This window comes from Argopecten irradians, chromosome 3 (assembly GCF_041381155.1).
Source record: "Argopecten irradians isolate NY chromosome 3, Ai_NY, whole genome shotgun sequence".
In the NCBI taxonomy this organism is placed as follows: Eukaryota; Metazoa; Mollusca; class Bivalvia; order Pectinida; family Pectinidae; genus Argopecten; species Argopecten irradians.
This window is the reverse complement of record NC_091136.1, coordinates 16,817,250-16,953,937: the sequence shown is the minus strand read 5'-3', so window position 1 is coordinate 16,953,937 and position 136,688 is coordinate 16,817,250. Positions and strand designations below refer to the sequence as shown.

Genomic DNA, 136,688 nt, shown 5'->3' with positions numbered 1-136,688 from the left:
AATAAAGCTTCACAATGAATTAAATCAAAACAATCTGGAGATAATAAACGCGTAGCATCAGCGAAGATTTTGTTTTTGTTCTTGGTGAGAGGGCGGCGGTCAAGCGGGCAGTGTGGACAGATCTAGACATGCTATTTACTTTAGTCAGCCAATTCGAAACCCAGTTGGAACATATGATAACCGTAGTTTCGGTGAATTTTCCCTGATATTACGGCATTCTGCATGTACCATGACTTTTCAAATCTAGCGAGTTCTAAACTCACTAAGATACATTTAAAACTACATACTGCTAATTGGTCTGCGATTTCTGTTAATTTATGTACATGTAATGTTCATTGACCACTTGATTGACCACCGTAGCCTCTCATGTTGCATTGGAACTTGACACCGCGGCCTCTTATGAAGCATTTGGTCGACTTTAGTTACTGTACGGCTCCGGAGATAAAACTTGACCAGCGCGGCCTCTCATGTAGCAGTTGGTCGGCTTTAAGTTACTGTACGGCTCCAGAGATAGAACGTGACCACCGCGGCTTCTCATGAAGCATTTGACAGTCTTTTATTTGCTGTACGACTCCGGAGATAGAACTTGACCATCGCAACCTCTCATAAAGCATTTGGTCGGCTTTAAGTTATTCTACGGCTCCGGAGATAAAACTTGACCAGCGCGGCCTCTCATGTAGCATTTGGTCGGCTTTAAGTTACTGTACGGCTCCGGAGATAGAACTTGACCACAGCGGCTTCTCATGTAGCATTTGGTCGGCTTTAAGTTACTGTACGTCTCCGGAGATAAAACTTGACCAGCGCGGCCTCTCATGTAGCATTTGGTCGGCTTTAAGTTACTGTACGGCTCCAGAGGTAGAACGTGACCACCGCGGCTTCTAATGAAGCATTTGACGGTCTTTTATTTGCTGTACAACTCCCGAGATAGAACTTACCACCACGGCCTCTCATGAAGTATATTTGTATATGAGCTTTAAAGGGACATGAACCCATATAAACCATGTAAATTTGAGTAAAATACATACTTAAGACGTGTCAGATACCTTAATAAGTAATATATATCAGCTATTGTGCAAATGTATCAAATAAAATAATTATAATGGAAATTCCATCTTTCTGTATTGTCGAATTTTGTAACGATAGTATATAGTAGTGTTGAACTTTAGTGACCTCCCACAATGCACTGCGCAAATGTAAACAAAATGGTGGGTCAAAAACGTGGGTGAAGCGAACACAAACGAATTCCGATAGAAAACAGTGTACGTCAAGAGTCAGTAACGTACGCGATTGGGAAAGTAGGTAAATATAAACGGACCACTGAAATGCAAGAGATGGGAGAAACTCCTTATTTTATACTAGCGTGATGTACATATGTGCAATAAGTCAGGAACCTCCCTTCGCGGTGCCCTGTCGAATGAAAAGTCTCGTTTGACTTTTGAGTTATCATTCTTACGCTAAATACAAATTGTTTTATAACAAATATGGCTTAGACTTCATTTGTCAACCATCGTAAATTAGAAAATAATCTTAAAATGTGGAAAACTAATATTCCTAGTCATGTCAGCAAGTTTGTTGTTCATTATAACCTCGCTTTCGGCCAGCTTTCTTTTTGTGTTCCAAAAATAGAATATGACGGTCTATTTTTATCATTTTTGAGGTAGGTATTCCCCACGTTTTCCTGTAATTTTAGATAACCAATCATTGTAATAAAATATTCAATAAACATCTGAAAACCATATCTAACCAAACAGAACAAATTATTTAAGGTTTATGTCCCTTTAAGTTACTGAACGGCTCCGGAGATAGAACTTGTCCACCGCGGTCTCTCATGAAGCATTTGATCGGCTTTAAGTTACTGTACGGCTCCGGAGATAGAACTTGACCACCGCGGCCTCTCGTGAAGCATTTGGTCGGCTTTAAGTTACTGTACGGCTCCGGAGATAGGACTTGACAACTGCGGCCTCTCATGAAGAATTTGTTCGGCTTTAAGTTACTGTACGTCTCTGGAGATAGAACTTGACCATCGCAGCCCCTCATAAAGCATTTGGTCGGCTTTAAGTTACAGTACGGCTCCGGAGATAGAACTTGACTACCACAGCCTCTCATGAAGAATTTGGTCGGCTTTAAGTTACTGTACGGCTCCAGAGATAGAACCTTCACTCTCGTGAAATATTTAGCCGTCTTTATTTACGGTACAGTTCCGGAGATAGAACTTGTCCACCGCGGCCTCTCATGAAATATTTAGCCGTCTTTAGTTACGGTACGGCTCCGGAGAAAGTAGTTCTACTGAAAACAAAGAGAACGGTCATATAATTAGTGTCATTACCTAGAGAGTGACAAATATGGGCTAAGAAGTGTCAATCAGATTTTGGGATGTGTCAAAATATCAGACGCCCTAACCACTATGGTTCTGAAGTTGAAGGTTTTGGGAGGAATGTCAAACATACACAGTAACCACTTGGCCACCGCGGCTCTTAAGTTGAAGGCACTTGGAACATGGTCAAACACCTTGACCACCGCAGTAGTAAATTTGAATGCGGGGGGGGGGGGGGGGGGGGGGGGGGGATGTCAGACACCTTAACAACTCGGATATATCTCAGCGTAGAAGTTGAAGGAGATTAGGGGAAGAATGTCGGACATTTTTATAAACACTCGACCACCGCGGCTCTGAAGCTAAAAGGAAGTCGGATATGGGCATCACTCATCAGACACCTTGACCACTCTAGATCTGTCACCGAGTCATGGTCAAATCATGACTGACCCCTCTAACTCTGTCGTTTGACTGATCGCTGTGGGTCAGGCTCGGACGGCTAGAGGTACATGTACAAAAAATGGAAAGATGGCAAAATTCCAGACATAATGTCAGACACATTAACTACTAGGCCACCAGAACAAACGTCCGACTATTTTTTTTTAATTATCAGGCGGGGATAAAATAAACACAACAAATATGAGATCATAATACATATCGATCCTGTGCCTTACACCTATTGTTATAAACTATTTACTTATGTTCGATCTAATTGACTGCCCAGGAACCTCACATTGTGTTTTACTCCCCTGACCATATGCATTATGTATGTTGTATAAAACGCATGGAATGATTCTGGCACGAGTTACTTGTTCAATAGAAATTTGATATATTTACCATTTTTACAGCAAACAAACGCGACAGATGACATCTATTGTTTTTATTCTTTACGTGCACGGGGCGAATTCACCGTGTGGTACATGTGTGTTTTTTTAGTTTACCTGGACATAATATGCGATAAGTGATGATCTACTTGTACATCAAACATTCGTGTGCCATGGCCCCTCCCTTGTATCTATTCGGTACCGTTTCTTTGCTTCATTCCAACCAAATTTGGGTCAGGAGGCGGCTATGATGGCATATGAAAGCTACCGTATACACCCGATCATTGTTGACCTGTCAACTATGACTACTGTTTTCTGTGTTATCTTTATGCAGATTAATGATTGAAATAAACACCAGTCATTCGTTGATTCAGTGATATTCCTGTTAATCAATCAAACAAAACTAAAATTGCAGTCGTGCAACACAGAGGCATTGTATTTTTAGCCCACCATCATTAGATGGTGGGCTATTCAAATCGCCTTTCGTCCGTGGTCCGTGGTCCGTCCGTCCGTCCGTCCGTCCGTCCGTTAACAATACTTGTTACCACTATTTCTCAGAAAGTACTGAAGGGATCTTTCTCAAATTTCATATGTAGGTTCCCCTAGGGCCCTAGTTGTGCATATTGCATTTTGGGACCGATCGTTCAACAAGATGGTCGACAGGCGGCCATCTTGGATTTTGATAGTTAAAGTTTGTTACCGCTATTTCTCAAAAAGTGCTGAAAGGATGTTTCTCAAATTTCATATACAGGTTCCCCTAGGACCCTAGTTGTGCATATTGCATTTTGGCTCCGATCAGTCAACAAGATGGCCGACAGGCGGCCATCTTGGATTTTGATAGTTAAAGTTTGTTACCGCTATTTCTCAAAAAGTACTGAAGGGATCTTTCTCAAATTTCATATGTTGGTTCCCCTAGGGCCCTAGTTGTGCATATTGCATTTTGGGACCGATCGGTCAACAAGATGGCCGACAGGCAGCCATCTTGGATTTTGATAGTTAAAGTTTGTTACCGCTATTACTCAAAAAGTACTGAAAGGATCTTTCTCAAACTTCATATATAGGTTCTTCTAGGGCCCTAGTTGTGCATATTGCATTTTGGGACCGATCGAGCAACAAGATGGCCGACAGGCGGCCATCTTGGATTTTGATAGTTAAAGTTTGTTACCGCAATTTCTCAAAAAGTGCTGAAGGGATCTTTCTCAAATTTCATATACAGGTTCCCCTAGGACCCTTGTTGTGCATATTGCATTTTAGGACCGATCGGTGAACAAGATGGCCGACAGGTGGCCATCTTGGATTTTGATAGTTAAAGTTTGTTACAGCTATTACTCAAAAAGTACTGAAGGGGTCTTTCTCAAATTTCATATACAGGTTCCTCTAGGACCCTAGTTGTGCATATTGCATTTTAGGACCGATCGGTCAACAAGATGGCCGACAGGCAGCCATCTTGGATTTTGATAGTTAAAGTTTGTTACCGCTATTACTCAAAAAGTACTGAAAGGATCTTTCTCAAACTTCATATATAGGTTCTTCTAGGGCCCTAGTTGTGCATATTGCATTTTGGGACCGATCGAGGAACAAGATGGCCGACAGGCGGCCATCTTGGATTTTGATAGTTAAAGTTTGTTACTTTAAACAAAAAGCTATTACTCAAAAAGTACTGAAGGGGTCTTTCTCAAATTTCGACAGAAAGTACTGAAGGGATCTCTCTCAAATTTTATGTGTAGGTTCCCCTTGTACCATAGTTGTGCATATAGTACCTTTTAGGACTGATGCATAATGCCTTTCGGGACTGATCGGTAAACAAGATAGCCAACCGGCCGCCATCTTAGATTTCATTGTTGAAGTTTGTTACCACTATTTCTTAGAAAGTACTATAGCGATCTGTCTCAAATTTTATATGTCGTGTGTTTGAAAAAGTTTGAAAAGCAGGGAAAAGATCCCTCTTTCCATTGTCAGACATAGATCATTCTTTGGTGGGCGCCAAGATCCCTCTGGGATCTCTTGTTTATGTAGCGACGTAGTTAATTGTTAATTCATGAGTTTAAAATCATTCAGCGTTATCATCTATCGAAGCTTGACGGCAAACTTTTCAATAAAGCCCTTGTTACGAAGGAACATGTATACTGTTGCTATATACACACACAAAACATTTATATTAATAATGCAATCATACATGAATACAGATACTTATTTTCCCTCTGCTATAAAGGACACCTGACGTCATCATTTGTCTGTATTTTAAAGTCATAAACAAACGTCTTACTGACAATATGATCTATTACATAGTGAACCCTTTATCACTAATAACTACGGCTTTGTTGTAAATATGGTACCTTCGGTTTCAGACCCTGTTAAATATAATGATATTTTGCAAGATTGTAAATCACTTCTATGGGAACATTCGGTCATATCGAAAACACTAAGTCGTTATTATATACTTGGTCATTATTACGGCATACTCCTGGAAGTCGTTATAACGACCAAAGCTAACTCGTTCTTACGAGATACTGATTCGTTATAACGATATACTAAGACGTTATTGAGTCGTTATAACGATATACTAAGACGTTATTACGACATACTAAGTCGTTATAATGACAAAGCTTTTTTTTTTCAGTGTGACCCTTACAGTCTTCCGTAGATCATAGCTAACAATTGGTCTTAATATGTCGACGTGTTTGTCAAAATGCTTACAAGTACTCTGTTATACATTAACAAACTAAACGGGAAAGTGTATGATTTAAAAATAAAATACACAGAAGACAGTGGGTTAAATTTATTTTTGCCAATTAGCCAAGTTATAATGCTTACTTGAGTCGGTAGTACATAGTGTTGTACCCCCTCGGTCAATACCTCGCAACCTCCCAGGTGTGTTTCGAACTCGAAACCCTGAGATGTAGGGCGTTGTACATGTACTTGTACAGTTCTTGAACACCTTATATCTTTTACTATATATTTCATGTATTTTATTGGTTTTTTTCTATATATTTGCCTAATCTCATCAATAAATGAATTTTGACCAAATCCGTCCATAGGTGAGATCAGGAAAATTTAAAGAATAGAAATAAAAATTCACAAAAAAGTGTCTAAGTACTTTTGTCCAGGTACTGTGCGTTACAGAATTTAAAAAACTGACATATTTGTCTTCTCGCGATGATTTAAGTTTATTTGCTATGGCAGTGTAAAACTCGGCGCATCCCGAAAAGACGTCGGAGGAATAATGCATAATATAGCTTTTCAGAGAATGACGTTAATCAATTCAAATGGATAATTTATTTGGAACAATATAACATTCGTTGTCAACTGCGTTCATACTACCGTATACAATGGATACGCAGTGAAAACGAAGATCAATCCTCTTTAATTATAAATTGTAAACTGTACCTCCAGTTTCTATAGGCGGTCTGTTTACTGTTGTTAGTACAGTGTATTAACGTATCACTGGTGACTCAAGCAAATAAACAATGAGATATATATCTCATGTATAATTGAAATATAGATCATGTATATATTGTATATCGATAAAATTGACAGTTCACTTCCATCACATTAGACACGATGTGAAACAATTATAGGTCTTGATGAGCACGTATAGTTATAACATCATACGTGTGACTAATTATAGAGTCTTATATTTTCTCTTTCATGCTGAATGCACGGTTATTTTCATGTAGAAAATACACATTCCTGTGGATGGCCGTGATCTTAGGAATCGAACCTGGATCTTCGACGTAACACGGCACATTTTCGTTTCAAACGGCTCTACCATGAGGCGTTAGAACATCCTCGATGTGCCAGGGGTTACTATCACTGTTGATATATCCAACCTAGGATTAGGTCAAAACAAAACTGAAGACTGTTTATGGTACAAAAATTGCCAATCGCAGGCTTGCAGAGACTTGTTTTGAATATGACAGAGAGCTAGAAAGCCATGCACTGCACATTATTCGATTCTTATGATGTATATCAAAGGCCAAACTAACCCATCTCACCTGTTGTCGCACACGGACCCTTCAGTTTTACTATGACCTAGTCCGGGGTCGGATATGACAGTTGAAAATCAAGGATGGCGTTAGAATTGTACCTGGTGACTCCACTGCATGATCTTAAAGGCGATTAACTGTATATAAACTAAAAGTGGTAGTTTCAAACTGGTTTGTCAGTTAACTGTACAATGTGACCCGAAAGGAGGCGGTATGCTTCAGTGAGATATACCACTATAAAAGGACAATACATGTAGTTTATTCAAAAGAAGCATGCTCTGGTCGTAAAATCCACACCGACCCGCTGCTAAAACAACTACTTCCTTTGTATTCTAAATCTTAATCCAAGACTCTCAGGTTATCTCTTATGACATTTTATGGTGTTGGTCGCCAATGCACATGGAAGTTCCAGTTGATCGTCCCTACCAGGGATCGATACCCGGGGCTTGTACAAGCTATACCAACCGCATCTTTTACATTTAAAATATTGACTTTCTGTAAATAAACCTATTATAAGTTTATGTTTGCAAGGATAGACGGCCTTTAAGCCACTACTATAGTTTTGTTTTGATATTTATACATTACCTGTAACTCACCCTTCCCCTATAGTGTCTTTTGACATTTACACATTACCTATAACTCACCCTTCCCCTATAGTGTATTTTGACATTTACACATTACCTATAACTCACCCTTCCCCTATAGTGTCTTTTGACATTTACACATTACCTATAACTCACCCTTCCCCTATAGTGTCTTTTGATATTTATACATTACCTATAACTCACCCTTCCCCTATAGTGTCTTTTGATATTTATACATTACCTATAACTCACCCTTCCCGTACGGTGTCTTTTGATATTTATACATTACCTATAACTCACCCTTCCCGTACGGTGTCTTTTGATATTTATACATATTTATACATTACCTATAACTCAACCCTCCCGTACGGTGTCTTTTGATATTTATACATTACATATAACTCACCCTTCCCGAACGGCGTCTTTTGATATTTATACATTATCTATAACTCACCCTTCCCGTACGGCGTCTTTTGATATTTATACATTATCTATAACTCACCCTTCCCGAACGGCGTCTTTTGATATTTATACATTACATATAACTCACCCTTCCCGTACGGCGTCTTTTGATATTTATACATTATCTATAACTCACCCTTCCTCAATGGTGTCTTTTGATATTTATACATTACCTATAACTCATCCTTCCTCAATGGTGTCTTTTGATATTTACACATTTCCAAAACTCACCCTTCCTCAATGGTGTCTTTTGATATTTACACATTACCTATAACTCACCCTTCCCGTACGGTGTCTTTTGATATTTATACATTACCTATAACTCACCCTTCCTCAATGGTGTCTTTTGATATTTACACATTTCCTATAACTCACCCTTCCTCAATGGTGTCTTTTGATATTTACACATTACCTATAACTCACCCTTCCCGTACGGTGTCTTTTGATATTTATACATTACCTATAACTCACCCTTCCTCAATGGTGTCTTTTGATATTTACACATTTCCTATAACTCACCCTTCCTCAATGGTGTCTTTTGATATTTACACATTACCTATAACTCACCCTTCCCGTACGGTGTCTTTTGATATTTATACATTACCTATAACTCACCCTTCCCGTACGGTGTCTTTTGATATTTATACATTACCTATAACTCACCCTTCCCGTACGGCGTCTTTTGATATTTATACATTACCTATAACTCACCCTTCCTCAATGGTGTCTTTTGATATTTATACATTACCTATAACTCATCCTTCCTCAATGGTGTCTTTTGATATTTATACATTACCTATAACTCATCCTTCCTCAATGGTGTCTTTTGATATTTATACATTACCTATAACTCAACCCTCCCGTACGGTGTCTTTTGATATTTATACATTACCTATAACTCATCCTTCCTCAATGGTGTCTTTTGATATTTATACATTACCTATAACTCACCCTTCCTCAATGGTGTCTTTTGATATTTATACATTACCTATAACTCATCCTTCCTCAATGGTGTCTTTTGATATTTATACATTACCTATAATTCATCCTTCCTCAATGGTGTCTTTTGATATTTATACATTACCTATAACTCATCCTTCCTCAATGGTGTCTTTTGATATTTATACATTACCTATAACTCATCCTTCCTCAATGGTGTCTTTTGATATTTATACATTACCTATAACTCAACCCTCCCGTACGGTGTCTTTTGATTTTTATACATTACCTATAACTCACCCTTCCCGTACGGCGTCTTTTGATTTTTATACATTACCTATAACTCACCTTTCCCGTACGGTGTCTTTTGATATTTATACATTACCTATAACTCACCCTTCCTCAATGGTGTCTTTTGATATTTACACATTTCCTATAACTCACCCTTCCTCAATGGTGTCTTTTGATATTTACACATTTCCTATAACTCACCCTTCCTCAATGGTGTCTTTTGATATTTATACATTACCTATAACTCACCCTTCCTCAATGGTGTCTTTTGATATTTACACATTTCCTATAACTCACCCTCCCGTACGGTGTCTTTTGATATTTACACATTTCCTATAACTCACCCTTCCTCAATGGTGTCTTTTGATATTTATACATTACCTATAACTCACCCTTCCTCAATGGTGTCTTTTGATATTTACACATTTCCTATAACTCACCCTTCCCCTATAGTGTCTTTTGATATTTACACATTACCTATAACTCATCCTTCCTCAATGGTGTCTTTTGATTTAAATTCTATAAACTCATATTATGGTGTCTTTTGATATTTACATCATTTCCTATAACTCACCCTTCCTCAATGGTGTCTTTTGATATTTATACATTACCTATAACTCACCCTTCCTCACGGGTGTCTTTTGATATTTATACATTACCTATAACTCACCCTTCCTTTTGATATTTAACATTACCTATAACTCACCTCCGTACGGTGTTTTTGATATTTATACATTACTATAACTCACCCTTCCCGTACGGTTTTTTTTATATACATTACCTATAACTCACCCTTCCTCACTGGTGTCTTTTGATATTTACACATTTCCTATAACTCACCCTTCCTCAATGGTGTCTTTTGATATTTATACATTACCTATAACTCATCCTTCCTCAATGGTGTCTTTTGATATTTATACATTACCTATAACTCATCCTTCCTCAATGGTGTCTTTTGATATTTATACATTACCTATAACTCATCCTTCCTCAATGGTGTCTTTTGATATTTATACATTACCTATAACTCACCCTCCCGTAGGTCTTTTGATTTTATACATTACCTATAACTCACCCTTCCGTACGGCGTCTTTTGATTTTTATACATTACCTATAACGCACCTTTCCCGTACGGTGTCTTTTGATATTTTACATTACCTATAACTCACCCTTCCTCAATGGTGTCTTTTGATATTTACACATTTCCTATAACTCACCCTTCCTCAATGGTGTCTTTTGATATTTATACATTACCTATAACTCACCCTTCCTCAATGGTGTCTTTTGATATTTACACATTTCCTATAACTCACCCTTCCCGTACGGTGTCTTTTGATATTTATACATTACCTATAACTCACCCTTCCTCAATGGTGTCTTTTGATATTTACACATTTCCTATAACTCACCCTTCCTCAATGGTGTCTTTTGATATTTATACATTACCTATAACTCACCCTTCCTCAATGGTGTCTTTTGATATTTACACATTTCCTATAACTCACCCTTCCCCTATAGTGTCTTTTGATATTTACACATTACCTATAACTCATCCTTCCTCAATGGTGTCTTTTGATATTTACACATTTCCTATAACTCACCCTTCCTCAATGGTGTCTTTTGATATTTACACATTTAACCTATAACCACACCCTTCCCCCTATAGTGTCTTTTGATATTTACACATTACCTATAACTCATCCTTCCTCAATGGTGTCTTTTGATATTTACACATTTCCTATAACTCACCCTTCCTCAATGGTGTCTTTTGATATTTATACATTACCTATAACTCACCCTTCCTCAATGGTGTCTTTTGATATTTACACATTTCCTATAACTCACCCTTCCCGTACGGCGTCTTCTGATATTTACACAATACCTATAACTCATCCTTTCTGCACGATGTCTTTTGATATTTATACATTACCTATAACTCACCCTTCCCGTACGGTGTCTTTTGATATTTATACATTACCTATAACTCACCCTTCCCGTACGGTGTCATTTGATATTACATTACCTATAACTCACCCTTCCCGTACGGCATATGTCCCCATCCCTTTCTGAGCATTGATTTATCGTTTAAGCAAGGCATCATTGTGGGTATCCATTCACCGGATATTGGTATCGACGAGGCGGTGACCGGTCACAACAATGGGAACTTTTGAAATATTTTCACAGTTTTAATGTAAATAATGTATCTGTAACTATTGTCCAGTTCAAGCTTATTATATATCGCGTCCGTATGCGGTCTGTCAGCCCTCAGCGCCATATATTTATTGAGGAATAGACAGGAATCCAGGGTCACATGCAAAGAGGTACCGCAGTGAAAAAGGCGGTTCAAAATAAATCACTGATATGGATATTTAATGCTTTGCTGATAACGGAATTCATTTTCTATGGCTAATTCACAACATATGAAAGCAACTCACGCCCCGATGGCTAATTTTGAGGTCATGAAGATTACGAAATCAATCAGTGAAAATCACATTGTGTACGGGCGCTTGCTTGTTGTTAAAAATCAAGTGTACGGGGGCTTGGATGTTGATTGTACGCAGCTTGAAATTGGTTGGCGATTGTACGACGAATTGGTCGATAAATTGAGAAACGCAGCCTTTTTTAAGCAAAATTCTTTTTAGAAAGCAATATATATAGCGTTCTGTACGATTATTAAATTACTGATTGAAACGATACGCAATGTAGAATGATTAATCATTTTGATTTGATCAATTCAGGCAAAAACTGTTCTTTTCATTTAATTTTGAGTTTGGGTAACTGAAAGTATTAAAGTATTAAATCATCTTTACATAAAAATAGATAACTGCAAATAATAAACAATAAATCTAACAAATAAGGATAGGATGCAAAATTAAAACGGAAAATGTAAGAAACGGAACCATCTGGACAGGAGCATGTGCATAAAACTGAAGTTCCGTGCTGTATTCTCGAATTATAGAGTTCATCGGTTTGTCATCAAACACGACCGCATTGCAAAATACATCGTCAATATTTAAATCTGTAATGACGAGTTTTGCAGCCGCTGAGGGTCACAGACTTTCCGTCAAACATTGCACCGTAAATATAATTAAATATTACAATTAACTATGCTAAAATATACTACTCACCTTCGTTGTGTTGGAGCATTGTAGAAAATACCTGATTGGAGTTTTTCTTGTATAAACGCGATGTTAAAATAACGCTAGGACAAATTATATGTATTCGTAGCCATGGTTTACAGTTCAAAAGTAAAATTACAGTGTACTTGAATCTTACCAGATGAAATTATATTTCTTATCGAAATCGGTGCTATATGGTTGTGTAATACAAGTACTTTCCTTCCACAAAATTGCCAGCAAACAAACAAACTGATATTGTATACAGAATCTACAGACCAACCAACATCCATCATCTTCGTCTGGTAGGCCTACTATTCCATTGACATCTTAACACGAGATCTACGAAGACATAGACGTCGGAAGAAAACTTAACATCTGTCTTTTGGACGACTAGACACTCTCTGTTTTAAAAATATTGTGAAGATTGTCATTTTAATGATGCCAAGCCCCCGTACACCATTTTTATCACATAAACCAAGTCCCCTTACACCAGTTTAGCAAGTCCCTGTACGCAAGCTAACTTTTGAGTCGTCTTGTTGAAACATCCATGGCCACGACAGTATGAAATTGGCCTAAATATAAACTTTCCTATCATAACTCGTCTATACAACCCGAAAATGGTAACCTGGAACAATCTAGTAATTCAATATCACGAACAATATATAGTTCACAGTCGTTTTCATTGCGGTACTCCCTTACAGGTGACCCTGTATTCCTGTCTATTCCTCCATGAATATATGACGCTGGGGGTTGACAGATCGCATACGGACGCGATATATAATAACCTTGAACTGACCAATAGTTACAGATACATTAATTACATTAAAACTGTGAAAATATTGCAAAAGTTCCCCTTGTTGTGACCGGCCACCGCCTCGTCGATACCAATATCCGGTGTACGGTACCCACAATGGGCATGGTTGTAGTTTCTCGACCTAGAACAATTAACGTTCGGATCAATACATCTATATGGCGAGGGTCTAAAGCACAGATTATCTCGTTCAGCTGACAACGTCACTAACAAGTGATGATAATAGAAATTCAGTAAATTCGTGATTAGAAGCTATAACCTCTGATAGAAAAATCAAACAACCACACTGACTTAGGACGGAGAGGTTATACATAATTACAGAACACGTAGTAACATATTCAAAGTCAGATGATAAGTGTGACCTTTGTGACATTTGTGATCTCTAATCCAAATGTAATCCCAATTTAACGACAACTCCACCCTCTTATATAAAAAATGGTAAAACACTGTACATTGTACAGTCAAATGTCGACATTGTCACCGAGTGGTTAACGAGTTGAGGGGTTTAAAGGTAGGTATAAATTCCCCCCTATATAGATATAATCTTCATCTCATTTCCGATGCATACAGCGAACAATATGGGTGGTCAGTTGTCTAGCTTGACCAGGCTCTAAAAATAGAGCGAAGTCAAGCTTTACATAGAACATGACGTATTTTTTCCCCAAAACGAGGCCGCATCAACAAACGGAAGCGTGTAACAAAATGTCAGATACGCCACCGCCTCCAACCTTTAACGTACCGCAATGCATAATTCGTTTCCGGTACGAGGTCACCAATTGGTATGTGGTCGTAGGCAATGTACATGTAAAATCTCATATGACGACCGTGACATCAGACACTAGAATCTCTTACGAGTTCAGGGTCAGATACAATCTCTCCCAGAGTGCTTTGCGGTTACCCTTTAATGAAGGGTAACTGCAATGCACTCTGGAAGAGGTTGGGCCAGATATGGCAGCGGTGACCTTATTTAGTGAAGGTCAGATGACAGCTGGTTGTCTATGTGCGACAGTTCCGATTAGGTCAGATAGATGGCAGCGGTGACATTCATTTGGTGGGGTCATTACAGTGGTCGCACGCGACGGGGTAGTTCTACAGCAACTGTTGACATGCCATCTTGTGTTGGAATACGTTGATCAAATAGTGATTAAAGTTTAGAGATGCTCCACCGCTGGACAAGAACTGGTATTCTTTTCACTATTAAAAACATGTGAGCAGATGATTTAGTCAATTTTTCTTCAGTTACAAAAGTTACTTACTTTACACCATTACCATCATTGAAATGTTTGAGCTTCTAATTTTACTTCAAGTTAGAAATGTGAAAAATAATTAATTGCATCCCGAAAAAATTCCGTACCACTATATCTTATATGGAATGAACTACTGAATGCGCATGCACCAAAGGCAAAATAAATTATTTTTATATTATTTTTTGTGTTAATTAGACTATTATATACACGATTATTGATCAAATGATGAATATAATTTATGCTCTATCGGCGTCGGAGCATCTTTAAGTAAACCAAATGTAGAGTGGGTCATAGAAGGGCAGTAGCACCGGTACAAACGGGGTCACCAAGAGTTGTTGGGTCAAATGGCGACAGAACTGCAGGATAACAAGTCGCCATAAAGCTCTCTTCTTTTTACCCTCAAATCATTTGTCCTCATTTTTCGATAAAGAGAAGATGTTCCAGTCACCGCGTTTAGTAGATTAACTTTTCCATGTGTATAGGATACACAGCTATAAATCGATATCTCACCCCATTTCTCTTAACTAACACAGGGATCTGAGAATCCGTTGCAATTTATATAATTTATATCAATATAGACCCAACCAGAGAGTCTAAAGACCATTTTTTAGGCGTCTAGATCAAAAATCCTATTTTACATTGTACAATGTGTACTGTACGCGTAGTACCATGTAGAATAGGGCTTTTAGTGAATTTTCATCTAGACCTCTAAAACGTCTGAAATGGTCTTAGGCCACTCTGGTAGGTTCATATATAATTATATCAACTGTCACTGATTCTCATATCGCTTGTGAACTACCCGAGTGTAAATAAATATTCAGCTGTGATAATTTTACGTAGTGTGTCAGGCAGATTGAGTCTAAGGCATCTGTCTGATATTGATTTCCATATATAACCCGATACATTATTGATATATCATCTCATTCCAGCGTGCCATAACTGGCCGCAAGTGTAAACATACTTCGTTAATTGCATATAACTGATCTGGTATGTTTGGAATGTGTTTTTGTGTTAAAAGGTATGTTATGGCGAAACTGTGTCGGGTGATGGCAAGCCAATTTAACATTTATTGAAGAAGCAAGGTCTATCCCGTATTTAATCGAATTACATAAGATATATTAAAATTAGATAGTTGTGGGGACTCGTTTGCAGTGAAAAAAGAAGACATCTATCTTCTTTCAACATTTATTCAATTTCGGTGATGGCCGGACACATATTACGGAATAGTACAAAATGTCATACAAAGACATTAAAATTCCGGATATATGAGAAACATTTATTGTTTTTATATTCTTATAACCCAAATACTCCACAGTGATCGCAAGTGAGAACATTGAACATATCGTTTTACGGTTGACGATAATGTGCGTCATTGTCTACATAAAGTATTTAATTATTGATCGATTGTGACAAAAGAAACTTCATTTTGAGATATCACTCTACAATAATTGCTAGATAGAGATGATTGGGTATTATATACCAGACCTAAACCAGCTCAATACTATGTCCCAGATTGATTATGAGAATCATAAACATTGCCATAATAAGTTTGATTTGTAAAAGATCTTGAATAAAATCCTTCTATTTCAGCCGCTTTGTGAATAATATCATGTGTGAATGAGTTGGTTGGGAAGAATAAAGCATAAAACTGTTTACATAAATACATGTATTAAATACGTTGATACATAAGCTCCAGCATGTGGTAGACTAAACAAAAAACAGCTAAATGAATATTTTGAACAGCCCCTACTTGTCCATAAAGACTACTACCTAAGAAACCATGTTTTATATCCAGTTGGTCTTTATACACAGGTTGAATTATGTTATAACTGATCATTTGAGGCCATAGAAAATTGATTAATCACATCGTATCATTTAACGACGAAAATAACGAAACAATTAACGTTAATCATCATCATCAGTTTTATGAACATTCCTTAGATTAAAGGAATCACTTAACTTAGAATTTTTCATGGGGAAGCATTACGGAATTTGAATCTAAAATTTACAAATTTTGGAATTCGTAAAAATGGTAAACTATGCAGAAAAAAATAGTTTACAGTTGCTTAAAAAAATAGTTTACAGTTGCTTAAATAAAATTAATGAAAAACATTTATAAAATAATTTTATTTGCCATGCACTACTGTATATATGCACCTATAGCATGATAGGGTATCGGTATTCGGGATCAATACTATTTCACAATATGCATGTAACCAACACCCGTGACCTACAAGTTTGACGACCAATGCACCGTTATAAAATTAGAAAATTAACTACACCCCCCCCCCTCGCCTACAATCGTTATTTAAGGTTAATGGAGGGTCGGGCATCGATAAATATGTCATTTGTTCAAATCGTGACGGAGCGATGAATAGTATTTTTAAAAAAATTGTAAAGGCTATTGTGCTTGTGTAAGGTTTTTTTCACGGGCTCGTGACAGAAGGCAATCAAATGTACTTATGACTACAAAACAAATGTAAACAAAACCTATTCTGCTATACATTATGTATATCCCAACTAAAAAATAATTATCTGAACATAAAAGCTTAGTTCAAAGCCGTCTGTAAAGAGCGAACAAAGCGTCAAAGTGTTCAATTTTAATCTTTTTGCGTAACGTGCGGTATCAAGCTAAAAATACAAAATAGGCCAAGGTCATTGTTATGTTTTTATTAAATTTAAATACCTGTACGTATACATATAGACATTTTTTCTGGACAGGTAAAATGTACGTGTAGACATTTTATCTGGACAGGGAAAAATGTACGTGTAGACATTTTATCTGGAGCGGTTAAAATGTGCGTGTAGACATTTTGTCTGGACAGGGAAAAATAAACGTGTAAACATTTTATCTGGACGGGTCAGTGTACGTTTTATCTCGACAGGTCAAAATGTACGTGTAGACATTTTATCTGGACAGGTAGAAATGTACGCGTAGATATTTGATCTGGATAGGTCAAGTTGTATTTGTAGACATTTGATCTGGACAGGTAAAATGTATTTGTAGGCATTTTATCCGGACAGGTTAAAATGTACGTGTAGCTACATTGACATTTGATCTGGACAGTTAAAAATGTATTTGTTGAAATTTGATCTGGACAGCTCAAAATGTACGTGTAGACATTTGATCTGGACAGGTCAAAATGTACATGTAGTACATGCATAAATTTTATCTGGACAGGTCGAAATTCACGTGTATACATTTTATCAGGACAGGACATTTTATCTGGACAAGTCAAAATGTACGTGTGTGCATTTTATCATGACAAGACATTTTATCCGGATAGGTCAAGATGTATGTGTACATATTTTATCAGGACATGTACAGGACATTTTATCCGGACAGGTCAAAATGTACGTGTAGACATTTTTTCTGGACAGGTCAAAATGTACGTGTAGACATTTTATCAGGACAGGTCAAAATGTACGTGTAGACATTTTATCTGGACAGGTCAAAATGTACAGGTAAACATTTTATCCGGTCAAGTCAACCGTTGTGCTATACTGCATACACGGGTGTTCCTTAGATGGAAATACACAAAAATACTTTGAATATGATACAATAATGTAATTTTCCATGCGTATGCACAAATACACATTATGCAAGTTGATATTTATATGTCACCCAGGTGAAACTAGGTTCTTTATCTATACGTTTGAACATTAATTTGCATGTTTTGTAATGCATACAGTATATTGCTTCTACATTAAGACCTTCACAGGTTCTTTAGTCTTTGCTGAGGTGGTTGTGCAATGTTGTACCAACTCATAGACACCAGTACCATTATGGAACCGCGGCCTCGTTTGGAAGATAATTGAAGAATACTCAGTTACAATCGTGTCAAAATTCCGTATACTAAACATGTACGTACATGAAAAGATTGCCATGTTTGATGTGTTTGTTTTTTACCAATAAGTTTGACACGATACCGTGATTCCTGTGGTCGAACGCGGTGGAACAATCAAGATGGTGTCTATTCAGTAATTATATAATGATCTCTGACTTATAAATAGCATTGTATAAGAATCGACGACTACCCCGATATCAAATTTCATGAGTTCATTGATTTACTCCCACAGTACCAACCACTAAACAATGCAGTTAGTATCATTTCTATAATATCGCTGGGTGCAGTTTACCTTAAATCTCGAAAAGTGGGTCGCGGTGATCTTGAGGTTATAAGTTCAATTACAGTTAAATAACGGTCCTCTGGTGATCTGTTGAAAATAAAAAAAATCTTCTCTATCTCGAGCTACAAGCGACTCGCTTTAAATATTGGGCCTATTCCGAATTTGCATATTACAGAGTTATCTGCACTTGCGGGTAGGTATTGATTGTGACGTCATGTGTTTGCGAGTGTAACGTCATACTTTTCGGAGAAAACGACGTGAATTTCGCTCACAAAACAATGACGTAACAATCGATACCTAGCCGCAAGGGAGCTAACTCTGTAATATGCAAAGACAGAATATAAAGATTAACAAATCTAGAGGACCAAACAACTGTTTGCTTGTTATAATCTACAGCCGCAATTGTTCTGTCAAGGTCAAAAAGGACTCGATGTAAATTAATACCTATGTAATGTCAATCCGGTCAAACAAGCGCTCCTATTAGGCCTTTAAACACTAATAAACATAATGACATGGTTATTTGATGACAGCTACTGAACCCTGTGGACTTGCAACAATTTCTTTTTTCCTTTTTTGCATATTTTGTCAAAATTTACTAACAATACAACAATCTACGAGTCAACCGTGATATTTAAAGTGAAGACGGATACGTATTCATTTTATAACTTTAAAACTAATTTATGGTCAAGTACACCTAAGAAGTGATATATATACATGTATACAGGTAGGCATTCAAAAAATCACTAGTTTAAACGGGGTCTTAGACTAGACATTTGATTTATCCTTTTTACTACTACTGATTTGCATTTCACGAAATGTAGAATTCTGTGTGATGTTGCATGTATCTAGTGTAGATGTATTATATGCAATGTTTTTTCGGTGTACATGTTAGCCTAGTCTTACTAAAGTTCATGTGCAATGGTCTGTCTAGAAATTAAAAAAGATTTTTTTAAGTATTGGTGTCACTAACTTTTAATTTTATCGGGTTATGAAAAAAAAATGTTTGTCAATTACTTTTGTACAGAATCCGCTTTGTAAGCTTATTCACACAGTTTTCAAACAATTTTGTTTTTCATACCCCGATAAAATTAAAAAATAGTGACATCAATGCTTAAGTCTAGAAAGCCTAAAAATATTCTAGACATTTTTTCTGAGAAAACATAAGATGTTATTGATCTTTTTTCTCCAAAGGTTATAACTCATTATTAGATGCAAAAATAAAAAAAAAAAATCATCTCGTGAAAGTTTTTTTTAATAATTCAAAGCAATATTCACTTTTTACGAGAGTACCGACGGTTCCCGATTGTATTGGGTTCAGCCGAGGTTTGAAGTTTAGTCAAAATGTCGAAAGTCTAAGCTTAAAAAAAACGTCGGATTTACAAGCGTTTGCTGGAATTTGATTTAAACATTAACAATTTTTAGTGTTTGACGTGAATTTGGACAGATCTTAAACCTGTAAACAAAAATGGTCACATGTACTTTTTGCGGGTAAAGCGTTTATTGTATAAAATTACGATATCAATTTGATATGCGGATAGAATGCAATGGCAACAAATGTAAATTACACAAATAGGCCTGATGTCAGAAGTCATTGTTCATTTTTCACATTAGCCTAAGATATTTAGATACAAGTGTATATTACAAGAAACTTTTTAGTGTCGAAGTATATAAAACATGGTAACATAAGCTCGTTCGAGCATTTTTTTCGGACAAAACAAAGTATATTGTTTTATATAACAGAAATTTAAACTAAAGCATAACAGTTAAACATTATAAGTACAGGCACTACATAAGCTATCACAGAATTTTTTACACAATTTTATATTGGACAGTTCAAAGGGGTGACAAAACAAGCATAAAGCAAACCAAAATACTAAAATAAAGACATAAAGACATGTAGATGGATGCAGGAGACATTAAGAACAAATGTTTACACTTACATCCGGGCCGTCCCAATACTAGCAGCCTCCGCAACTCTGCATAGTTTTCAACCTTACGCAGGTTTTGTGTTCCATATTGCACATTAATTTGCTCGTATTTGTAATGAATGATATTTCTTCTACCATTAAGACCTGGTCACAGGTGTTTAGTCTTGCTGAGGTAGGTTGTGCAATTTTTTTCAGATCTGAAATTATAACCGTGTTTTCTTGTTTTTTAATAAGGTGAAGAAATACTCAGTCAGGAGCAATCGTGTTAAAAATTTTAAAAAACATGTACACAGGATCATTTTCATGTGTTTGACAAGCGACTCGCTTTAAATATTGGGCCTATTCCGAATTTGCATATTACAGAGTTATCTGCACTTGCGGGTAGGTATTGATTGTGACGTCATGTGTTTGCGAGTGTAACGTCATACTTTTCGGAGAAAACGACGTGAATTTCGCTCACAAAACAATGACGTAACAATCGATACCTGAGCCGCAAGGGAGCTAACTCTGTAATATGCAAAGACAGAATATAAAGATTAACAAATCTAGAGGACGAAACAACTGTTTGCTTGTTATAATCTACAGCCGCAATTGTTCTGTCAAGGTCAAAAAGGACTCGATGTAAATTAATACATATGTAATGTCAATCCGGTCAAACAAGCGCTCCTATTAGGCCTTTAAACACTAATAAACATAATGACATGGTTATTTGATGACAGCTACTGAACCCTGTGGACTTGCAACAATTTCTTTTTTCCTTTTTTGCATATTTTGTCAAAATTTACTAACAATACAACAATCTACGAGTCAACCGTGATATTTAAAGTGAAGACGGATACGTATTCATTTTATAACTTTAAAACTAATTTATGGTCAAGTACACCTAAGAAGTGATATATATACATGTATACAGGTAGGCATTCAAAAAATCACTAGTTTAAACGGGGTCTTAGACTAGACATTTGATTTATCCTTTTTACTACTACTGATTTGCATTTCACGAAATGTAGAATTCTGTGTGATGTTGCATGTATCTAGTGTAGATGTATTATATGCAATGTTTTTTCGGTGTACATGTTAGCCTAGTCTTACTAAAGTTCATGTGCAATGGTCTGTCTAGAAATTAAAAAAGATTTTTTTTCCAAAACATAAGATGTTATTGATCTTTTTCTCCAAAGGTAAAAATATAACTCATTATTTAGATGCAATTTAAAAAAAAAATCATCTCGTGAAAGTTTTTTTTTAATTCAAGCAATATTCACTCATTTACGGAGAGTACCGACGGTTCCCGATTGTATTCAGCCGAGGTTTGAAGTTCAGTCAATGTCGAAAGTAAGCTTAAAAAAACGTCGGATTTACAAGCGTTTGCTGGAATTTGATTTAAACATACATTTTGGGCATAACGTTACCGGCCAAAAGACTGAACTTGAATGCAGAAAGAACGAAACCTGTAAACAATGTAGGTCACATGTACCTTTTGCGGGTATGCAGCGTTTGTAAGCTTACGATATCAATAGCATATGCGGATAGAATGCATGGCTACATGTAATTACAAATAGGCCTGATGTCAGAAGTCATGTGTCGTCTGCTCACATTAGCCTAAGACACAGGCGTGACTGCATCTGGTTTTGGAAAAATACAATATCCTACCCCTACCATGTGTACTATATATACTGTAGTAGGGGTAGGTTATTATATTTTCATCAAACCAAAAGCAGAGGCCTTTGCATTAGGCCTATATTAAGTAGGCCAATGAAATTTAGGTAAAGGCAAACTTTTACGAATGACACATTTTTTGCTGATTTTTTTTTCTTCAGTAATTACTTAAAGGTAGGTTTCGCCCAATGAAATATAAAGACTACGAAATTGAAATTTATCCTATACATAGATATAATCTTCAGATCATTTTCAATGCATACAGCGAACAATATGGGTGGTCAGTTGCCTAGCTTGACCAGAAAAATACTCCTCTAAAAATAGAGCAAAGTCAAGCTTTACATAGAACATGACGTATTTTTTCAAAAACGAGGCCGCAGCAACAATCGGAAGCGTGCAACAAAATGTCAGATAGAAGTGACAGTCTTGCCATGGCATGTTTAGTTAAAAAACAACAACAAAAAATCGAAGGGAGAGGGACTGTTTATACATATCATATTGTAGAAGAACAGGGAAAATACACATTCCTGTCGAGTGCCCCGACCAGGAATCGAACCCGGGTCTCCGGCATGGAAATCTACGGCTCTACCGACTGAGCCAAAGAAGCATGCTCCGTCAGCTGAGTGACAGAGACCGTATTTAACACTATTTACAAGTCACACCGACCCGCTCCTTTTACACTACTCCCTCTGTTTTTCTTGAGATTTCCTAAATCTCAACCCGAGACTCTTTTTACCACCTACCATGGGTTATTTAGTTGGGCGCCAATGTAGAAGAACAGGGGAAATACACATTCCTGTCGAGTGCCCCGACCAGGAATCGAACCCGGGTCTCCGGCGTGGAAATCGACGGCTCTACCGACTGAGCCAAAGAAGCATGCTCCGTCAGCTGAGTGACAGAGACCGTATTTAACACTATTTACAAGTCACACCGACCCGCTCCTTTTACAATATCATACGCTCGCTAACTTTGTACACCAAATAACACGTAGTTAGTCTGCGGCTGTTTGTGCGCTGGCATATGTGTTGAAATTTAACTCACCATGTGCAATGCCGTTACACGAGTCCCAACAGATCCCGGCAAATTCCGCTTGAGATGTGGCTTCTGTTTCTTCTATTGCTACATGCCATCTCTGAATTTAATTCCCTATAGATATCCTAGGGTGCTACCGAATCCATTATAATTTCCTCCACTTTGTTGCCGATTCAGATATATTTTTTTCATCGCAAACACTTTCGTTCAGCCATTTTGTTTACTTTTAGTGCGTGACAATTCGCATGCGCCAAACTTCGACAACACAATCCATCGCAGCTTCATTTACATATTATTTTGTCTGACGGACACCGTAATAAATCAAGGATTTCCTTCAATTTTGTATTCAAGACACATTTGTTCAATCTCAAACACATATTGAGATATTTTAATATGTATTTTTCATCTTTTCTTCTGCTTATCGCATTTCACAAAAAATATTTATTTGGTTGGGCGAAACCTACCTTTAACTATTAGGCCAAATGATAACTCCTCAGAGTGATGTACAATGTATACACAATGGATAATAAAATTGTTTACTCCCAAGAGAAAAAAATGATCAACTCAGAAATATATAATATATTATGTATACTTATTCATGCACTGTCCCTAGTCGTCGTGCGCTTTTCGCCATGTGTAAACATTCAGGCAACTTCTTCTCAATAACCGAAAGGCCCAGGGCAGGGGCGTAGGAAGCGGGGGAACAGAAGGGGCAATTGCCCCCGCCCCCCTCCCCCGTTTCCCAGGGGGCGGAACCCCCCCATTTTTGCTGAGTGAAATGTTCTAAAAATGCATACTTGAACGAAAAAAAGTGTCCTCCTGCATATTTTTCATACTTTATTTTAGAAAATTTTCTGCTGCACACCGCATTTCCTAAAACGTTCAAGCATGTAATGTTCAAACCTTTAATAATGAAAATTCAATACGAAAGAACTAGACTAAAAATGTCCATCAAGGGATTATACTATTTCAAAAAATGTCGTAAAAGATTTATTTGTTTATATGTCTTGACAAGACAATTAATTCATTTAATTTATTATTTTGAGTTACATATCAATGTGTCGAAGGTGTGAATCCGGTATGTTCAGATTGAGCAGGGTTGCATAATGGTATGACGACATTCACAATTACCATTTCTAAATGCAGTGATTTAAGTGAAAAAAATACCGTGTTAAGAAGGCTTTAAAATCATCAAAATACATTGTAAAACTCATCTCAGCCATTTTAAATCGTAATATTTTTTTACTGGGGAAGACCCCTGGACTCCCCAAACAACAAAATCTCACGCCTTCGACGCTAGTAAATTAAACAAATTACATCATAAAACTCATCTGAGATATTCTAAATCATAATATTTTATTCCTGAGGGAATATTGTGGACCTTTCGTTTGCCCCCCATTATGTTTCATCTTCCTACCCACTGCAGGGTACTGATATTAAGCCTGTTCCAAGCATGCTTGGATGAAGGGCTACCAAGTTATGTTCAAATGAATGACCTTGATCTTCATTCAAGGTCGCAGGGATCAAAAAGTCTAAAATTATAAATCTTTAAACAACTTCTTCTCAAGAACCAAAAGGACAAGGGTACTGATATTTGGCCTGTAGCTTGCTTCGATGAAGGTCACAGGGGTCAAATAGGCTAAAATCCTTTAAACAACTACTCGCGGATAACTAAGAGGCCTAGAGACCTGATATTGGGCCCTTTAGATGCTTGGATGAAGGGCTGTCAAATTTGTTCAAATGAATGACCTTGATCTTCATTCAAGGTCACAGGTGTCAAAAAGGCTAAAATCTTTAAACTACATCATCTAAAGAACAAGAAGGCCCAGTGTACTGATAATGGGCATGAAGCATGCTGAGACAAAGGACTGCCAAATTTGTTCAAATGAATGACCTTGACCCTCATTCATGGACACAGGGGTCAAATAGGCTAAAATCTTTAAACGACTTCTCAAGAACTGAGAAGCCCAGGATAATCACTTTGGCCTGCAGCATGCTGAGATGAAGGGCTACCAAATCAGTTCAAATGAATGACCTTGACCTTCATTTAAGGTCTCAGAGGTCAAATAGGTTAAAATCTTTAAACAACTTTTTAAGAATAACTAGGATGCATAGAGACCTGATATTGGACCTGTGACATGCTGGGATGATCGAAAAGCTACCAAGTTTGTTCAAATGATCTTTATTCAAGATCACAGGGGTCAAATTAAAATCTTTAAAAGACTGTTATATTGTGCCAATAGTCAGATAACGGTTAAGGCCCATGGGCTTCTTGTTTATTTTGCAAAAGATATTTAATTGGATATATATGTTTTGTGCAAAAATTTTGCAAAAGGTCTGGTCAAATTATGTATCCCTTCAAATATTCTTGTCTAAATCATACTGGTAATTACTGCTGTGGCTATTGTAAGTCCTGGCTTAAATTTAACGCTACACTCAAAGACAATTTGATTTTTGCAGAATCTGCATTGGAAAGAAGTACAGCCTAAAACATAGAAAACAAAAGCCTAAGATCATAGATTGACAGTATGTGTACAGAGGAGCAGCATCACCAGAGTCACCTGAATTTTCTCCTAGCCAATGCTTTTCAGCATTCCTTTAACAGATATCTATATATATGTTGTATATGGACCAACAAGAAGATACATCTATACAAATTAAGATTTTAAGATGTATTGCTCCTTATGACCAGTGGCCAGCAGCTTACTAAAATAGTGGATACGATGTGAATGTGACACATATTGGTACAACATTATCTGACCAGTCCAGAGTTACAGAGGTATTTATCTTTTCCATTTAATCTTATTAAAACTTAATTTTGTGTTCTGTATACTATATCTAGTACCCCACTAAATGCATGTGCTAAATGCTTGATGGGATGTCACGTAAACAATTCTTTTTCATACGGTATTAAGCAGGTCGGAATTCATTTAATGTAACAAGATTTGACTGGTAAATACTTGTAGCTAAGTTGGTATTCAAAATTGTACAAATGATAGGACTGACCCTTTGATGTCTGAGCAGCAAGGCCAATAGGGGTCAACTTGACTAAAACTGATACTTCTTTATGGAGGATCATGCTTTTTGGATTATGTTTCTTCACATTACGTCATTAGATTCATTAAACTGTGTATCATTTTATAATGTATACTATCCAAACATGCAGTCTAACCTACATTTTGACCTTATATAAATTAATGTGCTCTGATGTTATAGCTAGCTGAGGTAGATATTTCATAATCAATAGAAAAATAATGTTTGAAGTTTAAAGTGTACTAAGGTTTCTATTTTACCCGAAAAAATATTTTATGATTAGTGTTGCGTTTATAGAAAGCTGTTACTTGATATAACAACATTATTCCTCTAGGGTTATAAATGGCTTTTGTCAAGGTATTTATTCAGATTGAGAAATCATTCTACTCAAAAGCCCATAGCTGCTTAGCTGTATTACAAAACTTGGTGCAAGACCTGAATGCAGATCTTAATTGCACTGAATTGTAATGTAAGGATCTATGGATTACTTAGTCTTACATGTAGCTGCTGTGCAAATGCCTTGTATTTTCATTTCACTGAAATCCATGAAACCTTTAAACTTACACCAGCAAAATAGTTAGAAAATCACTGACAAATGAAGAACAATAGTGCCATATGATTTGACACTACATCTATATATAAATAAATTATCTCAATGTTACAATTAAGGTAGACTGTCCCTTCTAGTTTCCTCTCAGGGATTTCGTTCATTTTTTCAGTAGGTAATATATAATTCATAGCTATATCAAATAAGCTGGGTTTTCCAAAATAAAACGAAATATCGTTATTTTAAAAGTAATTCCGGACTCAATTTTAGTGAAAAATTGTATAAAATAGTAATGTTTTCTTTTTTTCTGAAAAAATTATCTCAAGAAAAATCGATTTTTTTAAATTTCCATGAAGATTGACCTATTTGCATTAAGAAAAGCCAATAAAACTATACTTCACCGCATTGTTTTTCAAAATACGACCGATTTGCTTTCTAATACCCCTTAAATTTTGGCCTGAAAATGTTAAAAATAGTCAAGTAAACACTCGGAAAGCTGGCAGATGAAATATTTGCGGATATCCGAAGCGAGTTATAATAGATGAGTATGGAGAAATAAAATATGTTTGCCGGGATCTGGAAAGCGACGTTACGAACGTATGACGTCACAGCAGGGAGGTCTACGTTAAGTGTACTCATATTTTAATCAGATCACTACGCAAATGCTAATTTGCAATGAAAATTGACTATGTCAGTTTTCCTATGAATCATTCAATACATTATGTACATTTACTGAAATCCTAGAGGGGTCAAATCACTGTTTTTTTTTTAAATATTGCTTTCTCCTTGGACTGCTTTAAATTTCAATTTGCTCTTCCATTTAAAACATATGATGGGTAATTGACATGGTAAAACCAAATTCTCATTTCAGAATGTTCCAACTTGATTACAAATTTCATGATGCTGGCAGCTTTCAAACATGAATCGATGTTGCTTATTGTCTCTAAAATATGCATAACAAGGTAGTAGCTGTATAAATGAAAATACAATAGTTGTCCTCCTGCACTAAGTGCACCGTTCATAAACTTTTCATTCAAATAACTTCCATGGCTGAATGGCCAAGGGTGCTGATATTGGGCATTATTATTTTTCTTGGTTTTTCCGCCAATCTCATTGGACGTCAGTACCCCATGTGACCCCCTATAAAACAATGATCGACTGATAAAAGTTGATTGAAAAAGGTTAATTGACCGATCTGTCTATAAATAGATAGGGATTTCCCGTGGCCATCAGTGCATCAAAGCATCAATGTCATTTAAGCGTTTGAATGCGACATGCATTATAATGTTGATAAATTAAGTGTTTCTAAGATGCTGATTTTGTTGGTAACACATTTTCGTCGAACACAGCGAATTGATAGACAGACGGGTTTGTCTCTCTCCCAGTAGTCATGATGAGAAATGTAACATTTTAAACAACGTCGGAGCTACAAATACAAAGATGTAATTATGATACACGTAAGGGCAGTGCTTTTATTTGGACAGTTATATGTAAGCTATACCTGTCGTTTATCAGACATTGAGAACTAAGAAGACTGCAGTATGATGATGCTTTCACCATTTTCTACTGTACATGTACCTGGAAATCAGGATTACTACCGTTCTATCATAAGATTGCACAATTGTGTTATAGTGTATCGACTCACTGTAGTACTAAGTAGATTACATCGCTACATGTTACAGATGAAGTGTCTATGTAACACGCATTGTGATTGGCTGAGTTGATCTAAAAATAGAAGAGAAAACGTGTGTGCACAATAAACCTGTTTCAGTGAAATACGAAATATAAAACCGTTCTTTATACCAGAGATTTCTCTGTTTTATGTTAATCTCAAACATAACCTGATGCACACTGTCCATAATAGCAGCAATCAGGAATGTCAGACAGGGCATCAATGATGGCTAATTCTGTGAACTCGGATAAATACCACTAATTTTTGTGAAGATGGATTTCATGGCATGAAATACGTATAACGTCCTCTGTCGATATTTTTTCTTTGGTCAATAAAAACATGCATCGACCTCATTAAAATGCTATACATGTAATTGAATATTATGTGATGACGAGCTAGCAACATTTGTCCAAATGAAACACTTTGACCTTCCAATAGGGGTCAGGTATAGGCTAAATTCTTGCCATTATAGAGGTCTAGAAATAATATTGGGACGCTATCATTCAGGTATGAATGACAGTGACCTTCATTTAAGCTAATTTATATATATTATATGTTATTGGGGTCAAATTTGCTAAACATTTTAAACAATTTTGTCAATAACTAAAGGCCAAGAGACCCAGTGTGAGTCAAATAGCATGCTGGGGTTAAGGGCTAGCTTGTACAAATTAATGAATGACATTTACCTTTATTCAAGGCCTCAGGTGTCAAATAGGCTTAAAAGACATGTTGCACGCTTGGATGAAGATTACCGCTGTTTTAAGGTCACATTGCCTGGTCAGATATATGTGAAAATCTTCAAAAAACTTCTCCATGCATACAGTGTTATGTAAATTAAAGGCCTAAATTACTTATAGATACTGAGCGGCTGCATTCTGGATCAATGACCTTGACCAACTTACAAAGTTTCAGTGGTCAGATACATGTATATATACATTCTGTATATCAGAGAGTAACAACTTCTTCTGAAAAACAAATAAAATGTCTTAATTGTTGGTATTTTTTTCAAATATTTTTTTTCACTACTGAGTGTCCCATTAGTCAGATGACCGTTAATTAAGGCCCAAAGACTCACAGGGTTAGAATGACCCATAATCATTATCCTTGTCCTTCATTTTGTGCTATGTGTACAGTGTCTAATATGTATAAAATTAAACTCCTAAATTTATTTAAAATGCTAATAATTTCATTTTAACCCCCATGCAGATTTCCTGAGAGGGCAACCGTATTTTGTATATTAAGCTGAGATTAATGTCTGGCTTTTAGGAACAAAGGGGTTAACTCCATAAGGAGAAATTTAGATATTAATGAGTTTTTTCTTCAAATTCATGTCCTTGCATGGATTACAAATGAATTTGAGTACCCACCATTTCTGTTAGTAGAAAATTATAATAGATCACTTTAACTCATATTGAACCAAAGTGGCCACCAACTATTTTCTGGTCATAACACTTCTTTGAGTACATAAATATTTTTGTGTATGTATACTGGCCCTTAAAGTTGCTATTAAGCTTTTAAGTCACTAGTATTAAATAACGGCAGAAAGAATGTTTATGGAAAAAAACTCTACTACATGTATATGAATAGTGTCTTTATAAATATTCATGTGCCTTATGATGAATTAAGTTTAAGTAATCAGAAATTTAAAAGTAATCAGAAAATTAAGTACCCAATAAACTGAGCTAATAAAGTTGATTTAGGTTAATCTCAAATACAGTCAAAACCTGTCTATAATTAAAGACCACCTAATGGACCAAGAAAAAGGTCTAGTGTAGCCAAGTGGTCTTTATACAGAGGTCAATTTGTGTTAAGGACCCTAAGATAGTGGTCTTGTTAGAATGGTGCTTCATATACAGAGGTGGCTGCTTAGATGATTGTTTAAGTTTGATTTGAAATAAATATTCTGGAGATTTTGATGGTTTACTTCACAAATTTCAGAATTAAATGTTAGTATTTAGTGAGGGTTTATTCAATCTTTTTTAACTTATTTATTGTTCATGCATGTTTTATGGGTATATAAAGGTTTGATATAGCTTGGTTTTTAAATATATCTGCCTTTCATCATTTAAGAACGGTCTACTACACAAGCAACCTAGTTAGGTGTACAAAACTATAGAAAACAATTGTTTTGTTTGTCAGATCATTAAATTTAAAGTTTGTGCTATTGGTTGATCACCTGAGATTCAATACGTTCAAGCATGCGTAATACATTTTGTACTTATTGGACGACATACAAATTATCTGTGGTGTATTATAGGAAAATCAAACGACTCACATTGATTCAATACAGCTCAAGGTTTCTATTTCGCAATACCTGACCCCTCTTTAACAAAAAAGCTTTGGTTCCAAATTATTTATTGAACAATTCTTTGTCACATACTGCCGTCAAGCTTGGGTAACGCATTCAGAGAGCCAATCAATAACTGGGTAGGTGATGCTATATACCTGGGCTTTAACAGAACTATAGGCAGGTGAGCGAAATCATGATGACAGCGGCTATGGATAGTCTGTGGATAATATATATCTAAAAGAGGCATCTCAAGCTAGCTAACATTAATTAGCCTTGCTCTGTTCCATACAATAGCACGGTATAACAGTTCCATATTTTCAACTTTGGTACCTGTGTATAAAAAGTACGTTCTATTAGAGCCATCTTCACTGCTGTCTGTACGCCAGTAAGGAGCTCTCTGAACTTGGTGGCATGCCTGCCGTAAAAAATGTACAAGTAGCAGCCTTTACCCCACCTCCCGGAGCAGAACCAGGTGAAGGAGATGGGAAGCTACCATCTAGACCAGGCACTAGTAACAGCAAGGCAGCGTCATCCTCTAGGCCCGCAACAGCAGAAAAAGATGTTGTGACGATTTCTGCTTCAGGATCTGGGAAAAACGATGTGAAAACACCCTCGCGTCCTGGAAGTTCCGAAAAAAATGCCAAGGTTTGGCCAAGCCCCACATCTGAGGAAGAAACGTATCATCCACCCCCTTCACTTCTGTCGCCCTCTGGATTGCAGGGTCTACAATTGCCCCCAGTTCGACAAGATTTGAAGCTTGAAGGCCTAAATGATGAGGAAGAGTTGGCCTCAGGATCAGAGGTGCCTTCCTGGATTCCTAAATCATACTTTGCTGATCAAGGATTTACCTGGAGTGCACCACCTCTAAACTTCCAGAGGCGCTCGTTTGATAATTTAGGAAAGGAAGGTTCTTTTGAAATCTCGTTCAGTCCTCCACCTGATGATCAAATCTATGAAAAAAAGAGGAATATTTGGACCCCACCTCCAGACCCAGCATTCCCTCCATATAAGGATGATAATCTTATTATTCCTGGCTCTCCATCAGGTGAGGCATGCTTTTTTTTTAATCTGATATTTTTCTTTATTTCTCCTGTTATTTAAATGTTTAATCTCAAAATTTAGATAATTCATTAAATTATTTTGAAATATCATTTGTTTTCCAAATTTTCCAATTGTCTTGCTACCTTTGAATGTTTTTTATCCTGATTGTTCTCAGCCCTATCTTTTTAAAACTAAAAGGACTGCGAACTCATGTTTTAGTTGGAGACTCATTTTCAATGTCTTACTCATCAGTCTCCCATCTCTTGATATCATATATAATAGTGAATGTGTACAACACATTCTTTTATGTTGTGGAAGAAGCTTAATTCACACAAAATCTTCCCCTCAGAACAGCGAGTACATTAATGGAATAATATGTAATGATGATGTGATTATACATATATGTACAGTTTGCATACAGAAATGCAAAAAATTGTATCTTGTAATTTTCAATTAAATTTTTTTTTGAATTGCAATTCATGTATATTGCCACATTGTAATGAAGTAAAAAAACAAACTTAAAGATAGGATAATTACAAGCTTCAGTGCTTCACTACTGAAAAGTGATAACTCTATGTCAGCATGACCATTGCGTATGGGCTATGATGGCAGAGTGAGGTCCCAACAATAATAATGCCATAATGCCACATCCTTTGGGTCATTGATGGCTGCTTGTCGGTGGTTTTTCTCTGAGTACTCCATCTCAATTCCTCCACTATCTAAACCTGGCACGTCTTTACCGTAAATAACCCTGGCAGTTAAAATAATTTGAAGAGCCATTGTGTTTTCTATGTGTTTGATTTGAGGTTATTTGAATACATTGAAATAATTATGTGGAGGCAAGAGCATCTATTTCTTACATACACTTGTATTTAATTTGTTAATCTATATATGCCTGCAACATTGATGATAATGAATGAAACAATGTTGTGCAGTGCTACAAAATGTGAGCACCTAACTAATATCACCTCTTATAATACAACTTTGTTATATAGCTAGGCCACACAATTTCAAAATGTTTAATAACTTGATACGAGTAAGGCAATCACACATTAAAAATATCTCATTTGAGATATGTCATGATAAAAAAGTTTATCAAGAAGCAAACAAATGTTATCACTGCTGGCAGTTTTTTTCTCATACAGAATAAAAACAAATCCCTCTGACTGGAGTAATTTGGAAAGGGTATTGGATGCTTCTGTATAACACCTTCAAATAATTTCATTTGTACAGAACAAAAATTGAAAAAAAAAATGAGACAATAAAAAAAAATTTTAAAAAAAAATGATACAATATACTTACTTAGGATGAAGAATGAAAAGTAGCTGTATGCTCTATCTTTATAAGAATTAAGTAATCCCCGGTTTAGGGTTGGGTAATGTCCAATATGTAGGTTCATAGAAACTTGCATATAATATAGTTGTTCCAGTATCTATGCAGGTGAAGTTTATTCATAACACCCCTCCCAACCTTCATCCCCAACAAAAAGGCGGCCCCATCAAGTGTTACTTCTTGTAATGACTCTGACAGTAAATAGGACATTTGACTTAAAGATGTTCCACCGCTGACAAACGGTATTTTTTCTCTATCAAATACCGGAGCAGAGGATTTAGTATTTGTCTTCGGTTACAAAAATTACTTAATTTACACCATTAACCATTGAAAAGTTTGAGCTTCTAATTTCACTTAAAGATGAAAATACCAAAATTATTTTCTGCATCCCGAAAAAATTCAGTGGCATTATATCCTATATTGAATGAAGCACCAAAAGCAAAATAAATCATTTCGTATTATTTTTTGTGTTAATTAGACATACATATACACGATTAAACACCAATTATAGTTCAAATTGTGAGTATCATTTATGGTCCGTCGGCGGTGGACCATCTTTATTGTAGACTTACTGTAGAAGAACAGAGAAAATACACATTCCTGTCGAGTGCCCCGACCAGGAATCGAACCCAGGTCTCGAACCCAGGTCTCCGGCGTGGAAATCTACGACTTTACCGACTAAGCCAAATAAGCATGCTCCTTCAGCCGAGCGACAGAGACTGTATTTAACACTATGTACAAATCACATTCACCCGCTCCTTTTACAAACCTATGATTTCCTACCATATTTATCCATCCATTTTTTTAACCATTGAAAATTTGATTGAAAATAAAAATGTTTTGGTTTGAGCTAAGTATTATTTTTCATTAATGCAGAATAAAAAGCCCTCTCTCACTTGTTTTGGAAGGATTATTGGAAACTTAAAACTCAGAAAATCATAATTAAACAAGAGGCCCAGAGGGCCTGTATCGCTCACCTGGTTTTTTGTTAGTAATTATCACAAGACTCAGACAATTAAAAAATAAGCAAAATTGACTCCCAAAGTTTAATTTGAATCACAACCATACAATGATGCTATTGATACCATACAAATATGCTATCCAATACATAGGTTCAGAGACAAAGTAATTTATATGAAAATAGTAGCCTAATTGACCTTTTGACCTCGCATCTATTGCCGTCTAAGGCCCCGGGGGTCAGCCCTATCATTTGTACAATTTCAAATCCCAACCCTATAAGGATGCTACCATTGCATTATAAATGCTCTTCCATTCTTAGTTGCAGAGAAGAAGTCGTTTATATGGAAATAGCTAAATTGACCCCTTTTGACCCCACCCTTCAGGCCCCCGGGGGGTCAGCCCCATCATTTGCAAAATTTTGAATTCAAACCCTATAAGGATGTAACCATTGCATTATGAGCGTAATCCCATGTTAAGTTGCAGAGAAAAAGTTATTTATATGGAAATTGACCACTTTTGACCCCGCCCCTCAGGCCCCCGGGGTCAGCCCTATCATTTGCACAATTTTGAATTCCCACACTATAAGGATACTACCATTGTATTATGGGTGCTATAACGTGCTTAGTTTCAGAGAAGAAGTCGTTTATATGGAAATAGCCAAATTGGCCCCTTTTGACCCCGCCCCTCAGACCCCCTGGGGGTCAGCCCCATCATTTGTACAATTTTGAATCCCCATCCTATAAGGATGCTACCATTGCATTATGGGTGCTATCCCATGCTTGGTTTCAGAGAAGAAGTCGTTTATATGGAAATAGCCAAATTGAACCCTTTTGACCCCGCCCCTCAGGCCCCCGGGGGTCAGCCACATCATTTGTACAATTTTGAATCCCCAACCTATAAAGATACTACCATTGCATTATGAGTGCTATCTCATGCTTAGTTTCAGAGAAGAAGTCGTTTATATGGAAATAGCCAAATTGACCCCATTTGACCCCGCCCCTCAGGCCCCCGGGGGTCTGCCCATCATTTGTACAATTTTGAATCCCCACCCTATAAGGATGCTACCATTGCATTATGGGTGCTATCCCATGCTTGGTTTCAGAGAAGAAGTCGTTTATATGGAAATAGCCAAATTGAACACTTTTGACCCCGCCCCTCAGGCCCCCGGGGGGTCATCCCCATCATTTGTACAATTTTTAATCCCTACCCTATAACGATACTACCATTGCATTATGAGTGCTATCTCATGCTTAGTTTCAGAGAAGAAGTCGTTTATATGGAAATAGCCAAATGGACCCCATTTGACCCCGCCCCTCAGGCCCCCGGGGGGTCAGCCCCATCATTTGTACAATTTTGAATCCCCACCCTATGAGGATGCTACCATTGCATTATGGGTGCTATCCCATGCTTGGTTTCAGAGAAGAAGTCGTTTATATGGAAATAGCCAAATGGACCCCATTTGACCCCGCCCCTCAGGCCCCCGGGGGGTCAGCCCCATCATTTGTACAATTTTGAATCCCCACCCTATAAGGCTGCTACCATTGCATTATGGGTGCTATCCCATGCTTGGTTTCAGAGAAGAAGTCGTTTATATGGAAATAGCCAAATGGACCCCATTTGACCCCGCCCCTCAGGCCCCCGGGGGGTCAGCCCCATCATTTGTACAATTTTGAATCCCCACCCTATAAGGATGCTACCATTGCATTATGGGTGCTATCCCATGCTTGGTTTCAGAGAAGAAGTCGTTTATATGGAAATAGCCAAATTGACCCCTTTTGGCCCCGCCCCTCAGGCCCCTGGGGGGTCAGCCCCATCATTTGTACAATTTTCAGTTAGTAGCCCATAAGGATGCTACCAGCCAAATTTTGTTGAAATCCGACCAGCGGTTATGGAGAAGAAGTCAATTGTTGACGGACGGACGGACGGACGGACGACGGACGACGGACGACGGACGACGGACGACGGACGCCGGACGCCGGACGCCACGGTATGGCATAAGCTCACCTTGGTCCTTCGGACCAGGTGAGCTAAAAATAAAGTTAGTAGGGAGCTTCTTTTTTTAATCAAGAAATGCAATTTTAACATCATTAACCATTTAAGATAATGCAAATTGAAATGGGAAATTTTTGGTAGTGGACACTTTTAATGCAAGCGGAAATGTAAATGTGTAATAAGTATCTGAAAATGTGTAGTTTTTACTTTTAATCTGCAAAAAAAGTACCGGGGGTATGTGCACTTATACACTTTTCAGCCACTATAGCCCTATCTAATTATATACCCAGGTATGGCCTGGTATCAGCATGACTCTGATGAATATATAGTTTGATCTTATTTTTAAAAGCACATTTTTGTGAGCTAAATCTGTTACATGTTACCACAAACAAATACAGCATAAATATTTTGTTCTACAATCCTTATGAAACCTTAAACAAAAAATATTGACAAATTCCATGACATTGTGAAGTATTTTAATTCATTAGATACCGTTGAAGTTCCAAATGGTATGTAGGAATACGAATGGTACAACATGTACTGTCATGTAGGCCATTCAGGTTTTCCCCCAGTTACTCTGGCTTTCCTTGACAGCTCCTAAACCTGCATCCTACCAGGCATATCCTAAACGGTTATGACTGCTCAATAGAATGTTAAAAGTCAAATCAAACCATGTCTAGATTAATACAATCTAATTATATGATTTGTGGGACAAGTGAATGTTGACATGACACACTTGTCCATTTGAATATCATGATATTGATTATGACCAGGACCTTAAATTATATTGTACAATGTACAGTCATGGGGCATAAGTATTTGTCACTGTTGTTTTTTCCCAATATAATGTATTTTTATTTTTTTCTTGGAATTTTCCTGATCTCATTTATCGATATATTTTCACCAAATTTGGCATACTTATAGAAAATTGTCTACACTTTCAACTCATAATATTTTCAAAATATTCCGATGCTTCTTTTTCAAAATATCATTATTTTGGTGCATCGCTCAATTTTTATGACATCATTTCCTTCTTTGTTCTTACCAAAATGTCAACGAAATGTTTTGTTTTCTTATAAAAATGTTCTGTTTTCTCAAAAAGTCAGTAACAGATAATTATGCAATTATCATGAGCTGAAAATGTAGACAATGATCTATAAGTATGCCAAATTTGGTTAAATTTCATCAATAGATGAGATCAGGAAAATTCAAAGAAAAAAAGTAAAAAAATAGATTAAAATAATTATGGCATCTTATGGTAACAATGTTTCACACTTTGGCAGAGTTTTTTCCCTTCCCTTTATGGGCATATTGATTCATAAGAAATTAGGATAAATTGTTATAATACATCATTTAAAATTTATCCTGGGTAAGAGGCCTTCGTTTTACCCCAAATGCACCCATAAAGTCACTTTGGTCGTCCTTGTAGACAGGTTTGAGTAGATTTAAATCAATATAAGTTCTATAAGCCTAAATTTATAAATTTTGCTTACAGGGATATGAACCTAAAATAATAGTCCAGTAAAGATAGGATGTTACCCCAAAATAATTACAACAGAGTTTTTTCTTTGTTTTTCATACAGATCTGCCTTTGTTTTATACAAGAAAAAAGGCCCTACAAATAAAACTTTGGGAAAATTCTTTTCTTGGACCCCTGAAAAATAAGAAAAGTAGGGATATTTGCTTAATTTGCCAACTTTTAAGTCAAATATAAACTTAAATGGTTGTCGTGAGATACTAAAAAATACTGTTTTGCAAGAACAGTATTAGGACAGCACAGATTGCTTCATGTTAGAGTGAATTTACCTCTAGTTCAGTCAGAAGAGCACGCATTCGAGCCTGGCTGATGGCCCACTTCTCTCGCCATGTTACCTTATCATAACTTATGAAATATTTACTACTTCAACTACAGGAGGCACCTCAAGAAGATACATGTACTGTGGTAATTTATATATAGAACCTAGAATTAAACTAAATATGAAATGTCAACTAATAACTCTTTACTTCATTATCTGTTGACAGAATTTGATAGGCATTTATTGACAATGTTTATTTATTCAAGGTTTTAATTTGATGACCCTTTAAACATGACAATAATGTCAGACTTGCATTTTTTAAACTGTGTACAACATTTTTGTATTAAGTTTCCATATTTTACAGTTATCAGCATTTTATAATTATAGAGCTAAACAATGTCTTGGTTTATAGGGCAATATAACAGTGTCTATAAAAATCACTGAACTTTAAACCGATTCAGAGTACCTATATAATTTAAATATCAAACTAGCAAAATACAAGTCATGTGTCAATATATTCTGAACGTGTTTCTTTACAGAAAGGTTAATGTGCCTTTAAGTTATATATTTAGGGCTGCAGTGATATATCATTATTCCCGTATGTTTAGTTGTTTTCGCCAGTGCCCTATTGAATTGTCTGCTGTTTCAAGGGTCAGATGTTTAAATGAAGGGGACTGCTTCATATCAAACCAAAGTGGAAATTAAAGCTTAATTGTAAAATTGAATTGATATGTGAATATCACAAATCAATCAATGTGTTTTGCGATGAATTAGTTGCACACCTTGACAACCACAGGAACCTTGCACAAAATTTTTTAACCAACAGTATACATATGTATAATATAAGAACCCCTCATCTCTTCTGGAGGAGGACTTGAAGCTTAAAGAATAGAAAATACCTGGTAACTTATCTAAGTTTTTAGCTCACCTGATCCAATGGACCAAGGTAAGCCAATGCAATACCGTGTGCGATGTTTTTCCTCCGTCCGTTGACAATCGACTTGTTCTTCATATATCTGCTTGTTGGAATTTAACGAAATTTCATTGGTTACGCATCTTTATGGTTCCAGACTCAGAATTGTATATTTGTCAAGCTAATATAATTCCCAGGGGCCTGACTCAATCTGGCTTAATATTGATATAAATGAGTTCTTCTCTGAAACCAAACATAGGATAACACTCTTAGTGCATTGGTAGCATTATAATGAAAAGCATCCTTTTGGTGTGAGAATTCAAACTGTACTAACAATACGCAGCTGAAGGCCTGAGGGTCGGGGCCAAAAGGGTCAATTTGGCTATTTCCATATAAACAATTTCTTCTCTGAAACCAAACATTGGATAAAACTTGTTGGGCTGTCAACCTTCCTGGGGGCCAGGGCCAAAAGAAGATCAAACTGGTTATTTCTATGTTAACATCCTCTTCTCTATAACTAAGAATTATAGATATCTCTCATAATGAATTGGTAGCATCCTTACATGTATGTGGTGGAAATTCAAAATTTTACAAATGGGGATACTGACCCCTGGGAGCTTCACATGACAGGGCCAGATTAGACCAATTTCATATAAATGACTTCTTTGAAACAAAACTTTTGATGTCGTGCTCATATGGCATTGGCAGCATCCTTGTGGGGTGGGGATCCAAAATTGTACAAATGATAGGGCTTACCCCTTGGGGACCTGGGGCTTAAAGGGGTCAATTGTAAGAATTTTTGTGATTATAACTGATTACGGTATATACCGTAAATAAACCAGGTGAGCAATACAGGCCCTTTGGGCCTCTTGTAAAAACTAAGTAGAATCATAAATTGCAATTATTGCAATTAATAATGGCCATCGGAAATCCACATGTTGTGGTTCTGCTGCATGCATGGCCACCTAATAGAATAAGAATATCCTTATATACCCGTTTTAATGTTTTCAGGGTCCACATTGTCCCGACGAAAACCTTGCATTGCACTGGCTGTAGCAGCAGCTATCATTTTGGCTGTGGTAGTAATTGCACTTGGAGTCTACTATGGAAGTAAGTATTTATATCCACTGTTATGAAAATATCATTTTAAATCAAATAATATTTAGTTTGAATTACCAAGTCTTAATTATTCCTGGAACAGGGAACAACATAGGAAACTTTTCATATAGAACTTTTTATACCCCCGCAGCAAAGGTCGGGTATACTGGAATCGGGTTGTCTGTCTTTTCATCCATCTGTCTGTCCATCCGTCTGATTACAGTCTGTAGAGTGTAGACACAACTTTGTCAGGCGGACTCCTCCTAAACTAATTGACAGATTTTGATAAAACTTGGTACAGTCAGAACCCCATCTTCGCTAGCCAAGGCTTCTGATTACGTTACACTCCACTTTGTGGAGTGTAACGTAATCAGAAGCCTTGGCTAGCGAAGATGTCAGAACCCTGACACACAGGGGAGTTGAATAAAGTATAGGATTCTGTAATGTCCCTTTTTAATGGAATTATTACTAAATTTGTGCAGCGGGGGTTATTAGTCGTCCACTCTGGTGACAGTTCTTGTTTGATTAAATTTGTATGAACAAATTTTTTTTTACTGGCACATACATTTTTGTCTTTACAAAGCTTTCAAAAGATACTGGCTACATCCTTAATTACTAGCGGCTTTAAAGAGAATGTTTCCATTTTCAATAAAAATGTTCAAACATTTTATTGTGCAGATATTTCATTTCATTGTTCTATAAGCAAAATGGAGAAGATTTGTATAGATTATGTTTGATTTTGTAAGTAAATCATTGGTTATGGATACAAAATAATGTAGCTTCACAGTCTATTTCAAAATGTCTTATTGTAAAAAAAAGTCTGCTGAAAAACAATGTGTCCATTATGTTTCATCATTTACAATATCCCATTGTTCCAATAGTGAGGCTATTTTATTTCAGATATAAATCTGATGGTACAGATCTAGAAAAAAATTACTGGAATTTATGTAAGAGTTGATATCAATAAATCAAATACCAGAAGATTAAACTGGTAATTTGAATAAGTTCCTAAATTTTATAAATTGAATAAGTACTAAAGTTACTGATTTACATACAATGTAATCAACCTCGCCAATAAAGATGATTTATTCTTTTGTAGCTTTGTCCAATGAAAGTAGTTCAACAGATTCATCCACTTCAGCTTCTGTTGGTGAGTAAAGATATTACAGTTGTGGTATACTAATCTAATTAAGCTAGTTTATCTACCATCTGAATGTAAGTAAAACATAACATTTTTTGGTGTTTTTAAAAAAGACGCTTTTCTGTTTGAATAGATTATACATCTAAATATTCTTGATTCTAGTAGGTTTGCTTATCTTATGTCTTTTATTGGGACATATACAGTAGTCCCCCATTTTATAACCGCCCCTGATATACCACCAACCCTGCATATCGCCACAATTTTGTTTGGAACAAATTTCCTCACTACCGTGTAATCAATTATTGTCGCTGGGCTCAATTTTTGTGATTTATAAAATTTTACAATTTCGTTAGGACTTAAATTCATGGAGAAGGCAAAATTTACCTGATGTTTGTATATATCCATTAAAAAGATAAGTTTTCGTGGAGTTGTAAATTCGTTAATTTTGGTCAATAAACGAAATCCATAAAAATTAAACCCCCACAAAAATTAATGATTTATAGTATATAGGCCTAAACCCTGTTAATACCGCCAAACCTGGCATATATACCGCCATCTACCAACCCCTTTCAAGTACAAAAGTTACTACTTAGTACCCACCATTACCACATGGTTTACGTTTTTCGCCTAAGGTATCATTGATACATGTACCAGTCTCCAAGGCCTTCAGTCATGCAAAAATAATCATCAGACAATGGGCTAATTAACTAATTAATGCATTTTAAACACTGTCAAAACTACTCTGACCCTGTCAAAATGTCAAGTGTTTTGATAGTCAATCTTGCAAGTGTGGGATTGTAAAAAAGAGACTGTGACTTTGTAGTACAATGATAACTGTTAACTATTATTCATAAGTGGAACCATTCTTTAAAGTCTGGTGCATTCCTACAAAATACGCCTCACATGTTTATGAGGACTGAGAGAGGACTTCTCTCCCGCCATCTTGGTAAATCTAAATGTGAAACTCTCTAAGTGTTCTATTTAATAAATAACAAGATTTCCACTTAGGAATTCCCCGACTGTGGTGGACGCTATCGATTGTGATTGGAATTTACATATTGTAAATCCTGTTGTACCACCAACACCACCCACCATCCCCAAGTTATACTGACAATCACATTGGTACTTCATGGTCAGAAGGTGGCAGTATAAGGGGGGACTACTGTATATGCAAAAGAATTGATTTAGCTTTCTTTTTTATGTAAATAATCCTTAATTAATTTTAGTAGTACATTTACTTTTGTATTGTAGGATATTCTAAGCTATGTAAAGTTGTATGACCATGAACTAAACTTGATTATTTCAGCCTACAGTGCCCAAATCAGAATGCTTGGTATAGCTTGGAGTGCAGACCTTTTAGACCCCAATAGTGCAGCATATGCCAACCTTTCAGCCCAAGTCATTGCTGATGTATGAAAATGGCATAAGTATTTTTGAAAGTTTGATAACTGATTAGGTGAAAATTAATCTAATCTTCAGGGGTTTCCTCGTGTTTTTAGTGATAATTTAGTGTTGAAAAATATCTTTACTTTAAGTTTTCCCAATCCATGTATCATTTTCCAAGATTATGATTTCAAAAGTCAATTGTCAAATATTTTTGGTCACATATTAAGGTCAATCATTGTCCACAGGTTGGGTGGACTGATATAGTATTTTGATGATTTTTAAGCTTTACATTTGACTCGATAAGACAAGTATTTGTTAAAAAAAAGGGTTTTTATTCACAGTTCAAAGGCGTCTCGCGTGGTATTTAGTAGTGTAACGTGACAGTGACAAATCCTTCTCACTTACAAATTCTTGTATTCAATGAGGGGGCAGAGGGAATTATTAGATATTATAGTATTTCTCACTTTAGCTGTCAATTCTAATAAATTACTTTTACAAATATTAATATTGTTTTCTTAAATATTTGTCATATAAATTTATCCATGGATTTTTTTTCTAGCTTGAAGCCATATTTGCAGCAAGTGGATTGAGTAGCTTGTTCGAAAGTGCCACTATAATTGGGTTCAGGTATGATTAAATTTATTCATTCTTACTTTTTGCATTAAAGTACACAATTCTGTCTTACAATGGGAACTTGTGGTAAAGAGGATTCATACAAATATGACTCATTATTTTTTTTTAATTTATTATTAATTATTAACTTCTTTTCCATAACTGCTGGTCGGAATTTTAACAAATTTGACTGGTAGCATTCTTGTGGGGTACTGACTAAAAATTATACAAGGGGCCTATAGGGGAGGGGCCAAAAAGTGTCAATTTTGCTATTTCCATATGAAACTAAGCATGGGATAGCAGTCTCATATTATGCAATGGTAGTATCCTTATAGGGTGGGGATTCAAAATTATACAAATGGTGGGCTCAAAATTATACAAATGGTGGGCTGACGCCTCGGGGATCTGAGAGGCGGGACAAAAAGTGTCAATTTTGCTATTTCCATATGAATGACTTTTTCTCTGAAACTAAGCATGGCATAGCGCTCATATTATGCAATGGTAGTATCCTTACAGGGTGGGGATTCAAAATTATACAATTGATAGGGCTGACGCCTCTCGGGATCTCAGAGGCGGGACAAAAAGTGTCAATGTTGCTATTTCCTTATATGAATGACTTTTTCTCTGAAACTAAGCATGGCATAGCACTCATAATGCAATGGGAGCATTCTTATAGGGTGGGGATTCAAAATTGTACAAATAATGGGGCTGACCCCCAGGGTCTGAGACGCAGGCCAAAAGGGTTAATTAGGCTACTATTTTCATATAAATTACTTCCTCTCTGAAACTATGTATTGGATAGCACTCATAGTCGTATGGTATCTATAGCATTGTTATATGGTTTGGATTCAAAATTAAGCAAATCATGGGGTCAATTTTGCTAATTTTTAGATCACCTGAGACAAAGTCTCAAGTGACCTATTCTAATCGCCTTTTGTCCGTCGTGTGTCATATGTGTCCATAAACAATTTACACTTTCGACTTCTTCTCCAAAACCGCTGAAGCAATTTCAATAAAATTTTGCACAAACCTTCTAAGGTATAAGGCCAATCAAAGTTGTGAATTAAATGACCCCCACCCCTAGGGGGCTGTAGGCGGGGCCAAAAGGGGTAAAAATGGCTAAAATTAAAAAAAACTTCTTCTCCACTCACAGATGTGGTATAGAATCAAATACTTTTCATAGAAAAAAAGGTCTAAAGGCCCACTACAAAAATTTGAATTACATGACCCTGGGGTCTCAGGTTTCCCCTATGGAGGGGGTTAAGTTTACTATAGTTTATATAGGGAAAACAGATTTTTGAGCATTATTTGGTCATTTATGATAGGAAATTAGTCAAATGTTGTCAGAAATATTCCTATGAGATGGCCATTGAATCCTATTAATAAATTTTCCATGACTGACCCCAGGAGCCTTAGGGGCGTGGCCAAAATGGGTCAAATAGGCTAAAACTTCAAAAATCTTCTCCTCTGAAATTCTGGAAATGGTAGAATCAAATACTTTTCATAAATAGAAAGGTCTTAAGGTCCTTTACAAAAATTGTGAATTATATGACCCTGGGGTCTCACGTTTTCCCCTTGGGAGGGGGTCAAGTTTACTATAGTTTATATAGGGAAAACACATTTATGAGCATTTTTTGCTCAATTTTCATTGGAAACGAGTCAAACTTGGTTAGAATGATTAGCCTGAGATAACATTTTAATATCATATCCATATTGGTCCAGGCCGACCCCCTGGGGGCTGAGGGGCGGGGCCAAAAAAGGTCAAATAGGCTAAAACTTCAAAAATATTCTTTTAAAAATCTGGAAATGGTATAATCGAATACACTTTATAGATGAAAAGGTCTTAAAATCTGTTTATAAAAATTATAAATTATATGACCCTGGGGTCTCCTGTTTCCCCTTGGGGAGGGGGTCAAGTTTACTATGGTTTATATAGGAAAAACACATCAATGAGCATTTTTTGCTCAATTTTCATAGGAAATGAGTCAAACTTGGTTAGAATTATTAGCCTGAGATAGCATATTTTAATATCATATCCACATTGGTCCTGGCCGACCCCCTGGGGGCAGAGGGGCGGGGCTAAAAAAGGGTCAAATAGGCTAAAACTTCAAAAATCTTCTAAACTTCTTGATATAGTAGAATCAAATAATTATAGATGGAAAGGTCTTCAGGTGTTTTATAAAAACTGTGAATTATATGACCTTGGGGTCTCACGTTACCCCCTGGGGAGGGGTCAAGTTTACTTAAGTTTATATAGGAAAAACATATTTGTGAACATTATTTGCCCAATTTTCGTAGGAAATTAGTCAAACTTGATTAGAATTATTAGCCTAAGATATAGCATTTTAACATCCATATCTGTCTTCGATGATCCCCTGGGGGACCAGAGGGGCAGGACCAAATTTAACAGGGTCAAATTGATTGAAATTTCAAAAAATACCTCTAAGTTCACAGGTTTGATGGAAGCAAATACTCTTCATAGTCTAAAAAGGTCAAATTTATAAATCACTGACCAACTTCAAGGCCCAGCATATAGTGTTTATATGTCTTTAATTTGTTTCATTATTTGTTTCATTATATATTCTAACTCAGGTGACCGTTAAGGCCCATGGGCCTCTTGTTAAAAGATCTATCAAAAGTTATTTCCTTTTGTAGCCATATAGTGCAAAAATTAACTAAGGGAGATAACTCTTGATAAAGCAAACTATTACAAAGGATGTTTGGTACTTCACTAAATGCAAAGGACAAGTCAGGAAAAAAAAAAAAGAAAAAAAATATTAAGGGGAGGGGTAAACCTAGTTGAGAGAACTTCCAAAAACTTTTAAGAGGTTATTGTTTAAGGTCATTATTCCTAACACAAAGGAAACGTAGCATAAGACATTTTCTGAAACTGCTTTCAGCTCTGGAAGTGTGGTATGTCATAGTCAAATAAATATGAAAAGTTCTGGAAGTTCAGGAGGTAATGCAGGCCATACCGCAGCAGATGTTCAAAATGCTATCACAGAGCAGAACAGCGTAGCTACTGGACCTTTGTCTAACATCGATGCAAGTGCTTTGGTAGTAACAGGTCAGTTAATTTATAAATCATTTTTTTGAAGTGATATATGTATGAAAATATGTAACATATTTAAAGATTAAGACATCAAGAGCATAATGAGCTTTAGGTTGTGTTAAATTTTCCATTTTTTGCTTTGTTCTGTTTGGGTTTTTTTATGTAGAATTTTCAAGAAACCATAAACAGAGTCATTGGAAAAATGGATAAAATTCCTTATCATTTTCTTTAGAATTTTCTTATGTGGGACTATATTTTGTAAACTGGAGGAGACTAATTATAATAGTGTTTGTATGTCTGTCAGCTGTCTGTCAGGATGTTGTTGGTTTCCAGATGATATTTTGATAATGGGTTAGGGGATTTTATTGAAATATCATGCAATGGTAGCTTTTTAGGTATTACGGGATTGAATTTCAGGTCAAAAGGCCTGTAACAAAGTTCACTGTTACTAAAAAAGGATTAGGTCACTGATATAGCTTGTCAGAATTGTCAGGGGATATGACATAATGTGCGTGTGTTGATTTAGCAATAACCAGAATACTTCTTTTAAATCATTATAGTTCTTTGGGACAGCTAGAGAGCAGTATTCAAATGAAATACTTGATATTACAATCAAGACTATCAAACGATGGTGAATTACTGTATATTAATATATATGTACATTATTATAACATTGTTTTAGTGATACAGAACCAGGGTTGATTTGGATATTCAGCTAGTTATAAAAGCTAGATACCGTATTCGACCCAATAAGTTGAAGAATTGTAAAAATAATGAAAAGGTGCTAATAAGACGAAATTATTGCAAATACATACGTTTTGTGTAGTTTTGGTCTTTATTTATGCCTAAGCAATTAAAATCATGGCCTAAAAAAGCAAAGGGGCGCTTCTAGAGACATGGAGGCTTATTTGGTCAAATACGGTACTTAAATGGGAATGTATGATTATACATGTACTTAGTTCTGTATTGTCTATCAAAAGTACATAGCCACATCAGGTCCTTGGTTCTAATCTGCATAATGTAGGTAGTTACTATAGATTTGAAACTATACCTTGTAAAATCAATTTTCACGATACAATACTAGTCATGTGCATACTTTTAGAAGGTGTCATGTCTCCCTCAACTTGCCAGCAGCAGTCATTTGTATATATGACGATAAACAAAAGAGACACTCATTACTATATCTAAGGAGACCCCAATTTGTCCTTTCATATAATTTATTACACAATTAAAAATTCATTTGTTGTTTTGGCTTTTTGCAATGAAGAGAGAAAGAGGGGCAGCTGCAGCTTTGCATGCAGGTGTCCATCCAACCGCATTTAAGTCTATCGTTATGAGCATTCTGTTGCACAGACTCAATATTCACTTTTTTACATGCGTTCACCCTCTTTCACCAAGAATATAAGGTACTGGGATATAATTAAAGATTAATTTGTTCTCCTTCAATGTATATTCAAGGAACAGATTGTCCAAATATCCAATTTGATCTCCTGTGGTACGGCACCTTATTCAGATAAATTACATTGATGTTTTAAATTATTTCTGATTATTTTTGTATGTCATTTGCAGTAACAGAAACAACCACTGCTGCTGCAGCCACTACATCATCGGGAACGACCACTACATCATCAGGAACGACCACTACATCATCAGGAACAACCACTACATCATCAGGAACGACTACTACATCATCAGGTACGACCACTACATCAGGAACGACTGCTACATCTTCAGGAACTACTAACTCTGCAGTCACACCATCCAGTTCAACAAGCATGTCAACAACAGCCACTTCAACTCAAGGATCAACAAGTATGTCCACAACACAAACAGCAAGTCAGGGATCATCAAGCATATCCACAACACCCACTGCAAGTCAGGGATCAACAAGCATATCGACAACACCCACTGCAAGTCAGGGATCATCAAGCATGTCCACGACACCCACTGCAAGTCAGGGATCAACAAGCATATCGACAACACCCACTGCAAGTCAGGGATCATCAAGCATATCCACGACACCCACTGCAAGTCAGGGATCAACAAGTATGTCCACAACACCCACTGCAAGTCAGGGATCAACAAGCATGTCAACGACACACACTGCAAGTCAAGGATCAACAAGCATGTCCACAACACCCACTGCAAGTCAGGGATCATCAAGCATGTCCACGACACCCACTGCAAGTCAGGGATCAACAAGCATGTCCACAACACCCACTGCAAGTCAGGGATCATCAAGTATGTCCACGACACCCACTGCAAGTCAGAGATCAACAAGTATGTCCACGACACCCACTGCAAGTCAGGATCAACAAGTATGTCCACGACACCCACTGCAAGTCAGATATCAACAAGTATGTCCACGACACCCACTGCAAGTCAGGGATCATCAAGTATGTCCACGACACCCACTGCAAGTCAGGGATCATCAAGTATGTCCACGACACCCACTGCAAGTCAGGGATCAACAAGTATGTCCACGACACCCACTGCAAGTCAGATATCAACAAGCATGCCAACGACACCCACTGCAAGTCAGGGATCAACAAGCATGCCAACGACACCTACTGCAACTCAGGGATCAACAAGCATGCCAACGACACCCAATGCAACTCAGGGATCAACAAGCATGCCAACGACACCCAATGCAAGTCAGAGATCAACAAGCATGTCCACAACACCGTCTGCAAGTCAGGGATCATCAAGCATGTCCACGACACCTACTGCAAGTCAGGGATCATCAAGTATGTCCACGACACCCACTGCAAGTCAGATATCAACAAGTATGTCCACGACACCTACTGAAAGTCAGGGATCAACAAGTATGTCCCCAACACCCACTGCAAATCAGGATAGGGTCAACAGGTATGTTTTCATGCCAACGACACCTACTGCAAGTCTAGGTCAACAAGCATGTCCCAACACCCACTGCAAGTCTGGGTCAACAGGTATGCTTTCATCACCAACTGCAAGTCAGGATCAACAGGCATGCTTTCATCACCCACTCCAAGTCTTGGGTCAACAGGTATGCCTTCATCACCAACTGCAAGTTTAGGATCAACAGGTATGCCTTCATCACCAACTGCAAGTTTAGGATCAACAGGTATGCATTCATCACCAACTGCAAGTTTAGGATCAACAGGTATGCCTTCATCACCCACTCCAAGTCTTGGGTTAACAGGTATGCTTTCATCGCCAACTGCAACTTTAGGATCAACAGGTATGCTTTCATCGCCCACTCCAAGTCTTGGGTCAACAGGTATGCTTTCATCACCAACTGCAAGTTTAGGATCAACAGGCATACTTTCATCACCAGGTATGCTTTCATCGCCAACTGCAAGTTTAGGATCAACAGGTATGCTTTCATCGCCCACTCCAAGTCTTGGGTCAACAGGTATGCTTTCATCGCCAACTGCAACTTTAGGATCAACAGGTATGCTTTCATCGCCCACTCCAAGTCTTGGGTCAACAGGTATGCTTTCATCACCAACTGCAAGTTTAGGATCAACAGGTACTTTCATCACCAGGTAGTTCATGCAACTGCAAGTTTAGGATCAACAGGTATGCTTTCATCCCAACTCCAAGTCTTGGTCAACAGGTATGCTTTCATCACCAACTGCAAGTTTAGGATCAACAGGCATACTTTCATCACCAGGTATGCTTTCATCGCCAACTGCAAGTTAGGATCAACAGGTATGCTTTCATCGCCCACTCCAAGTCTTGGGTCAACAGGTATGCTTTCATCACCAACTGCAAGTTTAGGATCAACAGGTATGCATTCATCACCAACTGCAAGTTTAGGATCAACAGGCATGCTTTCATCACCCACTCCAAGTCTTGGGTCAACAGGTATGCCTTCATCACCAACTGCAAGTTTAGGATCAACAGGTATGCCTTCATCACCAACTGCAAGTTTAGGATCAACAGGTATGCATTCATCACCAACTGCAAGTTTAGGATCAACAGGTATGCCTTCATCACCCACTCCAAGTCTTGGGTTAACAGGTATGCTTTCATCGCCAACTGCAACTTTAGGATCAACAGGTATGCTTTCATCGCCCACTCCAAGTCTTGGGTCAACAGGTATGCTTTCATCACCAACTGCAAGTTTAGGATCAACAGGCATACTTTCATCACCAGGTATGCTTTCATCGCCAACTGCAAGTTTAGGATCAACAGGTATGCTTTCATCGCCCACTCCAAGTCTTGGGTCAACAGGTATGCTTTCATCACCAACTGCAAGTTTAGGATCAACAGGTATGCTTTCATCGCCAACTCCAAGTCTAGGTTCTAATGGTATGCTTTCATCACCCACTGCAAGTCTAGGGTCAACAGATATATTCCCATCTACAACTGATATTATGGCTTCAACAACTACCATATCTCCATCAGCAACACCTACTATGCCATACTCCAACTATACTTCAACGCCCTTCAACTTTTCCTCAACAACTACCAACTATACTACGATGCCTACTAATGACACGACCTCTCCTGAAAACATGACCATGCCTACAACGGCCACACAGATTGAGTATGTTAACGAGACGATCCCAACATCAGGTCAGTGGCATTTATATGTACATGTCTTCAATGCCAAATCTGTTTATTTAAGCATTGATGTTACTATTTTTTAACTTCATCAGGGTATGAAAGAAATTTTGTTTGCAAACTGTGTGAATCCGCGTATTCTCACAAAAGAATTTTTTAATTATAGTTCATATCAATTGCAATATATATGTCACTATTAAGAAACAATAAGATATTTTTTGACATTACAGAATTTGAAGGTAGTATCTCACTAGCAGGAGAATTCACATCAGACTTGGAAAATTCCTCTTCGGAAGCATATCAGAATTTTTCTCAAAATTTTATTGCTGGGGTATGTATAAATTATTTAATGTCATAAAATAGAAGTGAGTAAGGGGAAATAACTCTTAATATGATAAAGTTTTACACTTACTTAGTTCTGCTACTGCCTATAGTACACAGCATAAAGGGAGTGGGACGACTGGTTTGTGTTGTCTGTATAATGTGACTAGGTGGTGTGTACCATTATTGTCATTCCTCTTATGTTTTCACTATATTATAACGTTACCAATGATGTATCTAGTTCAATGGTGTATGACTGTCATTTTTAACAGATATTTTCAATGACGCGCTGGCACTCATCATTTAAAATATCTGTCAAAAAATGCAGTTTATATACCAGTAAACAACAAAAAAAATGATATCTTAAATGTCACCGGCTTTAAATGGGATGTTAATATATATAATCTACTAACTTACCAACAAAATCTTACTTACCTTTTCATAATAGAAATAAGCATGCATATCTAATTTATAATTTTCTGAATCAGATCATTGTTTCTATTACGTAATTAATATATTTTTTTAAAATTAAAAATCAAAATTAGTAATAAAGTATTAGTAATTTAAGTCACAGATGAATTAATATTGATTAAAGTTCTTCAAACAACGATCAATGCATATACATGATTGCATATATGTCACATGCAGTCTAAATAATATATGATGGATCTTATCCTTTTGATGATCAAATGGTCATACTAATTTCAATTTCCAATATGTTCTGAGTTACTTAGTCCCACCTTCTTATATTAAGAACTCTTAAAGAGACAATTCACTCAGGCTAATTCTTTTACATAACCAAGAAGCAAAATATGACATAAATGTATTGTTCTACATTCCTTCTGAAACATGTAACATAAAATATTGACCAATTCCACGTCATTGTTTATTATTTTAATTGAGACCGTTGTAATTACAAATCGTTGATCAATACGATAAAGTAGGTACAAACTTGAACGCTGTACCCATACCCGAGTCAAAGTCATGCAAGTTAAACCAAATGAACTACATAACCACTGAGGAAGTGATAAAAATGATAAGGTAAACAACTACTATCAGAGCAATTTGAGCAGTTCTAGACTAAAGTTGCATTACTCTACGAGAAAGGGACAGGGTTCGGCAAATACAATATGTTTTGAACCACAATGTGAAATGGCAGTCAGCGAGCGAGTTTGAACATTTCACACGTATTTCACCACCATGGGCTTTTCTGGCATATCACAGCAAAACCGAACTGATCTAATTTCCATTAGAACTGGTTTATTCCTATATATTTTAATTTTCTCTTAGACTGAATTGTCCCTTTAAAAAGGCGATAGAAATGCATTGCCATCTGAGCATTTGGTAGGGCTACAAAATATTTATTATATGCAATAAATACTGCAGGTGCCTAGCAGAATTACAAATATAATGTTTATGCCGTTTATATTTTCTTCATACATTATGAAGCAAGGTTACATTTAATACACTTTTTACTACTTTTTATACAATGAGGATACAAATTGACAATTCTCCCAGATTGCATATTTTTGTGTATTACTTCCCCTCACAAAACGCAACATAATGAAATCAGAACTTTTGCATTTCTATAAAATGCCTCTTAGAATGACTGTTATTTGTGTATTTGTAGTAATATCCAATTGTGAAATGAAAGGTCAAAACTGAAAAATAATAAGAATGGGGTATATTTGTAAAATAAGAAGTTTTATTATTATTTTTTCATTTAACAGATGGACAATGCTTTTGCAAATGACACCAACTATAATAGAACTGAAGTGACTAATATCACGTAAGTTAAAAATATAAGTCATCACTACTGTGTAAAATTGATCTTTTGAATAGGAAGACTTTTTTTCCAGTTCATATGGGGGAAAACAAAGATTAAGTTCCTGTGGAACTACTGTGATAATAATACCATTTCAATTCCATAAGCATCTTGCATATTTCTTTCACAGATCTTTGATGTCAATTTGAATTGCATAAGAAAAGTTAGATGTGAATTATTAACTAATTTAAAACCGTATTCCACATATAATAGCATAATTTGATATAATAATGGTTTAATTTATAAACCTATAATTGAGTGATTGCATTTCAAATATGATTGTTGTGTACCATATTTCAGCAGTGAAAACATTCTTTAATATGTTTGATATCATTATTAGTCCCCTGTCGGTTTCACCGGAGGGGATTACAGTGTTTGTCCCTGTCTGTCTGTCTGGATTTGGTTTCCAGACACAAACTTAAGAACAAAGTGATGGAGCAAATACTAACTTAAGAACGAATTGAGGGATTTTGATAAACTTAATTCACACAATGGTAGCATATTGAGAAAATACAGCTTGGGATTGAATCTGGAGTAAAAGGTCAAATACAAAGGTCACTATTACTAAAAATAGATTGTTCCAAAAATATTAGTTTCCAGACAATAACTTGAGAATTAAAATCAACAGAATCTTTCAATTTGGATGTGTGTTGCTTGCAACACTTTAGTACTGTAAGCTTGTTATTATTGCTTTGTTATGCTATCATTGTATGAATTAAGTACAAATTCTGCTGATGTGTTCTCAATCCATCAATATGTTCTTAAGTTATCATCTGGAAACCAAATCCAGACAGACAGAGGGATAGATAGACAAGGACAGACACTATAGTCCCCTCGGGTTTCACTGGTAGGAGACTAATTAGGTAGCAGAGTACAGTAGATTTGTAAAATTCAACAAAATAAAGTGCAGGCTTTAATTATATACACACAGGTTTTTTTTTACCTTAAGTAACACTTTTACAAAAGTATTCATATTTTTAATCTACACAACATTTTCAATTGTTATGCAGTTTTGAGTTATTTAAATTAAATTATAATCATTATTCTCAATATTATTTTGGGTTTATGAAGTCATAGTCAAAAAAGGATGGACTTTCATTTTCATAAATGCTTTGCGTCTATGAAGAATCCTTCCATTTTTTGTCTATGACTTCATAAACCCAAAATTATGCTTAAAAATATATATGTATTATTCAACTAGACAATCATTTTTCTTTCAGGGAAGGAAGTATTGTAACGAACTTTTTGATTATCTTCAATTCTGTGATCATCACAGCAGATACAAATAATGAAAGTGAGACTGATGCATTTTCAAGTTCTTTTGTTGCTACCATTATTTTTGAAAATGTTCCGTTGTTGGAGGAAATATTTGGGCTCCCTGTCGTCCAGGAGGAGATCCATGTTGCGCAGATAATAGGTGAGTATAAATTGCACTTGATTGTGACCAGTTATTGGTAATTGATTTGAGATCAAAATGAAGAAAAATACATACATCCTAATGTTATTTACAATGTTAGGAGAGGGAAAACTATTTATAGGCCTGTCTGGATGCTTGCCATTATGAATTGATTTTCAATTTTGTTGCTTGCAATAACAGCAGTTGAAGGGAAATGAACCTCCACAAAATCACTAGTAATTAATCTCAAACATTTGTTTAAGATCCACTCCTGGCTCCAGGATCATGAAACAATCTTAGGCTTAAGTATAGACTTAGCCAATCAGAAATGATGTAACTTTTTGTAACATCATCTATAATTGGCTAAGTCTAAACTTAAGACAGTTTTGGACTTAAGATTGTTTCATGATCCTGAGGCCAGACCTGTTTATCACACTCCTGTTTAGTAGTCAATGCAAACTACAAAATCAACTATCGGTCCCTTCTTATTCTCTATCAGATAAGCAATTCATCAACAACCAATACATTGGATTTAAATTCATTTTGTCTTGTAAACGTATATATATCTTCAGTGTTCTGTTGGGTCAGTGTTCTGTTGGGGCAAAACTGTATCTTTCTAAACACTGCCCATGATACTGGCAAGCATAACTCATTTTTATCTCACCTGGTCCGAAGGTGACCTTATGCAATACCACAATCTAATAAAAATTAGACTTGTAATTCCGTTCTACTACAATGCTCTTTGATACTCTCTGATACAAAATCTAACAACTCCCCGTTCTGGGTCACCTCAGCATGACCCCGCTGGGTAGCCAATCAGTGTGTCACCTATGGAATCTTCGGTGTAATTGAATCTCTCGGAAGTTAGTATAACCTAGCTGCTATTAGTACTTTGAGATGTTTCTATTCTAGGTCATGACGAGGTGAATGAATGGAGAGTTGTTAGATCTTGTATTGGAGCATATCATAGAGCATCATAGTGGAGCAGAATTATAAGTCTAATTGTAATTAGATAAATATGATACAATGGCGTCCGTAATCCATCGTTGGTCATACCTCGTCTGTCTGTCAACTATTGACTTATTCATATTACTGCTGGCTGGAATTTAACAAAATTTACCTGGTAGCATCCTTATGGGGTGCTGACTGAAATTTGTACAAATGGTCGGGCTGACCCCCTGAGGGATGGTGCTAAAAGGGATCAATTAGGCTATTTAGAATTGACTTCTTTTCAGAAACTAAGCGTTTGATAACACTCATATTGCATTGGTTTCCCTTATGGGATGGGGAATCAAAATTGTACAAATTGTGGGAGCCATATCTTCCGGGAGCCTGTGGGGTGGGGTCAAAGGATTAATTTGGCTGATACCATAAAAACAACTTCTCTAAAAGTCAGCATTGGATAACACTCTGAGTCAGATGGTATTGATTGCATCATGTTATTGTGGAAATTCAGAATTATACAAATTGTGGGGTGCTATCTCTAATTGTAAGATTTTTTGTGATAATTACTAAATAAACCAGGTGAGCAATACAGGCCCTCCTTTTATATATTTACAACAATGATGCGAAAACTACCAATGTTAGATTTGTTTAGAGAGAACATTGAAATTATAATATAAACATCAATATTCCTTTGATATTTGCAGTTACAGTTCTGGTGCCTAAAATCAGTAAGTATTTCACAAATCTGTACATGATACTGGCAAATTGAATATCGCTTGTGCATTTTGTACTTGTTTATCTGTCCAAAGTTTCAATTCTGCATTCACATATGCATTAAGATTCTTCTGGTATTACCAGTAATTGATTATGCAATTAGCCTGTACTTTTAAGAGCTTCTTTAGCAATGTAAAAATGAATTTTATTATTTGTCTATTGAAGTGCTTTTCTTTATCTTAGGATTGACCTGTTTAATGGACTATTGGCCAGATGATTGGAGAATGGCTTGCGGCCTAGCTCTTGATGAATTGACTATTGATACTAGTTCTTGTAGGTACGTAAATGGTATATATCATTTTGGCTTCAGAATGTTAACAAGATTGAATTTTGTTGAACAACAAATCAGGATTGAAGTGCAATTTCTGTCCAAGAAAACCAAGATGGATATCAAAGTCATGTTGTCATAATGAAAACTTCAACTAATTCAATTTTCTTTTCAACGACCCCAAAGGTTGCAAGATGACTATTAATGCACTTTTCATATTCTTTTGAGTACACCTGCTACATATGTTTAAAGTCTGTTCCAGTAAATTGCGAAGTTCAAGCATGTTTCATTAAGAATGTTATTTGCCGAACCAAAATACAATGTATCTTATTGGGCTCTGCCCTTGGAACTACATGATATATTGATTGTCATATATATATATGCTTCAGATTAGTTTCAATCAGTTTCAAATGCTTTGAGGTATATTGATATACATCATATGTAATTTGTTGTTTAGTGCCAGTAAAGTTCTTATTGGCTGTTTACAATACTACTTGCGACACATCCAAGACTGTACACCTGCAGCTATTGTTGAAACACTATTGGATGCAAGCTATCCAGTTTCCATAATAAAGGACACCGTGTGCCTAGGTTTGTACAATATTGAAAATATATACTAGTTTGTTACAACGCACTGGTCACTTGGTGGAATTCACCAATACGATAGTATCGGATACCCCTCCTTTCGTGAGTAAATACAAATCTTGAAACAGATTAGCAATGGTAAGCCTCTTTATTTCATTTTTGGCTGAATTATTGAAATATGTTGGCTTGTGAATTCCCAGGAAGAGATGCTCCACTCTGCAATCCACTTGAGTAAGAAAAATCTGTTTCAGGTCCAGTTTGAATGGTTTCTTCTTGCATCAATGAGGAGTCAGAAAAATCATGAAGCTGTGAGCCAGAAGATATAGTAGATTCCAGCTCTGAAGAGGATTTGGATGAATTCAGTTGTTTTTTCCTAGAAAGATAAAACATTGGTAGTAAAACACTTCACAAATAAAATAAACTAATATGTTCTAACATGTGTATAATTTACAAAAAATAAAGGTCCTAATTAATCAAGGTACAAGTATAACTTGTCTAAACCGAACCCTGTATAAACAGGAAACTTGTCTATACCGATTAATTTGTTTGGTCCCAGCAAATTTCTTAAAGATGCTCCACTGCCGACAAATGGTATTTTTTCACTATCAAAAACAGGAGCAGACGATTTAGCATTTTTCTTCAGTTACAAAAAAAATACTTACTTTACACCATTACCACCATTGAAAAGTTTGAGCTTCTAATTTTACTTCAAGTTAAAAATATAAAAAATAATTAATTGCATCCCGAAAAAATTCCGTGGCACTATATCCTATATGGAATGAAGTACTGATTGTGCAAGCATCAAAGGCGAAATAAATTATTTTTCTATATTAATTTTTGTGTTAATTAGGCATATATATATATACGATTAAACACCAATTATTGTTCAAATGATGAATATCATTTAATGCTCTGTCGGCGGTGGAGCATCTTTAATAAACTATAGTACCCAAAACCTGCATAATCCGGAACCTGTATACTCTGAAAACCGGAACGGTAAAATGAACTTGAGCAAACCGGCAACAATGTTTTCACAACATGGGACTGATCATGAGGCGCCTAAGGGGATTTACCTGTACCAGTATACTAAAGTCTAGATAGTGACAACTTTTCACTTTTCATTCACGGTTTTGTTATATAATTACATGTACATTGTATTTGTGAATACTTTTCACGGTCAATTCAAACAATAAAACCATACACATAACTTCTGAGAGTTCATTTGAATGTAGCACACAGAGAGAAATGGATCGTACATGTACACCTAAGAAACCAAGAAAACGTAGGATGGAATTCTGTGTTCTACCATGTACATATGTGAGAATAAATGTTTGTGCTGTAATAAAACAATTCTTCTGATGATTTCCATGTGAACATATATATATATATATATTGTGATAAGGTTCTATCCTCTATAAACCGGACACTTGTATAAACCAAACAAATCGACTGGTCCCTTTCACATCCGGTTTAGACAACTTATACTGTACTTTTATAACATTTCATTTTCTGTTGAGAAAAGAGAGTACATTTTACAGCAACCCAGGAACAACTGAAAAGGTATCTGTAAAAAAATAAATCTACAACATACATAATGTACCTAATATGTATTTGATAAGCGTTTATCGATTATGGATTGTGGTAGAAAGTAAGAGCCCCTATTTCTTCTCAAAGACTTAAACTTACCATCTGTACCTTGTAGTTGTTGGTATTTCTGCACATGGATTTGATTCATAGACTTTGTATTTTTTCTTAGCAGGGCTTACTGAAAATAAAAATGAATAATAATTAAACAAATATAAAAACTTTGTAAGGGTTTAACAGCAGCATGCACTATTGCTCAGTCAAACTGGCAATTGTAATATAATCACATAACATGCATTTTACATTACGACTTAATTCTCTGAAATAGAATGATGTATAAATATGTGTGGGTGTGTGCAAGCAAGGAGTGTTATTAAATACTGTCCTGTGATTAGATAAAAGTATATTTTGATTTTTGACATAACCAAGAAGTAGTTGAAACAGGTATATCCTCAGTAAAAAATATCCACTTAGGATAATGCGTCAGCCAGCATAGCATATAAGTCACCTTGTACAAAGGATATTTGACAATGTCTAACTAGTAGATGAAAATTAAAATAAATTATTTGCCACCAGTCAATTCATGTTCATGAAAAAAAAATTAAAAGAGAACAAATTATAATTGTGATTAAAATCTTTCTGAATAAACACAGGACACATGAAATATGTCAAAACAAAAAACAAAATGTCATTTTCCTTACCAGATTCATTATGTATGCAGGACAAATGTGTTTTCAGTGTCTGTTTTCTGGATAATTCTTTTCCACATATATGACACACCAATTTCCCAGGTTCCATTTTTCTGATCTGTTAAAATGTATATCAAAGAACATATTAAAGGTACATACTTAACCAAAATGTCTTTGAATATATGTAAAATGCAGTCGTAACATTAGTTTGATAATTTTATAGTCTGTTGCCTCCAGTTTTACTATGAGATAGTCCAGGGTGTAGATATCGTATTTGATCGGAACCCCTGTAGTATTGAGGATGATACCCTAGTGAGCATGTAGGTAATAAACATACCTTTTGATCAGTGTGTAATATGTGCATAAATGTGACGATATTCCACAAACTGTTTGAAGTTCCGGTGTTTTTCCTGGGAATTTTTGGAAATATTTCAATGACAGATTGGTTTTTGGAAAATTTAAATGCAATGATGTATCCCTTCCGTCTATTCACAACAATTATACGAAGGTAACATTACGGCAGGATATATAAAATTGACATGCCGTCAGAATAATTCGGATCACTCTACTGTACGAGTTGTGTGGTGGCTTGTGGTCAGACGTTGCGCATGATGTTCGGTCACTTTTACGTCATGCCGGAATTTCATTTGAAAAGCGATGAACAGTAAACTAATATTTTAAGCGCAATACTATTTTTTAAAATTTAAAAACGGAAAGGATATATTTATTCAATTACGGGAGGATTTTTATCAAAATGTCTGAAATATTTTTCTTCTATTGATGCGTTCTTGTTGAGAAAATGACGTTTTTTGGCGCGACAGATGTAACAAGCATCTGTATGCGGTTTCCAGTCAAAGTGTCACTGTGGTCATACTGAACACCACAAGGCGGTAAAAATTTGACACAGAGATTCCCTGAAATCTCACTATCATGACGTCATTTCGTTATAATGAATTGAGACGTCATATTTCAAAATGGTGGACTTTGTTTGTAGACTTGCCGATCGACAGATCCGAAAATGACTTTACATTAGGAATTATGTTTTCTATTCAAAAATAAAAAAAATACGTTTTTGCTCAAATGTACGTGTGCGAAATCTCTACTGAAAATTCAAAAAAGTATTCGAAAAAAACGCGTTTTTTTTCTTTGCCTTGCAGGTTTGCCGAATGTCGGAAATGACGTCAATTGCGCTCGTCACATTATAAAATAATGCAGTTTTTTTACATTCAATGACGTTACATAAAAGTGACCGAACATTGTGCGCGACGTCTCAACGTGTGTTACGTTACAAGCTTAAGTAGTACGTAGAATTCTGATTTTAAAGTAAGGATTAATTTACAAGACAGCTATTCCCGACAATAGCGTAACTTTTAGAAGTAATTCATCAGAATAAAGAAGTTGAAAGAAACACAATTTCAGTGGATGATGAAAACAACACAACGAAACTTCAGATTTGTACTTACCTTTTGTCAAAGCCGATACAATTCGGCATACGATATAGAACGTGACAAGCTAGAAGTAACTACCGCCTAAAAATCCAACTGGGCGCTATAAAATAAATATAAATATCTATAGCGAAACTCTAATTCTGTGCATGTATCAACCATTACTCGCCTCCTCTGTTTGCATCTGTCGACCATTTTGGATGCCTATGTAGTATCGATGGCCTTGATTGGTCCTGCTGCTGATTGGTTCTATCGTGCTCTCTCATTGGTCATCTTTGGCGGAATATTCGTATCTTGAAAGCAGACGCAATATCGGACAGTCAGAATCTTCGAAGTACTTTAATTCTAATTTCGCTTTTCATCGACAATGGCTGAGGAATTATTCACCACAAAATTCTTTGCACTTCTCTTTTGGTATTACAAGGAGAGACATTGGACCATTCAGTCAACGTCAACTATCGTACGACCAAGGAAAGAACCCAATGCCTACGAGACTGGCGACCTTGTTTTTGCTAAATATCAAGGAAAACCGTACAAGGCTGCGGTAATAGGAGTGGAAGGTAAGCAAGGTTTCTCTCCCTCGTTTGAAAAAAATGTATGTTTAGTCTGTTTTATACGCCCGTCACATTGAAATTGAAGAGTTTTACATGCCATGACGTAATCGTTTGTGGCACGCATGTACATTGCGTTGTCCGCCCCTCCGGCATAAAGTTTCATTTGTCCGGCAATCTGCTACATTTTTCAACAGATTTCTTTCAAATTTGGTGTATTATAATGATCATGGTATACGTATGAACTTGTGTCTTTCTGAAAATAATTTTGATTCGACAATTTTTGCATTTAGCCCTAAGCTACATGCATTCATTTTTTGTCCGGAGATCTAGATTTTTCGAAGATTTATTTCAAACTTGGTTGTTATTATGGTCAGTCTCCATGAAAAGAATTTTGATTCGACAATTTTTGCAGAAGTTAATGCCCTTTATTAACTTAAGTATTTATTTAATATTTTTGTCATTCGATTATTGTTGAATTTTGGCCCATTTCGTGTGAACGTTGAAAACTGACTTGCATACATGTTCAGTAGAATTATTGTGCAGAAAATTTTCCATATTTTCAGATTTATAATAATATTAAAATTTTCAGCCAGCAAAGAAGAGTTAAAAGAAAGGCAGCTACAGCTAGGCAACCTTATAACCAAGAAGAATGCCGACACAAAGGCAATTTTGAAAGAATTCCAGGGTTTTACCGAGGAGAACCTAAAAGATCTGGATGATGGTATTATTTCAATTTATCTAAAATTTTCACATTCACAAAAACAAGTTTTGTTTATATAAATGTTTTCAATATCTGATTTTTTTTTTATATATGTATCAGTCAGAAGCACATTTTTCTGTATTTTGTACATTTGAGCCCCTTTTATAATTTCCCTAGAGAAATTTTGCTGTAGTGTATTTACTAAATTTTATGTAAATATTTTCCCAAATATAGAAAATACTCTCCAAGATATATACTGGGACGCTTACCAGGCAGTAATCGTAAAGGAACAGTAGTCGTGGTTTAGGAAAAAATAATTGTTTGCATCTCACGAAACACCTTATTTCCACATAGACAAAACAACACCATCATGAAATATTCCTCAACAGCTCCAGACATTCGGAAATCTGGACGCACAGTAGAATATGCACACAATCACGACTACTGGTTGGGTCTCAGTATATTTCAAGAAAAATAATTTTTCCCAATTTATTTTAATGTACAGGCCTCTTAAATCATCAAGTAAGAACATTACTGAATACAATGTATTTACCAAAACACATTGGTCAGTATTTAAATATCTCTTTTACAAAGGGTTGAATCTCCCTGGTATTGAAATGCCTGCAGCTGTGGAACCAGGTGATGCGAGAGCTGGCACTAGTACCGATTTGTTGGCAATGGATTTACCTCCACTTCAACATACTAAAAAAGGTATTTTAGGTTCTTGGAAATGCCTCCTGCTACAGTAATTTTTAATTCAACATGCCATCCCTCTCTGTATTCATTAGTGTATCAATTAATCGCATTGAGACATCAAAATAATGAATGTGTTTTGAGAAATGCAAGTCAAAAGTTGTTAATTAAAAGTTTAATTGGTATCTGAAATTAGTTGAGTGAAAAAATGAAGCAGTTGTATAGTTGCTTTTATTTAGACAGTAATCAATGAAGTTGAACCATTCTCAAGTGTTGAATATTAACTAAAATTCCTAATATTAAAAGCGAAAATCTGATGCGAAAAGAATTATCAGGATTACTGGTATCAAAAGATGAAAGGGTTTTCAAGAACAATAAGTTCATCATTTTTCATTCAGTTACCAAAAGGCAGAACAAAAGGCAGGCAAACGACACACACATGGAGAAAGATACAGGAGATGATCAAAAAGTGAGTATGCACAGGAACTTTTCTGTTTGCTGCAAGTGTTTTGCCATTCAGAAGACTGCTTTAAGTTGGTTAATCTTTGTCAGATCATATTGAATAAAGAAAGCATTCTCACTTTTTTCTAAACAATTATAAGCATATAAATATATATATAAATTTTAATTTCAATACTAACTTTCTATTGTCCTGATGGTTAACCTGTTTAGTTTGAAGATATTTACTTTAATCTTAATTTAAAATATCTCAAATATTTATGAAAGAAACACCATCTTTATGTGTATAATATATGTTCGTATCACACTATTTTGAATTCCAGAAAAAGAAAAAGCTACAGAAAGATGCTGCCCTAAATGAGATTAATCAACTCATTCTCGATTTACAAGTTCCAAACGAAAATCTGAATGATGATTCACAGTAAGTGCCCATCTTATTATGGTTTCAAATTCTGTGAATAAATCGCTGAAATATTTTTAAATGAATTTCTTTTACAGCATTAATGGCTTGTAAGAAAAAAATCAGTTTACATTGGTGTTGATTGTATAAGTATCAAATTCAAATCTATGATAATACTGTAAACCGACTTTTATGCAAGGCTATTAAATTTTGCGAATTCTGTTTCAAAAACAAGTTCGCACAGATTAACTTTCGCGGGACGGACTGTCGTTCTCCTTGCATAAATCTTCCTGAAATCACAAGGTTTTACAGGTCTGCGTATGTATAACGTATATATAAGTTGGTTTACAGTACATAATTTTGGAATCTTTAATCTAGGACTCAAAACCAGCAGCTGTCCAGTGTACTTGAGGCATCACATGAGGTTTTGTTTGACTTTCCAATGATGGACTGTCAAACAGAGACACGACCTAGTGACAGCAGCTGTTGTCCACACTGCACAAACCTACATGTCAGGTTAGATAAGTTGGAGGAAGAATTCAAGGTAAAGAAAAACATTTATGATGAACAGTAAAATAAAGTGTATTTCCATTTTAATTTTCACAAAGTCAAAATTCTCTTAATTTACTTAATTTTTTTAAATTAAGATTTAAAAGTTTATTCCTATATGATGTGGGTATCTGGTGTTAGTCAGGTTGTCCGTCTTTCGTTTTTTTATTTATTTATTTTTTTCACAATATCTGTACAAGGAAGTGGAGTACATTGTGTTGCCAATATTAACCCTATACATAAAGAATTCGGATTGTTTAATGTGTTCATATTTATCCACTCTAGCACCTGAAAACTGAATTTATCAGACAACAACAACACAGCAACAGCAACAGCTCCATCAACAGCAACAGCAATATCTCTATCAACAACAGCATCAGCTCCAACAGCAACAATTTCAACAGCAACAGCAGCAACACCAGCAAGAGCAGCAACACCAGCAACAGCAGCAACACCAGCAACACCAGCAACAGCAGACTCATGAGATTCCTCAGCAACACCAGCAGCAGTTCTCTCAGCTTCAAACACAACAGGAGTCCTCTACTGAACAATTATTCAACGGCTTTACAAAGGTGATTAAAACACTGAGATCATATTTGAATGTTTTCTTCAGACAAATGTATTGATCAACCCTACAAACGACTATAAAGGTCTGATAAAAGATGCCTCCAATAGACTAAGATCCTGTTCTATGCATCTTCAAAGTTTTCAGTCAAGCTTCATTAAATTAAGTAGTATCCTATTCCTTATCTTCAGAGTTATCTGAGTATCCATTTCAAGTGAAATGAAATTGAATAATAGATCAAGGTGCACAGATAGAAGTCTATATTTGGTTTAATCTATTTAAAGTTTCTTAAATGTTTACTCAAGTAAGGAAAGTTTGTCCAACTACGGAGATTGATAACTAATGAAGGACTTTATTTTTGTTGTGTTAGGAGCAACTTTTGGGGAAAATACGTCATCTAGCTTTTTCAAGGGCCTGTAAAGTTTTGTGTCGAATCATGTTTAAAGAAGAGGAGATAATGGGTCATTCGGTAACGGGACTAGGTGGAAAACCAGGTCTAGACAAAGAAAGGTTAGAGGCTTTGTATGGTAAGTGCAATTCCATATATTTTATACATGTAATATTCTGATTGTTTACCTTTACGTTTACAGATTATATCATTCTCTGATCATAATGTGATGTATATTGCAGTTTAATACTTATTCATGAATAATATTTATATTCGTAACCAAGTATTCGTGATACATATAATTATTCTTTGCTGAGTGTTTTCGTTATAGCTCTATTAATAAGATTAAGGGGGGAGAGAACTATTTATAATCTACCATTGAAGCTTAGGAATGCATAATGTAAAAAACATTTAAGTTTTCGGAAATTTGATCTAGATGTTAACCATTATGATTTCCTGACGGATTTTTTAACATCTACCTTTTAATTTCAGGAATTATTCAGCAGCAATTTCCTCAAGGCAGCAGCACTCAAGCTATCAATATCAAGTTGGCAGAAGTGTTAAAACCATCTGCAACAAAAAAGGGAAAGAAGTGAGATCTATTGCTAAACAGTGCTCCAAATAGTGTTTGGAGGGGTGGGTATGCGAGAACCAAAACTTGTGTAGGAAAAAGTTATGTGCCTTGAACTTGAACTATCAGATAATTGATCAACTGTCCCATTTTTCTGTGATTAAAATTGATCACAAAAACAGATGTATAACATTTATATAAATGTATTTATGAAGACTGAAGAGATAAAACTGATATTAAAAAATTCTTTATATTTCATTTGTCTGTTATTTGTATTTTGACTGATTGAAAGCAAAGCATTTGTTGTAATGCATGCAAGAAAACTGTTTTGGTGTGGAGCAATATTGGTCCATCGTGTATGTTCTATAAATAAATGAAATAGAGAAAAATACAAACAAAACACTCAATCAAATAAGTTTCTAATATTACCTTATATTGGATTGCTGATAAATTCTTCATCTCATCAACTTGAGAACATCCTCCTGATGTGTTGATGCATCCTCTGAATGTATCTGCATAATTTTCTTCAGAGCAGCAATTTGATTAAAGTGTTTTTGCACAGTTTGAAATTTTTTTCATTTTCAGCAGAAAAAGAAGTATTTTTTTGTCTGTGATCCAGTCCTTTCAATCTTCGCGCCGAATCTCCATGGAAGATCTCATTTCAATCTACATGGAATCTCCGCGGAGAAATATACATGGAATCTCCGTATATAAATAAACATTACACAAACTAATTGAACATCCGCGGGAAAAACGCCCCAGTTTAAAATGGCCCCCATGTGTGCAATAGGGACGTTGTAAGTACGTCTAAACAGTTACAAATGTTCAAGCAGATAAACATCTGAGAAATTGATATTTGTAAAATAGAAGTATTACGCCGTAAAAATTAATAACGCTGATATATAGAATTCGCGCTGTATTATACATGACTGTTTTGATCCGGGGTGGTTTTTTTCCTAGTACACATAGCGCATGTGACAAACTTGAAGGACCCAGTTTCCTGAAATAGCTGTTGTAAATATAAAAATGATATGATTGAAGAAGAAAATCAAACATGGAAAGAGATAACACACAATCTGTATATAGCTGTAGAAGAATACATAATATTGATTTAAACATAATAATACTAGTAATCAGAGATTTAAATGAATGAATATGAAGGTCAAAAAGAAAGTACCTGCTAAAACAGAACTGTTCAGTTTCATAATTATGGTAAGGTATATTTAAAATGTTAATTTAACTCTTAATTTGAACTTTATTCTGAATAATGAAGTGTGGAAGTACTAAAAATCGTCGATCGCCAAGCTGTCAACGCGTGCATATTATAAGTTACCGGTACATGTGTGTTTGACATTAGGCTACTATATTTTAATCTCTCGCTAAAATTGCGCCAACATTAGAAGCGGTTCAACCGATCACAGCCAAAATTAGAGTCCTAAACCGATCATATGTGGACATGTCAAAGCCACGAACCGATCTAAAAGTACGCGAAAGTGTAGTGAAAATGTACAATGATGGGATGTCATATGCAAATATATCTGAAACGGTTGGCGTTTGTAAATCCACCTGTCGAAACATCACAAAGTTGTACGAGGAACAGCATTGTGCTCTGCTTTCACGTGTTTGGCCTATCAAGACACCAACAAAGGTCAGTGAAGCAGTTGCTAAATTCGTTGAATGTCAGAAGAAAATGAAACCAAACATGGCAGGCTAAATAAGCTTTATTGTGCACACACGTTTTTCTCTTCTATTTTTAGATCAACTCGGCCAATCACAATGATTGTTACATAGACACTTCACCTGTAACATGTAGCGATGTAATCTACTACAATGAGTCGATACACTAGTACTGTAACACAATCGTGCAATCTTATGATAGAACGGAAGTAAATCATTGAGCAAAAGAATATATATTTTTAGGTCAGGATGACCTATAGTCATCATGTTTCGTCCGTCATCGTCCGCCATGCGTTAACTTTTCACATTTTGAATTTCTTCTCAAGTTCTACCTGTGTAATTTGGCTGAAACTTGCTTGAAATGATCCTGACATGGTCCCGACAAAGTGTTCTTATTTTTCGGGTCGATCCGAAACCATAGATGGCCGCCACAGCCCCAATCTTGAAAACACATTTTGAACTTCTTCTCAAGTTCTACCAGTGTAATTTGGCTGAAACTTTCCAGAAATGATTCTGACATGGTCCTGACAAAGTGTTCTTATTTTTCGGGTCGATCCGAAATCCAAGATGGCCACCACAGCCGCCATCTTGAAAACACATTTTGAACTTCTTCTCAAGTTCTACTGCTGCGATTTTGCTGAAACTTGCTTGAAATGATCCTGACATGGTCCCAACAAAGTGTTCTTATTTTTCGGGTCGATCCGAAATCCAAGATGGCCGCCACAGTCGCAATCTTGTAAACACATTTTTAACTTCTTCTCAAATTCTACTAGTGCGATTTGGCTGAAGATTCTGACATGGTCCCAACAAAGTGTTCTTATTTTTCGGGTCGATCCGAAATCCAAGATGGCTGCCACAGCTGCCATCTTAAAAACACATTTCGAACTTCTTCTCAAGTTCCACAGGTGCTATTAGGCTGAAACTTGTATGAAATGATCCTGACATGGTCCCGACAAAATTTTGTTATTTTTCGGGTCAATCCAAAATCAAAGATGGCCGCCACAGCCGCCATTTTGAAAACACATTTTGAACTTCTTCTCAAGTTCTACCGGTGGGATTTGGCTGAAACTTGCATGAAATGATCCTGACAAGGTCCGGACAAAGCGTTGTTATTTTTCGAGTCGATCCAAAATCCAAGATGGCCGCCACAGCTGCCATCTTGAAAACACATTTAGAACTTCTCAATTTCTACTGGTGCGATTCGGCTGAAACTTGCATGAAATGATCCTGACAAGGTCCGGACAAAGTGTTGTTATTTTTCGATTCGATCTGAAATCGAAGATGGCCGCCACAGCCGCCATTTTGAAAACACATTTTGAACTTCTTCTCAAGTTCTACCGGTGGAATTTGGCTGAAACCGTCATGAAATGATCCTGACATGGTCCCGACAAAGTGTTGTAATTTTTTGAGTCGATCCGAAATCCAAGATGGCTGCCACAGCTGCCATCTTGAAAACCAATTTCGAATTTCTTCTCAAGTTCTACAGTTGCGATTAGGCTGAAACTTGCATGAAATGAACCTGACAAGGTCCGTACAAAGTGTTGTTATTTTTCGAGTCGATCCGAAATCCGAGATGGCCACCACAGCTGCCATCTTGAAAACACATTTAGAACTTCTTCTCAAGTTCTACAGGTGCAATTTGGCTGAAACTTGCATGAAATGATCCTGACAAGGTCCGGACAAAGTGTTCTTATTTTTCGAGTTGATCCGAAATCGAAGGTGGCCACCACAGCCGCCATCTTGAAAATACATTTTGAACTTCTTCTCAAGTTCTACCAGTGGGATTTCGCAGAAACTTGCATGAAATGATCTGACATCTGTTACATCTCTTGTTGATCCCAAATCGAAGATGGCTACCATGACACTATATCTAATTAATTTCCTATATGATTATTGCCAAGGTAGTCAGATGACCGTTAAGGCCCTTGGGCCTCTTGTTCCACTTCCTTCGTTGTGCAATCTCTTTCAGATTCATTTGAAAGAAACCTATAGACACATATTATTGGGCTTGTAGCATTCTGGAATGAAGGGCTATTTATTTGGTTCAAATAAATGACCTTGACTTTCCTTCAAGATCAAATAATTCACCTTGACCTTCATTTATGGGTACTGGTTATGTCAAAATGCTAAAATCTTCTGTTTGATAACTCTAAGGGAGACCCAGGGCCTGTTTCATGCTGGTTAGAAGGGCTACCAAGTTTGTTCAAATGTATTACTTTGTCATTCATTCATGATCACAGTTTCTTTAAAACCTTTAAATGACCTTTTTTCAATAAGTGTATCCTGTTTCCTTTTGATATTGTTTGCTTTCTTTAGAATCTTTTTGATTTTTTCATTTGGATATTTCAGTTGATAATGACTTGCTGACAGATGTTTGTGAAGATGACTTACAGTTAATTTGGCGTTCATCAGGTTGTATTATGCCAGTCTTACATGGTGAAATACAATTAGCAGGGTCTCAGGAAATATGCAGGTTTGCAATGCTACTATCACTAGGTATTCCAACAAGGAGATAATACCTTTTTATATAGAACTTGTTTTCATGCATCTAAATGGCTTTCTTTTAAAAACGTCTTTCATTAAAAGACAAACACTGGCAATGCCAACCCCCAATGCTTTGTGTAGGTAATTGGTACCTCAATTAATTCAAAGTCAAATGTCACATCAAAACAGATAAATGTTTCCAGAAAATGGTTCTGATACGGTAGAAAGTGTGGGGTGAGTAACTAAGAAAACATGTAAATTACAATCCATATTAAAATTTATTCACCTCTTCCACTTTAGTTCAGATATATTTGTCGCTTACTACAATATCGTTAAATAATATTCTCTGATTTGGCTACTGCAGTTATATCACTGGTGACTATATTGACTGTGTGTCCGGTATGTTGATGATTGGCGAAGACTTCTGTCCCAAAACAACAATTGCATCTCGTGTGAAACAATACCAAGCTTTGATATCTCCATTCTTAAGCGGTGTTGACATGGAAAGCTGTTTCATCAATTACGGTAATGGTTTTCTCCTTTCCACAAATGCTCATATGCTTGTATTTTTCATTTGGTTTGTTATCTTGATTTGGAAGGCTTCACTGTGGCTTCTGGATGCAAAGAATGAATGTTTTTAAATCGACTTTAAGCAAGGAAAGTATTTGACCACGGAGCTATACATGCCCTCTGGGCCTCTAGCTTATGTTGATGATAGTAAGTTGATTATTCATTTGTCAGTGACGTCGTATAGTGAATTATTTATTTAATAAAATGTGTTTTCAAAGATTATGACAGGATGTTCTTTACTCAGAGGAAAAGAAAAGATTCACTTAATCTATTGTCTTCATCATAAACTAATCAATAGAATTTGTGATTTGTGAGTTGGAATGGTTGTTCGATACAACTGAAGAATACAGTAAGCAAACTTTAAAATGGATAGTTTTCATGACTGAATATTCATTCCCATTAATTTTCAGATCCTTCCGAGGTTTCCTTCTTTTTAAGTTTCAAAGTTTATGCTGAATGGAATTCAGAATTGTTGGATACTACTAGTCTTCCTTTCGTATCTTTTGCAAAGGAATTTGAGAGTGTGGTGAGTACATGTATATGAAATACCTATTATATTTTTCATTATCTGTTAGGTTCTACCATGATCACATTAAATATTTTTGTAAAGTCTGATACGACAGAATAAAAAATGCAAAACTATTTACATTTATTCACATTACTCAAATCGATAATTGATATTTTTTTAGATAATATAAGTACATATGAAATACAATATATAAGACATTTCTTGTTTTATTAATGAAACAGATGAAAGTTTTGTTCAGCAGGAGATGTAAACAGAAAATAGCTGAACAAAAACCGTTTGAAAAAATGACATAACGGAACAGGGGGAAATTAGAATAATAGACATGAGCACACATTCAGATTATTACCAGGAGAACAAATGCATTTTTGGTTTGCCAGAAAAATAAAAAAATAAAATTCTTTAGGTCATCTGACACGCAGGGTCAGTATGACCTAGCTATCCTCACTATAGAATTCGCTGTCGTTGTGTGCCGTACATGAACTTTTTATTCAAACGACTTCTTCTCAATAACTGAAAGACCCAGTCTTCTGATATTTTGCCTGTAGCATATACTTTGATTGAGGGCTACCAATTTTTTTTTCAAATGAATGACCTTGACATACATTGAAGGTCCAAGGGGTAAAAAAGTTAAAATCAACTTCTTGTCAATAACTAAGAGGTCTTTTAAAATACTTGATATTAGGCATGTAACATGCTAGGTTAAAGGGCTACCAAATTTATTCAAATGAATGACCTTGATAGTCATTCAAGGTCACAGGGGTCAAATAGGCTAAAATCTTCAAACAACATCTTATGAAAAACAAAGACGCCTTGAGACCTAATATTGGGCCTGTGACATGTTGGTATGAAGAGCAACTCTGTTAAAATGAATGACCTTGATCGAATGGAGATCTAAGTGTATTAACCTGTGATACTGTGAACATAATAATGAAATGAATGAAAATTAAGGGAAAGTGTAGAAAATTAAGTCGTGAAAGAGTCCAGTTGGAAAGATAGTCCTGCATTGTGAATATAAAAATCAACATTCTGGTAATAAGATAAAGCTTGCATGATCAACAAACAAAAACAGTTTAGCATTTAATTGATATCCATTATTATAATATTTAGGAAGACGTTTTCTGAAGTTGTGACGGAGATACTTTTTAAAATAATATAATGATTGATTATTAGTCCCCTGTTGGTGAAACCGGAAGGGACTATAGTGTTTGTTCGGTCAGATTGTTTGTTCGGATTTGGCTTCCAGATGAGAACTTGAGAACGAATTGATGGATTTTTGTCAAACTTATGTTAGCATATGGAAACATACCGATTCTGTTTGGATTAAATTTGGGGTTAAAAGGTCTACTACAAAGGTCACTGTTACTGAAAATAGATTGTTTCACACTTTTTAGTTTCAAGACGAAGCTTGAAACTACTCTGACTATATGAAAAACATTTTCGAGTATAAAATTCAGTCAATCAATTGTGATTTTTTAAAGTGATCAACAATTTAGTCTCGCACCATTAAACACATATATATATATAGCGATGTTTTCAGTTTAACCATAGGAATTCTGAGGAGGTCATTGTTACTCGTATATGATACATTGATCAGCCTGGTTTTGATTTCATGTTTTCTAAAACTACTGTTGATTCACTTGTATCAGTAAATTGTATTTTTATTTACATTTTAGGGGGAGGCTTTGATGCGTTCCGCATTACAGGGTAAATACCAACCATATAGCTTGCGTCTGAATAATCTCAAGTAAGTGTTAACCTATAATTGCAAAAACAACTACATTTTGCATTTATTCTCACACTATGATATATTTAAAAATGGGAATATAACAAAACCAACGCAGTAATTGAGTGTGATTGTTTCAGTAACGGTATTGTCATCTGGCTTGTTGTAAATGATCAGGTTATGATTGTATATACTGAGAGTTAAATTATAGACAATTATAAAAAAGATAAACATGGAAATTTCCATTATTAAAGGCACTGATGTGAGAATGAAGATGTGTTAACTACACTGGGAAAATTAAACCAGGAAAAATGTGTATGTAGATTGCAAAAAACTGTTTAAGAAATATTCATTTTTTTCTTATTTCTTTCAGCGTGGCTGAAAGAAGAAAACGAGAAATAACAAACATTTCAGAATATTTTGCTGAAGCTTTAATCTTCACTAACGCCGATATGAGTGCATCAACTGTGAAAACAGCAATCATTGAGGCTTTGCTGTCAAATTCCTTTAGCCCGCTTTTGAATCAAGCTGTATTGCAGGGTGTAGCCAAGCAAGATACAGGTTTGAATCAGTTACTATAATAAAATATTCTAAAATACATTATTTCAGTATACAAAATCTGTACAAATTTCTTTTTTATGGAACATTTAGTTCAGCATATCAAACTATAATAGTCAAAAAGAGGTTGTTTTTAGGTCATCTGACCAAAGGTCAGGATGACCTATTGTCATCGCGTTTCGTCCGTCGTCGTGCGCCGTGGGCCGTGCGTCGTGCGTAAGACTATTTATACAAAAGCCTACTCCTCCTTCATTCTTTGATAGATTTCATCCATATTTGGTTTCAAACATCATTGGGGAAGGACAATCATATTTTATATAAATGAGCCTGGTCCGACCCCTAGGGGCTGAGAGGTGGGGCACCAAAAGGGCAAATTTTCTTATTTTAAGCTTTAAAATCCTACTCCTCCTTCATCCTTTGATGGATTTCATCCATATTTGGTGTGAAACTTCATTAGGGAAGGACAATCATATTTTAAATAAATGAGCTTGGTCCGACCCCTAGGGTCAGAGGGGCAAGGCCTCAAAAGGGCAAATTTTCTTAATTTTAGCTTTAAAATCCTACTCCTCCTTCATCCTTGGATGGATTTCATCCATATTTGGTGTGAAACTTCATTAGGGAAGGACAATCATATTTTATATAAATGAGCCTGGTCCAACCCCTAGGGTCAGAGGGGCGGGGCCCCAAAAGGGCAAATTTTCTTAATTTTAGCTTTAAAATCCTACTCCTCCTTCATCCTTGGATGGATTTCATCCATATTTGGTTTGAAACATAATTGGGGAAGGACAATCATATTTTATATAAATGAGCCTGGTCCGACCCCTAGGGGCTGAGAGGTGGGGCACCAAAAGGGCAAATTTTCTTATTTTAAGCTTTAAAATCCTACTCCTCCTTCATCCTTGGATGGATTTCATCCATATTTGGTGTGAAACTTCATTAGGGAAGGACAATCATATTTTATATAAATGAGCCTGGTCCGACCCCTAGGGTCAGAGGGGCAGGGCCTTAAAAGGGCAAATTTTCTTAATTTTAGCTTTAAAATCCTACTCCTCCTTCATCCTTGGATGGATTTCATCCATATTTGGTGTGAAACTTTATTAGGGAAGGACAATCATATTTTATATAAATGAGCTTGGTTCGACCCCTAGGGTCAGAGGGGCAGAGCCTCAAAAGGGCAAATTTTCTTAATTTTAGCTTTAAAATCCTACTCCTCCTTCATCCTTGGATGGATTTCATCCATATTTGGTGTGAAACTTCATTAGGGAAGGACAATCATATTTTATATAAATGAGCCTGGTCCGACCCCTAGGGTCAGAGGGGCGGGGCCCCAAAAGGGCAAATTTTCTTAATTTTAGCTTTAAAATCCTACTCCTCCTTCATCCTTGGATGGATTTCATCCATATTTGGTTTGAAACATCATTGGGGAAGGACAATCATATTTTATATAAATGAGCCTGTTCCGACCCCTAGGGGCTGAGGGGTGGGGCCCCAAAAGGGCAAATTTTCTTATTTTAGCTTTAAATTCCTACTCCTCCTTCATCCTTGGATGGATTTCATCCATATTTGGTGTGAAACTTCATTAGGGAAGGACAATCATATTTTATATAAATGAGCTTGGTTCGACCCCTAGGGTCAGAGGGGCAGGGCCTCAAAAGGGCAAATTTTCTTAATTTTAGCTTTAAAATCCTACTCCTCCTTCATCCTTGGATGGATTTCATTTATATTTAGTGTGAAACATCATTGGGCAAGGACAATCATATTTTATATAAATGAGCCTGGTCCGACCCCTAGGGGCTGAGGGATGGGGCCCCAAAAGGGCAAACTTTCTTATTTTAAGCTTTAAAATCCTACTCCTCTTCATCCTTGGATGGATTTCATTTATATTTGGTGTTAAACATCATTGGGGAAGGACAATCATATTTTATATAAATGAGCCTGGTCCGACCCCTAGGGGCTGAGGGGTGGGGCCCCAAAAGGGCAAATTTTCTTAATTTTAGCTGGCCCACTTCCTGTTTTCAGGTTTCACTCTCTGATCTCAATGAAAATTGGTCTATAGGGGTTTTAATTGATGCCGAACAACGTGCAAACATTTTCGTAAAGATTATTGTATTCCAAGATGGCCGCTGGCCCACTTCCTGTTTTAAGGTTTCAGTCTCTGATCTTAATGAAAATTGGTCTATAGGGGTTTTAATTGATGCAGAACAACATGCAAACATTTTCGTAAAAATTTTGTTATTTCAAGATGGCTGCTGGCCCACTTCCTGTGTTCGGGTTCATTTCAGATCTCAATGAAAATTGGTCTAAAGGGGTTTTAATTGGTTCAGAAGGGGGAACTTTAGGTGAGGACAATCATATTTTATAAAGGACCAGGCTAAGACCCATGGGGATAGTACGGCGGAGGTCCAAACTGGGAGCTTAGCTGAAATTTGGCTTTAAAATCTGACTCCTTATATTAATCCTTGAATGGGTTACAACCATATATGGATGAAGGGCAACCAAGTTTGTTCAACAAATGACATTTACCTATTTCAGAAACTTACATATTCAACTAAGGAGTTCCTTGTATTATTTATATTAATTGTTAACCACTACTTTATACTGTGACTTTGTTGGTTTGTGCCATGAGTCAGATGACCGTAAAGGCCCATGGGCCTCTTGTTAGTTTAGGTATCCTTCAAGCCGTATAAGGTGATTTCAGTTTTGCTTGATTTATAAATGATGCCTTGAATAGACATGCAAGTTCAATTGACAGTTATTAAGTGGGAATGTAACAATTTAGATACTGTTGTCATAACGCAAACGTTCAGGGAATTTCAGTTTTTAGATTATTTACATTTAAAGACTTATTAATATGAGAATATGATTTAACTATACTTCAAAAGAGTGCTATTAATAAGAGAATATGATTTAACTATACATGTACTTCGAAGAGAGCTATTAATATGAGAAAATGATTTAACTATACTTCTAAGAGAGCAAATTATAGGATCCCACATCGAGATGCGAGTGCCCTATAGTAATCAAATTGTCTGTTTATTTGTCCGTTTTTAGCTTGCCTATTCGAAGAATATGGGGAGCTAATGTTGTCACCCCGGCGTCGGGTCAGCGTTGGCGTCCCATTTCACGTTAAAGTTTTTGAGCAAGTTTCTGTTTCGTCTATTGTTTAAGCTTAAGTCATCATAAATGTTTATGATTTTATTTTCCTAATGTGTATGGATGCTGAACATGATAATACAACCAATTTTGGGCCCTTTAGGGGTTTTTTGAGTCTGTTAATTTGTCATATTTCCATGTTAAAGTTTTTGAGTAAGTTTCTATTTTGTCTATTGTTTAAGCTTAAGTCATCATAAATGTTTATGATTTTATTTTTCTAATGTGTATGGATGCTGAATGTAATAATACAACCAATTTGGGGCCCTTTAGGGGTTTTTTGAGTCTGTTAATTTGTCATATTTCCATGTTAAAGTTTTTGAGTAAGTTTCTATTTTGTCTATTGTTTAAGCTTAAGTCATCATAAATGTTTATGATTTTATTTTTCTAATATGTATGGATGCTGAATGTAATAATACAATCAATTTGGGGCCCTTTAGGGGTTTTTTGAGTCTGTTAATTTGTCATATTTCCATGTTAAAGTTTTTGAGCAAGTTACTATTTTGTCTATTGTTTAAGCGTAAGTTATCATAAATGTTTATGATTTTATTTTTCTAATATGTATGGATGCTGAATGTAATAATACAATCAATTTGGGGCCCTTTAGGGGTTTTTTGAGTCTTTTAATTTGTCATATTTCCATGTTAAAGTTTTTGAGCAAGTTTCTATTTTGTCTATTGTTTAAGCGTAAGTTATCATAAATGTTTATGATTTTATTTTCCTAATGTGTATGGATGCTGAATGTGATTGTGTATGGATGCTGAATGTGATAATACAACCAATTTGGGGTCCTTTAGGGGGTTTTTGAGTCTGTTAATTTTGTCATATTTCCATGTTTAAATAGTAAATACTTGAACATCAACTTCTTCTGAATAGGCGAGCTTTGCTTTTCTCCAACAGCTCTTGTTCTTGTTACAGTTATTTCCCTGAAAGTACCGGAAGGATCTGTCTCAATTTTCACATGTAGGTTCCTCTGGGAGCCTTCTTGTATTTTGGGACCGATCGGTTTACACGGCCGACAGGTAGCCATATTGAATTTCGATAATTTATTTTTTTTACCACTGTTTCTCAGAAATGGAATCTGTCTCAAATTTCATGGGTACAGTAGGTTCCTTATGACAATTAACTAGTTGTGCATATTTCATTATGTATCTGATCAGTCAACGTGATGGCCTAAGCTCTAGATCTGATGTACCCCACAAAGGCATTCAAGCATGTCACAGATTAGTCACCACGTTCTTAGAGACTAGACAGTTCTGTATTGGATGACTATTTTTAACAGCGAAACAACCCTATCATATCAATATCAATAAAATTAACAATTCACGAAGTTCAAAGTAATTTCACATTTCAAGTTCTGATGAAGTAAAGGAAAGTATATATTACAATACATCAAGGACGTAAACCATCTCCTTGCAATAGTCCCAGGGGTAATGAGCGATCGATAGTGCTATGTACAACTGTTGCCGAGGATGATATTTCATACAGGCTTGTGGGTATATATGTACGGGTTATTCATTAAATATGAGCAAGGCCTTATTGATGCATATTGTACTAGAAATTAAGGTTTTATATAATAATGGTAGACTATTCAGCATTTTAAGCCCGATAATTACATTGCTGTGCAATTAATACAAGTTTAAACGTTATATATGTTTCACAATTATTCTGACATTGTATAAGCTCTGATGTTAATGGTTTCTTTCATAGATATATACTAGAATTAAATTCTTCACATATTATTATATGCGCGCGCATTAGCCGATTTTCTTTCGATCGATTCTGAGATTATCATCGGAAATTATATTACATGACAAATACATCAGTACAGGATGTCCCATTAATTATGTTAACCTTCCAAGTTTAATAATTTGTTAAACGCAGAACGTAAAGCACCAAGATCTCATTTGCAAAAAGCCTGCAATCATAAATTTTGTTTTCTTGATATAAAAAGTTTATCAAAATGATAAGTTAATCTTAGCAACGATTGTGTTAAAAGACACATTTTTGCAAAATGCTGTGAGTGTGGCTTCCATGTCATACTAACCTAATTCTATTTTGTTGAATTTTATTCTTTATTTTCATAAAACAACTGTTAACTGCGTTTAATGCTCAGATTTCATTTTTTTTATGTAGAAAAGAAAAAAAATCAAATTGGGAGAATCATTGGCCCGGCAATATGTGGTTACTTATTGAAATATTTATAGACTAAATTTTAACAGACCGACACCTGCTTTCACAAACTTCAATGATGTTTTCCCACAAAACCAGTCATTAACATATGAAGCTAACGTTTGAATTGTTTTTAATAACTTATAGGCTATGGCGACATCTGTTATCAGCAAACGGATGATACCTTGAAATATCAGGTATTTCGGGAATGTTTCTATGGATACGAACAAGCAGTAGAATTGCAAGGTGTACTGAGTATTTACAACACTATTCCCAGTGTAGCTGCTTTGTTGGCGAACATCAGTGCTGAAAACTGTCGGTGAGTAAACGTATTTTTATTCAATTAACGCATGCTATTCGTTAGCCTTTTTTGAGCTTCTCAGTTGCCATCTCAAGTAAAATTTTATAGTTTATCTGAATAGATCATACTTAGTGTTACTCTTGTTCGTTCCATTATCTCCCTACGACTCGCGTCTAGGTTTCAGATGGATGCGTCTACATTTCTAGTGTGAAAGATTTCTTAGATCACTAACCTTTTCTCTTATTATCGGTAGCATGTCCTTTGTTTACAATCTCTTATCATATTGTTTTCAATTAAGCATTGAAGTCACTATTTTTTTAATTTCATCGGGGTATGAAAGAAATTTTGCGGATTCACACAGTTTGCAAACAAAATTTCTTCCATACCCCGATGAAATTAAAAAATAGTGACTTCAATGCTTATAATTAATTTTCCAGGCTACTTTATAAAATGAAATACGTTTACACGTACGATTCCATTGATTTTTACCAAGGAATTATTTTTTCCAAATCAATACGCAACGTCAATGTTTCTATTGTGACGTCACGATAACGTTGGGTTTCCGCGCCATTCTCGGATTTTTTTTCATATTTTTCATCGTGGAATGAAAAAGATGAATAGCTAATCAGAAAGCCAGAAACAAAGAGAAAATTAATTATTACGGTTTTAATGCGAAATTTTTCAAAGTATTAATTGCGTACTTTATTGTAAACATCATTAGTAAAGTTTATTTTAATAAGAAGAAATGAATGGTGACTTTGCTTAGGTTAATAATAAGGTTTTTGACATTATACTGAAGTGAATTGTCTTATTCAATTGCCAATTACTTGTTATTTTATCATTTTTTTTATCGCCTGCAACGCAAAGGCGACAATTAGGTATCACTATGACTGCGTCAGCGGCAAACGGGAAAATTTTCCTTGCGATATCAGTATTTATTATCCGATTTCAACCAAATTTTGTTTAGTGCTTTATATCAAAGAGACCTCGGATGAGTTAGATACTGGTCAAAATCCGCCAATATTTGCAAGATTTACGGGACAATAAAATTGTCAAAACAGATATTTTCTTGCCTGAATTCAGATCATAATGAGTTCTAATTAACTTCCACTTGCTTATGTATGTAACATAAACTGAAAGTTATATTAGACAAATGTCAAATTTCAAAAGATGGGCCCAGATACGTAACTGATAGCTTCATTAAATTATTAACAATATTTCCAACTTACTGTAAACAACTTTTTTGTGATGTTTTAAACTGATGTGCAGACGACACATCCACTTCCGTGGAATTCTTGTTGTTCAAACTTGTTAAATATTGCAACTTGTGAATTATGTACTTGGACACATGACATGTTTTAATAACGGTTAACATGGAAATATTTTGGAGTCATGGTCTCGGATGAGTAAAAGAAGGAAAACCATCATTTCTAGTTTGTAATCTTTTGAATGAAATTACTAATAAGATATCTTTTAACATTTTAAATGCATTGTCTCGGATAAGAAAAAGAGGAAAACCTATCGTCTCTAGTTTGTAATCTTTTGAATTGAATGACTAATGAGATATCTTAAAACATTTAAAAGGCATGGTCTCGGATAAGGAAAAGAGGAAAAACTATTATCTCTAGTTTGTAATCTTTTGAATTAAATGACTGATGGGATAAATTAAAAATGCAAAATTTAGACTATAAAATATTTTTATTCATAATTCTCTTCGTATTTTTCTGTAGCTTTCCGTTGATGTTAAATGTTTTGATGTGAAAGCAACAATAATAATAGTAAAACATTATTTGATAATGCGCGCCAAAGACTTCAGGAACTGATGCTTTGTCTATAAGTTCCTTGTGGTCCATTTTCTTAATCGTGATTCGAAATTTTGATCCCATCACTCCACCCGTAGTCATTGATGTATTACCTATTGTATTTATTTATTTATTTAGGAGAGTGCTAGGTGAAAAGATGGAGAAATGCAAATAATTTTGTTGAATATATCTTTCTTTATTTTATTTGATATATTTTTCATATCTTGTGCTTTAGACTTCTTAGCATTGGCTGGTCCTGCTTTAACACATCCCTTCATGCCGTCTCGAATGGAAATCAGTGTTCAAAAGACTCAGCTTCGGAAACAATATCATACTATGCGACCGCCATTGGCATAAACGAGATGGATCTTAATGCTGCACTCCATCATTGCGCGGGTATATAAGAAAATAATGATTATACTTGAAAATAGTAATATATATTTAATAAATTGTCAAATATAATGATAAAATAAGTAGAGTCTCTATTTTATAGTATATCGAAGACAATAGAAATTTGTATCTAGGGTTTATTTTTAATAAACAAGAAAGCCTATGTTTTCGTCACAGAAATAGGAAATGGATTTTTCTTATGGGACAATTTGGTCTATCTATGACTTTTTAAAGTATTCTGCAATAATGTTGATAAATGATTCATTAATTTAGCCTTGGGAATTTTGTTTCGAAAACCAATTTAAAAGTGTTTGGTGGTATTTTTGCAATTACAGAATTGTATGATAGTGGCGAAACAGGCATATCTGAAAATGGAGATCGTTTCGCAACATGGATATTGGCGGAATGCCTCCCATCTTTGGATTGGACAGACCCGGGCTTACTTAATGCCATACTGTATGGCCAAGCAGTAGAAGATAATGCATGCAGGTACAGTTAGATATATAATGTCATTTTGGGTTATTAAAACTCTTTTCCTTGAAGTTGTAGATAGTTAAAATTAGATTTGCACCATGTTTTCGAAAACAATCATTTAATATATATCAATAACTGGCAAATAATTGATATTGTTTTGGATTAATTTACTTAATATTTACCGTTGAAAAATCTTTTCAGAATTGGACATCATATATTTGAATGCGGACAACACATTGCAAGGAACAATAAGTTTGCGCCATACTTTCACTTCAACATAGAGGATGTAATGAAAACCTTGGTACAGAAGGCGGCCTGGTTTGACAGCATTATGCCAGGAATAAGCTTGTGTTTTATTCAAGGTATACCTGGTATCTTGAACATTGTATATGTATATCTTGCACATGGTCACTAAATCAAAATTGTAATGTGAAACTTACATAGAATAAGTGTCCGCTATCTCATATAATCTTAATAGTATGAACAAATCATATTGCGGTATTGATACGAACTCATGTCCGGGAAATTTTAAGGCCAATGAACAAATTTCTGATTTCTAAAAGTGACTGTTTCATGTAAATGTTTATTTTCACTGAATTAACATTTCACTGTTAACGGTAGTGCATCCTATTACAAATACCGTATACTAATACTACAATCACGTTTGTTTCAACATCCCTACTACATGATATTAACTAATTATAAAATTGTAATTCATCAAATAGCCATTTGTTCCAAATTGGTAATATGTAGTATCAACTCTACACACTTGAGGCGTTTGTTACTTTTAATACTTTGCATATTATCTCCCTTTGACAACAGTCCCCCTAAATGCAACCTATATTAATGTAAGCTGTCAAGTATTTAATAGGAATAGTTGGCATTGAATAATTGTCACCTTCATACATCGGTTTTAAGTGCGAGCGTACTCTTGCACCATTGTTTTTCTTGTCGGGTGTGGAGTCTGTGTACATTCGCTATGCGCAGATTCCAACTGCGCACGCGATACTGGAATTCACTGTCTTATACTTCTCTCATATATGTTTCTGGTTTAAAAGATTTCGCCGTGATTTAATGACACCAATACTTTAAAACATATACTAAGAGATACCTGTCAGCAATGTTCTACTATAAATGAACAACAGCGACATTAGACAGAGTTTTGTGTAAACTTAAAGCGGCGTATCATTCTAAGAAGCTGATCAGCTCTGGAAACTTCGGGAACGATAAAATGCAAATCCGATTTACATATAGTCAATGAAAAAGTGACGAAACGGATGAATACTGGCAAAAGATATTTACAGCGTTATTTAGCAGATTATATTTAATTTATTTCACTTCATCCTAGATCCTATGTTTACGTTGCACTATCGCTTTCTAACTTATGACCATATACCGACCGCATTTCCTGCGGTCATAATAAACATCTTTAAAAATACCCAGCCTTACGTAAGAGAAACATAATAAAAAAAACATACAATGTCAGTCTGGATGTCTAAGCTCTAAATCTGATGTACCCCACAAAGGCATTCAAGTACGACACAGTCACCACGTTCTTATAGAGACTGGACAGTGCTGTAATGGGTGACTATTTTTATCAGCAAAACAACCCTTTCATATCGATATCAATAAAATTAACAATTAACGAAGTTCAAAGTAATTTCACATTTCAAGTTCTGATGAAGTAAAGGAAAGTATATATTACAATACATCAAGGACGTAAACCATCTCCTTGCAATAGTCCCAGGGGTAATGAGCGATCGATAGTGCTATGTACAACTGTTGCCGAGGATGATATTTCATACAGGCTTGTGGGTATCTCTGTACGGGTTATTCATTAAATATGTTACATTTTTGTACGTGCAAAATATCTCTGAGCAAGGCCTTATTGATGCATATTGTACTAGAAATTAAGGTTTTAAAAAGTAGTCATCGATCACTTCATGTCTAACAGACATATTTGTAGTTTTCAATTTTTGTTCTATTCAAAATATAATAATAGTAGATTATTCAGCATTTAAGCCCGATAATTACACTGCTGTGCAATTAATACAAGTTTAAACGTTATATATGTTTCACAACTATTCTGACATTGTATAAGCTCTGATGTTAATGGTTTCTTTCATAGGGATATACTAGAATTAAATTCTTCACATATTATATGTGATACAAGTTTTTTATGTAATTGTGCTTCGTCTGTCGTCGTTCGCCGTGGGAAGGCCCATGGTAGTCATATTGGGCCTGCAGTATACTGGCATAAAGAGGTACCATTTTTTTTCAAATTAATGACCTTGACCGACATTCAAGTTCACAGGAAACAAACATGCTAAATCTGGAAACAACTTACTGAGTATTACAGTTCTACTATATACAGTATTACCAGTCAACTGACTGTTAAAGCTTCCTGTATTTCTTACAGATATGTATGTTCCAGATTTGAATTGTTCTAACATTGACTCAGTCATTCTGAATTTGAACAACACTTGTCCATCGGTGAATTATTTGAATACAACTGATTCGACACTATATTGCAGGTAAGTTGTTTTGTCCCTTACCAGAACTTGAGAGACTAACGATTTGCGTCGTGTCAAACTCTCGGTGTGTTCGTACTTACGTACATTATATTACTTGGTTTTATCTTCAGTACTATACGGCACTAGAATTGCATTAGTAATGAATCAATCTTCGGGAAGCTATTGTCCTGTACCAAACCTTGAAACCGTTACATGTACTTTGAATTTTGACCTGCATTGAACAAAACGCTTGTCTGTACCCTATGTTCTATTGGGTAATACACTGGAACTTCATACCTGGTATATGTGTTAAGTATCGTTACCCACACACAGGGTACCGTGACCTATATTTTGGACCATGTCCTCTAGTTCAGTAAACTGTTCTATATTTTGAAGTACTGGAAATGTGGTTCACGTAGGTTACTGTGACCTATATTTTTACTTTTCTCTTTTTAAGAAAAAAATATCTGATCATTTTGTCATATGATTAATGCACTTCCAAGTAATATATCATCTTATTGATCACCATGACATCGTTTGAGAAGTGCAGTTATTCTTGCATGTCATTGAATTAGTCTGAACTGTAGCATGATGGATCTGAAAATGATAATTGAGTTGACTGAAATGTTATGCCGGACTTGTCACTAATGAAAATGAACTGAAACTTTCGTTGACGAAGATTACATTTTAAATGCTTTCAGCCACCTTCGTGCCACTTTACTTTGCGCCAAAGTTGCATTTAATTGGTCACCATTTCCCCCTGAAGCTTTTAACGATATTGTGATGTTCAACACAATCAAAGGCAATGAGGCCATATTCAGAGGAGTCTTTGGCGGAAACAGTGTATCTTCTTGCAATGTTTGTAAGTACATGATTAAAAAAAAACTCAGTAGACATTGATGGTCATTTGAATAAATAATTATCTACTTCATTTAGCTACATGTAATTCATTTTATGTCACGAATATATTCTTTTTTTAACTTTGACTGAAACTTTTCTCTTTTTACAACAAGCGATGAATAGACTAGAATATTGGAATTATCCCCCGTGAAACGCCTATGCGGGGGAAATTGTTTTGGGCTCCGTCTGATCGTCCGTCCGTCTGAGATCAATTTCCGGACTATAACTCAAAAAACAGTTGAAATCGTCCCCTTGAAACTTTCTGTATACAACAGATAAGTACCCTAGTTGTGCCTTCTGCTATTGCACACCTTCTATTTTGGAATTTGTTCCGTTACCATGGAAACTTACTCAAAAAATACCAAGTTACTGTTTCCTTTCCCTTCAATCTTTGGATTTTTTTCTGTTACCATGGAATATCTTTTTGTTACCTACTGTTATTCGTGTTTCACAGTTTTACAATACTCGCATACGTTTTAAATTATACCTGGATAATTGTTACTATGGCTTGTATGGATTTGGGATTTATTCCAACTGCGGGGCGCGGGGGATAAGGCCACGCTTTGCGGCTCCTTGTTTTAGAGTGACTTCAAGCAAAGTTGTTTAAACCTTCTTACTTGTAGTGGATGGAGATGGGGAAATGATATATTGGCATCTGAATGGAAGTGTCATTCCAGACAAAAACTTTATACAACCTGGAAATTGTACCAGTGATAACATAGAATACTTAGGCGAGTACATTTGCCACGAATCTACACCTATATATCATGGACCGCTGCTGCCTGATGACGCATGTGGGTAAGTGATTCAAATAACTTTATTAAACCGCAAGGTTTTATATAGTTATATAGAATACATTTAGAACACTTTTGCATTCGAAGTACGTAACGATTTCAATATTGAATATTTACAAAACATTTCCGTTGTTTCGGTCTTTCTCATGTTTTGATAAAGTACTTTATCAGTAAGGACAGATTTACTTAATATGCTTGCGCAGGAAAAGAATATTATTGAAAATTTAACACTTGTTTGTGTTATAAAAGAAAGTTTGAAGGAGATGAATCTTATTGACAGGGCTGTGTTAGCGAAGAAGGAGTGCATTGACAGAAACATGTATAGCTGGGCCGGTAAAGTCTGCGACAATGTATGGGATGTATTTGGAAACAGAGTAGAGGAGATGTTAGGGAAGAACACAAGCCTAGACTACTGTAAGTAGTTTGAAATGAAAGAGAGAACGATATCAGAACCACTCTCATATTTTCTTCGTCAATAATTATTTTTGTAATGCGTAACAAATGAATAAAACAAATTCGAATGCATTTTACAGCAGCCAAATTGTAAATAATATATTTGTTTTAGGTTCAAAATCCTTTGAAATAACTTTTGCCGTTATGGTTCCACCAAACGCGGATATACAGACCATTGTTCTATCCGAGGCAAGTATTGCTATCATTTTTTTATGTTTAACAGAAAGCAGTGATTCGATATTGATATATGCCTTTTTACAGGTCAATTTACAATAGACAGCTACCAGATGAGTTTAATAAGTATGATATTTTTCTGCCATAACTACGTGAAACGAATTTTATATTGACATAATAATAACCTACGTATATCACTCTAAAACTTTCAAAATAAACGTTTTGTATTGTACATGTAAGCGAAATATGTATGTTCGTAACATATTCATAAACAGTCGTAAAAGTGATTTTTCACTTTTTGAAACTCTTCTAGGTCGGTGCTCTGTTAAATGATCTGGATTTCGACGACTTTGAAGTTCTTTCCATTACGTAAGTAAAATATATTTTTATATCAAATTTATATTTCTACATCAGAAACAGTGTGTCCACTCCATTGAAACCGGATGGATATATATATATAGTGTTAGTCTTCGTCTGTCTGTCTCTTTGTCTGTTGATTTTTCTGTCTTTATTTCCGGATGTTGCACTTTATCTGAATAAGCATGTAGTTGGTTTACAAAATTGTTTTACAAATTATTCTTATCACAAAAAAGGGAAATTGAAGTTGGTGTACAAAATTAAAGTTTTAGAAGAGATAGATAATATGATGCAATTGTCCATATTTGATTGCGTATAATAATGTTTTTGTTGACCAAGTAGAGAAAATCGCTACTATCTAGTCAAAGAGTTCAAAATGGATAGTAATCAGATTTGGTAAGAAACAACCTTAGTAGGAGGGTAACATTTTAGTTCTGACCCCTCGGAGTAGAAAGGGAAATTAGAGGAAAATCATTAAATTCCTTCAGAAAAGAAACGATAATCCTGAATTCAGAAAATTACTTGGCATCAGAAAACCAGGTGATCGATTCTGGGCCTCTTGGTTATTCTTTCTCTCTATCGTCAAACTAGAAAAAAATCTGATTGAAGAATCCTAGCTGAAACTGTGTATTGGCGTGTTATTTGTACTGAAGGGGAAGCTATTTGTAGGCATGGTATCAGCAATTCTGGTTTTTTAAGCAGTATGGTTTTTAGTTGGGCGTGTGAAAGGGAATACTCTTTCTCTCAAACGATATAACAGAACTTACTCACATAATACTCAGACTGTGTCGCCTGCTAGCATCGGACAATGTAACCTATATTTTTTAACCTTGGCGTGTATTTAAATATAAATTTTGTCTTTATTCTATAACTTTGACATAATACTTCTTTCTTGGTATATGAGTCCATTTAGGCAAAGAAAAGACAACTAAGGACTCGAGCTAAATGACAGATGACCACAACAGTACCATGCTTTCCATTCGGGATTTAAGATATATTGAGCACTTCATTTGCATGAAAAATGACGACAGCATGTGGTCTTCTCACTTTCTGAAACAGATTTCAAATTTGGAATTAAATTCATTACTCTTCTTTACTTTGTAGTGAGAATAAAAGAAGAAAACGCCAGACCGACGAAAGAGTTTTATATTTGGTAGTGATTAAAGTCAGTGTTGGAATTGGTGTAACTGCTGAAATGATCGACGAAAAACTTAAAAAACGCCATTGGTAAACTGGACACTTCAAGTGTTTTTTTTTGCTGCTACTATCGATGTACAGGAAGCGTTTAAAGCAGGTTAGTTTTTTTGCTTACATGTCTTTGGCCGATATATCAAAATATTAACACAAAGAAGTTTTTAAACATTGTGATTGAAAGTCCAGTGCCATATTAATATGGTTTTCATGTCGAACCTATGTCGATGCGCGCGCATTAGCCGATTTTCTTCCGATCGATTCTGAGATTATCATCGGAAATTATATTACATGACAAATACATCAGTACAGGATGTCCCATTAATTATGTTAACCTTCCAAGTTTAATAATTTGTTAAACGCAGAACGTAAAGCACCAAGATCTCATTTGCAAAAAGCCTGCAATCATAAATTTTGTTTTCTTGATATAAAAAGTTTATCAAAATGATAAGTTAATCTTAGCAACGATTGTGTTAAAAGACACATTTTTGCAAAATGCTGTGAGTGTGGCTTCCATGTCATACTAACCTAATTCTATTTTGTTAAATTTTATTCTTTATTTTCATAAAACAACTGTTAACTGCGTTTAATGCTCAGATTTCATTTTTTTTTATATAGAAAAGAAGAAAAAATCAAATTGGGAGAATCATTGGCCCGGCAATATGTGGTTACTTATTGAAATATTTATAGACTAAATTTTAACAGACCGACACCTGCTTTCACAAACTTCGATGATGTTTTCCCACAAAACCAGTCATTAACATATGAAGCTAACGTTTGAATTGTTTTTAATAACTTATAGGCTATGGCGACATCTGTTATCAGCAAACGGATGATACCTTGAAATATCAGGTATTTCGGGAATGTTTCTATGGATACGAACAAGCAGTAGAATTGCAAGGTGTATTGAGTATTTACAACACTATTCCCAGTGTAGCTGTTTTGTTGGCGAACATCAGTGCTGAAAACTGTCGGTGAGTAAACGTATTTTTATTCAATTAACGCATGCTATTCGTTAGCCTTTTTTGAGCTTCTCAGTTGCCATCTCAAGTAAAATTTTATAGTTTATCTGAATAGATCATACTTAGTGTTACTCTTGTTCGTTCCATTATCTCCCAACGACTCGCGTCTAGGTTTCAGATGGATGCGTCTACATTTCTAGTGTGAAAGATTTCTTAGATCACTAACCTTTTCTCTTATTATCGGTAGCATGTCCTTTGTTTACAATCTCTTATCATATTGTTTTCAATTAAGCATTGAAGTCACTATTTTTTAATTTCATCGGGGTATGAAAGAAATTTTGCGGATTCACACAGTTTGCAAACAAAATTTCTTCCATACCCCGATGAAATTAAAAAAATAGTGACTTCAATGCTTATAATTAATTTTCCAGGCTACTTTATAAAATGAAATACGTTTACACGTACGATTCCATTGATTTTTACCAAGGAATTATTTTTTCCAAATCAATACGCAACGTCAATGTTTTCTATTGTGACGTCACGATAACGTTGGGTTTCCGCGCCATTCTCGGATTTTTTTTTTTTTTTTTTTTTTCATCGTGGAATGAAAAAAAATGAATAGCCAATCAGAAAGCCAGAAACAAAGAGAAAATTAATTATTACGGTTTTAATGCGAAATTTTTCAAAGTATTAATTGCGTACTTTATTGTAAACATCATTAGTAAAGTTTATTTTAATAAGAAGAAATGAATGGTGACTTTGCTTAGGTTAAAAATAAGGTTTTTGACATTATACTGAAGTGAATTGTCTTATTCAATTGCCAATTACTTGTTATTTTATCATTTTTTATCGCCTGCAACGCAAAGGCGACAATTAGGTATCACTATGACTGCGTCAGCGGCAAACGGGAAAATTTTCCGTGCGATATCAGTATTTATTATCCGATTTCAACCAAATTTTGTTTAGTGCTTTATATCAAAGAGACCTCGGATGAGTTAGATACTGGTCAAAATCCGCCAATATTTGCAAGATTTACGGGACAATAAAATTGTCAAAACAGATATTTTCTTGCCTGAATTCAGATCATAATGAGTTCTAATTAACTTCCACTTGCTTATGTATGTAACATAAACTGAAAGTTATATTAGACAAATGTCAAATTTCAAAAGATGGGCCCAGATACGTAACTGATAGCTTCATTAAATTATTAACAATATTTCCAACTTACTGTAAACAACTTTTTTGTGATGTTTTTAAACTGATGTGCAGACGACACATCCACTTCCGTGGAATTCTTGTTGTTCAAACTTGATAAATATTGCAACTTGTGAATTATGTACTTGGACACATGACATGTTTTAATAACGGTTAACATGGAAATATTTTGGAGTCATGGTCTCGGATAAGTAAAAGAAGGAAAACCATCATTTCTAGTTTGTAATCTTTTGAATGAAATTACTAATAAGATATCTTTTAACATTTTAAATGCATTGTCTCGGATAAGAAAAAGAGGAAAACCTATCGTCTCTAGTTTGTAATCTTTTGAATTGAATGACTAATGAGATATCTTAAAACATTTAAAAGGCATGGTCTCGGATAAGAAAAGAGGAAAAACTATTATCTCTAGTTTGTAATCTTTTGAATTAAATGACTGATGGGATAAATTAAAAATGCAAATTTAGACTATAAAATATTTTTATTCATAACTCACTTCGTATTTTTCTGTAGCTTTCCGTTGATGTTAAATGTTTTGATGTGAAAGCAACAATAATAATAGTAAAACATTATTTGATAATGCGCGCCAAAGACTTCAGGAACTGATGCTTTGTCTATAAGTTCCTTGTGGTCCATTTTTTTAATCGTGATTCGAAATTTTGATCCCATCACTCCACCCGTAGTCATTGATGTATTACCTATTGTATTTATTTATTTATTTAGGAGAGTGCTAGGTGAAAAGATGGAGAAATGCAAATAATTTTGTTGAATATATCTTTCTTTATTTTATTTGATATATTTTTCATATCTTGTGCTTTAGACTTCTTAGCATTGGCTGGTCCTGCTTTAACACATCCCTTCATGCCGTCTCGAATGGAAATCAGTGTTCAAAAGACTCAGCTTCGGAAACAATATCATACTATGCGACCGCCATTGGCATAAACGAGATGGATCTTAATGCTGCACTCCATCATTGCGCGGGTATATAAGAAAATAATGATTATACTTGAAAATAGTAATATATATTTAATAAATTGTCAAATATAATGATAAAATAAGTAGAGTCTCTATTTTATAGTATATCGAAGACAATAGAAATTTGTATCTAGGGTTTATTTTTAATAAACAAGAAAGCCTATGTTTTCGTCACAGAAATAGGAAATGGATTTTTCTTATGGGACAATTTGGTCTATCTATGACTTTTTAAAGTATTCTGCAATAATGTTGATAAATGATTCATTAATTTAGCCTTGGGAATTTTGTTTCGAAAACCAATTTAAAAGTGTTTGGTGGTATTTTTTGCAATTACAGAATTGTATGATAGTGGCGAAACAGGCATATCTGAAAATGGAGATCGTTTCGCAACATGGATATTGGCGGAATGCCTCCCATCTTTGGATTGGACAGACCCGGGCTTACTTAATGCCATACTGTATGGCCAAGCAGTAGAAGATAATGCATGCAGGTACAGTTAGATATATAATGTCATTTTGGGTTATTAAAACTCTTTTCCTTGAAGTTGTAGATAGTTAAAATTAGATTTGCACCATGTTTTCGAAAACAATCATTTAATATATATCAATAACTGGCAAATAATTGATATTGTTTTGGATTAATTTACTTAATATTTACCGTTGAAAAATCTTTTCAGAATTGGACATCATATATTTGAATGCGGACAACACATTGCAAGGAACAATAAGTTTGCGCCATACTTTCACTTCAACATAGAGGATGTAATGAAAACCTTGGTACAGAAGGCGGCCTGGTTTGACAGCATTATGCCAGGAATAAGCTTGTGTTTTATTCAAGGTATACCTGGTATCTTGAACATTGTATATGTATATCTTGCACATGGTAACTAAATCAAAATTGTAATGTGAAACTTACATAGAATAAGTGTCCGCTATCTCATATAATCTTAATAGTATGAACAAATCATATTGCGGTATTGATACGAACTCATGTCCGGGAAATTTTAAGGCCAATGAACAAATTTCTGATTTCTAAAAGTGACTGTTTCATGTAAATGTTTATTTTCACTGAATTAACATTTCACTGTTAACGGTAGTGCATCCTATTACAAATACCGTATACTAATACTACAATCACGTTTGTTTCAACATCCCTACTACATGATATTAACTAATTATAAAATTGTAATTCATCAAATAGCCATTTGTTCCAAATTGGTAATATGTAGTTTCAACTCTACACACTTGAGGCGTTTGTTACTTTTAATACTTTGCATATTATCTCCCTTTGACAACAGTCCCCCTAAATGCAACCTATATTAATGTAAGCTGTCAAGTATTTAATAGGAATAGTTGGCATTGAATAATTGTCACCTTCATACATCGGTTTTAAGTGCGAGCGTACTCTTGCACCATTGTTTTTTCTTGTCGGGTGTGGAGTCTGTGTACATTCGCTATGCGCAGATTCCAACTGCGCACGCGATACTGGAATTCACTGTCTTATACTTCTCATATATGTTTCTGGTTTAAAAGATTTCGCCGTGATTTAATGACACCAATACTTTAAAACATATACTAAGAGATACCTGTCAGCAATGTTCTACTATAAATGAACAACAGCGACATTAGACAGAGTTTTGTGTAAACTTAAAGCGGCGTATCATTCTAAGAATCTGATCAGCTCTGGAAACTTCGGGAACGATAAAATGCAAATCAGATTTACATATAGTCAATGAAAAAGTGACGAAACGGATGAATTTTAGTACTGGCAAAAGATATTTACAGCGTTATTTAGCAGATTATATTTAATTTATTTCACTTCATCCTAGATCCTATGTTTACGTTGCACTATCGCTTTCTAACTTATGACCATATACCGACCGCATTTCCTGCGGTCATAATAAACATCTTTAAAAATACCCAGCCTTACGTAAGAGAAACATAATAAAAAAAAACATACAATGTCAGTCTGGATGTCTAAGCTCTAAATCTGATGTACCCCACAAAGGCATTCAAGTACGACACAGTCACCACGTTCTTATAGAGACTGGACAGTGCTGTAATGGGTGACTATTTTTATCAGCAAAACAACCCTTTCATATCGATATCAATAAAATTAACAATTAACGAAGTTCAAAGTAATTTCACATTTCAAGTTCTGATGAAGTAAAGGAAAGTATATATTACAATACATCAAGGACGTAAACCATCTCCTTGCAATAGTCCCAGGGGTAATGAGCGATCGATAGTGCTATGTACAACTGTTGCCGAGGATGATATTTCATACAGGCTTGTGGGTATCTCTGTACGGGTTATTCATTAAATATGTTACATTTTTGTACGTGCAAAATATCTCTGAGCAAGGCCTTATTGATGCATATTGTACTAGAAATTAAGGTTTTAAAAAGTAGTCATCGATCACTTCATGTCTAACAGACATATTTGTAGTTTTCAATTTTTGTTCTATTCAAAATATAATAAATAGTAGATTATTCAGCATTTAAGCCCGATAATTACACTGCTGTGCAATTAATACAAGTTTAAACGTTATATATGTTTCACAACTATTCTGACATTGTACAAGCTCTGCTGTTAATGGTTTCTTTCATAGGGATATACTAGAATTAAATTCTTCACATATTATATGTGATACAAGTTTTTTATGTAATTATGCTTCGTCTGTCGTCGTTCGCCGTGGGAAGGCCCATGGTAGTCATATTGGGCCTGCAGTATACTGGCATAAAGAGGTACCATTTTTTTTCAAATTAATGACCTTGACCGACATTCAAGTTCACAGGAAACAAACATGCTAAATCTGGAAACAACTTACTGAGTATTACAGTTCTACTATATACAGTATTACCAGTCAACTGACTGTTAAAGCTTCCTGTATTTCTTACAGATATGTATGTTCCAGATTTGAATTGTTCTAACATTGACTCAGTCATTCTGAATTTGAACAACACTTGTCCATCGGTGAATTATTTGAATACAACTGATTCGACACTATATTGCAGGTAAGTTGTTTTGTCCCTTACCAGAACTTGAGAGACTAACGATTTGCGTCGTGTCAAACTCTCGGTGTGTTCGTACTTACGTACATTATATTACTTGGTTTTATCTTCAGTACTATACGGCACTAGAATTGCATTAGTAATGAATCAATCTTCGGGAAGCTATTGTCCTGTACCAAACCTTGAAACCGTTACATGTACTTTGAATTTTGACCTGCATTGAACAAAACGCTTGTCTGTACCCTATGTTCTATTGGGTAATACACTGGAACTTCATACCTGGTATATGTGTTAAGTATCGTTACCCACACACAGGGTACCGTGACCTATATTTTGGACCATGTCCTCTAGTTCAGTAAACTGTTCTATATTTTGAAGTACTGGAAATGTGGTTCACGTAGGTTACTGTGACCTATATTTTTACTTTTCTCTTTTTAAGAAAAAAATATCTGATCATTTTGTCATATGATTAATGCACTTCCAAGTAATATATCATCTTATTGATCACCATGACATCGTTTGAGAAGTGCAGTTATTCTTGCATGTCATTGAATTAGTCTGAACTGTAGCATGATGGATCTGAAAATGATAATTGAGTTGACTGAAATGTTATGCCGGACTTGTCACTAATGAAAATGAACTGAAACTTTCGTTGACGAAGATTACATTTTAAATGCTTTCAGCCACCTTCGTGCCACTTTACTTTGCGCCAAAGTTGCATTTAATTGGTCACCATTTCCCCCTGAAGCTTTTAACGATATTGTGATGTTCAACACAATCAAAGGCAATGAGGCCATATTCAGAGGAGTCTTTGGCGGAAACAGTGTATCTTCTTGCAATGTTTGTAAGTACATGATTAAAAAAAAACTCAGTAGACATTGATGGTCATTTGAATAAATAATTATCTACTTCATTTAGCTACATGTAATTCATTTTATGTCACGAATATATTCTTTTTTAACTTTGACTGAAACTTTTCTCTTTTTACAACAAGCGATGAATAGACTAGAATATTGTAATTATCCCCCGTGAAACGCCTATGTGGGGGAAATTGTTTTGGGCTCCGTCTGATCGTCCGTCCGTCTGAGATCAATTTCCGGACTATAACTCAAAAAAACAGTTGAAATCGTCCCCTTGAAACTTTCTGTATACAACAGACAAGTACCCTAGTTGTGCCTTCTGCTATTGCACACCTTCTATTTTGGAATTTTTTCCGTTACCATGGAAACTTACTCAAAAAATACCAAGTTACTGTTTCCTTTCCCTTCAATCTTTGGAATTTTTTCTGTTACCATGGAATAACAGTTAAAATACCAAGTTACAGTATTTATTTGTTACCTACTGTTATTCGTGTTTCACAGTTTTACAATACTCGCATACGTTTTAAATTATACCTGGATAATTGTTACTATGGCTTGTATGGATTTGGGATTTATTCCAACTGCGGGGCGCGGGGGATAAGGCCACGCTTTGCGGCTCCTTGTTTTAGAGTGACTTCAAGCAAAGTTGTTTAAACCTTCTTACTTGTAGTGGATGGAGATGGGGAAATGATATATTGGCATCTGAATGGAAGTGTCATTCCAGACAAAAACTTTATACAACCTGGAAATTGTACCAGTGATAACATAGAATACTTAGGCGAGTACATTTGCCACGAATCTACACCTATATATCATGGACCGCTGCTGCCTGATGACGCATGTGGGTAAGTGATTCAAATAACTTTATTAAACCGCAAAGGTTTTATATAGTTATATAGAATACATTTAGAACACTTTTGCATTCGAAGTACGTAACGATTTCAATATTGAATATTTACAAAACATTTCCGTTGTTTCGGTCTTTCTCATGTTTTGATAAAGTACTTTATCAGTAAGGACAGATTTACTTAATATGCTTGCGCAGGAAAAGAATATTATTGAAAATTTAACACTTGTTTGTGTTATAAAAGAAAGTTTGAAGGAGATGAATCTTATTTACAGGGCTGTGTTAGCGAAGAAGGAGTGCATTGACAGAAACATGTATAGCTGGGCCGGTAAAGTCTGCGACAATGTATGGGATGTATTTGGAAACAGAGTAGAGGAGATGTTAGGGAAGAACACAAGCCTAGACTATTGTAAGTAATTTGAAATGAAAGAGAGAACGATATCAGAACCACTCTCATATTTTCCTCGTCAATAATTATTTTTGTAATGCGTAACAAATGAATAAAACAAATTCGAATGCATTTTACAACAGCCAAATAGTAAATATTATGTTTGTTTTAGGTTCAAAATCCTTTGAAATAACTTTTTCCGTTATGGTTCCACCAAACGCGGATATACAGACCATTCTTCGATCCGGGGCAAGTATTGCTATTATTTTTTTATGTTTAACAAAAAGCAGTGATTCGATATTGAAATATGCCTTTTTACAGGTCAATTTACAATAGACAGCTACCAGATGAGTTTAATAAGTATGATATTTTTCTGCCATAACTACGTGAAACGAATTTTATGTTGACATAATAATAACCTACGTATATCACTCTAAAACTTTCAAAATAAACGTTTTTTATTGTATGTTAAGCGAAATATGTATGTTCGTAACATATTCATAAACAGCCGTGATTTTTCACGCCGTGATAAACTCTTCTAGGTCGGTGCTCTGTTATATGATCTGGAATTCAACGACTTTGAAGTTCTTTCCATTACGTAAGTGAAATATTTTTTGTATCAAATTTATATTTCTACATCAGAAACAGTGTGTCCACTCCATTGAAACCGGATGGATATATATATATAGTGTTAGTCTTCGTCTGTCTGTCTCTTTGTCTGTTGATTTTTCTGTCTTTATTTCCGGATGTTGCACTTTATCTGAATAAGCATGTAGTTGGTTTACAAAATGTTTTACAAATTATTCTTATCACAAAAAAGGGAAATTGAAGTTGGTGTACAAAATTAAAGTTTTAGAAGAGATAGATAATATGATGCAATTGTCCATATTTGATTGCGTATAATAATGTTTTTGTTGACCAAGTAGAGAAAATCGCTACTATCTAGTCAAAGAGTTCAAAATGGATAGTAATCAGATTTGGTAAGAAACAACCTTAGTAGGAGGGTAACATTTTAGTTCTGACCCCTCGGAGTAGAAAGGGAAATTAGAGGAAAATCATTAAATTCCTTCAGAAAAGAAACGATAATCCTGAATTCAGAAAATTACTTGGCATCAGAAAACCAGGTGATCGATTCTGGGCCTCTTGGTTATTCTTTCTCTCTATCGTCAAACTAGAAAAAAATCTGATTGAAGAATCCTAGCTGAAACTGTGTATTGGCGTGTTATTTGTACTGAAGGGGAAGCTATTTGTAGGCATGGTATCAGCAATTCTGGTTTTTTAAGCAGTATGGTTTTTAGTTGGGCGTGTGAAAAGGAATACTCTTTCTCTCAAACGATATAACAGAACTTACTCACATAATACTCAGACTGTGTCGCCTGCTAGCATCGGACAATGTAACCTATATTTTTTAACCTTGGCGTGTATTTAAATATAAATTTTGTCTTTATTCTATAACTTTGACATAATACTTCTTTCTTGGTATATGAGTCCATTTAGGCAAAGAAAAGACAACTAAGGACTCGAGCTAAATGACAGATGACCACAACAGTACCATGCTTTCCATTCGGGATTTAAGATATATTGAGCACTTCATTTGCATGAAAAATGACGACAGCATGTGGTCTTCTCACTTTCTGAAACAGATTTCAAATTTGGAATTAAATTCATTACTCTTCTTTACTTTGTAGTGAGAATAAAAGAAGAAAAACGCCAGACCGACGAAAGTGTTTTATATTTGGTAGTGATTAAAGTCAGTGTTGGAATTGGTGTAACTGCTGAAATGATCGACGAAAAACTTAAAAACGCCATTGGTAAACTGGACACTTCAAGTGTTTTTTTTGCTGCTACTATCGATGTACAGGAAGCGTTTAAAGCAGGTTAGTTTTTTTGCTTACATGTCTTTGGCCGATATATCAAAATATTAACACAAAGAAGTTTTTAAACATTGTGATTGAAAGTCCAGTGCCATATTAATATGGTTTTCATGTCGAACCTATGTCGATGCGCGCGCATTAGCCGATTTTCTTCCGATCGATTCTGAGATTATCATCGGAAATTATATTACATGACAAATACATCAGTACAGGATGTCCCATTAATTATGTTAACCTTCCAAGTTTAATAATTTGTTAAACGCAGAACGTAAAGCACCAAGATCTCATTTGCAAAAAGCCTGCAATCATAAATTTTGTTTTCTTGATATAAAAAGTTTATCAAAATGACAAGTTAATCTTAGCAACGATTGTGTTAAAAGACACATTTTTGCAAAATGCTGTGAGTGTGGCTTCCATGTCATACTAACCTAATTCTATTTTGTTAAATTTTATTCTTTATTTTCATAAAACAACTGTTAACTGCGTTTAATGCTCAGATTTCATTTTTTTTATATAGAAAAGAAGAAAAAATCAAATTGGGAGAATCATTGGCCCGGCAATATGTGGTTACTTATTGAAATATTTATAGACTAAATTTTAACAGACCGACACCTGCTTTCACAAACTTCGATGATGTTTTCCCACAAAACCAGTCATTAACATATGAAGCTAACGTTTGAATTGTTTTTAATAACTTATAGGCTATGGCGACATCTGTTATCAGCAAACGGATGATACCTTGAAATATCAGGTATTTCGGGAATGTTTCTATGGATACGAACAAGCAGTAGAATTGCAAGGTGTATTGAGTATTTACAACACTATTCCCAGTGTAGCTGTTTTGTTGGCGAACATCAGTGCTGAAAACTGTCGGTGAGTAAACGTATTTTTATTCAATTAACGCATGCTATTCGTTAGCCTTTTTTGAGCTTCTCAGTTGCCATCTCAAGTAAAATTTTATAGTTTATCTGAATAGATCATACTTAGTGTTACTCTTGTTCGTTCCATTATCTCCCAACGACTCGCGTCTAGGTTTCAGATGGATGCGTCTACATTTCTAGTGTGAAAGATTTCTTAGATCACTAACCTTTTCTCTTATTATCGGTAGCATGTCCTTTGTTTACAATCTCTTATCATATTGTTTTCAATTAAGCATTGAAGTCACTATTTTTTAATTTCATCGGGGTATGAAAGAAATTTTGCGGATTCACACAGTTTGCAAACAAAATTTCTTCCATACCCCGATGAAATTAAAAAATAGTGACTTCAATGCTTATAATTAATTTTCCAGGCTACTTTATAAAATGAAATACGTTTACACGTACGATTCCATTGATTTTTACCAAGGAATTATTTTTTCCAAATCAATACGCAACGTCAATGTTTCTATTGTGACGTCACGATAACGTTGGGTTTCCGCGCCATTCTCGGATTTTTTTTTTTTTTTTTTTTTCATCGTGGAATGAAAAAAATGAATAGCCAATCAGAAAGCCAGAAACAAAGAGAAAATTAATTATTACGGTTTTAATGCGAAATTTTTCAAAGTATTAATTGCGTACTTTATTGTAAACATCATTAGTAAAGTTTATTTTAATAAGAAGAAATGAATGGTGACTTTGCTTAGGTTAAAAATAAGGTTTTTGACATTATACTGAAGTGAATTGTCTTATTCAATTGCCAATTACTTGTTATTTTATCATTTTTTATCGCCTGCAACGCAAAGGCGACAATTAGGTATCACTATGACTGCGTCAGCGGCAAACGGGAAAATTTTCCGTGCGATATCAGTATTTATTATCCGATTTCAACCAAATTTTGTTTAGTGCTTTATATCAAAGAGACCTCGGATGAGTTAGATACTGGTCAAAATCCGCCAATATTTGCAAGATTTACGGGACAATAAAATTGTCAAAACAGATATTTTCTTGCCTGAATTCAGATCATAATGAGTTCTAATTAACTTCCACTTGCTTATGTATGTAACATAAACTGAAAGTTATATTAGACAAATGTCAAATTTCAAAAGATGGGCCCAGATACGTAACTGATAGCTTCATTAAATTATTAACAATATTTCCAACTTACTGTAAACAACTTTTTTGTGATGTTTTAAACTGATGTGCAGACGACACATCCACTTCCGTGGAATTCTTGTTGTTCAAACTTGATAAATATTGCAACTTGTGAATTATGTACTTGGACACATGACATGTTTTAATAACGGTTAACATGGAAATATTTTGGAGTCATGGTCTCGGATAAGTAAAAGAAGGAAAACCATCATTTCTAGTTTGTAATCTTTTGAATGAAATTACTAATAAGATATCTTTTAACATTTTAAATGCATTGTCTCGGATAAGAAAAAGAGGAAAACCTATCGTCTCTAGTTTGTAATCTTTTGAATTGAATGACTAATGAGATATCTTAAAACATTTAAAAGGCATGGTCTCGGATAAGAAAAGAGGAAAAACTATTATCTCTAGTTTGTAATCTTTTGAATTAAATGACTGATGGGATAAATTAAAAATGCAAATTTAGACTATAAAATATTTTTATTCATAACTCACTTCGTATTTTTCTGTAGCTTTCCGTTGATGTTAAATGTTTTGATGTGAAAGCAACAATAATAATAGTAAAACATTATTTGATAATGCGCGCCAAAGACTTCAGGAACTGATGCTTTGTCTATAAGTTCCTTGTGGTCCATTTTTTTAATCGTGATTCGAAATTTTGATCCCATCACTCCACCCGTAGTCATTGATGTATTACCTATTGTATTTATTTATTTATTTAGGAGAGTGCTAGGTGAAAAGATGGAGAAATGCAAATAATTTTGTTGAATATATCTTTCTTTATTTTATTTGATATATTTTTCATATCTTGTGCTTTAGACTTCTTAGCATTGGCTGGTCCTGCTTTAACACATCCCTTCATGCCGTCTCGAATGGAAATCAGTGTTCAAAAGACTCAGCTTCGGAAACAATATCATACTATGCGACCGCCATTGGCATAAACGAGATGGATCTTAATGCTGCACTCCATCATTGCGCGGGTATATAAGAAAATAATGATTATACTTGAAAATAGTAATATATATTTAATAAATTGTCAAATATAATGATAAAATAAGTAGAGTCTCTATTTTATAGTATATCGAAGACAATAGAAATTTGTATCTAGGGTTTATTTTTAATAAACAAGAAAGCCTATGTTTTCGTCACAGAAATAGGAAATGGATTTTTCTTATGGGACAATTTGGTCTATCTATGACTTTTTAAAGTATTCTGCAATAATGTTGATAAATGATTCATTAATTTAGCCTTGGGAATTTTGTTTCGAAAACCAATTTAAAAGTGTTTGGTGGTATTTTTGCAATTACAGAATTGTATGATAGTGGCGAAACAGGCATATCTGAAAATGGAGATCGTTTCGCAACATGGATATTGGCGGAATGCCTCCCATCTTTGGATTGGACAGACCCGGGCTTACTTAATGCCATACTGTATGGCCAAGCAGTAGAAGATAATGCATGCAGGTACAGTTAGATATATAATGTCATTTTGGGTTATTAAAACTCTTTTCCTTGAAGTTGTAGATAGTTAAAATTAGATTTGCACCATGTTTTCGAAAACAATCATTTAATATATATCAATAACTGGCAAATAATTGATATTGTTTTGGATTAATTTACTTAATATTTACCGTTGAAAAATCTTTTCAGAATTGGACATCATATATTTGAATGCGGACAACACATTGCAAGGAACAATAAGTTTGCGCCATACTTTCACTTCAACATAGAGGATGTAATGAAAACCTTGGTACAGAAGGCGGCCTGGTTTGACAGCATTATGCCAGGAATAAGCTTGTGTTTTATTCAAGGTATACCTGGTATCTTGAACATTGTATATGTATATCTTGCACATGGTAACTAAATCAAAATTGTAATGTGAAACTTACATAGAATAAGTGTCCGCTATCTCATATAATCTTAATAGTATGAACAAATCATATTGCGGTATTGATACGAACTCATGTCCGGGAAATTTTAAGGCCAATGAACAAATTTCTGATTTCTAAAAGTGACTGTTTCATGTAAATGTTTATTTTCACTGAATTAACATTTCACTGTTAACGGTAGTGCATCCTATTACAAATACCGTATACTAATACTACAATCACGTTTGTTTCAACATCCCTACTACATGATATTAACTAATTATAAAATTGTAATTCATCAAATAGCCATTTGTTCCAAATTGGTAATATGTAGTTTCAACTCTACACACTTGAGGCGTTTGTTACTTTTAATACTTTGCATATTATCTCCCTTTGACAACAGTCCCCCTAAATGCAACCTATATTAATGTAAGCTGTCAAGTATTTAATAGGAATAGTTGGCATTGAATAATTGTCACCTTCATACATCGGTTTTAAGTGCGAGCGTACTCTTGCACCATTGTTTTTCTTGTCGGGTGTGGAGTCTGTGTACATTCGCTATGCGCAGATTCCAACTGCGCACGCGATACTGGAATTCACTGTCTTATACTTCTCATATATGTTTCTGGTTTAAAAGATTTCGCCGTGATTTAATGACACCAATACTTTAAAACATATACTAAGAGATACCTGTCAGCAATGTTCTACTATAAATGAACAACAGCGACATTAGACAGAGTTTTGTGTAAACTTAAAGCGGCGTATCATTCTAAGAATCTGATCAGCTCTGGAAACTTCGGGAACGATAAAATGCAAATCAGATTTACATATAGTCAATGAAAAAGTGACGAAACGGATGAATTTTAGTACTGGCAAAAGATATTTACAGCGTTATTTAGCAGATTATATTTAATTTATTTCACTTCATCCTAGATCCTATGTTTACGTTGCACTATCGCTTTCTAACTTATGACCATATACCGACCGCATTTCCTGCGGTCATAATAAACATCTTTAAAAATACCCAGCCTTACGTAAGAGAAACATAATAAAAAAAAAACATACAATGTCAGTCTGGATGTCTAAGCTCTAAATCTGATGTACCCCACAAAGGCATTCAAGTACGACACAGTCACCACGTTCTTATAGAGACTGGACAGTGCTGTAATTGGTGACTATTTTTATCAGCAAAACAACCCTTTCATATCGATATCAATAAAATTAACAATTAACGAAGTTCAAAGTAATTTCACATTTCAAGTTCTGATGAAGTAAAGGAAAGTATATATTACAATACATCAAGGACGTAAACCATCTCCTTGCAATAGTCCCAGGGGTAATGAGCGATCGATAGTGCTATGTACAACTGTTGCCGAGGATGATATTTCATACAGGCTTGTGGGTATCTCTGTACGGGTTATTCATTAAATATGTTACATTTTTGTACGTGCAAAATATCTCTGAGCAAGGCCTTATTGATGCATATTGTACTAGAAATTAAGGTTTTAAAAAGTAGTCATCGATCACTTCATGTCTAACAGACATATTTGTAGTTTTCAATTTTTTGTTCTATTCAAAATATAATAATAGTAGATTATTCAGCATTTAAGCCCGATAATTACACTGCTGTGCAATTAATACAAGTTTAAACGTTATATATGTTTCACAACTATTCTGACATTGTACAAGCTCTGCTGTTAATGGTTTCTTTCATAGGGATATACTAGAATTAAATTCTTCACATATTATATGTGATACAAGTTTTTTATGTAATTATGCTTCGTCTGTCGTCGTTCGCCGTGGGAAGGCCCATGGTAGTCATATTGGGCCTGCAGTATACTGGCATAAAGAGGTACCATTTTTTTTCAAATTAATGACCTTGACCGACATTCAAGTTCACAGGAAACAAACATGCTAAATCTGGAAACAACTTACTGAGTATTACAGTTCTACTATATACAGTATTACCAGTCAACTGACTGTTAAAGCTTCCTGTATTTCTTACAGATATGTATGTTCCAGATTTGAATTGTTCTAACATTGACTCAGTCATTCTGAATTTGAACAACACTTGTCCATCGGTGAATTATTTGAATACAACTGATTCGACACTATATTGCAGGTAAGTTGTTTTGTCCCTTACCAGAACTTGAGAGACTAACGATTTGCGTCGTGTCAAACTCTCGGTGTGTTCGTACTTACGTACATTATATTACTTGGTTTTATCTTCAGTACTATACGGCACTAGAATTGCATTAGTAATGAATCAATCTTCGGGAAGCTATTGTCCTGTACCAAACCTTGAAACCGTTACATGTACTTTGAATTTTGACCTGCATTGAACAAAACGCTTGTCTGTACCCTATGTTCTATTGGGTAATACACTGGAACTTCATACCTGGTATATGTGTTAAGTATCGTTACCCACACACAGGGTACCGTGACCTATATTTTGGACCATGTCCTCTAGTTCAGTAAACTGTTCTATATTTTGAAGTACTGGAAATGTGGTTCACGTAGGTTACTGTGACCTATATTTTTACTTTTCTCTTTTTAAGAAAAAAATATCTGATCATTTTGTCATATGATTAATGCACTTCCAAGTAATATATCATCTTATTGATCACCATGACATCGTTTGAGAAGTGCAGTTATTCTTGCATGTCATTGAATTAGTCTGAACTGTAGCATGATGGATCTGAAAATGATAATTGAGTTGACTGAAATGTTATGCCGGACTTGTCACTAATGAAAATGAACTGAAACTTTCGTTGACGAAGATTACATTTTAAATGCTTTCAGCCACCTTCGTGCCACTTTACTTTGCGCCAAAGTTGCATTTAATTGGTCACCATTTCCCCCTGAAGCTTTTAACGATATTGTGATGTTCAACACAATCAAAGGCAATGAGGCCATATTCAGAGGAGTCTTTGGCGGAAACAGTGTATCTTCTTGCAATGTTTGTAAGTACATGATTAAAAAAAAACTCAGTAGACATTGATGGTCATTTGAATAAATAATTATCTACTTCATTTAGCTACATGTAATTCATTTTATGTCACGAATATATTCTTTTTTAACTTTGACTGAAACTTTTCTCTTTTTACAACAAGCGATGAATAGACTAGAATATTGTAATTATCCCCCGTGAAACGCCTATGTGGGGGAAATTGTTTTGGGCTCCGTCTGATCGTCCGTCCGTCTGAGATCAATTTCCGGACTATAACTCAAAAAACAGTTGAAATCGTCCCCTTGAAACTTTCTGTATACAACAGACAAGTACCCTAGTTGTGCCTTCTGCTATTGCACACCTTCTATTTTGGAATTTTTTCCGTTACCATGGAAACTTACTCAAAAAATACCAAGTTACTGTTTCCTTTCCCTTCAATCTTTGGAATTTTTTCTGTTACCATGGAATAACAGTTAAAATACCAAGTTACAGTATTTATTTGTTACCTACTGTTATTCGTGTTTCACAGTTTTACAATACTCGCATACGTTTTAAATTATACCTGGATAATTGTTACTATGGCTTGTATGGATTTGGGATTTATTCCAACTGCGGGGCGCGGGGGATAAGGCCACGCTTTGCGGCTCCTTGTTTTAGAGTGACTTCAAGCAAAGTTGTTTAAACCTTCTTACTTGTAGTGGATGGAGATGGGGAAATGATATATTGGCATCTGAATGGAAGTGTCATTCCAGACAAAAACTTTATACAACCTGGAAATTGTACCAGTGATAACATAGAATACTTAGGCGAGTACATTTGCCACGAATCTACACCTATATATCATGGACCGCTGCTGCCTGATGACGCATGTGGGTAAGTGATTCAAATAACTTTATTAAACCGCAAGGTTTTATATAGTTATATAGAATACATTTAGAACACTTTTGCATTCGAAGTACGTAACGATTTCAATATTGAATATTTACAAAACATTTCCGTTGTTTCGGTCTTTCTCATGTTTTGATAAAGTACTTTATCAGTAAGGACAGATTTACTTAATATGCTTGCGCAGGAAAAGAATATTATTGAAAATTTAACACTTGTTTGTGTTATAAAAGAAAGTTTGAAGGAGATGAATCTTATTTACAGGGCTGTGTTAGCGAAGAAGGAGTGCATTGACAGAAACATGTATAGCTGGGCCGGTAAAGTCTGCGACAATGTATGGGATGTATTTGGAAACAGAGTAGAGGAGATGTTAGGGAAGAACACAAGCCTAGACTATTGTAAGTAATTTGAAATGAAAGAGAGAACGATATCAGAACCACTCTCATATTTTCCTCGTCAATAATTATTTTTGTAATGCGTAACAAATGAATAAAACAAATTCGAATGCATTTTACAACAGCCAAATAGTAAATATTATGTTTGTTTTAGGTTCAAAATCCTTTGAAATAACTTTTTCCGTTATGGTTCCACCAAACGCGGATATACAGACCATTCTTCGATCCGGGGCAAGTATTGCTATTATTTTTTTATGTTTAACAAAAAGCAGTGATTCGATATTGAAATATGCCTTTTTACAGGTCAATTTACAATAGACAGCTACCAGATGAGTTTAATAAGTATGATATTTTTCTGCCATAACTACGTGAAACGAATTTTATATTGACATAATAATAACCTACGTATATCACTCTAAAACTTTCAAAATAAACGTTTTTTATTGTATGTTAAGCGAAATATGTATGTTCGTAACATATTCATAAACAGCCGTGATTTTTCACTTTTTGAAACTCTTCTAGGTCGGTGCTCTGTTATATGATCTGGAATTCAACGACTTTGAAGTTCTTTCCATTACGTAAGTGAAATATATTTTGTATCAAATTTATATTTCTACATCAGAAACAGTGTGTCCACTCCATTGAAACCGGATGGATATATATATATAGTGTTAGTCTTCGTCTGTCTGTCTCTTTGTCTGTTGATTTTTCTGTCTTTATTTCCGGATGTTGCACTTTATCTGAATAAGCATGTAGTTGGTTTACAAAATGTTTTACAAATTATTCTTATCACAAAAAAGGGAAATTGAAGTTGGTGTACAAAATTAAAGTTTTAGAAGAGATAGATAATATGATGCAATTGTCCATATTTGATTGCGTATAATAATGTTTTTGTTGACCAAGTAGAGAAAATCGCTACTATCTAGTCAAAGAGTTCAAAATGGATAGTAATCAGATTTGGTAAGAAACAACCTTAGTAGGAGGGTAACATTTTAGTTCTGACCCCTCGGAGTAGAAAGGGAAATTAGAGGAAAATCATTAAATTCCTTCAGAAAAGAAACGATAATCCTGAATTCAGAAAATTACTTGGCATCAGAAAACCAGGTGATCGATTCTGGGCCTCTTGGTTATTCTTTCTCTCTATCGTCAAACTAGAAAAAAATCTGATTGAAGAATCCTAGCTGAAACTGTGTATTGGCGTGTTATTTGTACTGAAGGGGAAGCTATTTGTAGGCATGGTATCAGCAATTCTGGTTTTTTAAGCAGTATGGTTTTTAGTTGGGCGTGTGAAAAGGAATACTCTTTCTCTCAAACGATATAACAGAACTTACTCACATAATACTCAGACTGTGTCGCCTGCTAGCATCGGACAATGTAACCTATATTTTTTAACCTTGGCGTGTATTTAAATATAAATTTTGTCTTTATTCTATAACTTTGACATAATACTTCTTTCTTGGTATATGAGTCCATTTAGGCAAAGAAAAGACAACTAAGGACTCGAGCTAAATGACAGATGACCACAACAGTACCATGCTTTCCATTCGGGATTTAAGATATATTGAGCACTTCATTTGCATGAAAAATGACGACAGCATGTGGTCTTCTCACTTTCTGAAACAGATTTCAAATTTGGAATTAAATTCATTACTCTTCTTTACTTTGTAGTGAGAATAAAAGAAGAAAACGCCAGACCGACGAAAGTGTTTTATATTTGGTAGTGATTAAAGTCAGTGTTGGAATTGGTGTAACTGCTGAAATGATCGACGAAAAACTTAAAAACGCCATTGGTAAACTGGACACTTCAAGTGTTTTTTTTGCTGCTACTATCGATGTACAGGAAGCGTTTAAAGCAGGTTAGTTTTTTTGCTTACATGTCTTTGGCCGATATATCAAAATATTAACACAAAGAAGTTTTTAAACATTGTGATTGAAAGTCCAGTGCCATATTAATATGGTTTTCATGTCGAACCTATGTCGATGCGCGCGCATTAGCCGATTTTCTTCCGATCGATTCTGAGATTATCATCGGAAATTATATTACATGACAAATACATCAGTACAGGATGTCCCATTAATTATGTTAACCTTCCAAGTTTAATAATTTGTTAAACGCAGAACGTAAAGCACCAAGATCTCATTTGCAAAAAGCCTGCAATCATAAATTTTGTTTTCTTGATATAAAAAGTTTATCAAAATGACAAGTTAATCTTAGCAACGATTGTGTTAAAAGACACATTTTTGCAAAATGCTGTGAGTGTGGCTTCCATGTCATACTAACCTAATTCTATTTTGTTAAATTTTATTCTTTATTTTCATAAAACAACTGTTAACTGCGTTTAATGCTCAGATTTCATTTTTTTTATATAGAAAAGAAGAAAAAATCAAATTGGGAGAATCATTGGCCCGGCAATATGTGGTTACTTATTGAAATATTTATAGACTAAATTTTAACAGACCGACACCTGCTTTCACAAACTTCAATGATGTTTTCCCACAAAACCAGTCATTAACATATGAAGCTAACGTTTGAATTGTTTTTAATAACTTATAGGCTATGGCGACATCTGTTATCAGCAAACGGATGATACCTTGAAATATCAGGTATTTCGGGAATGTTTCTATGGATACGAACAAGCAGTAGAATTGCAAGGTGTATTGAGTATTTACAACACTATTCCCAGTGTAGCTGCTTTGTTGGCGAACATCCGTGCTGAAAACTGTCGGTGAGTAAACGTATTTTTATTCAATTAACGCATGCTATTCGTTAGCCTTTTTTGAGCTTCTCAGTTGCCATCTCAAGTAAAATTTTATAGTTTATCTGAATAGATCATACTTAGTGTTACTCTTGTTCGTTCCATTATCTCCCAACGACTCGCGTCTAGGTTTCAGATGGATGCGTCTACATTTCTAGTGTGAAAGATTTCTTAGATCACTAACCTTTTCTCTTATTATCGGTAGCATGTCCTTTGTTTACAATCTCTTATCATATTGTTTTCAATTAAGCATTGAAGTCACTATTTTTTTAATTTCATCGGGGTATGAAAGAAATTTTGCGGATTCACACAGTTTGCAAACAAAATTTCTTCCATACCCCGATGAAATTAAAAAATAGTGACTTCAATGCTTATAATTAATTTTCCAGGCTACTTTATAAAATGAAATACGTTTACACGTACGATTCCATTGATTTTTACCAAGGAATTATTTTTTCCAAATCAATACGCAACGTCAATGTTTCTATTGTGACGTCACGATAACGTTGGGTTTCCGCGCCATTCTCGGATTTTTTTTTTTTTTTTTTTTTCATCGTGGAATGAAAAAAATGAATAGCCAATCAGAAAGCCAGAAACAAAGAGAAAATTAATTATTACGGTTTTAATGCGAAATTTTTCAAAGTATTAATTGCGTACTTTATTGTAAACATCATTAGTAAAGTTTATTTTAATAAGAAGAAATGAATGGTGACTTTGCTTAGGTTAATAAGTTCTGGAAGGTTTTTGACATTATACTGAAGTGAATTGTCTTATTCAATTGCCAATTACTTGTTATTTTATCATTTTTTATCGCCTGCAACGCAAAGGCGACAATTAGGTATCACTATGACTGCGTCAGCGGCAAACGGGAAAATTTTCCGTGCGATATCAGTATTTATTATCCGATTTCAACCAAATTTTGTTTAGTGCTTTATATCAAAGAGACCTCGGATGAGTTAGATACTGGTCAAAATCCGCCAATATTTGCAAGATTTACGGGACAATAAAATTGTCAAAACAGATATTTTCTTGCCTGAATTCAGATCATAATGAGTTCTAATTAACTTCCACTTGCTTATGTATGTAACATAAACTGAAAGTTATATTAGACAAATGTCAAATTTCAAAAGATGGGCCCAGATACGTAACTGATAGCTTCATTAAATTATTAACAATATTTCCAACTTACTGTAAACAACTTTTTTGTGATGTTTTAAACTGATGTGCAGACGACACATCCACTTCCGTGGAATTCTTGTTGTTCAAACTTGATAAATATTGCAACTTGTGAATTATGTACTTGGACACATGACATGTTTTAATAACGGTTAACATGGAAATATTTTGGAGTCATGGTCTCGGATAAGTAAAAGAAGGAAAACCATCATTTCTAGTTTGTAATCTTTTGAATGAAATTACTAATAAGATATCTTTTAACATTTTAAATGCATTGTCTCGGATAAGAAAAAGAGGAAAACCTATCGTCTCTAGTTTGTAATCTTTTGAATTGAATGACTAATGAGATATCTTAAAACATTTAAAAGGCATGGTCTCGGATAAGAAAAGAGGAAAAACTATTATCTCTAGTTTGTAATCTTTTGAATTAAATGACTGATGGGATAAATTAAAAATGCAAATTTAGACTATAAAATATTTTTATTCATAACTCACTTCGTATTTTTCTGTAGCTTTCCGTTGATGTTAAATGTTTTGATGTGAAAGCAACAATAATAATAGTAAAACATTATTTGATAATGCGCGCCAAAGACTTCAGGAACTGATGCTTTGTCTATAAGTTCCTTGTGGTCCATTTTTTTAATCGTGATTCGAAATTTTGATCCCATCACTCCACCCGTAGTCATTGATGTATTACCTATTGTATTTATTTATTTATTTAGGAGAGTGCTAGGTGAAAAGATGGAGAAATGCAAATAATTTTGTTGAATATATCTTTCTTTATTTTATTTGATATATTTTTCATATCTTGTGCTTTAGACTTCTTAGCATTGGCTGGTCCTGCTTTAACACATCCCTTCATGCCGTCTCGAATGGAAATCAGTGTTCAAAAGACTCAGCTTCGGAAACAATATCATACTATGCGACCGCCATTGGCATAAACGAGATGGATCTTAATGCTGCACTCCATCATTGCGCGGGTATATAAGAAAATAATGATTATACTTGAAAATAGTAATATATATTTAATAAATTGTCAAATATAATGATAAAATAAGTAGAGTCTCTATTTTATAGTATATCGAAGACAATAGAAATTTGTATCTAGGGTTTATTTTTAATAAACAAGAAAGCCTATGTTTTCGTCACAGAAATAGGAAATGGATTTTTCTTATGGGACAATTTGGTCTATCTATGACTTTTTAAAGTATTCTGCAATAATGTTGATAAATGATTCATTAATTTAGCCTTGGGAATTTTGTTTCGAAAACCAATTTAAAAGTGTTTGGTGGTATTTTTGCAATTACAGAATTGTATGATAGTGGCGAAACAGGCATATCTGAAAATGGAGATCGTTTCGCAACATGGATATTGGCGGAATGCCTCCCATCTTTGGATTGGACAGACCCGGGCTTACTTAATGCCATACTGTATGGCCAAGCAGTAGAAGATAATGCATGCAGGTACAGTTAGATATATAATGTCATTTTGGGTTATTAAAACTCTTTTCCTTGAAGTTGTAGATAGTTAAAATTAGATTTGCACCATGTTTTCGAAAACAATCATTTAATATATATCAATAACTGGCAAATAATTGATATTGTTTTGGATTAATTTACTTAATATTTACCGTTGAAAAATCTTTTCAGAATTGGACATCATATATTTGAATGCGGACAACACATTGCAAGGAACAATAAGTTTGCGCCATACTTTCACTTCAACATAGAGGATGTAATGAAAACCTTGGTACAGAAGGCGGCCTGGTTTGACAGCATTATGCCAGGAATAAGCTTGTGTTTTATTCAAGGTATACCTGGTATCTTGAACATTGTATATGTATATCTTGCACATGGTAACTAAATCAAAATTGTAATGTGAAACTTACATAGAATAAGTGTCCGCTATCTCATATAATCTTAATAGTATGAACAAATCATATTGCGGTATTGATACGAACTCATGTCCGGGAAATTTTAAGGCCAATGAACAAATTTCTGATTTCTAAAAGTGACTGTTTCATGTAAATGTTTATTTTCACTGAATTAACATTTCACTGTTAACGGTAGTGCATCCTATTACAAATACCGTATACTAATACTACAATCACGTTTGTTTCAACATCCCTACTACATGATATTAACTAATTATAAAATTGTAATTCATCAAATAGCCATTTGTTCCAAATTGGTAATATGTAGTTTCAACTCTACACACTTGAGGCGTTTGTTACTTTTAATACTTTGCATATTATCTCCCTTTGACAACAGTCCCCCTAAATGCAACCTATATTAATGTAAGCTGTCAAGTATTTAATAGGAATAGTTGGCATTGAATAATTGTCACCTTCATACATCGGTTTTAAGTGCGAGCGTACTCTTGCACCATTGTTTTTCTTGTCGGGTGTGGAGTCTGTGTACATTCGCTATGCGCAGATTCCAACTGCGCACGCGATACTGGAATTCACTGTCTTATACTTCTCATATATGTTTCTGGTTTAAAAGATTTCGCCGTGATTTAATGACACCAATACTTTAAAACATATACTAAGAGATACCTGTCAGCAATGTTCTACTATAAATGAACAACAGCGACATTAGACAGAGTTTTGTGTAAACTTAAAGCGGCGTATCATTCTAAGAATCTGATCAGCTCTGGAAACTTCGGGAACGATAAAATGCAAATCAGATTTACATATAGTCAATGAAAAAGTGACGAAACGGATGAATTTTAGTACTGGCAAAAGATATTTACAGCGTTATTTAGCAGATTATATTTAATTTATTTCACTTCATCCTAGATCCTATGTTTACGTTGCACTATCGCTTTCTAACTTATGACCATATACCGACCGCATTTCCTGCGGTCATAATAAACATCTTTAAAAATACCCAGCCTTACGTAAGAGAAACATAATAAAAAAAAAACATACAATGTCAGTCTGGATGTCTAAGCTCTAAATCTGATGTACCCCACAAAGGCATTCAAGTACGACACAGTCACCACGTTCTTATAGAGACTGGACAGTGCTGTAATGGGTGACTATTTTTATCAGCAAAACAACCCTTTCATATCGATATCAATAAAATTAACAATTAACGAAGTTCAAAGTAATTTCACATTTCAAGTTCTGATGAAGTAAAGGAAAGTATATATTACAATACATCAAGGACGTAAACCATCTCCTTGCAATAGTCCCAGGGGTAATGAGCGATCGATAGTGCTATGTACAACTGTTGCCGAGGATGATATTTCATACAGGCTTGTGGGTATCTCTGTACGGGTTATTCATTAAATATGTTACATTTTGTACGTGCAAAATATCTCTGAGCAAGGCCTTATTGATGCATATTGTACTAGAAATTAAGGTTTTAAAAAGTAGTCATCGATCACTTCATGTCTAACAGACATATTTGTAGTTTTCAATTTTTGTTCTATTCAAAATATAATAATAGTAGATTATTCAGCATTTAAGCCCGATAATTACACTGCTGTGCAATTAATACAAGTTTAAACGTTATATATGTTTCACAACTATTCTGACATTGTACAAGCTCTGCTGTTAATGGTTTCTTTCATAGGGATATACTAGAATTAAATTCTTCACATATTATATGTGATACAAGTTTTTTATGTAATTATGCTTCGTCTGTCGTCGTTCGCCGTGGGAAGGCCCATGGTAGTCATATTGGGCCTGCAGTATACTGGCATAAAGAGGTACCATTTTTTTTCAAATTAATGACCTTGACCGACATTCAAGTTCACAGGAAACAAACATGCTAAATCTGGAAACAACTTACTGAGTATTACAGTTCTACTATATACAGTATTACCAGTCAACTGACTGTTAAAGCTTCCTGTATTTCTTACAGATATGTATGTTCCAGATTTGAATTGTTCTAACATTGACTCAGTCATTCTGAATTTGAACAACACTTGTCCATCGGTGAATTATTTGAATACAACTGATTCGACACTATATTGCAGGTAAGTTGTTTTGTCCCTTACCAGAACTTGAGAGACTAACGATTTGCGTCGTGTCAAACTCTCGGTGTGTTCGTACTTACGTACATTATATTACTTGGTTTTTATCTTCAGTACTATACGGCACTAGAATTGCATTAGTAATGAATCAATCTTCGGGAAGCTATTGTCCTGTACCAAACCTTGAAACCGTTACATGTACTTTGAATTTTGACCTGCATTGAACAAAACGCTTGTCTGTACCCTATGTTCTATTGGGTAATACACTGGAACTTCATACCTGGTATATGTGTTAAGTATCGTTACCCACACACAGGGTACCGTGACCTATATTTTGGACCATGTCCTCTAGTTCAGTAAACTGTTCTATATTTTGAAGTACTGGAAATGTGGTTCACGTAGGTTACTGTGACCTATATTTTTACTTTTCTCTTTTTAAGAAAAAAAATATCTGATCATTTTGTCATATGATTAATGCACTTCCAAGTAATATATCATCTTATTGATCACCATGACATCGTTTGAGAAGTGCAGTTATTCTTGCATGTCATTGAATTAGTCTGAACTGTAGCATGATGGATCTGAAAATGATAATTGAGTTGACTGAAATGTTATGCCGGACTTGTCACTAATGAAAATGAACTGAAACTTTCGTTGACGAAGATTACATTTTAAATGCTTTCAGCCACCTTCGTGCCACTTTACTTTGCGCCAAAGTTGCATTTAATTGGTCACCATTTCCCCCTGAAGCTTTTAACGATATTGTGATGTTCAACACAATCAAAGGCAATGAGGCCATATTCAGAGGAGTCTTTGGCGGAAACAGTGTATCTTCTTGCAATGTTTGTAAGTACATGATTAAAAAAAACTCAGTAGACATTGATGGTCATTTGAATAAATAATTATCTACTTCATTTAGCTACATGTAATTCATTTTATGTCACGAATATATTCTTTTTTAACTTTGACTGAAACTTTTCTCTTTTTACAACAAGCGATGAATAGACTAGAATATTGTAATTATCCCCCGTGAAACGCCTATGTGGGGGAAATTGTTTTGGGCTCCGTCTGATCGTCCGTCCGTCTGAGATCAATTTCCGGACTATAACTCAAAAAACAGTTGAAATCGTCCCCTTGAAACTTTCTGTATACAACAGACAAGTACCCTAGTTGTGCCTTCTGCTATTGCACACCTTCTATTTTGGAATTTTTTCCGTTACCATGGAAACTTACTCAAAAAATACCAAGTTACTGTTTCCTTTCCCTTCAATCTTTGGAATTTTTTCTGTTACCATGGAATAACAGTTAAAATACCAAGTTACAGTATTTATTTGTTACCTACTGTTATTCGTGTTTCACAGTTTTACAATACTCGCATACGTTTTAAATTATACCTGGATAATTGTTACTATGGCTTGTATGGATTTGGGATTTATTCCAACTGCGGGGCGCGGGGGATAAGGCCACGCTTTGCGGCTCCTTGTTTTAGAGTGACTTCAAGCAAAGTTGTTTAAACCTTCTTACTTGTAGTGGATGGAGATGGGGAAATGATATATTGGCATCTGAATGGAAGTGTCATTCCAGACAAAAACTTTATACAACCTGGAAATTGTACCAGTGATAACATAGAATACTTAGGCGAGTACATTTGCCACGAATCTACACCTATATATCATGGACCGCTGCTGCCTGATGACGCATGTGGGTAAGTGATTCAAATAACTTTATTAAACCGCAAGGTTTTATATAGTTATATAGAATACATTTAGAACACTTTTGCATTCGAAGTACGTAACGATTTCAATATTGAATATTTACAAAACATTTCCGTTGTTTCGGTCTTTCTCATGTTTTGATAAAGTACTTTATCAGTAAGGACAGATTTACTTAATATGCTTGCGCAGGAAAAGAATATTATTGAAAATTTAACACTTGTTTGTGTTATAAAAGAAAAGTTTGAAGGAGATGAATCTTATTTACAGGGCTGTGTTAGCGAAGAAGGAGTGCATTGACAGAAACATGTATAGCTGGGCCGGTAAAGTCTGCGACAATGTATGGGATGTATTTGGAAACAGAGTAGAGGAGATGTTAGGGAAGAACACAAGCCTAGACTATTGTAAGTAATTTGAAATGAAAGAGAGAACGATATCAGAACCACTCTCATATTTTCCTCGTCAATAATTATTTTTGTAATGCGTAACAAATGAATAAAACAAATTCGAATGCATTTTACAACAGCCAAATAGTAAATATTATGTTTGTTTTAGGTTCAAAATCCTTTGAAATAACTTTTTCCGTTATGGTTCCACCAAACGCGGATATACAGACCATTCTTCGATCCGGGGCAAGTATTGCTATTATTTTTTTATGTTTAACAAAAAGCAGTGATTCGATATTGAAATATGCCTTTTTACAGGTCAATTTACAATAGACAGCTACCAGATGAGTTTAATAAGTATGATATTTTTCTGCCATAACTACGTGAAACGAATTTTATGTTGACATAATAATAACCTACGTATATCACTCTAAAACTTTCAAAATAAACGTTTTTTATTGTATGTTAAGCGAAATATGTATGTTCGTAACATATTCATAAACAGCCGTGATTTTTCACTTTTTGAAACTCTTCTAGGTCGGTGCTCTGTTATATGATCTGGAATTCAACGACTTTGAAGTTCTTTCCATTACGTAAGTGAAATATATTTTGTATCAAATTTATATTTCTACATCAGAAACAGTGTGTCCACTCCATTGAAACCGGATGGATATATATATATAGTGTTAGTCTTCGTCTGTCTGTCTCTTTGTCTGTTGATTTTTCTGTCTTTATTTCCGGATGTTGCACTTTATCTGAATAAGCATGTAGTTGGTTTACAAAATGTTTTACAAATTATTCTTATCACAAAAAAGGGAAATTGAAGTTGGTGTACAAAATTAAAGTTTTAGAAGAGATAGATAATATGATGCAATTGTCCATATTTGATTGCGTATAATAATGTTTTTGTTGACCAAGTAGAGAAAATCGCTACTATCTAGTCAAAGAGTTCAAAATGGATAGTAATCAGATTTGGTAAGAAACAACCTTAGTAGGAGGGTAACATTTTAGTTCTGACCCCTCGGAGTAGAAAGGGAAATTAGAGGAAAATCATTAAATTCCTTCAGAAAAGAAACGATAATCCTGAATTCAGAAAATTACTTGGCATCAGAAAACCAGGTGATCGATTCTGGGCCTCTTGGTTATTCTTTCTCTCTATCGTCAAACTAGAAAAAAATCTGATTTGAAGAATCCTAGCTGAAACTGTGTATTGGCGTGTTATTTGTACTGAAGGGGAAGCTATTTGTAGGCATGGTATCAGCAATTCTGGTTTTTTAAGCAGTATGGTTTTTAGTTGGGCGTGTGAAAAGGAATACTCTTTCTCTCAAACGATATAACAGAACTTACTCACATAATACTCAGACTGTGTCGCCTGCTAGCATCGGACAATGTAACCTATATTTTTTAACCTTGGCGTGTATTTAAATATAAATTTTGTCTTTATTCTATAACTTTGACATAATACTTCTTTCTTGGTATATGAGTCCATTTAGGCAAAGAAAAGACAACTAAGGACTCGAGCTAAATGACAGATGACCACAACAGTACCATGCTTTCCATTCGGGATTTAAGATATATTGAGCACTTCATTTGCATGAAAAATGACGACAGCATGTGGTCTTCTCACTTTCTGAAACAGATTTCAAATTTGGAATTAAATTCATTACTCTTCTTTACTTTGTAGTGAGAATAAAAGAAGAAAACGCCAGACCGACGAAAGTGTTTTATATTTGGTAGTGATTAAAGTCAGTGTTGGAATTGGTGTAACTGCTGAAATGATCGACGAAAAACTTAAAAACGCCATTGGTAAACTGGACACTTCAAGTGTTTTTTTTGCTGCTACTATCGATGTACAGGAAGCGTTTAAAGCAGGTTAGTTTTTTTGCTTACATGTCTTTGGCCGATATATCAAAATATTAACACAAAGAAGTTTTTAAACATTGTGATTGAAAGTCCAGTGCCATATTAATATGGTTTTCATGTCGAACCTATGTCGATGCGCGCGCATTAGCCGATTTTCTTCCGATCGATTCTGAGATTATCATCGGAAATTATATTACATGACAAATACATCAGTACAGGATGTCCCATTAATTATGTTAACCTTCCAAGTTTAATAATTTGTTAAACGCAGAACGTAAAGCACCAAGATCTCATTTGCAAAAAGCCTGCAATCATAAATTTTGTTTTCTTGATATAAAAAGTTTATCAAAATGACAAGTTAATCTTAGCAACGATTGTGTTAAAAGACACATTTTTGCAAAATGCTGTGAGTGTGGCTTCCATGTCATACTAACCTAATTCTATTTTGTTAAATTTTATTCTTTATTTTCATAAAACAACTGTTAACTGCGTTTAATGCTCAGATTTCATTTTTTTATATAGAAAAGAAAAAAAAATCAAATAGGGAGAATCATTGGCCCGGCGATATGTGGTTACTTATTGAAATATTTATAGACTAAATTTTAAAAGACCGACACCTGCTTTCACAAACTTCAATGATGTTTTCCCACAAAACCAGTCATTAACATATGAAGCTAACGTTTGAATTGTTTTTAATAACTTATAGGCTATGGCGACATCTGTTATCAGCAAACGGATGATACCTTGAAATATCAGGTATTTTCGGGAATGTTTCTATGGATACGAACAAGCAGTAGAATTGCAAGGTGTATTGAGTATTTACAACACTATTCCCAGTGTAGCTGCTTTGTTGGCGAACATCAGTGCTGAAAACTGTCGGTGAGTAAACGTATTTTTATTCAATTAACGCATGCTATTCGTTAGCCTTTTTTGAGCTTCTCAGTTGCCATCTCAAGTAAAATTTTATAGTTTATCTGAATAGATCATACTTAGTGTTACTCTTGTTCGTTCCATTATCTCCCAACGACTCGCGTCTAGGTTTCAGATGGATGCGTCTACATTTCTAGTGTGAAAGATTTCTTAGATCACTAACCTTTTCTCTTATTATCGGTAGCATGTCCTTTGTTTACAATCTCTTATCATATTGTTTTCAATTAAGCATTGAAGTCACTATTTTTTTAATTTCATCGGGGTATGAAAGAAATTTTGCGGATTCACACAGTTTGCAAACAAAATTTCTTCCATACCCCGATGAAATTAAAAAATAGTGACTTCAATGCTTATAATTATTTTTCCAGGCTACTTTATAAAATGAACTACGTTTACACGTACGATTCCACTGATTTTTACCAAGGAATTATTTTTTCCAAATCAATACGCAACGTCAATGTTTCTATTGTGATGTCACGATAACGTTGGGTTTCCGCGCCATTCTCGGATTTTTTTTGATTTTTTTTTTCATCGTGGAATGAAAAAAAATGAATAGCCAATCAGAAAGCCAGAAACAAAGAGAAAATTAATTATTACGGTTTTAATGCGAAATTTTTCAAAGTATTAATTGCGTACTTTATTGTAAACATCATTAGTAAAGTTTATTTTAATAAGAAGAAATGAATGGTGACTTTGCTTAGGTTAATAAGTTCTGGAAGTTTTTTGACATTATACTGAAGTGAATTGTCTTATTCAATTGCCAATTACTTGTTATTTTATCATTTTTTATCGCCTGCAACGCAAAGGCGACAATTAAGTATCACTATGACTGCGTCAGCGGCAAACGGGAAAATTTTCCGTGCGATATCAGTATTTATTATCCGATTTCAACCAAATTTTGTTTAGTGCTTTATATCAAAGAGACCTCGCATGAGTTAGATACTGTCAAAATCCGCCAATATTTGCAAGATTTATGGGACAATAAAATTGTCAAAACAGATATTTTCTTGCCTGAATTCAGATCATAATGAGTTCTAATTAACTTCCACTTGCTTATGTATGTAACATAAACTGAAAGTTATATTAGACAAATGTCAAATTTCAAAAGATGGGCCCAGATACGTAACTGATAGCTTCATTAAATTATTAACAATATTTCCAACTTACTGTAAACAACTTTTTTGTGATGTTTTAAACTGATGTGCAGACGACACATCCACTTCCGTGGAATTCTTGTTGTTCAAACTTGATAAATATTGCAACTTGTGAATTATGTACTTGGACACATGACATGTTTTAATAACGGTTAACATGGAAATATTTTGGAGTCATGGTCTCGGATAAGTAAAAGAAGGAAAACCATCATTTCTAGTTTGTAATCTTTTGAATGAAATTACTAATAAGATATCTTTTAACATTTTAAATGCATTGTCTCGGATAAGAAAAAGAGGAAAACCTATCGTCTCTAGTTTGTAATCTTTTGAATTGAATGACTAATGAGATATCTTAAAACATTTAAAAGGCATGGTCTCGGATAAGAAAAGAGGAAAAACTATTATCTCTAGTTTGTAATCTTTTGAATTAAATGACTGATGGGATAAATTAAAAAATGCAAATTTAGACTATAAAATATTTTTATTCATAACTCACTTCGTATTTTTCTGTAGCTTTCCGTTGATGTTAAATGTTTTGATGTGAAAGCAACAATAATAATAGTAAAACATTATTTGATAATGCGCGCCAAAGACTTCAGGAACTGATGCTTTGTCTATAAGTTCCTTGTGGTCCATTTTTTTAATCGTGATTCGAAATTTTGATCCCATCACTCCACCCGTAGTCATTGATGTATTACCTATTGTATTTATTTATTTATTTAGGAGAGTGCTAGGTGAAAAGATGGAGAAATGCAAATAATTTTGTTGAATATATCTTTCTTTATTTTATTTGATATATTTTTCATATCTTGTGCTTTAGACTTCTTAGCATTGGCTGGTCCTGCTTTAACACATCCCTTCATGCCGTCTCGAATGGAAATCAGTGTTCAAAAGACTCAGCTTCGGAAACAATATCATACTATGCGACCGCCATTGGCATAAACGAGATGGATCTTAATGCTGCACTCCATCATTGCGCGGGTATATAAGAAAATAATGATTATACTTGAAAATAGTAATATATATTTAATAAATTGTCAAATATAATGATAAAATAAGTAGAGTCTCTATTTTATAGTATATCGAAGACAATAGAAATTTGTATCTAGGGTTTATTTTTAATAAACAAGAAAGCCTATGTTTTCGTCACAGAAATAGGAAATGGATTTTTCTTATGGGACAATTTGGTCTATCTATGACTTTTTAAAGTATTCTGCAATAATGTTGATAAATGATTCATTAATTTAGCCTTGGGAATTTTGTTTCGAAAACCAATTTAAAAGTGTTTGGTGGTATTTTTGCAATTACAGAATTGTATGATAGTGGCGAAACAGGCATATCTGAAAATGGAGATCGTTTCGCAACATGGATATTGGCGGAATGCCTCCCATCTTTGGATTGGACAGACCCGGGCTTACTTAATGCCATACTGTATGGCCAAGCAGTAGAAGATAATGCATGCAGGTACAGTTAGATATATAATGTCATTTTGGGTTATTAAAACTCTTTTCCTTGAAGTTGTAGATAGTTAAAATTAGATTTGCACCATGTTTTCGAAAACAATCATTTAATATATATCAATAACTGGCAAATAATTGATATTGTTTTGGATTAATTTACTTAATATTTACCGTTGAAAAATCTTTTCAGAATTGGACATCATATATTTGAATGCGGACAACACATTGCAAGGAACAATAAGTTTGCGCCATACTTTCACTTCAACATAGAGGATGTAATGAAAACCTTGGTACAGAAGGCGGCCTGGTTTGACAGCATTATGCCAGGAATAAGCTTGTGTTTTATTCAAGGTATACCTGGTATCTTGAACATTGTATATGTATATCTTGCACATGGTCACTAAATCAAAATTGTAATGTGAAACTTACATAGAATAAGTGTCCGCTATCTCATATAATCTTAATAGTATGAACAAATCATATTGCGGTATTGATACGAACTCATGTCCGGGAAATTTTAAGGCCAATGAACAAATTTCTGATTTCTAAAAGTGACTGTTTCATGTAAATGTTTATTTTCACTGAATTAACATTTCACTGTTAACGGTTGTGCATCCTATTACAAATACCGTATACTAATACTACAATCACGTTTGTTTCAACATCCCTACTACATGATATTAACTAATTATAAAATTGTAATTCATCAAATAGCCATTTGTTCCAAATTGGTAATATGTAGTATCAACTCTACACACTTGAGGCGTTTGTTACTTTTAATACTTTGCATATTATCTCCCTTTGACAACAGTCCCCCTAAATGCAACCTATATTAATGTAAGCTGTCAAGTATTTAATAGGAATAGTTGGCATTGAATAATTGTCACCTTCATACATCGGTTTTAAGTGCGAGCGTAATCTTGCACCATTGTTTTTCTTGTCGGGTGTGGAGTCTGTTTACATTCGCTATGCGCAGATTCCAACTGCGCACGCGATACTGGAATTCACTGTCTTATACTTCTCATATATGTTTCTGGTTTAAAAGATTTCGCCGTGATTTAATGACAACAATACTTCAAAACATATACTAAGAGATACCTGTCAGCAATGTTCTACTATAAATGAACAACAGCGACATTAGACAGAGTTTTGTGTAAACTTAAAGCGGCGTATCATTCTAAGAATCTGATCAGCTCTGGAAACTTCGGGAACGATAAAATGCAAATCAGATTTACATATAGTCAATGAAAAAGTGACGAAACGGATGAATTTTAGTACTGGCAAAAGATATTTACAGCGTTATTTAGCAGATTATATTTAATTTATTTCACTTCATCCTAGATCCTATGTTTACGTTGCACTATCGCTTTCTAACTTATGACCATATACCGACCGCATTTCCTGCGGTCATAATAAACATCTTTAAAAATACCCAGCCTTACGTAAGAGAAACATAATAAAAAAAACATACAATGTCAGTCTGGATGTCTAAGCTCTAAATCTGATGTACCCCACAAAGGCATTCAAGTACGACACAGTCACCACGTTCTTATAGAGACTGGACAGTGCTGTAATGGGTGACTATTTTTATCAGCAAAACAACCCTTTCATATCGATATCAATAAAATTAACAATTAACGAAGTTCAAAGTAATTTCACATTTCAAGTTCTGATGAAGTAAAGGAAAGTATATATTACAATACATCAAGGACGTAAACCATCTCCTTGCAATAGTCCCAGGGGTAATGAGCGATCGATAGTGCTATGTACAACTGTTGCCGAGGATGATATTTCATACAGGCTTGTGGGTATCTCTGTACGGGTTATTCATTAAATATGTTACATTTTTGTACGTGCAAAATATCTCTGAGCAAGGCCTTATTGATGCATATTGTACTAGAAATTAAGGTTTTAAAAAGTAGTCATCGATCACTTCATGTCTAACAGACATATTTGTAGTTTTCAATTTTTGTTCTATTCAAAATATAATAATAGTAGATTATTCAGCATTTAAGCCCGATAATTACACTGCTGTGCAATTAATACAAGTTTAAACGTTATATATGTTTCACAACTATTCTGACATTGTATAAGCTCTGATGTTAATGGTTTCTTTCATAGGGATATACTAGAATTAAATTCTTCACATATTATATGTGATACAAGTTTTTTATGTAATTGTGCTTCGTCTGTCGTCGTTCGCCGTGGGAAGGCCCATGGTAGTCATATTGGGCCTGCAGTATACTGGCATAAAGAGGTACCATTTTTTTTTCAAATTAATGACCTTGACCGACATTCAAGTTCACAGGAAACAAACATGCTAAATCTGGAAACAACTTACTGAGTATTACAGTTCTACTATATACAGTATTACCAGTCAACTGACTGTTAAAGCTTCCTGTATTTCTTACAGATATGTATGTTCCAGATTTGAATTGTTCTAACATTGACTCAGTCATTCTGAATTTGAACAACACTTGTCCATCGGTGAATTATTTGAATACAACTGATTCGACACTATATTGCAGGTAAGTTGTTTTGTCCCTTACCAGAACTTGAGAGACTAACGATTTGCGTCGTGTCAAACTCTCGGTGTGTTCGTACTTACGTACATTATATTACTTGGTTTTATCTTCAGTACTATACGGCACTAGAATTGCATTAGTAATGAATCAATCTTCGGGAAGCTATTGTCCTGTACCAAACCTTGAAACCGTTACATGTACTTTGAATTTTGACCTGCATTGAACAAAACGCTTGTCTGTACCCTATGTTCTATTGGGTAATACACTGGAACTTCATACCTGGTATATGTGTTAAGTATCGTTACCCACACACAGGGTACCGTGACCTATATTTTGGACCATGTCCTCTAGTTCAGTAAACTGTTCTATATTTTGAAGTACTGGAAATGTGGTTCACGTAGGTTACTGTGACCTATATTTTTACTTTTCTCTTTTTAAGAAAAAAATATCTGATCATTTTGTCATATGATTAATGCACTTCCAAGTAATATATCATCTTATTGATCACCATGACATCGTTTGAGAAGTGCAGTTATTCTTGCATGTCATTGAATTAGTCTGAACTGTAGCATGATGGATCTGAAAATGATAATTGAGTTGACTGAAATGTTATGCCGGACTTGTCACTAATGAAAATGAACTGAAACTTTCGTTGACGAAGATTACATTTTAAATGCTTTCAGCCACCTTCGTGCCACTTTACTTTGCGCCAAAGTTGCATTTAATTGGTCACCATTTCCCCCTGAAGCTTTTAACGATATTGTGATGTTCAACACAATCAAAGGCAATGAGGCCATATTCAGAGGAGTCTTTGGCGGAAACAGTGTATCTTCTTGCAATGTTTGTAAGTACATGATTAAAAAAAAACTCAGTAGACATTGATGGTCATTTGAATAAATAATTATCTATTCATTTAGCTACATGTAATTCATTTTATGTCACGAATATATTCTTTTTTAACTTTGACTGAAACTTTTCTCTTTTTACAACAAGCGATGAATAGACTAGAATATTGTAATTATCCCCCGTGAAACGCCTATGTGGGGGAAATTGTTTTGGGCTCCGTCTGATCGTCCGTCCGTCTGAGATCAATTTCCGGACTATAACTCAAAAAACAGTTGAAATCGTCCCCTTGAAACTTTCTGTATACAACAGACAAGTACCCTAGTTGTGCCTTCTGCTATTGCACACCTTCTATTTTGGAATTTTTTCCGTTACCATGGAAACTTACTCAAAAAATACCAAGTTACTGTTTCCTTTCCCTTCAATCTTTGGAATTTTTTCTGTTACCATGGAATAACAGTTAAAATACCAAGTTACAGTATTTATTTGTTACCTACTGTTATTCGTGTTTCACAGTTTTACAATACTCGCATACGTTTTAAATTATACCTGGATAATTGTTACTATGGCTTGTATGGATTTGGGATTTATTCCAACTGCGGGGCGCGGGGGATAAGGCCACGCTTTGCGGCTCCTTGTTTTAGAGTGACTTCAAGCAAAGTTGTTTAAACCTTCTTACTTGTAGTGGATGGAGATGGGGAAATGATATATTGGCATCTGAATGGAAGTGTCATTCCAGACAAAAACTTTATACAACCTGGAAATTGTACCAGTGATAACATAGAATACTTAGGCGAGTACATTTGCCACGAATCTACACCTATATATCATGGACCGCTGCTGCCTGATGACGCATGTGGGTAAGTGATTCAAATAACTTTATTAAACCGCAAGGTTTTATATAGTTATATAGAATACATTTAGAACACTTTTGCATTCGAAGTACGTAACGATTTCAATATTGAATATTTACAAAACATTTCCGTTGTTTCGGTCTTTCTCATGTTTTGATAAAGTACTTTATCAGTAAGGACAGATTTACTTAATATGCTTGCGCAGGAAAAGAATATTATTGAAAATTTAACACTTGTTTGTGTTATAAAAGAAAGTTTGAAGGAGATGAATCTTATTTACAGGGCTGTGTTAGCGAAGAAGGAGTGCATTGACAGAAACATGTATAGCTGGGCCGGTAAAGTCTGCGACAATGTATGGGATGTATTTGGAAACAGAGTAGAGGAGATGTTAGGGAAGAACACAAGCCTAGACTATTGTAAGTAATTTGAAATGAAAGAGAGAACGATATCAGAACCACTCTCATATTTTCCTCGTCAATAATTATTTTTGTAATGCGTAACAAATGAATAAAACAAATTCGAATGCATTTTACAACAGCCAAATAGTAAATATTATGTTTGTTTTAGGTTCAAAATCCTTTGAAATAACTTTTTCCGTTATGGTTCCACCAAACGCGGATATACAGACCATTCTTCGATCCGGGGCAAGTATTGCTATTATTTTTTTATGTTTAACAAAAAGCAGTGATTCGATATTGAAATATGCCTTTTTACAGGTCAATTTACAATAGACAGCTACCAGATGAGTTTAATAAGTATGATATTTTTCTGCCATAACTACGTGAAACGAATTTTATGTTGACATAATAATAACCTACGTATATCACTCTAAAACTTTCAAAATAAACGTTTTTTATTGTATGTTAAGCGAAATATGTATGTTCGTAACATATTCATAAACAGCCGTGATTTTTCACTTTTTGAAACTCTTCTAGGTCGGTGCTCTGTTATATGATCTGGAATTCAACGACTTTGAAGTTCTTTCCATTACGTAAGTGAAATATATTTTGTATCAAATTTATATTTCTACATCAGAAACAGTGTGTCCACTCTATTGAAATCCGGATATAGTGTTAGTCTTCCTCTGCCTGTCTCTTTGTGTGTTGATTTTTCTATCCTTATTTCCGTATGTTACTTTCCAGATGATAAATTCAGAACGGATAGATCATACAATGAGGTAACACAGCTTGAGATATATTTAAGGTATCGAACACCGAAAGGTCACTGTTACTTAAAAAAATTGTTTCGATAAAGATGATAACCTTAGAAGGGATTGGTAGATTTTCATGAAACTTCATACAACGGTAATTTATGAGGACACACAGCTTGGGGAACTACAAAGGTCTCTGTTATTACAAATAGGCTAAATTCAATGCCGTAGCTTTTGAGGACCAAGAGGGGTCATGCATTGCCTCAACAATACTGTCGGAATTCTTGTTTATCAAGTAATTGAAATATATACATATTGTCATGGAACACATGTATATGATATGTGTCATTAATAATCTTGTTTAAATTTTGTTTAAAAAATTACCCTATCTTTCCTATTTTTGACACATCTTTCGTAAAAACTGAACAGACAGTGTTATTACATTATTTAGCACACTTGATAATTTCTTACACCTGGCGGTTTTTTTTTCGGTTAATGTTTTTATTACAGAATAACATTGTACTCGGTTGTTTGTGTGATGACTAAAAGAGATCTCTGATCAGGATTTTGACAATATTAATTTAGCATTTCGCATCCGAAAAACTTAATCTGAATACTACGGTCATAAAGACGTCAATCCGAAATTAAGACGTGTTATATAACTGTTATACGTTGTAATATTTCAAGAAAATATCCATTATAAATTTGTATTGAAGGGGATGCTATTTGTATGCATGCTATCAACAATTTTGATTTCATAAGCAGTATGGTTTTTAGTTGGGCGAGTGAAAGGGAATACCTTTCTCTCAAACGATATTACAACACTTCCTCAGACAATACTCAGATGTGTCGCCTGCTAGAACCAAACAATATGACCTATATTTTTGACCTTGGCGTGTATTTAAATATAAAGTTTGTCTTCATTCTATAACTTTGACATATATATACTTCTTTCTTTGTATATGTGTCCATTTAGGCAAAGGAAAGACAACCTAATCTCTCCAGCTAAATGATGGATAACCACAACAGCACCATGCTTTCCATTCAGGATTCAATACGATTTCATATGTATATAGGCAGAATAAGATACATCGAGCACTTTATTTGCATTAAAAATGACGAAAACATGTGGTCTTTTGAATTTGTAAAACAGATTTTCTTTGGTTTTAAATTCATTAATCCTCTATAATTTGTTTGTAGTGGGAATAATAGAAGAAAACGTCAGACAGACAACAACAACAGCTCTTTATATATTGTGGTGATTGAAGTCAAGGCTGGAATTGACGTAACTGCTCAAATGATCGAGGAAAAATTTAGAAATGCCGTTGATAAACTAAGCATTTCAAGCGTGTTATATGGTTCTACTATTGTTGTTCGAGAAGCGATTAAAGCAGGTTAGTTCTTTGCTTATATTTGCTTATATTTGTCTTTGGCCAATATATTAAAATATGTTTTGAAAAATGTCAAAAGGATTGAAGCAGGTTCTTTGCTTAGTGAATATATTTAAGTATTATAAAGATGTATTTTTTTCTTTTTTTTATGGAGTTTGGTGTTGATCTCATCTTCATTTTCATAAAATCTTTTTTTTATGCTCATATTTCAAATTCTATATATAGTATAGAATAAATTCATATTGGGAAAATCATAGGCACAACAACATATAGTTTATTATTGATTCAAACCGAACCCTCCTTTCAAGAACTTTCATATCCTTTTACAACAAGACCAGTCATAAGCTTATGAATCTAACGTTTTAATTGTATTTAATTGCATATCATTCATGAAAAAGTATTGATCATGTTTTATTTGCAGCCCTCGGAAATGTTTGCTTTCAAGAACTAGATGAAGCAATTGTATTTGCTACTTTCGAGCAATGTTCCCATGAATATCAGCAATTAACGTATTTGCAAAAGGTACTGCACGATTTAATAGACGTTTCGAACAATACTTCAATAGCGAAACACTTACTAGCAAGAGCCGATGCTGAAACATGTAGGTGAGTATTAAATACATCATAGACTTTGTTCCTTTTTTCGCTTGATTCGGCCAAAACATTCAACAATATTTTGTCCACACTGTTGATATTACTTCTTTGCCCGATGATATATATTTATATATTAGCGCTATAATTATATATTATGGAAGCACTAATTCTTATGTCTACGTGTTGTTCTAGTACCTACCGGTATATACTTTAATCTCTTATCATTCAACGGTATAATATTTTCAATCTGTTCCATCGGGTTGGGTTTTGTTTTCTCTCGTTTCTCAAGGGTTGTTAACATAATAAGGGATCGTTTCCCTTAAAAAAATCAGAGACGGTAGCTGGGGTACCTATAGGACTTAAAGTTTAACAATTGTTTAATTTCCTAAACCAATGTGCATTTCGTTTGAAAGAATACACGGTAATAGCAGCAGAAATTGTATGGTATGGGACTTGCGTTCGAGAGGGCTCGAAATTTGTGAATTTCCGGTCATGCACAATACTGTGTTAATGAGTCACGACTAACGTCATACACTAGAGACAATTGATATTATTTTTAGAACACGTAAGGTTGCAGTACATATGCACTTATATGCGTAAAAACTGTTGAAATCATACAGAAATCTACCGCGTGCACAAACTTTGAGCCCTGTCTGTAAAGGCCGTCGTTTTGGTTCCATTTGCTCTCAGAAGAAACAAAGACCGATGTCACAAATTTATAAACAAAACAAAGAACACACATGCCCCTCCTTCCCACGGGCATTTGCAGAAAAAAAGATAATCTGACAGCGTGTTGTGGTTATAATATAGTAAAGGATTGGCAACTCGGCCACATGGCCTACGGCACCCCACTTCACTTTGAGCGATTAAGATGCACATATATTCCAACTAACTTGTTACAAAATATACACAACCGTACATCGGAAATGTTTATTTTTCAATAAACGTATCATTCATTGCCAACACTTATACACAACTTGAGAAATCCGAGAAAACATTATCAAATCCTGACGATTTCCCAAACTACTAGCTGTCCTGGTCCAAAATCTCATTATCATAAGGGGTTTACTGCCATTGAACCCTATCTGTGAACGCCGAAAGTGTAAGACAATTACGACAGGTATCAATAGTGCATGATCAAAGACACGTACTCCGCAGCGTCGAGAATCAAAACGTTTTTCATTGAATGGTTCGTTTACAAGATGGGCAAGGCCAAATATGACTTGAAGGGCACATGGGTTTAGATGATACAATTTGGTGTATACATGTGTTTCTTATTGGAATATCTATGAATGACAGTTTAACTTAGATAAAATCTCAACTGTCTTACCGTAAAAACTTGGGTATAAATGTGATAATTCAATGCAAAACATTCCCAATAAATCGCCATACTTGTACACATGTCAATGTTTGAGATAATACACATGAATAGTTATTAGACATATTTGTAAAGATTAGAATCTAGTTAATTCAAATTGTCACAATGAGTAATGTGTTTTGACTTTTTGCACACGGCCTGCAGCCGGGACATGGCGGTTCGCTACGTATACGTTGGCCGACAGCGGCCGTCACCTGGTACACATATTTTAGAAAAAGGTGTACCTGAAAAATGTGTACCATGAACCTTGTACACGCGAATTAGAAAAATGTGTACATGAAAAATGTGTGCCATGACAAATCATATTGACACATTTTTCCATAACCTCCGAAGGCCTACGCTGCTTCTATAATAGAGAGCAACCAACTAAATGATTTTACATAGACCACAGTGTTAAACTTTGTTAAAGTTTTGTACTGTATTATTAAAACAAAGGAATATTAGTTAGCTGTTGTGTTCTATAATTAAAGTCTAGGTTCTCATATAACACTAAATAGAAAAAAAAGTTTGGGTCCTTCTGCTCAAACTCCAACCAGGGTAGCTTTATTGAAATCAGGCGTATTTTGCACTAAAAAGTCCTGAAATCCTAATGCTTTTACCTATTCATTATCAAAGTTGATATTTTGAACCTAAATCTCAATATGAATTTCCAAATTCATATCATGGTTATCTAGGAATAATTACCTGTCAGAAAACATTTTTACTTTTGAAATTCATAATTAGCCAGCCAATCAGCGGCCGGGCTAAAATTCTATCCTGGGCTCAATCTTGTATACACAGGGGCCATTTCGAAGGTCTTTTTTCTATTTAGTTGGTTGATCCCTATAGCAGAAATTAAAATTCCAATACTCACCTATGATGTAAAGTGTATTTCGGCTGTATGTCAAATCTGTAATATGAACTTAATCGGTCAAGTGGTTTGTCCAGGACAGGGCTTCACCTTCGGACAGTCACCCGCGGAGTAGTTCTGAAAACATGAAATATTGAACTTACACACTGTGTTGATTAATTGCAAATTATGTATTAAATATTGAAATAGTATTAATGTTGTTTAAGTTAATTATTGGTTACATCATTAAACTTTATGAATATAATGAAAAAATAGGAAAAGTCCCAAGCCAAAGGGAGATAATCCATTACATAATCAGGTACCCCTATAATATAGAAAATGTCAAGATTTTGGAAGAAATCCAGATATACCATACCTTTTACATATTCAAATTTACCAGGAACATGGTTCCAGAGCCTTTCTGTTTAAAATAAACAAATTAAACAAAGATCAAACCTGTAATGAGCACAAAAGATGCATGTCTTTGTCCGTGACTGGAATCTGTGCAACCAACATATATTTCCGGAAATCTTGAATGACCCTGAAACACCATTAATATGTTTCATTAACAGAAAAAATATTCACAAAATGGTATTTTTCATCATTATAACATAAAATTCATACTTTTAATAAACTTATTAGCCCTAATATTACAATTAATCAGTACAATTAGTTAAATTGGCTTACCTGAGATGAACAACCCCCCCCCCACCCCCCCCCCCCCTCCCACCAATTATACCTGGCAGGTATAAATACCACACCCCAAACTAGACATTATGTAATACAATGTAATTGTCTCCCCTTAATGTTACCAATTTCAAATGTATAAGCTGTAACGTATAAGTTTTATATCTTTATGGCTTTCGGCACTCCAATATGGCAGAGACGACTGCCCCCCCCCCCCTCTCCTCCCAATTTCTTGATTTGACCGCTAATTCCTAAAAACATGCATACAGTTCCGTGAACTAAATTCTGACAACTGAGGAGACCATGCACCGCGCACCCATGTGATCGAACCCATCTGATGTTAAACGCACATGTCACACGTTTATAGCCGTGCTAATTACCTGAATCTACGTTATATGTACCATTAACTTACTGGCCAATTCTAAATAAACTGCATGCATAGTCACAGTGACACGTATTATTCTAAAACTTGGCGACTCACCTTTGTATCTATGGACTCACTCGGCTCCAGTGACTGACTCTTATACTTCCGGTTGCGTTCGCTATAGAGAGCAACCAACTAAATGATTTTACATAGACCACAGTGTTAAACTTTGTTAAAGTTTTGTACTGTATTATTAAAACAAAGGAATATTAGTTAGCTGTTGTGTTCTATAATTAAAGTCTAGGTTCTCATATAACACTAAATAGAAAAAAAAGTTTGGGTCCTTCTGCTCAAACTCCAACCAGGGTAGCTTTATTGAAATCAGGCGTATTTTGCACTAAAAAGTCCTGAAATCCTAATGCTTTTACCTATTCATTATCAAAGTTGATATTTTGAACCTAAATTTCAATATTTATTTCCAAATTCATATCATGGTTATCTAGGAATAATTACCTGTCAGAAAACATTTTTACTTTAGAAATTCATAATTAGCCAGCCAATCAGCGGCCGGGCTAAAATTCTATCCTGGGCTCAATCTTGTATACACAGGGGCCATTTCGAAGGTCTTTTTTTATTTAGTTGGTTGATCCCTAATACACTTTTCCTAAATATGTGTGCATGAAATATAAGCTTTTAAAATAAAAGTGTTGATCAATATTGATTATTGATCATTCTAAACTTGAGCTTCCGACATAATAACATAATGAAGGATTGATTTGAATATATTTTTATCGTTATGGAGATATAACCAAAAAATCTTGAGTATACACTCAGATTTTTGTATGTATCTCCATAACATACAATTTACTGAAGATAATCCATGAAGAATTCAAAATTCATTTCGGAACTCTTTTTTTATGAAATCATTACGCCTTTGTCTCAATCAGAACCGACGTTACAGACGACGACAGTATTTTTTAATTATTGGCTGTTAAAGTTAATTGTTAAGCCAATGAAAATGCTTTAAAGTTATATGTGCCGTAACTGGGCGAAAATTTTGGCATGTTGATTTTTCTTCGTTAATCTATTGAAAATCATAAGGTTTGATTAATTAAGCCGTGAAAATTTGTAAAATGGCTTCAGATGCCTTATAAACTTTAGTTACAACACAGAAATTATGTACTGGAAAAATTGTTGTTTTTTATGCCTTTATAATATGTATATTTAGATGGAAAGTTTCCTGCAGAAATCACTTTATAATTACTGATAACATTGTAAAAATGTGAAATGAAATTGTAGACCACGATTTGGCTTCATGGTCTGACCGTAGGTACTCATTTCGCTTTACTATAGATGTACATATAATGGTTTTTGGCAGTACTGCAAAAAATCATTTTCTGCTCTTATTTATAGTTGTGAAATTAAAACAAATGCATTGAAAGTACTGTAATTTTCAAAATGTTAAAAACTTTTGATGATGAATAACATATCAAAAGCTTATCTTGATTCGTGAGTATGAAAAAAACGGCACATATAACTTTAATAATACAAGCAAAATTGAATCATTGATCGATAGCTTAAAGTTTGAGTTTCAATAAACGTAATAAGTGCCAGTTGCAAAAAAGATAAACAGTATATCTTCATTACTGTATCATGTATATCTATAAAACTGGTTTATAGAAAAATGCATGCATATTATTTGTCACGTTACACATTTTAAGTCACCTGAGACGAAGTCTTAAGTTACCTTTTCTAATTGCCTTTTGTCCGTCATCATGCGTCGTGTGTCGTGTGTCCGTAAACATTTTACATTTTCGACTTCTTCTCCAGAACTGCTGAAGCAATTTCAATGAAATTTTGCATAAACCATCTAAGGCATAAGACCAATCAAAATTGTGAATTATATGGTCCCCACCCCAAGATGGCTGTGGGAGGGGCCAAAAAGGATGAAACTGACTAAAAATTTGAAAAATCTTCTTCTCTACTCACAGATATGGTAGAATCAAATACTCTTCATAGATAGAATGGTCTGTTACAAAAGTTGTGAACTATATGACCCTGGGGTCTCCCGTTTTCCCCTGGGGAGGGTGTTAAATTTTTGAGCATTATTTGGTCATTTGTAATACAAAATGAATCAAATGTCAAAATTATCAGTATGAGATGGCCACTAAATCCTATTAACAAATTTTCTATGACTGACCACCAGGGGCCTTAGGGGCGGGGTCAAAATCGGTCAAATGGTTTCAAAAATCTTCTTCTGAAATTCTGGAAATAGTAGAATCAAATACTTTTCATAGATAGTCCTTAACAAAAATTGTGAGTTATATGACCTTGGGGTCTATTGTTTCCCCCATGGGAGGGGGTCAAGTTTACTATAGTTTATATAAGGAAAAAACATTTATGAGCTTTTTTGCTCAATTTTCATAGGAAATGAGTCATTTAGCATAATAAGCCTGAGATAGCATTTTAACACCATATCGATATTGGTCCTGGCCGCCCCCTGGGGGCAGAGGGGAGAGACCAAAAAAGGTCAAATAGGCTAAAACATCAAAAATCTTTTTCGGAAATTCTGGAAATGGTAGAATCAAATACTCTTTATAGATGAAAAGGTCTTAAGGTGTTTTATAAAAACTGTGAATTATATGACTCTGGGGCCTCACATTTCCCCCTGGGGAGAAGGTCAAGTTTACTGCAGTTTATATTGGAAAAACACATTTATGAGGATTTTTTACTCAATTTTCATAGATATAAAGAGTCAAATTTGGTTAGAATTATTAGCCTGAGATAGCATTTTAATATCGAGATCATATATATAATTGGTCCTGGAAGACCCCCCAGCGGGGCAGAGTGGCGGGGCTAAAAAGGATCAAATAGTCTAAAACTTCAAAAATCTTCTCAAATTCTGGAAATGATAGAATCAAATACTCTTTATAATAGGAAAGTTTTTCATGTGTTTTTTTTATAAATATTGTGAATTATATGACCCTGGGTTCTCACGTTACCCCCTGGAAAAACATATAAATGAACATTATTTGCTCCATTTTCATAGGAAATGAGTTAAACTTGATTAGAATTATTAGTCTGAAAAACAGCATTTTAACATCCATATCGGTCCTCGCTGACCCCCTGGGGGACCAGAACGGCGGGACCAAACAGGGTCAAAATGACAAAAAAAAATTTAAAAACTCTTCTAAGTTTTCAGGTTTGATGGAAGCAAATACTCTTCATAGACTAAAAGTCAAATTAATAAAATCACTGACCAACTTCAAGGTCCAGTATATAGTGTTATTATGTTTTTAATTTGTTTCAATATATATTCAAACTCAGGTGACTATTAAGGCCCATGGGCCTCTTGTTCATATACACATTTTTCCATTTCGCATATTTAATTCGCGTGTACGAGATGTCATGGTACACATTTTTCTTAAGGAGTTTCATGTGGATTTTACTAGGAATATGACGATTTGTTATTAAGATATCAAAAATAAAGACATAATAGTACTTTATTCAAGTGAATGTTGATGCAATTTGAGGAAAAAAATCTTTGTTTTAAGTAGATACAGACGCATTATTGATGATATATAGATCGGTTAAGCTGACTAGCCATTCATTCACAGCTCAGCTAACCGGTCAATGATGATTACAGGTGGCTGGTACTGCTATGTTTTGCGTAGTCTCTCTCCCCTAAAAAATACAGGTAAAATAGATTGACCTGGCCAAATTCACTGGTTGTGACAGTCCCATTATACTAGGAGTTATCAAGAATATACATCTCTTGCCATGAGGGTGAGTGGTACCCGACTATCTTGTTGCGTCACTTCAGTAGTATAGAACTTTCGTCTTTCACAGATATGGTTCAACGGCAGTGAAGTTCATATAGTTGCAAAATGAAGTGCGATCGTGGGGGGCTTGTTGCCATACTTTTTCGACGGAATCTGTTAGAAATAGACAACTGAGACATGGATCCCGATGTATAACTACATTACATGTACATGTAGACAATTTTGATGTGTTGTTTTTCAATGAGGGTAGTTATTGACGTACTATTTCATATATACACATGAAGTCCCATATTTCACTGCATACTGTCAATAGTTTACGTTGCGAACGTAACATGCGGTGTCTGTCGGGTTTGTTGCCCTCAAGATGGGTGGTTTACACTCTCAACATTTTTTTAAAAAGTATTTGTAGGCTGTGTTGAAAGATATCCTGACATAGTGAATGTACATTAATCAAAGTTTACATCCGTGTTATATGCTTTTTTTGTAATATACACGTCTATTTCAATAAATTGATTACTTTGAAAGCTGCCTTTTCAGTTGTTTCTCAGAAATAAAAGTTGAGAATGAAATGCAAGGGAAAAACAAACAAACGTTATACAACTACATTTTGTATTTGATCGATACTGTTTTGTGTGTTTATGAAGCCTTGCACCAGTCTTCAAAACAATATATGTATTAACAGATCTATGTAAAGATCCTTTTTATATATGTTTCTGATCATACTGTCTGTTCACAGAATAGACGGATATTTTTTCTGACACAACCGCCGTAGATCATGTTTTGTAACAATAATATCAAAATTTAGAGCGTAAGCCGTATGCACCGCGAGATCCACATTTTATGCATTTGGACTAGGCATAACACAGGTACTTGACGCATTATTAATATCACCTTCGAACACATAA

The 136,688-nt window shown here is 35.0% G+C and overlaps 3 protein-coding genes and 1 long non-coding RNA gene across 6 annotated transcripts; 3 read left to right on the top strand and 1 right to left on the bottom strand.

Annotated features, from left to right (window-relative positions):
- The first annotated feature begins 31,008 nt into the window (after positions 1-31,008).
- LOC138319506 (mucin-5AC-like) lies at positions 31,009-57,089 on the top strand. The gene is made up of 16 exons (XM_069262661.1): positions 31,009-31,908; positions 39,909-40,007; positions 41,095-41,145; positions 42,443-42,546; positions 43,082-43,149; positions 46,035-46,201; positions 47,756-49,086; positions 49,138-49,700; positions 49,788-50,752; positions 50,971-51,071; positions 52,792-52,850; positions 54,107-54,303; positions 55,932-55,955; positions 56,185-56,278; positions 56,727-56,860; positions 57,055-57,089. The coding sequence occupies exons 1-16, from the start codon at positions 31,275-31,277 to the stop codon at positions 57,087-57,089; spliced, it is 4,626 nt and encodes a 1,541-aa protein (XP_069118762.1). The 5' UTR covers positions 31,009-31,274.
- Positions 57,090-64,048: 6,959 nt separating this feature from the next.
- On the top strand, positions 64,049-95,952 carry LOC138319505 (uncharacterized). Its single transcript, XM_069262660.1, has 22 exons — positions 64,049-64,063; positions 64,236-64,499; positions 64,863-65,019; positions 69,478-69,601; positions 69,977-70,137; positions 70,593-70,708; positions 72,385-72,455; positions 72,808-72,995; positions 78,462-78,633; positions 80,653-80,813; positions 81,143-81,296; positions 81,483-81,643; positions 83,716-83,815; positions 84,496-84,656; positions 85,318-85,492; positions 85,769-85,902; positions 86,054-86,130; positions 86,429-86,484; positions 87,577-87,699; positions 94,512-94,672; positions 95,359-95,533; positions 95,811-95,952. The coding sequence occupies exons 1-22, from the start codon at positions 64,049-64,051 to the stop codon at positions 95,950-95,952; spliced, it is 3,048 nt and encodes a 1,015-aa protein (XP_069118761.1).
- LOC138317685 (uncharacterized) lies at positions 95,881-120,886 on the top strand. 3 transcript variants are annotated; one of them, XM_069259525.1, is made up of 28 exons: positions 95,881-95,944; positions 96,096-96,172; positions 96,466-96,521; positions 97,612-97,800; positions 98,499-98,670; positions 100,689-100,849; positions 101,179-101,332; positions 101,519-101,679; positions 103,759-103,858; positions 104,539-104,699; positions 105,385-105,559; positions 105,836-105,969; positions 106,121-106,197; positions 106,489-106,544; positions 107,635-107,822; positions 108,521-108,692; positions 110,718-110,878; positions 111,208-111,361; positions 111,548-111,708; positions 113,771-113,885; positions 114,568-114,728; positions 115,413-115,587; positions 115,865-115,998; positions 116,150-116,226; positions 116,518-116,573; positions 117,665-117,852; positions 118,550-118,722; positions 120,748-120,886. In XM_069259525.1, exons 3-27 carry the CDS (start codon positions 96,482-96,484, stop codon positions 118,711-118,713), a joined length of 3,486 nt encoding a protein of 1,161 aa, XP_069115626.1. In that variant the 5' UTR covers positions 95,881-95,944; positions 96,096-96,172; positions 96,466-96,481; the 3' UTR covers positions 118,714-118,722; positions 120,748-120,886. The 3 variants fall into 3 exon arrangements, with proteins under 3 accessions (XP_069115626.1, XP_069115625.1, XP_069115622.1); XM_069259524.1 differs by having other exon boundaries at positions 103,744-103,858; positions 113,786-113,885; XM_069259521.1 differs by having other exon boundaries at positions 103,744-103,858.
- Positions 120,887-130,473: 9,587 nt separating this feature from the next.
- On the bottom strand, positions 130,474-132,445 carry LOC138319941 (uncharacterized). Its single transcript, XR_011208052.1, has 3 exons — positions 132,119-132,445; positions 131,407-131,491; positions 130,474-131,088 (listed from the first exon to the last, which is right to left on the bottom strand). It is a non-coding gene; the product is annotated as an uncharacterized lncRNA (long non-coding RNA).
- Between the last annotated feature and the right edge of the window lie 4,243 nt (positions 132,446-136,688).

Coding starts and splice junctions, on each gene's coding strand:
- LOC138319505 (XM_069262660.1), top strand. Junction 65,020..69,477: donor AAGGTTAGAGGCTTTGTATG/GTAAGTGCAATT, acceptor TGGATATTTCAG/TTGATAATGACTTGCTGACA. Junction 81,297..81,482: donor GTAGAAGATAATGCATGCAG/GTACAGTTAGAT, acceptor AAATCTTTTCAG/AATTGGACATCATATATTTG.
- LOC138317685 (XM_069259521.1), top strand. CDS start 96,482: ATGATCTGGAATTCAACGACTTTGAAGTTCTTTCCATTAC. Junction 96,522..97,611: donor TTTGAAGTTCTTTCCATTAC/GTAAGTGAAATA, acceptor TTTACTTTGTAG/TGAGAATAAAAGAAGAAAAA. Junction 101,333..101,518: donor GTAGAAGATAATGCATGCAG/GTACAGTTAGAT, acceptor AAATCTTTTCAG/AATTGGACATCATATATTTG.
- LOC138319506 (XM_069262661.1), top strand. CDS start 31,275: ATGCCTGCCGTAAAAAATGTACAAGTAGCAGCCTTTACCCCACCTCCC. Junction 31,909..39,908: donor TATTCCTGGCTCTCCATCAG/GTGAGGCATGCT, acceptor TAATGTTTTCAG/GGTCCACATTGTCCCGACGA. Junction 56,279..56,726: donor ATTGATACTAGTTCTTGTAG/GTACGTAAATGG, acceptor TTTGTTGTTTAG/TGCCAGTAAAGTTCTTATTG.